Source organism: Zootoca vivipara, chromosome 12 (genome assembly GCF_965207765.1).
Source record: "Zootoca vivipara chromosome 12, rZooViv2.hap1.1, whole genome shotgun sequence".
Lineage (NCBI taxonomy): Eukaryota > Metazoa > Chordata > Lepidosauria > Squamata > Lacertidae > Zootoca > Zootoca vivipara.
The window spans coordinates 32,190,717-32,334,437 of NC_142595.1; the positions used below are offsets into that span (position 1 = coordinate 32,190,717).

The 143,721-nt window shown below is 40.3% G+C and overlaps 9 protein-coding genes and 1 pseudogene across 9 annotated transcripts; 7 read left to right on the forward strand and 3 right to left on the reverse strand.

Annotated features, from left to right (window-relative positions):
- The first annotated feature begins 3,942 nt into the window (after positions 1–3,942).
- On the forward strand, positions 3,943–9,736 carry LOC118094746 (vomeronasal type-2 receptor 26-like). The gene is made up of 4 exons (XM_088654692.1): positions 3,943–4,812; positions 6,472–6,699; positions 7,935–8,061; positions 8,835–9,736. The coding sequence occupies exons 1-4, from the start codon at positions 4,009–4,011 to the stop codon at positions 9,734–9,736; spliced, it is 2,061 nt and encodes a 686-aa protein (XP_088510818.1). The 5' UTR covers positions 3,943–4,008.
- A 2,346-nt stretch (positions 9,737–12,082) lies between these two features.
- Positions 12,083–21,607, forward strand: LOC118094747 (vomeronasal type-2 receptor 26-like). Its single transcript, XM_035135369.3, has 6 exons — positions 12,083–12,225; positions 13,929–14,220; positions 15,347–16,213; positions 17,413–17,637; positions 19,641–19,767; positions 20,706–21,607. Exons 1-6 carry the CDS (start codon positions 12,083–12,085, stop codon positions 21,605–21,607), a joined length of 2,556 nt encoding a protein of 851 aa, XP_034991260.3.
- Positions 21,608–23,181: 1,574 nt separating this feature from the next.
- Positions 23,182–35,603, forward strand: LOC118094748 (vomeronasal type-2 receptor 26-like; annotated as a pseudogene).
- Positions 35,604–36,918: 1,315 nt separating this feature from the next.
- Positions 36,919–48,028, forward strand: LOC148683955 (vomeronasal type-2 receptor 26-like). The gene is made up of 6 exons (XM_088654694.1): positions 36,919–37,148; positions 38,876–39,167; positions 40,699–41,580; positions 42,026–42,253; positions 43,451–43,577; positions 47,130–48,028. Exons 1-6 carry the CDS (start codon positions 36,919–36,921, stop codon positions 48,026–48,028), a joined length of 2,658 nt encoding a protein of 885 aa, XP_088510820.1.
- Positions 48,029–51,203: 3,175 nt separating this feature from the next.
- On the forward strand, positions 51,204–63,418 carry LOC118095422 (vomeronasal type-2 receptor 26-like). The gene is made up of 6 exons (XM_035136672.3): positions 51,204–51,343; positions 53,429–53,720; positions 56,691–57,554; positions 58,293–58,520; positions 59,616–59,742; positions 62,520–63,418. Exons 1-6 carry the CDS (start codon positions 51,204–51,206, stop codon positions 63,416–63,418), a joined length of 2,550 nt encoding a protein of 849 aa, XP_034992563.2.
- A 1,138-nt stretch (positions 63,419–64,556) lies between these two features.
- LOC118095423 (vomeronasal type-2 receptor 26-like) lies at positions 64,557–76,410 on the reverse strand. Its single transcript, XM_035136673.1, has 7 exons — positions 76,349–76,410; positions 73,835–74,126; positions 71,896–72,747; positions 70,088–70,315; positions 69,098–69,224; positions 66,851–67,713; positions 64,557–64,625 (listed from the first exon to the last, which is right to left on the reverse strand). Exons 1-7 carry the CDS (start codon positions 76,408–76,410, stop codon positions 64,557–64,559), a joined length of 2,493 nt encoding a protein of 830 aa, XP_034992564.1.
- A 3,311-nt stretch (positions 76,411–79,721) lies between these two features.
- Positions 79,722–84,642, reverse strand: LOC118095424 (vomeronasal type-2 receptor 26-like). The gene is made up of 4 exons (XM_035136674.1): positions 83,926–84,642; positions 83,527–83,754; positions 81,500–81,626; positions 79,722–80,623 (listed from the first exon to the last, which is right to left on the reverse strand). Exons 1-4 carry the CDS (start codon positions 84,640–84,642, stop codon positions 79,722–79,724), a joined length of 1,974 nt encoding a protein of 657 aa, XP_034992565.1.
- A 7,662-nt stretch (positions 84,643–92,304) lies between these two features.
- LOC118095425 (vomeronasal type-2 receptor 26-like) lies at positions 92,305–101,277 on the forward strand. Its single transcript, XM_088654695.1, has 5 exons — positions 92,305–92,516; positions 94,419–94,707; positions 98,026–98,244; positions 99,294–99,420; positions 100,376–101,277. Exons 1-5 carry the CDS (start codon positions 92,305–92,307, stop codon positions 101,275–101,277), a joined length of 1,749 nt encoding a protein of 582 aa, XP_088510821.1.
- A 4,018-nt stretch (positions 101,278–105,295) lies between these two features.
- Positions 105,296–112,664, reverse strand: LOC118095426 (vomeronasal type-2 receptor 26-like). Its single transcript, XM_035136676.3, has 6 exons — positions 112,393–112,664; positions 111,587–111,878; positions 109,984–110,844; positions 109,098–109,325; positions 107,312–107,438; positions 105,296–106,200 (listed from the first exon to the last, which is right to left on the reverse strand). Exons 1-6 carry the CDS (start codon positions 112,662–112,664, stop codon positions 105,296–105,298), a joined length of 2,685 nt encoding a protein of 894 aa, XP_034992567.3.
- A 4,459-nt stretch (positions 112,665–117,123) lies between these two features.
- Positions 117,124–125,702, forward strand: LOC118094800 (vomeronasal type-2 receptor 26-like). The gene is made up of 6 exons (XM_035135481.2): positions 117,124–117,266; positions 117,947–118,073; positions 119,370–120,230; positions 121,143–121,370; positions 124,064–124,190; positions 124,810–125,702. The coding sequence occupies exons 1-6, from the start codon at positions 117,124–117,126 to the stop codon at positions 125,700–125,702; spliced, it is 2,379 nt and encodes a 792-aa protein (XP_034991372.2).
- The last annotated feature ends 18,019 nt before the right edge of the window (positions 125,703–143,721 follow it).

The window sequence follows — 143,721 nt, forward strand, 5'->3', positions numbered from 1 at the left end:
ACTTTTAGGCAGGAGAAATAACAGATAAGGGTAGACCACAGAAGCTAAGAGTGAAAAGCTAACGCAACAGAACCTTTTTAAACTGCCTTTTCACTGCACTCATATTTTGTTTTAAACTGCCACCCCCCATGTTGAACTCTGTTCACTCTTCTGAAACCTCTGCTTTCGTTTAAAATCACCAGATAGTTATTCTGTGTTCACTTCTCATTGCACTCAGACTTCTCTGTTGTTCATTCCTCAGCAGCTTCTTGAGTGAGAGATAACTATGCGGAGCTCCCAAATATTCCATAGTACTCAAACCTATGTCTTTGATGTCTTTGGCAATTTCCCTCACATTTCCTCCAAATCCTGCTTTATTGAAACTTCTACCAGTGTTTAAACCACGGATTTCCCCCTTCCCTTCTTGCTCCCTTGCCAGGGCCACTGCTATTGTGCAACCTGCCTTCAGCTTTGTTTCCCTACGCCACTCTGGTTTCATGCAAAGCCAGGATTGTGATGTGGCATTACAAATCTTCCATAGGGGCTGAACAATGGTGTGTTTATGTGTGTGTCTTTGTTTGGGGGCAGTTGAGTTTAATCCTTAGAAAATGTATAAGAGCATTGCAGTTTCTAATCAAAACTTTCTGAGAGTACAATCTTGTGTACCTTCAGTTTATACACAACTAAGATGAGTTTGGATTTATTAATGCTTTACCTTTGGAATCTTAAGATCTATGGTTCAGAGCAATAAATGTTTAAAAACTACTACTGTGATATTAAGTCATGATATTATTTATTTATTTTTATTCCTCCAATACTGCAAAGTCATATAACATACACACACACACACACACACACACACACACACACACACACACACACATATATATATATATATATATATATATATATATATATATATATAATGTTGTGCACAAGATCTCATTTAAAACTAGTGCAACATAATAAAACTGAAGTATAATACATTAAAGAAACAAACATGCATATTGTGTTACCTGACAAGAAGGTTATTAGAACATGGGGGGCAGTTGTTTGAAAAACAATATGTATATTAATAAATATTTATTAATAAAAAAGGGGAAATGTATTCATAAATATTATTCCAGTGCTTAATATTTATTAATTGCAAAGTTTTCCATGTTCTGGCTATTACTGTGGTGTCTGCTGTTAGTAAATTTGTTATTAAATTCTTACTTACAAAGCAGACAGGATTCTATCCTAATATTCCTTCCAGTTAGATGTAATCTAACAAATGTTTTAAAAACTGATGGTTGATGAATATCTATATATATATATCTGCCTTGATTAACTCTTTCTTCAGTCCAAGGACAAAGAGCTATCAGCGTATCTTGTCTTTGGCATTTGCTGTCAAGGAGATAAACGAGAATCCTGAACTTCTACCAAATGTCAGTCTTGGCTTCCACATTTATGACAGTTATACAAATGCAAGGATGACTCATCAGAACACCCTGAAACTTCTTTCCAGTCATAAAACTGCAGTCCCCAATTTCAAATGCAATAAGCAGAAGAATCTGATGGCCGTCATTGGAGGACTTGACTCTGAAATCTCCCTTTACATGGCTACTCTTTTAGGCATCCACAAGATTCCACAGGTAAAATATTTGGATTGGCTATGCAGCTTTCCCACATGGAAACCCAGCCAGATAGGTGGATATTAGGGTGATGACTTTTTCATTTTTTTCCCTCAAAAATTATTTCCTGTAGCACAAATGGATGAACTTTCACCTATTAATGACTAAAATGAGGTATATTCCATTGAAATATTTAAAAAGGTTATGCACAAACCATTTTTAAAAAATTGTATGCCGTTTTACCATTTCATAAAATTGTATTAACAATTCTATATATATATTTCGTATCAAATTTGGACACAACACCACATTCCACAATGGGGAGTGTTCTTAGCAACATAGGGTATACAAATGTAACACCTGCACAAGCTAAAAGCCCCTTTTTGGGACCTCAAAACTCAGCCAGCAGACCCTGCCGGGCATGCTGGGAAAAGAACCTAAAGGAGAGGTAGCAAAACATCATCCTCTAGCGGCGTCTATACTGTTACTGCAGCTATAGAAAGCTTCCTTGTGTGTTTGATGACCCTATATAATGTTGTATATATGTGACTCCAAAGCTTGGGTATTCAATTTTATATCTGCTTACAGTGACTTCAAAAATGGTCAAAAAACTGATAAATAATTTTTTTTAAATCATGTTGTGTGTGAGGTTTTTTTTTTTATCAAATCTCTTTGAAAGTAAGTTTTTATCTAATCTTTAATGAAGGTTCATCAAATTATGATACAGGGAAATGAGGTTGTAAAAAAGTCATCACCCTAGTGGATATAAACAATAAATTTATTATTAGTATAATATTTACATTTCTACTAATGGCATTTGAAGTTTCTCTTTTGTTCTTTTTGGAAAGAAAGTGTAAGTCAGCAAATAATGAATGTGTAGTTAACACAACAGTGTAATTGGCCCCCTATTCATGCAAGAGGAAAAGTGAACAATTAATCCCATTCTTTATATAAAGACAAAAGTGGTAACCCTCCCTCCCTCCCTCCAAAAAACCCGATTATAAATAGAATTGCTACCAGTCAAGGGTATGTCACTCCTACAAGTGCCACACAATACCCATGCTGCATTTGTAAGAACTGAACAATTTATTGTAACACCACCTCCATTTAGGAACACCCTGTCTATTGAGATCAAGCAGGAACCTTCACTGTATTATTTCTGGTACCTGCTAAAAACATTCTTGTTTAGACAAGCCTACACAGATGCTTAGAAAGTTGAGGAAATTTTAATGTGTTCTAGCATTTTAACATTTGCATATTTTAAAGTAGGCTTGTTTCAGATTTTTTTTAAATCAATACATGTATAAATTTTGTGAAATAAATAAAAAAGCGCCAAAGTGCAGCCAACCAAAATTGGACAGGGATTGTTTATAAAGTGCATACAATGTACCTATGCAAAGTGCAAACGCACAATTACAACATGTAAATGTGAACAGGAATAACACACTAGACAAATGGTTCTCTCCTCACTCAAAAGTTCCATCTACCCCAGGCATTGGCAACCTCCAGCCCATAGGCCGGATGTGGCCCACGGAGGCCGTTTATCCAGCCCACGAGCCGCCCGGTCACCAAGCCTCCCGCTCGGCAAGTCCCCGCACCGCGCTAAACCGGCAGAGCCTTGCTAAACTGCAAGTGCAGATGCCAAAAACAGCGCCTGAAATCGCAGAAGCGATTTCCGATGCTGCGCCGCCCATACCCAGAAGCTGGAAATCGCTTCTGCGCAAGTCCGGAGCTTGTCCAGCCCACGGACCAGCTTCAGTGGCAATGATCCGGCCCATGGCCGGAAAACATTGCCGATGCCTGATCTACCCCCTCTATCCCTTAGACCAGGCATGTCAAACATGCGGCCCTCCAGATGTTTTGGCCTACAACTCCCATGATCCCTAGCTAGCAGGACCAGTGGTTGGGGAAGATGGGAATTGTAGTCCAAAACATCTGGAGGGCTGCATGTTTGGCATGCCTGCCTTAGACCACTCTCATTCCCTAGATCCCCACAAAAGCATTCAGTCATTAGAGAACACTGAAAAGAAAGAGCATCCTTCATGTTCTCTGAAGAGGTGACCTTTAGCTTTATAGCATTTCGTGGGAGAGTAAAAAAGCTTGAACTTTGCAAAGCAAAGTGATTTTTTTAAAAAAGTAAAATAAAATAAAATAAAAAACAAGTAAAAAGTGGAAACCATTTTGCCACTTTGTAAGGCCACTCTATGTCCCTGCTATATAGTATGAAGACATAGGTTTTCTCCATTATGACTTTTCAGGAGTATCTTTTGTCACCCCCACTCACCCAATAAACTCTTGAAGAAAAAAGACGTTCCTAGAATTTTACTGAAATTAACATAATCTTTTTACTTAGATTGCCTATTGTGTAATCGCTCCAGTGACGGATGTTAAAACCCATCTCCCTTCATTCTACCGGATGGTGCCTAATGAAGAATATCAGTATGCAGGGATAGCTCAGCTTCTTCTGCATTTTCAATGGACGTGGGTTGGGATCCTCACCATGGACGATGATAATGGAGACAAGTTTATCCAGACCTTGATTCCAATGCTTTTGAAACATGGAATCTGTATAGCCATCAAGGGGAAAATTCCAGCCACCGCTCAAGCAGTAGAGACATTTACTTCTTTTGATTCCATCTTGGACGGAGTTAATTATCTATCGAACACCAGTGTTCAAGTGTTGGTTGTAAATGCAGAAACTATTACTATCTCTTTTTTGTTATATAAAATATATGCGTATGCAGTAGTGGAGGATATCCCACCATTAGCAATAGGGAAAGTATGGGTCATGACAGCCCAATGGGATTTCTCAGCAGACACACGACTGATGTCTTTAGATATGCAAGTCTTTGATGGCGCCTTCACTTTTGCAATACACTTAAATGAAGTGTGGGGCTTCAGAAAATTCCTGCAGACCCTTCGCCCTAAATCAAAAAATGAAGATGGGTTTATTTTGCTTTTCTGGGAAAGTGCATTCAGGTGCTCATATTCTGATTCTATGGATGGCATGGAAAACAATAATGGCTGTAGTGGTGAAGAGAATTTGGAGAGCCTCCCTGGAACACTTTTTGAAATGAGCATGACCGGCCAAAGCTACAGCATCTACAATGCAGTTCATGCCATAGGACATAGTTTACATAAGATGCACTCAGCCAGGCAGAAACACAGAGCCATGCCAAACAGAGGTAGAGTGAGTCCAGTAAAAGTACAACCTTGGCAGGTAGTGTTCCTCATCCAAAGTGAATTTCTTTAAAAGCTTTATGCACATATCTGCTAAGAATGTTCTGTATTCCTTGAATACTTTGCCCACTCACATGACTTCTTTTCTTCTTGTAATTTTTTGTTAATAATACAAAAGGTGTATATAATTCCAGAGTTAAAAGAGAAAGGAAAAAACTGTTGGTTGGTTAATTTAGAACAATCAAATTTTCCTACCCTATTATAGAGAAACATAATTATTATACAGTGGTACCTTGGGTTGCGGACCCAATCCATTCTGGGGTGCTGTTTGCACCCCAAAATGTCCATAACCCAAGCATGCAAAGGGACGATAGAGCGCTTCTGCGCATGCATGAAGCCCGCAGGACGCTTCTGTGTATGTGCGCGTGGTGAAACCCGGAAGTAAACACTCGTGTCCGCCGCGTTCGTATCATGAAAAAATGCAACCCGCAGTGGACGCAACAGGAGGTATGACTGAATTATATAATCCATATTTGGGCAACATATTCATTAGGCCAATGAAAATGTTGCAAAACAAGTATTGGCCTACTACAGATTTGGAGCATTGGTTTTTCTTTTTATAATAGTCCCACACAAGTATCTTTCTTTCTTTTTTGCTATATTTATGACTTTACATGTAATGATTTGGAGTCGCTAAGTATAATATTTTACTGCTTAAATATGCTGGATGTGATGAATTCTGCACAAATTGAAGAATTTTGCAAAAAGAAGCAGTTATCTCACTATTTCCTCTCCATTCACATCAGCAGGCAAGGAAGCCAGGACAATGAGAAATCTCTGGTTAGAGAGAGGATTGAAAAGTCTTATTACATTTATGAAAAGGAAATTACAGTTGACCTTTTATTATTTTATGAAAATTTATTGACATAAGCATATACAAAATGCAGTAAAAATGATGAGTGTAGCAAATAAGAATAAATACAGAAATTGAAAAATAAACTGAAAATACAGGGGGAAGAGGAAAACCAAAAGCAAATGAAAGTACAATGCATACAACTATCACATACGATAAGTTAGGCAGTTGACTCCCATTCTTCCAAAAAAACAGTATTGGATTTTTAAGAATGTGGTCCCCCACATCATCATCTTATTATTATTATTATTATTATTATTATTATTATTATTATTATTTGAATTTATATACCACCCTTTACCCAGAGGTCTCATGGTGGTTCACAGAAAATATCAACATAAAAACCACAATATATATAATCAAAACAAAAATAGCACCCCAATAACACCTCCTGGGCTAGGCCACACATTCTCTCACAGCCTCCCTGACTTTCCCGGTCCCCTCCTGCCATTCTCCCTTGGCAGTGGTGGTGGTGATGGTGATGTTGGCAGTGGTAAGTTGGAGGCATCCAATCCAGGAACTTTGTTGGGGTGCTATGAGTCCCAGTGGGATCGAGATTGTCAGGGGGTGAGGGGGTGAGGCTCTGTGCTGCCTCTTCAATTATCAGTTTGGGCTCCCCAGACTCCCTTTTGATAGTTGTGATGGTGATGGTGGTGTGGGGACCAGACAAGCAGTTTGGTGCTGGCGTTCCCTAGGGGTTCAGTGCGGTTATGGCGCTCACTATCTTGCCTCGCTGAAAGTCCCTCTTTTTAATTTTTTTGGCTTGCATTTTTTTTCCCATTCTAGCTTCACTCTTTCTTGCAAAGTATCTCCTTTAACAACAGTGCTGGTGACAGAGTGTCCTTTGACGAGAATGGTGAATTAGTATCTGGATTTGATATTGTAAACTGGGTACTTTTCCCAAACCAATCGTTTTTACAAGTGAAAGTAGGAGGGATGGATCCACAGGCTTTACCTGATCAGAAATTCACAGTGGATGAAGAGGCTATCACATGGCACAGAATATTTAACCAGGTAGGATCCAAATATAGAAATAAGATAAAACTAAAATTAGTAAGCGGCACAATAAAGAACCATGACAGGTGATTCCATTCAGTAGGAGACTCAGTCTATCTTTTTATCTATTTATATGTATATGACAAACATAAGAGAAGTTGCTAAAAGGGAAGAGTTCCCAAATGAGCCTTGATAATTCTTCTCATCCTGATATATTATTATTATTCTCAGTAACATATATGAGGGACAAAATCATAGAGCAGAGCAAGTGACTAAATGATTATTTTCTTTCTTATTCATTCAGTTATATACTGCCCATATATATGAACACCTCATTATTTCAAAAGTATAAAGGCCAATCCAAATTTTAAAACACTGGAATAAATAAATGTAAGTTGGCGCAAGAGAATGTAAATTAAAACTGCTGCCCTACTGTATTATTTTGACAAATTGATTATACATGTGTGGCTTTCAGAAAAATGGATTCAAGGTCATCATCGGCCAGCTCTTGAAGTTGCTGATTTTGTCATGAGCTGTTTGTTTTACTTTTCAGTAAAATGCTAGTAACAACCAAATAATAATAATAATAATAATAATAATAATAATAATAATAATAATAATAATAATAATTCATTATTTATACCCCGCCCATCTGGCTTGGCCTCCCCAGCCACTCTGGGCGGCTTCCAACAGAAATATTAAAATACACTAATTTCTTAAAGATTAAAAGCTTCCCTAAACAGGGCTGCCTTCAGGTGTCCTCAAAAAGTCTGGTAGTTGTTTTTTTCTTTTTGACATTTGGTGGGAGGGCGTTCCACAAGGCGGGTGCTACTACCAAGAAGGCCCTCTGCCTGGTTCCCTTGCATTTCCTTACATTCCGTTACAGCTTACATCTTTGATATCAAATTCTGTTCTTATTATGCTTGGTTGTGTCTAAGAGAACTCCTAGCATAGAACTAAGAATGGCCAGGAGATCGCACCAGCAGTTTAATACAGGAAAAAATATGCTCATTAGGAAAATGACACTTTGAAGTTGATGCCTTGTTCATTTTTTTTCATTCCCCCCCCTATATTTTCCCTTTCTGTCTATCTGGCATTAATGTACAAAATTATTGTGGGATTTGATGCTTTTTGAATCACTTAAATCTCATTTTCCATGGGGCCCAATGTTCTCGACAGCAGCATTGAGTGTGGGTGTTTCTTTCTTTTTGTAAAGGTACATCAATTTATTTCTCTTCATTTTTAATGGATAGGTGCTGCCGCTTGCCAGGTGTAATGATCACTGTCATCCAGGCTACAGCAGAAAAAAGAAGGAGGGGGAGCCATTTTGTTGCTATGATTGCACTCCGTGTCCAGATGGAAAGATTTCAGACCAGAATGGTAGAAGACATAGTGACCTGAATATGGATTGCAGCATTGAACCCCCTTTTCTACTGTCAATCTAGTTCCCTAAAACAGAACGTGGTTGACAATTGTCTAGTTCTGACATAGACATAGCTGCCAAGTTCTCCATTTTTTTAAGGGAAATTCCCTTATGCTGAATAGGCTTCCTCGCGAGAAAAGGGAAAACTTGGCAGCTATGGACATAGATCCATAAACATTTTATATCAAGTCCAGTTAATGTGTTTGGTATACTGCCAAATTTCATCACCATTGCCATGCTTTTCTAGAAGGGATTTGTATCTCTTATTCCAAGTCAAATAACTGTGTTTTTGATGTACATCTTGATACAGACCATTCATATCATGGGTGTAGTTGAAATCTCTGGAAGACGGAGATTTGTGCTTCATCCATAGTGTATTCACACCATTGGTGTAGTTATACATTGATTTCTACACCTTCCACATGTATGGTTGCAGAGTCTTGTTATTCTCCTGCCTAAGAAATGTCAAAAATATTTTTTTATATAAGTGAAGGTCTACTCTGATAGAGAGTGTGTGTTTATATGTATGTGTGTGCCAAAGATGAATGCTGAAATGATCTAGCTTGCTTAATCCCAGCTGGATGTTCTGAGACCAAAAGAGCAATGGCACCAATGTAGAGGAAGAAACTTTCAGAAAGTATTTCCCACCTACTCTTATTTAATAACCCAGTTCTATGCAGAGTTTGACATCTTTACTGAACGATTGATACAAACTTTGTCCCATTTTCAGATATGGACAACTGTTTCCAATGCCCAGAAGGTCAATTCCCAAACAAGAACAAAGATAACTGCCTTCCTAAGATCCTTAACTTTCTCTCTTTCACGGAGCTCTTGGGGACCACTTTAGCCTTCTTTATTTTGTTTTCTTCTCTAATCACAGCTGCAGTGCTGGCGATTTTCATTAAGAACAAGGACACCCCAATCGTCAAAGCCAACAATCGGGAGCTCACCTACTCTCTTCTCATCTCTCTATTGCTTTGCTTCCTGTGCTCCTTGCTATTCATTGGCCGACCGAACCTAGTGACCTGCTACTTAAGACAAACAGCATTTGGTATCATATTCTCAGTGGCTGTCTCCTGCATTTTAGCAAAAACCATTACTGTGGTTTTGGCTTTCATGGCCACCAAGCCAGGATCCCGGATGAGAAAATGGGTGGGGAGAAGATTGGCCAGTTCGCTTCTTCTTGGCTGCTCCACTATTCAAGCCATTATATGTGCTGTTTGGTTATGTACTGCTCCTCCATTTCCACATTTTGATATGCATTCTCTGACAGAAGAAATCATACTGGAATGCAATGAAGGGTCTGTGACTCTGTTCTATTGTGTTCTGGGCTACTTGGGATTTCTGGCCACTGTCAGCTTCATTGTGGCTTTTCAGGCCAGGAAGTTGCCAGATAGTTTCAATGAAGCCAAGTTCATCACTTTCAGCATGTTGGTCTTTTGCAGTGTTTGGTTGTCCTTTGTTCCTTCTTATTTAAGCACAAAAGGAAAATACATGGTGGCTGTGGAGATCTTCTCCATTTTGTCCTCTAGTGCTGGGTTACTAGGTTGCATCTTTGCCCCCAAATGCTACATAATTATCTTGAGGCCTTCCTTGAACACAAAGGACCAGCTAATAAGGAGGAATATTTAGGAAATGAAATGTTTGGATATTTATGCATACAAAGCTATTCAATTGAGAATTTATTCAAAGCAAATATATGTACTAACGTCTTCAACTTTTCAAGTCTTCTCCATTGAGTGCTTTTGTAAAACAATATATCAGAATTAACAGATTTAAACATCTTGTTGTGTACAAAATGTGGATTACTGTTTAGAATAGTGGTTAATTGCCATTGGTTACGAACCTGACTCGATTCACTAGCCATTGTCTGTTGCAAACTATTGTCTGTAATTTGTGCAAAATGCTATGTCAGCATTTGTGAAGAAGTTCTCCTCTAGGCTATAGAGCAGGAGGTGGAAAAATGATGAAGCAATAAAAAGGCCAATAAGAGTACTATCAATTATTTATGGTCATGAGAAGTTTACTGGTCAATATGTTAATATATTACAGGAACGAGCCGTTTCCTCCCATTTGAAAAAATCCAGTACTAGGTATATTGAAGTGCTAGTTTCATAAACATAAAATAAGAACTGTTGTTGGGTACCTTAACAGTGATGCTAAGTTGCACAGTCATATCTCGGTTTAAGTACGCCTCGGTTTGAGCATTTTCAGTTTAAGTACTCCGCAGACCCGTCTGGAACCCACTTTCCATTACTTTCAATGGGAAAGTTCGCTTCAGGTTAAGTACGGACTTCCAGAACCAATTACACTCATACTTCGGGTTAAGTATCTTCAGGTTGAGTACTCCGTGGACCTGTCTGGTATGGATTAATCCACTTTCCATTACTTTCAATGGGAAAGTTCACTTCAGGTTATGTACGCTTCAGGTTAAGTACGGACCTCTGGAACCAATTACAGTCATACCTTGGGTTATGTACGCTTCAGGTTGGGTACTCCATCTACCTGTCTGGTATGGATTAATCCACTTTCCATTACTTTCAATAGGGCAAGTTCGCTTCAGGTTAAGTACACTTCAGGTTAAATACAGACATTCGGAACCAATTGTGTACTTAAACTGAGGCACCACTGTATTTGTGTTTAGAAGAAACATGAAAGAAAAGTTGATTTACTGGCATGCTTACATTTTATGTTTCTTCAATTTGAAATCATCTTTATTTGATAACATTAAAATATTACAAAGAACATAAAACAAATATGATATAAAGAATAAACAACAAGCATAAAAAAGAAATATAAAAACAGAATATAAAAACAGAAATTTTGACTCCCTATGGTTTATGCATTGTTTTCCTCTTTTATTTTAACTTAACTTGCTTTTTTAATCTGTTAATTACATTCTTTCTGTACACTTCCCTGTATCTGTTTCAATTTAAGCAAATCACCAATTCAATATTTATACCTCCTTTAATCAAATAGTCCTCAACATATTTCCATTCGGCTTTACATTTCTGCTTGGATATGCTTCTGATTGCTGCCGTCATTTTGGCTAAATACATGAATTCCACCAGTTTTTCCTACCATTCAAGGATCATCGGTATTTTCTCACCCTTCCAATTTTGTGCAATGAGAAGCCTAGCTGCTGCACATACATATAAAAGTATATTTTTTCTGTCTTCTGGGAAGTTCTCTGGCACCATCCTTAATAGGACAATTTCAGGTTTCTTTTCGTATGTACTTTTAAACATCTTTAATTTTTCATATACTTTGTTCCAAAATTCGTATATTTTAGCACATTGCCACCAGCAATCCAGAGCAGCGCACGGAAACGCCGTTTACCTTCCCGCCGGAGCGGTCCCTATTTATCTACTTGCACTTTGATGTGCTTTCGAACTGCTAGGTGGGCAGGAGCTGGGACCGAGCAACGGGAGCTCACCCCGTTGCAGGGATTCGAACCGCCGACCTTCTGATCAGAAAGCCCCAGACTCTGTGGTTTAACCCACAGCGCCACCTGAGTCCCTCATGCTGAGATATAGCAAACATTATTTCTTTCTGCTGCAAGTGTTAACGTGCACAGTGCAATACAGTTGGGAGGTGGCTTTCAAACCTTCAATTATCACAAATTACTAGATGTCAATAATCTATCTTGCTTAATCCCAGTTGGATGTTCTGAGACCAGAAGAACAATGAATAATAGAGACTGATTGCTATTTAGGTATCCTGGTCACAATTAGTACTGGGATGTGGGATGGTGGGAAAACAGGGTTGCAGCATTCAATCTGATATTTTGGGGGGTCTCTTTTATCAAAATAATTCAGAGCCATTGTTGAAACCAAGTTGATGGTGGATTGTAGATCCAAGTGGACATTCTGCATCAATAAGTGGTGTGGGATGGCAGGGGCATATGTTTTGCTCTTGCTCATATTGTGGCTGCAACTGCCTCACACAGAGTGCAGGCCAGACCCTGTTATGTGTACCATGAATGATCCCTTTCAGCTGCCATACCAGTATGGTCAGATAGGGGACCTCACTATTGGAGCTATTACAGCTCTGTATGGCTGCATTTTTGATGAACTATCATTCAGTGAGCACCCGACAACGAAGCTGGTAGATGGACTTTTGTAAGAAATAATATTTATCCTATGCATGCATGAGTACCGGTCATAATTGGTGCACATAAATCCTATGAACATTGGCATGGTCAGAAAGTACTAGAGTTATCAGATTACCTTTTCTGAACATGTGTTTAGACTTCTGTGTAGGCTTAAAAAAAGCAAATTCTGGTTTTTCTTCTACCTGATGTGCTTTATATATCCATTGTGTTTTGCATTCCCCATTTTTATTCCTCGTGTTCATTTTTCATTTAACATTTCCCTTTTTAAAACATTCATATATGCATATAACAAGAATAGTGACTGGGCCACTAGAGTTTTATATCTGCTGGATCAGGATGAGTCTATGGATCAGGATGAGTCAATTCGGCCAAGATAAAACACTTTTTAAAACCAATCATTTCAACTGTGGAGGTTAAGAGTTTCCTTAAGCAATATGATTTAATATGACATAATATGTAATTATAAATTTAATATGAATAATATGTAATTATAAATATGTAATCATATGATCGAGATGAGATTGTCTTTATCTGCATTGTGGCTATGCACTTTGCTTAAAAACTTTGTTTAAAAACCACAGTTCTGCATTATTTGTGTTGCAGCAACAACTAAAAAGAAAGCCGAAGAAGAAAAGTAAGCTAGATATAGCCCCCCCCCCAATTTTCCAGAATAAGGATGCCAAATAACAGTTTATTTAACTGCAGCTTTATTTAACAGATAAACAAAGATTCACAACTGGATAACTGCTGTTCCATGTACAAACTAGACAGAATATGAGCATTAAAGTTCCCACTGTTTCCTCTGCTGGGCTCAACTAAATAACTGATGCTTGCATTTCACTGAAGGTCAGTTTTGAAAACAGGCTGAGTTGTTCTTTCCCACCCAAGTGATCAGAAGGAAGAGGCTTCATGGGTGGAAATACTGCACTGATAGTATTTCCCTCTGAAGGTGGTTTTCCATGTCTTAACCTGAAGGAGCGTCTCCTCCGCCATCGTTCAGCCCGGACACTGAGGTCCAGCGCCGAGTGCCTTCTGGCAGTTCCCTCACTGCGAGAAGCAAAGCTACAGGGAACCAGGCAGAGGGCCTTCTCGGTAGTGGCACCCACCCTGTGGAATGCCCTCCCATCAGATGTCAAAGAGATAAATAACTACCTGACATTCAGAAGACATCAGAAGGGAAGTTTTTAATATGTGACATTTTAATGTATTCTTTTTTGTTGTTGTTGTTGTTGGAAGCTGCCCAGAGTGGCTGGGAAACCCAGCCAGATGGGCGGGGTACAAATAATAAATAATAATAATAAACAATAAACACTTAAAAATGTGGTCCTAGTTCAACACCAGCTTGTATTTCTGTCTCTTTATCGGGCCACCTGGTCACAGTGGAATGATTATGCTATTCAGTCAGATGAAATTTAAAGGATGCATTTGATAGGGATATGATTGTATCCAGATTAAGCTAGCTGTCCCAAGTTCTCTTTAAAAACAATGGGATATGACTGAATCATGAATTGCTTTTCCTGTTGACTCCAGTGGGATTTATGTGTTCCAATTCATCATTCTTTCTGAGGCACAATCTAGTTCATATAATCCTAAGAACAACTGCAGCAATGGTCATGTATCAAGTGGCACCCTGTCAAATAATTCTTATGAAACAGGTGGTTGATGAAGAGCTGAATATCTGTCTTATGTTTAAGGTAATTCTTTCCTTAGGGCAACTCCGAAGTACTACCAGCATGTCCTGTCCTTGGTATTTGCAGTGAATGAGATGAATGAGAACCCCAGACTCTTTCCGAATGTCAGCCTTGGAGTCAAAATTTATGACAGCTTCCTGAATGCAAGAATGACTCATCAGAACACCCTGAAACTTCTGTCTGCCTCTGAAAAGACTGTTTCCAACTTCAAATGTGATAAACAAAATAATCTGATAGCTGTCATTGGAGGCCCTGACTCTGAAATCTCCCTTTACGTGGCCACTCTCTTAAGCATCCACAAAATACCACAGGTAGAGTGAGCTGGCAGGCAATGCAACTTTTAATCATTTATATCATTTAGAATTTTATTCTCTTTTATTTATTTTTGAAAGATTTTTGTGAGCTAGCAAGAGATGTAAGTTTTTAAAATATTTTTCTATGTTTTCAATTGTTCTTTTGTTTTGTGTTACGTTCAATTGCATTGTTTTATTGCTTTGTTGCTTGCTACCTTGTGTGCCTTGTGGGGTAATGGGAGGCATATAAATGTAATAAATAAATAAATATACAATATATATGAGGCTGATGTTCCCAAAGAAAGAAAGAAGTCCAGGGTCAGGAAAATTCAAATTGTCCAGTTCTTGTCACTATGTGCTTGTAAGGCAGGCAGTTTATTGTGATTTTATTTGCAAGATTAGCAACACGTCTAAGAACATATTAACACATCTGAGGTGCACAGTTTTAAACAACTATAACAACATATATATATATATATATATATATATATATATATATATATATACATACATACATACATACATATACAATCAACCTGCTGAAAGTGTGGGTCACCAGAAGTACCATTGCTGGTAGTCCATGGAAAGCCACAAAACAGCATGATGTGAGGCTGAGCAAGCCAGGGCACACTGGAATCCTGAGCTGTCACTGCTGCCAGTTGATGGCTACATGGCTAATCTGGGACAAAGCACTATGCCAGACCCAGGCTGGCATAGCCTGGAACAGTCATTTGCCTCTTTCCTGCATTTTGCCCCAGCCAGCATGAGTAGTGGGGCTACTGGACAGGGTTTAAATTAACCTTCCATATATCTTAGTGGAAACCAGCTATTACACTAGCATGTAACTGTAGAATGAGTTCATTATGAAGAAAAAGTGCACAGAAAAATAGCAGAAATAATTTTATCATGCGCGAAGAAAAGAACTGCAGATGTTATTACTATGAAAAACAAAGCTCATAGTTATTAAACTATTTTAAATATCTACAATTTTTAAAATGCACCAGCATTTTTAGATTTAGTTAGCATTCCTTTTTTATCTTAGCAGATAATTACAATAAACCGTTGCATATTTATATTATTAATGCAGACATATTTCAATTGAATTAACTACTTCTTTAATTGAATTTCATTTCCTTCCCCTTAGATTGCCTATTGTGTAATTGCTCCAGTGGTAGATGCTAAAAGTGAACTGCCTTCATTGTACCGGATGGTTCCCAATGAAGAATATCAGTACACAGGGATTGTCAAGCTTCTCGGGCATTTCCAGTGGACATGGGTTGGGATCCTTACAACGGAGAATGATACTGGAGACAAATTTGTGCAGACTTTGATGCCAATGCTTTTGAAGCATGGGATCTGTATAGCCCTCAATGGAAAAGTACCAGCTATATCTAATGCTATAGATACACTGAGCTCATTTGACATCATCCTGAAAAAGGCAAGTTATCTATCCAACTCTGAAGTTCAGGTATTAGTTGTGAATGCAGAAAATCCCACCATTCCATCTTTGAACTGGACAATTTATTTATATGCAATGGTGAAAGGTATTACAGAGACATCAATATTTAAAGTGTGGATCTTTACAGCTCAGTGGGAATTCACGTTAGATACAACGCGCAGGACTTCTCAAATACAAGTCTTTGATGGTGCCTTGTCCTTTGCAATACACACAAATGAAGTGCCAGAGTTTAAAGAATTCCTTCAGGCCCTACATCCTAATTCAGCTAAAGAAGATATTTTTCTCCATATATTCTGGGAACAGGCATTCAACTGCTTCTTTCCTGATTCTAAAGCAGCCAAGGAAAGTGCTAGTGTTTGTTCTGGTGAAGAGAGGTTGGATAGCCTCCCTGGGACTCTCTTTGAAATGGGCATGATAGGCCAGAGTTACAGCATTTACAATGCTGTCCATGCAATAGCACATAGTTTACAGAAAATGATTTCATCCAGCTCAAAACACAGAGCAATGCCAGATGGAGCTAAATTGGATCCTACAAACCTGCAACATTGGCAGGTAATGTTTTACATGAAAAACAGTTCTTTTGCAATAGCTTTTCCAGTGTGTGGTGGCACTCAGTTTACAGAGTAAACCTACACACCACACACTTCATTTCTTTTCCTTGAATATGTTGATTATCCACTCCCACCATTCCTGTATATCTTTTCTCATGTGAAGACACAGCAGGGGGTGGGTCAAGTTAAGATATTCCATGTGTTATCCCTGAACTTGTTTCCCCACACTCTGGCTTCTTCCACTCTCTTTCTAGGAACATTGTACATGTGACTACATATCAAACAAGTCACTCATCCATATGCTTTCCAGATCAAGGGTAGTACCTTCCAGTGTGTGTGATTTTGCCCTGGCCTACAGGGAGGAAGAGGCACCGATTTCCATGACAGTGAAGGGATGCTTCCCCCACCTAGCATTTATTGTTTGCTGGAGAAGGGATATACAGCAGGCCCAAAACGTTTTGTGTTGCCCAAGCGGTATAATAGGCAATCTAAAAAAAATGGGATTTACATTCAGGTAGAGGTTACAGTATTGCAGCCTTAGCTTTCATCCAACTCATATTTCAGATGTACAATCATTCTGACATTTTAAAACTTGACTTCCTTCCTCCTCTTTCTGCTGTTCCTTAAATTTATTTTTAATATCTTCTGCATATCCAAATTAACTTAACTTACTCATTCATTTATCTTCTTTAAATGTCACCACACATCTTGGGTGTCTTTCCATCCCCTCAAATACGACTGATCAGGGGCATAGGAAGATAGGGGCGGTGAGGGTGGGCCGCCCCGAGTGGCACGATCCCAAGGGCGCCATTGCGGCTGCCCAACCCACCCCCAAAACACGCGCCCCGCCCCTGCGCTCAGTGCGCCCCACCCCAAAATGCATGCCCCGCACGATGCACCCAGCCCCCAAAACGTGTGCCCCACCCCCAAAATGTGTGCCACGTCCCTGGGGGCAGAGCGCCTGATCTCCACCCCCGGTGGCGGAGCATGAAGCTCCACCACTGCGATTGATGCCAACCTGGTTTAATTTTAGGTACCATTTTAAAACACACATTTTCACCCTGACCTTTGGTACACTATGAATTCTAATGTTTAAGGCTAAGTGGTAGCTTTATTATTATTTAGTGATTATCATTATCTGTTTTAATTGTTATGGTAACCTGGTATGTAAGGAAGGATTTTTGTCTCTATTCATTCTAGCTTCACCATTTCCTAAGGAGTATCTCATTTAACAACACTGGTGGAGAGACGGTGTCTTTTAATGAAAATGGTGAATTAGCATCTGGATTTGATATAATAAATTGGGTTACTTTCCCAAACCAATCTTTTTCAAAACTGAAGGTGGGAAGGATGGCTCCATGGGCTGCTCTGAATCAAGAGTTCACTATTAATGAGGTTATCACATGGCATTACATGCTTAATCAGGTGGGGCCCATGTATCGGTGCAGGAGGAAATATTACAGTGCCATTTAATATCTACATGAAGCCATTGTGGGCAGTCATTGGAGTTTCAGGGCGAGATGCCATCAATATAGGGATGACCCTCAGCTTTGTTCCTCCAAAACATCTGAATCAGGAGAGGCTGTGCAGTCCCTGAACCATTGACTGGATGCAGTGGTGAAATGGATGATGACAAACAAGCTGAGCATGAATGTTGGCAAGATGGAGGCACTGTGGGTGAAGAGCTCCCGTGTCTGAGAAATTGGTCAGATGCCTACGCTCAAACTGCCCCTGAAGCAGAAAGTCCACCCTTTACTGGTGCTTCTGGAACCAGTTCTGTCACGGGAGGCTCAGGTGGCCTCAGTGGCTAGAAATCCCCTTTACCAGCTACAGCTGGTTCAACAGCTACAGCCAATCCTGGATCGGAAAAGCCTTGCCACAATAGCTCATGCATTGGTTACTTCGAAACTGGGTTACTGAAATTAGTATTTTAATTTCATATGTCTTTAATTATGGTTGCAATTTTCCCCTCAATTTTATTGTCTAATCCTTCTGTAAACTGTCTTGAGATGTGTGGTTTGTTTTTTTGTTTTTGTTTTTGTTTTCAATCAAGCGGTGTATAGATTTTATGAAAAAAATAAATTAAAATTACATAGGAAGCTTTTCCACCCTGAAATGTGATTCATGTCAGCAGCATTCTGGGTTGTCTGAAAGTTTCATACAAGCATCAACCATCAGAGTGATAAGTTTTGTTCTCTGTGGCTGTAACAATTACAAGGAAATTAGGTTGCTTTATATAAGGTTTTTTGAAGGTTGCTGCCTTGATATAACACAGTATTCATGTGGCTGTCCTTGAAGAGAAGTGAATAGCTTTAATTGCTTCAAAATGTGCTCTTTCCGCAGGACTGCTTTCAGTTGATAGGGTCATATTAAACAGACCTTGGACATTGCTCAGTCCTTGCTAATAGTTTCAACAGACTAAGTTCTGGTGCAGGTGTTGGTTTTCACACTGAAAGGAAAAGGCGAAAATGGTGTGGCAATAAACGTATAAGCAAAGAATGGAGCACAGAAATAAGAGCACAGAAATATGATTATTGTGCTCAACATATTTACATATGACTCTTCAGTAGCACTCTTAGGTGACTGGAGTCTTTCATGCCCAGTTCTGGTGTGGTGTAGTGGTTAAGAGAGGTAGACTCATAATCTGGTGATCCTTGTTCGCATTCCCGCTCCTCCACATGCAGCTGCTGGGTGACCTTGGGCTAGTCACACTTCTTTGAAGTCTCTCAGCCCCACCCACCTCACAGAGTGTCTGTTGTGGGGGAGGAAGGGAAAGGAGAATGTTAGCCGCTTTGAGACTCCTTCGGGTAGTGATAAAGCGGGTTATCAAATCCAAACTACTACTCTTCTTCTTCTTCTTCTTCTTCTTCTTCTTCTTCTTCTTCTTCTTCTTCTTCTTCTTCTTCTTCTTCTTCTTCTTCTTCTTCTTCTTCTGTTGCAAAAAAGAAAAAAATGGTTCTGCCAAAATTGTTCATGAAGGTTGATTAATATTTCAAATGTGCTGGGCTCAGTGAACATATTTCTATAATGTGCAGTTGCTTCCTTGGGGGTGGGGGGATTCACAAGACATATTTAGCAGGTGGCCACTATGGGCTTACCAACTCCTCCAAGAAGCTGTAAAATGTCAAAGAATGAAAAAGTCGTCCTTCATGCCACCTCACATTTACTTGTCTGTGTACATAAAACCAGAGAGATTTTTTTAAAAAAATATTTTCTTTTTAAAAAGAAATGAAAAATTAAGCCACAAATGGGATGGAACTTGTTTTGGTCACATATACATAGACCCTACTGAGTATATAGGGACTTAACACCAAGGAGTGTGCAAAGGAAACCTTATTTCTCATGAGAAGCAACTTTGTTTAAAACTTTTTCCCTGCTATTAACCAAATATATCATGAATTAATTTTCCCTTTACTTTTTATGGCCAGGTACTACCCCTTGCCAAGTGTAATAAAAATTGCCACCCAGGCTATAGCAGAAAAAAGAAAGAGGGGAAGCCATTTTGTTGCTATGATTGTGCTCTATGTCCAGATGGAAAGATTTCCGACCAGATGGGTAAGAGAAACAAAATGGTGAACATACTATGCAATATTGAGACCGACCGTGTGTTGTTGATAGTCTCTTAAATTCCTCCCCATTTCCATCCAATACAGTAAGTGCTAGGGAAAAATATATTCTATTAGTGGTAAATATTGCAAATCATTTTTCAGATACATGAATGTTTGTTTACACATCAAGATATTTTCTATGCACACTTAGCTTTGGTATCTAACTTAACTGCTAGCGAACTTTTGTTTCCACCCTTGGATTATACAGTGGTACCTCGGGTTAAGTATCCAATCCGTTCCAGGGTGCAGTTCGCACCCCAAAAAGTACTTAACCTGAGCGGCGCTTTAGCGAATGCATGAAGCGCTGATAGAGCGCTTCTGCGCATGCGTGAAGAATGCTTCTGTGCATGCACGTGCGACGGAACCTGGAAGCAAACACTTCTGAGTCTGTGAAGTACACATCCTGAAAATACGCAACCCACAGCGTATACTCAACCCGAGGTATGACTGTAATGGGAAATTTACAAATGACTATAACTCCCTCCCCTTCTGGCCAAAGTGGTTGGAATTTGCAGAGGCATCAACCTGCAGGAGTAGATTAAGCTGGCCAAATTGCAAAGTAATAGTTATAAAAGTACAAAGTACAATTTGTACTTTTTTTTGTTATAAGAGTCGTTTTGTTTAGGAAGTAAGAGATATTCACTTCCCTGCATAATCCCTTGGAGCAGGATTTGACGTCTGCAAATCTTATTGCAGCACTTACAGTACTGATATATCCTTAGAAGTAAACTGGTGTTAAACACTTAGGGGGAATTATTAATCAACCCTATAGATGCCTTCAGGAAAATAAGACATTTCTGTGTACACTTTCATACAGAAGTTGCAGATCTGGAAATATATAACTGCACAGACAGGAACAAACACAGAATTTGTTCTGTTTTTCAGATATGGATGACTGTTTCCAATGCCCAGAAGATGAATTTCCAAACAAGAACAGAGACCAGTGCCTCCCTAAGTCCATGAACTTCCTCTCTTTCTCAGAACCTTTGGGCACCACTTTAGTTTTTTTTATATTGGCTGCTTCTTTCACCACAGTTTTGGTACTAGGAATTTTCATCAAGTACAAGAACACTCCCATTGTCAAAGCCAACAATCGAGCTCTATCATTCTTTCTCCTCATCTCCCTGTTCCTCTGCCCTCTTTGTGCTTTGCTCTTCATTGGCCAGCCTCAGTGGGTGACCTGCTATTTACGTCAAACTGCTTTTGGCATCATATTTTCAGTAGCTGTTTCTTGTTTGCTGGCAAAAACCATCACTGTGGTTCTGGCTTTCATGGCAACCAAGCCAGGATCCACAATGAAGAAATGGGTGGGGAGAAAATTGGCTATTTCTATTATTCTTGGCTGTTCTCTCATACAAGTCACAATTTGTAGTATATGGCTATCTACTGCACCTCCATTCCCAAATTTCAACATGAACTCTTTGGTTGAAGAAATCATACTAGAATGTAATGAAGGGTCAGTCACAATGTTTTATTTTGTTCTGGGATACTTGGGATTGCTGGCTTTTGTCAGCCTCACTGTGGCTTTCCTAGCCAGGAAGTTGCCAGACAGTTTCAATGAAGCCAAGTTCATCACTTTCAGCATGCTGGTGTTTTGCAGTGTTTGGTTGTCCTTTGTGCCCTCTTACTTGAGCACCAAGGGGAAATATATGGTGGCTGTGGAGATCTTCTCCATCTGGGTCTCCAGTGCTGGGTTAGTGGGCTGTATTTTTGTTCCTAAATGCTACATTATTATTCTGAAGCCTTCCCTGAACACCAAGGAGCATATAATAAGGAGGAATATGTAAATGTATTTCTTCAATTGCAAGTAGTTATGGTTGGGGTATTTCAATATTCAAGCAAAATAGTAATTTGGCACATTGGTTTGCTGTTATTATTTAGTTTTGCAACTCTGCATTGCCTTTTCTCTGTTGCTTATATGTATTTTTCAATAAACAGATAATATAAAACATTGCTATAGTCAAGATTTCCCACCCATCTGTCTTCAGCCAGAAGACACCATGTAATAGTAAAGTTGTGTGTTAATGGAGTTACTGACTCTCTGTCCTGTCTCTGTCAGGCTGGCAATTTAGGCGCTGAATCTAACCTTAGCAGTTTTACTGTTTGGGTGGACTCAGTGGCAGGAATAGACTTGCTCTTCTATTTCTGCTTCCTCTAGTCAATGTTTAACTAAGAGGTGTCAGATAAACAGAGCTACTGGTGAACTTGATGTGGATTTGAGTTTCTCCTCCTCCTCCTTCAGGTATTTAAAACATATATTTCACCCACAATCACACTGTATAACACTTTATTGTAATATGCTATATTGTAAGCCTCCCTGTGTGGGGACGCAAGTGGCGCTGTGGGTTAAACCACTGAGCCTAGGGCTTGCCGATGAGAAGGTAAGTGGTTTGAATCCCTGCAATGGGGCGAGCTCCTGTTGCTCGGTCCCAGCTCCTGCCAACCTAGCAGTTCGAAATCACATCAAAGTACAAATAGATACACATGACCTGGAAGCTGTACGCCGGCTCCCTCAGCCAATAACGCGAGATGAGTGCCGCAACCCCAGAGTCGGTCACGACTGGACCTAATGGTCAGGGGTCCCTTTACCTTTTCCTTTAAGCCTCCCTGTCATCCTCGAGTGAATAGTGGTATAAAAATTTAATGAATTAATTGACAAACGCCTTAGCAGTCGAACGTTTTGGCTCCCGAACGCTGCAAATCCAGAAGTGAGTGTTTCAGTTTGTGAACATTCTTTTGGAAGCCGAACGTCTGATGGGGCTTCAGTGGCTTCCAGTTGACTGCAGGAAGCTCCTGCAGTCAATCAGAAGCCATGCCTTGGAAGTTGAATGTTTTGGAAATTGAACAGACATCTGGAATGGATTCCATTCAGCTTCCAAGGTATGACTGTAGTAGTAGTAGTAGTAGCCTGGCAGGATTGCATTGTAAGGATTGCTGAGATATATCAAACATATTTTCTTCTCTTCTTCTGATGCAAGTCATGTATTGTACAATGCAATACTCTTGGGAGATTAGTCTGGAACCTTTAATTATCACAAATTACCACTCAGGGACATAATCCATCTAGTCAAGCCTCCTATGGATTTCTGGAGCTCACAAGCACAATCAATAACACAGTCTGAAATTTGATTAAAAAAAATACCCAGTCCTATTAAGTGCTGGTGTGCTGGTTGGTGAATGGGCAGAGCTACAGCTGCCCATCTGATCTTCAGTGATGTATCCAGTCTGGTAGCAGATAATAGATTATTTCCGGTTATTCTGCTTGATGAATCCACCCAAGATGATAGGGGTATTTGCTTTTCTGCTTCTCATTTTGGGTCTCCCTCAAATTGACTGCAAGGCGCCAGCTCCTATGTGCACCATGATAGATCCATTCCTGATCCCACACCAGTATTATAAGAAAGGGGATATAAACATTGACATGATTGCCACACTGAACACCTTCATCATTGATGAAATACCATTCAACAACCAGCCATCAACAAAGATGACAGATGAACTTATGTAAGGAATTATGTAAGGCTGAATAGAATCACATATGTTATACAAGCAGCAACATGATCAGAGAGCAGGGTTGGGGTTTTTTTGTCTTTAGGTTTAATAGCAGATTTATTTAAATTGCATATGGTTTTTCCTTTACACAATGTGCTTGACATTTCTGTGATATTTTTTTTGCTTACAATGCTTTCTTATTCTTCATGATCATTCTACATTCCACATTTTCATCATTCACATCATATTATTTAATGGCCTTCACAATCCCTTCCTATTTCTTCTAAGTATTATAATACATTGATATGAAATTAAAAAGCAGGGTATAATAGAAGAAGTTTTTAGAAGGGTGAGACGAAAGAAAGGAAGGTATCATTACATATAGATGGATTAATTTAAATTAGTAATAAGGGGTTATGTCATCTGACATTTTTATTCCAAAATTGAATGGGCAAGCCACAAAACTTGTTGTGAAGATTATATTTTATAGTATTTCTATTGTATGTCAGCTTTATCACCATAACATTATCCCAGGTTTTCCTCAGCCATTCTACAGTTATGGGGGGGATCTTTGTTTCTCCGTTGCTGGGCTATACATAGTTATACCATTGTCAAAATGTTTATTGCTAGTTGTAGATCAGGATTTATAACTTCAGAACGCATGCAAAGGAGGACTTTTTTTGGGGGGGGGGTGATGGTAATACATAATCATGCAGAATTGTAGCCTCCAAATGTATTGTTTTAACACAGTTCCAAAATATGTATAAAATCTGTAGTAGTTCTTTTACATCTCCAACAGTACATATTTTGACTGCATCTTTTGTTCGGTTTATGTTGAGTAAGGTACCATTGAAATATTTCCTTGTTTTTTTCCCTTTCAAATTAATGCACTCTAGCATAGCTGGAATATTTTTAAATACCAAGTATCATTCTGCATGTGACATTGTTAAACTGAATTTCATTACACACCATTCCTATTTCTTCTTATTTGATGGTTGTGTTTGTGCCCTATTTATCGGGGAGATAAGCATATTCTTTCTATCAATATGTGATCAATATGTGACAAAAGATTCTCAAATGGGATTTAGGGAGTGACCGCTCCCCACATCAAATGGGGGGGGCGACTTTTGCGTGGTCACGCATAGCCCCCTGGATCCCAGTGCGGCTCCTGGTAGTTCAGGAACTGGCTTCACCCTCCCCAGGCAGGATACCTGGGGTCTCCGCCTACCTCAGTCAAAAGCCCTATCCTGCCTGGGGAGGCGTTGCCAGGGGACTGGCCAGGTAAGGGGAAGGACCACCCTGACCACACAATAGCATTCCATGCTTTATCTGCAGTTGTTCCACAATGGACCCAACCCTTTGCACAAAAAGCTGGCACAAAGCACACCAATGTTAATTAAGCCAGAATAAAGTTCCACAATATTCAAACAGGGGTGTTGCTGCTGCTGTGCTAAAAATTGGTGGTGCAAAAACAAGCCTTTAAAAGAGGGTTCTATGCTGGGTTTCCAGGTTATATGACCAATCAGAAAGGACCTAAGATCCAGCCTCTTCACTCCCCGGAATCCTACCTCCTCCATATTCCCAAAACACTTCTTTTGGATACTTGCAATGGCCTTGGTTCAATCAGCTAAGCCCTGCCTGACATGGAATAAGCCAGTTACACTGACATTGTATCTTTGGCTGAGCTGGGGTTGTTCAGGACTTAATATTAGTGAGCTAATGGTAGGATCAGCTCATGAGCCCAAAATCATAAAAATGAGAGATTTCTGATTTTACGTGGCATTAAACACAGGTACAGCTGGCAGTGTAAGTCCTAGAAAAGGGGCATCCTGGGGCTTTACCATGGCAAGACCAGGGACTTAGCCTGGATTCTAAACCCTTTCAGCTAAGTTATGTAACCAGCCTGAAACAATATTTTAAAAGCTTGTTTTCCTTTTACCAGGCAGAGCAGGAGCAGCCTCACTGCTACACAGGGTTTGAAACTGGTGTAACATTGCTTAACTTACTTACACCAGCTAACATCATCATCATTTACCCACCCTTCACCCAAAGCTCCCAGGGCGAGTTATAATAGCAAAACACAACATTTAAAAGAGTTTAAAACAATCTTCAGCAACAAAAATAAGTTGGGTCCTAAAAATATACACCTCGGGTATCAAAAGCCAAAGTGTTGTTGTTGTTTAGTCATTTAGTCATGTCCGACTTTTCATGACCCCATGGACCAGAGCACACCAGGCACTCCTGTCTTCCACTGCCTCCCACAGTTTGGTCAAACTCATGTTCGTAGTTTCGAGAACACTGTCCAAGCATCTTTTCCTCTGTTGTCCCCTTCTCCTTGTGCCCTCAATCTTTCCCAGCATCAGGGTCTTTTCCAGAGAGTCGTCTCTTCTCATGAGGTGGCAAAAGTATTGGAGCCAAAGTATTGGGTAAAGAGGTGCACTTTGGCATCCACCAGAATCTGTATAATGAAGGTGCCAGACACACTTCTGTGGGGAGGGAGTTCCACAGCTTTTAAATGTTCGGCTTTTAGATTTCCATATATATATGGATTTCCATTATATATATATATATATATATATATATATATATATATATATATATATATATATATATATATATATATATATCATTGTTTAAAGAATGTTATTTATTGCTTTTTCTTCTTCCTTTTGGATAAAGTCTTGTCAAATGCATTTTTGCCCAAAACACAATGGGCACACTGAATAAATAAATGACCCATCCCTATTCTGAAAAAGATGGTTGATCCTTTATTATCAAGAATAATACACATGAAACAATTCTTTTCTTTAGGACAAAGTCTAAGAACTACCAGCATATCCTGTCTCTGGTTTTTGCAGTGAATGAGATAAATAAAAACCTGAAGACCATACTAAATGTCAGCCTTGGCTTTCACATTTATGACAGTTATCTAAATGCAAGAATGATCCACCAGAATACTTTGAAACTTCTTTCCAGCCAGAAAACAATTGTTCCCAACTTCAAATGTTTTAAGCAAAAGAATATGATAGCTGTCATCGGAGGACTTAGCTTTGAAATTTCCTTTTACATGACTACTCTTTTAGGCATCTACAAGATTCCACAGGTACAAAGAATCACCTGACCATATAAGCTTTCCATAGATTGTATTACCATATATTTATCCACTAAATAAAATATGATAGTGAACCATTTATCCTTCACAAATAGCTTCATTTCAGATGGTTCTTGGACCTGTTGCAGGGTCACTGAGGAAGATCTTATTGCATTGAGTGGTTGATTGGCAAGCTGTGCCCCCCCCCCATTGTTGATGGTCTCCAATTCCCATCAGCTCCACTGAGCTTTGTCAATAGATAGGGATATGGCAGTTATATTGCAACAATTCTGGAGGATCATAAACTCCCTATCTCTGGGCTAGAAGATGCTCCCTCAGGTATCCTTAATCTAAACTATGTAGGGCTGTAATGGTAAGCACCAGCACTTTAAACTGTCCTTGGGACAATTTATTACCATGTAATTTCATATATGCAGCATATGTGTCCATATATTCAATGTTTTGCCAAGCTTAGTGGCATAACTGCTGCTTTCACTGCTAAGTAGTGTTAGGAACTAAGGCAATGTGGGAAGGTGTATGAAGTGCTTACTTCTTATTGTAGAGAGTCACAATTTTTGATACATAGAAAACCTGCAAACTGTCAGGGACATGGCAGCTTGAACCTTCCAGGGAGGAGAAAGACAGTTGAGAATTACAACAGGGGTTTGAGGGAGGTCACAGCTCAGAGACAGACGAGGGGGAAAGTTGGGAAATAATGGGAGAGGAGGAGGAGGAAGAGGAGCACCAGAGGGGTGACAGCTGACAGACAGTGTCTTTAGAAAGCATTCCAGAAGCCCCCACTCTCAGAACCCAGTGATCCTTGAAAGTAGGAGAGCAAAGAGCTCAAACGCAGAGGGCACTTATCAGCACCCGTAGAAGATATGATGTGATTGACGAATGAGGATGTGGAAGAGATGGGGGAGTGGAGATTCACTCGGGACAATGCCATTATCCATGTTTTAATGTATTTTTAACCTTTTATTGGAAGCCGCCCAGAGTGGCTGGGGAAACTCAGCCAGGTGGGTGAGGTATAAATAAATTATTATTATTATTATTATTATTATTATTATTATTATTATTATTATTATTATTATTAGCTGGGTTCTATAGCCTCTCTCTGTAAATACTGAATCAAAAGTGGATGGTAAGAAACATTTCCTTGTCTTTGTACATTGCTGGCAACCAGCTGTGGGAGTTGCTGGCAGCAACAAACTAATCAACATTTCACATGCATGCCACAAACAAAAAGATAGAGTATGAATTTCTGAAAGTATGACATTTAGCATAAAATGAACTGAAATAATCTAGTACTGTACAATTAAACTACAGAATGAATTCAAGAATTTAAAAATGTGTATACAAAAATGAGAGCAGGTCTGGCAACAAGGAAGGAAAAGAAATGTGGTGTTGTTACATTATTAATCTAATTGCATAATGCCATTGTATGATTATTATTATTTGATTAATGTACAATTTTTATTTGGCTTAGATTGCCTACTGTGTGAATGCTCCAGAGATGGATGATAAAAGCCAGCTCCCTCCATTCTACCGGATGGTGCCCAATGAAGAGTATCAGTATGCAGGGATTGTCAAGCTGCTGCTTCATTTCCAATGGACATGGGTTGGGATCCTCACAATGGAGAACAATAATGGAGAGAAATTCCTGCAGACTTTAATGCCAATGCTTTTGAAGCATGGAATCTGCACAGCCCTCAATGAAAAAATACCAGCCACAACTCATGCTGTAGAGACGTTGAGTTCACTTGACTCTATGCTGGAGAAGGCCAGTTATCTATCCAATTCTGAAGTCAATGTATTGGTAGTAAATGCAGATACTGGTGTCATGACATATTTGACATGGACAATGCTTATATATGCAATGCTGAAAGATATAAAAGTGACATCCATTGGTAAAGTGTGGATAACGACAGCCCAGTGGGATTTCTCAGCTGACGTGGTGCACAGGGCTTTTGACATACAGGTGTTTCATGGTTCATTATCTCTTGCAATACACTCAAATGAAGACTTGGGTTTCAGAAAATTCCTTCAGGTCTTGCATGCTAAGACATCCGAAGACAATGATTTTTTGAGGATCTTCTGGCAGCAAGCATTCAACTGCTCATTTCCTGATTCTAAGGAGGAAGAGATGAGATCAGTTACTTGCACTGGTGAAGAGAAGCTGAACAGTCTCCCAGGGACTCTCTTTGAAATAAGGATGACTGGCCAAAGCTATAGCATCTACAATGCAGTTCATGCCATAGCACATAGCTTACAGAAAATGTACTCATCCAGGCAAAAACACAGAGCAATGTTGGACAGAAGTAGATTGGATCTTCCAGAAGTGCAACCTTGGCAGGTAATTTTCATATCAAAACTAGCTCTCCTGTAATATGTAGTTTGTTGTGTGATGGCACACAATTCAGGAAATCCAGATCCATGTTCCTTATTCCTTAAATACAATGGTCAATCCTGTTCTCAGAAATCTTTCCTTACTCGCCACCTGAAAGCACGGCAGAAGTCATCATTCTGTTGAAGATCAATTCATTTCCCCTCTCAAAGTTATTGATGCTAATCAATGAAGATTCAGGAACTGGATGTTACTATAGGTTGATGAATGAAGAAAGATGTGTTAAGAGAGAATAAGAAAAAGAGCTCGTATCAGATTGCCATGTTGACACTGAAAGCATCGTCTAGGGCAGGCATCCCCAAACTTCAGCCCTCCAGATGTTTTGGACTACAATTCCCATCTTCCCCAACCACTGGTCCTGTTAGCTAGGGATCATGGGAGTTGCAGACCAAAACATCTGGAGGGCCGCAGTTTAGGGATGCCTGGTCTAGGGACACATCACTGTAAAGTTACATTTTAAGTGTATGAATGTGGAGGATAATGTTTGGGATATGCTGGATGGGATGGATTTTGTAAGTGAATGAGCTATTCTCACAATATTTCTGAAATGAAGTGGTATAATAATGTTTAATAACTTTTTCATGGACATTGGAGGAGGCGGGAGTGAGAAAAGAAGAGCTTAAATCAGTGGGCCCATTGGGTTGGGCACTGAACATTCCTAAGAATTTTGGGTATCAGTGGCCTTTCCATTTTCTTAATACAAAAATACTTGTTTTGTAACAGGTTTTTAAAAAGGAACACATTATGGCAACTTTCCCTTTCCTTCTTGCATTTCATTGTGGTTGACATAGTTTGGCTCCCACAATGCACCCTTAGAGCTGTTCCCAGAGCAAAACTCTAATTTTTAAAACCACTTAATAAAGTGGTGGTCTTTTATTAAGCCAGTTCCCACTCCACTTCTGACCTTGCATTGCGCAGCATGCTTTGCAGCCTGTGGTTGAAGCCCCAACAACCATCTGCCTTAAGAACAAATTGCATGACAACATGGGGGGGGGCAACTGAGTGCATTTAGGCACTCACTGACCTTCCCTGTAGTGTGGCTAGGGTGGTCACTTTAGGGCAAAGTAGGATTTTTTGGTTTCTTATTAAGCAATCTATCACTTTGCAGCGAAGACAGGATCTTCTCCATCTGTTCACACCTCCTTTGGTTCTAGGTGATGTGGATTGTGTTTCTGCCCCCTGAGAGGTGGGTATGGTAGGCAGAGCATCCCCTTTTGGAGAAATTCATTATGTTAGTTTGGGTCCAGTTCTCCAATCCGTTAAGGTCATTTTGAAACCTGATTCTGCCTTCTGCAGCATTAGCTGCCCCTCCCACTTTGGTGTCATCTGCAAATTTGATGTTTTGTTTTTGCCTTTGCCACTTTTCATTCTAGCTTCATTCTCTCCTAAGGAGTACCTCATTCAACAATGGTGCTGGAGACACAGTTTCTTTAAATGAGAATGGTGAATTGGCAGCTGGATTTGATATTATAAATTGGGTTACCTTCCCAAACCAATCTTTTTTACGAGTGAAAGTGGGAGAGATGGATCCATACACAACACACGGTCAAACATTCACCATTAATGAAGGGGCTGTCATATGGCACAACACATTTAATCAGGTAGGATAAAAATACAGGTACAGGAAAAAATATTAGTTGGGCATAGTCTTTGGTATCCCATTCTCTTGCAAAAAGATACTTGGTTATGACTGTGAGAGAGAGAACCTGAAGAATGATTTATAAAGGAAATGTTATTAATGCTTGGAGATTGTGGCTGGATGGCTTCATGGGAGCCAACTGAAATTAAATCCTTTGAAGACAGAGGTCCTCTGGCTGGGTTGGGGTGGTATAGGGTTGGGGGACCAACTCCCTTCTCTTGCAGGGGCTCAATTAGTGCCAGTGCCTTCGGTTAAGAGTTTGGGTGTGATCCTTGACCCCTCCCTTTCTATGGAGGTGCAGGTTGCAGCAACAGTCAAGGTGACATTTTTCCATCTTTGCCATATCAAGCAGTTGGTCCCTTACCTTTCCCCAAGCTAGCCACAGTGATCCATGTGACGGTCACCTCCAGGCTTGACTACTGTAACTCACTCTACGCGGGGCTGCCCTTGAAACTGTCCCAGAAACTCCAGCGGGTGCAGAATGTTGCAGCGAGGCTCCTCACGGGGTCCTTGCCATGGGAGCATATTCACCCAGTGCTCTAGCAGCTGTACTGGCTCCCGGTGGAGTATCGGGTCAGGTTTAAGGTGCTGGTTCTGACTTTTAAAGCCCTAGGACCCACATACTTATGGGACCACCTCTCCTGGTATGTCCCGCAGAGGACCCTAAGGTCCATGAATAATAATAGCTAAAGGTCCCGGGCCCTAAAGAAGCCAGATTATCCTCCACCAGGGCCAGGGCTTTTTCAGTGATGCCTCTGACCTGGTGGAATGCTCTGTCCCATGAGACTAGGGCCCTGCAGGACTTGATCCCCTTCTGCAGGGCCTGTAAGACAGAGCTATTCCACCTGGTCTTCAGTTTGAATTAGCCTGATCCTCTACTCCCTTTCCTTTTCCTATGAAGAAACCCTTTTGGGACCCCACATTTAAACTCTTCCCTGGTCTCCTTCCTTGCCCTAGCAGAACCAAACTTGGCCAGTTAACCCTGGTGATTACTTGACCTTTACCAAACTGGGTTTCCCCCCATAAAATGACCCTGAATTTTTTGAATTTTATTGACATGGATGCTATATGTATGTTGTATTTTATGCTGTTTTTAAGCTGTTTTTAAAGTCGCTTTTAATTAATGTTTCATATTTGCTGTTAGCCGCCCTGAGCCCGGTTTTCAAATCAGGAAGGGCGGGGTATAAATAAAAAAGTTTTGTTGTTGTTGTTGTTGTTGTTAATTGAAATTAATATTATTGTTGTTATTTTATCACTATTTATAGGATCAGAAAACCTCTAGCTTGCAGGCCTAATTTTACCCATGAAGCCGTTCCTCACTAATGATGCCACACCTGTTCTACACCTGATGTCAGATGTGATGTCAGGTCAGGGGCAGGTACTGATGTGGCTACAAAGGAACAGTTAAGATTGTAAAGTCAGCTACCAGTTGTTCCTTTTCTTGAGCAAGCCACACTGTCTGTTGGCTGATGGGCAGTGGGATCATGCCTTGGTCAAGTGCACAACGCTGTTTGCACTGAAACTACTTGCTAACACAGGGCTTTTCCTCTCTGTTTTAGCAGCAGTTTCAGTGGGAAAAGATTTGGGCCAATTACAAAAACAGGAGGCAATTATATTGATACAAGTAGTATCATTTCCAGTATTTTTCAAATAATAGTGTTTCATTAAGGAATAACTGAATGAGAGGAATATCTACTGTCATTTCTTGGATAACTTGCTCCAAAAGGAGCCACTACTCAATGATCCTTAGAATTGTACCAGTGGAGTATTTTCATTGGACTGTTTGGATGCTGATGATTATTAATAGTGATGCAGCATGTGATAAGTTTCTTCAAAATGTGAGTCCCATTGTTACTGAGTATGAAGTCAATAACCTCCTCATAGGGAATTTATTTTAAAGGTCTCAAAATGTTTTGCCAAAAGTAGTGCTTACAATTCAGTGAACTAGGTTCACGTTCCTTCACTGTAGGATAACATCTCTGGTTAAAACCTCTTGGAATTTACCTACTGAGATTCATGACTATGGCATCTACTCCAAATGTGACAGTCAAGTGTGGTTTGCTTAGTTAATATAGGCTCAGAATCACCCAGCTTCTGAGCAACTCAGTCAAGAGCACTAACAACAATAATAAGATCGTAACTCTTTTCAAAGCCGTTATGTTCCGTACAGAAGCATTCCTTTAAACCAGCTCCTTTAAAGTAGCTGGTTTTTTGCAAAGCAAACTTAGCTATGTCTACTCAGATATATGTCCCATTCAGTTCAAGGTGTCTCAGGAATTTGTAAATAGAACTGGAGCCTTAGAAACCTCATGGCCCATGATAAGCAACACCATAGTATTAATTTAAAACACCATAGTATTAATTTATTGATTAGAAACAAGAACAATTATTTTCCTCTTTTTGTGGATAGATCCTGCCAACTGCCAAGTGTAATGAAAATTGCCTTCCTGGATACAGCAGAAAAGAGAAAGAGGGGAAGCCATTCTGTTGCTATGATTGTGTACCATGTCCAGATGGGAAGATTTCAAACCAAAAGGGTAGGAAACAATATGTTCAGTTTCGTGAGCATAATTTTTTCTTCATTTTTCTTCTGTCTCCGGTTCGGCTCTCCCAAAAGAATGGTGATGATCCAGTGAGAACACAAATTGCTAATTTGTTATACACAGTAAAAATGTATTGAATAAACAACCAAACTTCTTAACCCTGTATGTTATCCAAACAAAAACAAAAACCCTGTATTTCAAAATAAGCCTCATACATCAAATATATAGTGATTTATTTCCATTTTTTACTGTACAGTGGTACCTTGGGTTACAGACGTTTCAGGTTACAGATGCTTCGGGTTACAGACTCCGCTAACCAGGAAGTGCTTGCTCCAGGTTAAGAACTCTGCCCCAGGATAAGAACAGAAATTGTGCGCCAGCAGCACAGTGGCAGCGGGAGGCCCCATTAGCAAAACACGCCTCAGGTTCAGAACCGTTTCAGGTTAAAAACAGACCTCTGGAACGAATTAAGTTCTTAACCCGAGGTACCACTGTACTGTTGTACAATTTGATTATGCCTCCACCAGCTAAGCAATAAAGGATTTGAATTTGATTAATATTAGAACCATCGTAGTGGTGATTGATTGATTTTGCTTCTTTTTCATTCAATCAAGTTTATAAATATTATTTTATAAGTCTGAGGAATGATAATAAATATCCCAAACAAGCTTTTTGGCACATGCATTTCTGATGTATCATCTACAGCTCAAGAACAATGGTATTTACAACATTAGCAGTGAACATCATGAAGCTTAGGAGGGTCTTTAAAAAAAATAATAATCTTTTTTTATTTATAAGTTGAAGTGGTCTTAAGAATAGACTAAGCAGACAACTAGTGGATCATGTTGTCTGCTTGTCTTTGAGAAAAAGATGTAGAGTTTTTGTTATACATATATATTGCCTCTTATATGAGGGTTTGGTTGTGGTGGTCCACACATAAACACAAAAATAAATAAAGCCAAGAATGTCCTGCAAGGTGGAGTGCTGCTTACCCGTCTATGGGAAGGCGCGGCAGCGTCTTAGAGACCTCACCCCTGCCTTCCCCTAGATTGGTAAGTGAGGTACCATGTTTTGAAGAGGAGACACAAGGAATCTATCACACTTCTAGAGCCTTCATGCCTCCTTCTCAAAGTCCAGTGCCTCACTTACCCAGTTTTGGGGACACAGCGCAAGGGCTCTGGTATGTTGCCAAAGCCCCCACATTGCCTTCTCAAAGTTAGGTAAGCCTATGGTTGCAGCTGTGGGTGGGTGGGGTGGGGAAAATAAATAAAGGGAGAGTGACTTGTCTCCGCTTTCCCTTTATTTATTTATTTATTTATTCATCCATTCCCCATCCAAAGCTGCAATTACATTAGTATACAAAGTGTAAGATGTGAATTATCTTTACCTGCATATGCTTAGGGGCTGTACAACTCCCTTCACCATAAGGCTCAGGTTCTGCCCCCCAAAGGGATGCTAAATAAAGGGAGCAATAAAGGGAAACAGCCAGAGAGCCACTGTATCCTAAACTGGATACATCCTGCCTGACCTTGCCATAGGTTTGCCATCTACAGAGTCACTCTCAGTTGACATTTTTGCATTAGAGTTTGCTATGGTATTTCTGAGATGAAACAGGTGTCATGGATTCAGGAATATTTTTTTTTTTTAAAAAAATAACTTTTGGGATGGGAATTACTAACTATTGAAGGATTTTTTTCCCTGTTTTTCAGACACAGATAACTGTTTCCAGTGCCCAGAAGATCAATTTCCAAACAGAAATAGAGATCAATGCCTCCCTAAGTGACCAAACTTCCTCTCTTTCACAGAAGCTTTGGGAATCTGTTCAGTTTTTTTCAGTTTGTCTTCATCTTTCACCACAGCTTTGGTGCTAGGAATTTTCATCAAGCACAAGAATACTCCCATCGTCAAAGCCAACAATCGGGAACTTACATATTGTCAGCTAGTCTCCCTATTGCTCTGCTTCCTTTGTGCCTTGCTGTTCATTGGTCGGCCCAATGCAGTAACGTGCTACTTAAGACAAATTTCTTTTGCCATCATTTTCTCAGTGGCTGTTTCTACCATATTGGCAAAAACAATAACTGTGGTTGTGGCTTTCATGGCCACCAAACCAGGATCTAAAATGAGGAAATGGGTGGGGAAAGGTTTAGCCAATACTGTTCTTCTCAGCTGCTCCCTTATCCAAGCCATTATTTGTGCTATATGGCTCAGTACCACTCCTCCATTTCCAGATTTTGACATGGACACTATAGCTGAAGAAATTATAGTGGAATGCAATGAGGGATCCATCACAATGTTTTATTGTGTTCTGGGATACTTGGGATTTCTTGCCAGTATCAGCTTCACTGTGGCTTTCCTGGCCAGGAAGTTGCCAGACAGTTTCAATGAAGCTAAGTTCATCACTTTCAGCATGTTGGTGTTTTGCAGCGTTTGGTTGTCCTTTGTTCCAGCATACCTGAGCACTAAGGGGAAATACACAGTGGCTGTGGAGATCTTCTCCATCCTGGCCTCTAGTGCCGGATTACTTGGTTGTATCTTTGCTCCCAAATGCTACATAATTATCCTGAGGCCTTCCTTGAACAGCAGAGAACAGCTAATAAAGAGGAATATATAGGAACTGAAGTGTTAGGATAGTTATTCTTGCACTGGCTCATATTTCCTGGCTCTTGCATTTTCAAGTCTCCTTTTATTTTCACACAGTTCTGCACTTTCATTGTAGTTTATTTTGAACACCCAATATATATTACACATGTATTACACATATATAATTACACTTTGTATCTCTTAAAATGGTCAATGTTCTGTTCAGATCTGTACATCGCCGGATGTTTTGTGAAACAAGCCATTGTATTCTTTGGTCAATAGCTGAATGGGCAGCAAAATCGATGATGTCTCATTCACCTCATGGTGCGGACAAGAAAAGAGCGACCCCAATGGCAGGTTTCACATGTCTTTTTATAGATTCATATACATACCTTAATGTCCTGGCTATGTAAAGATTACCCCCACCAGACACTTTTAAAAGGCTTTCTATTATACATATCTGTTTCCACTTAGCCCTCCACAGTTCATTGTGTTCTCTTCAACTTTTGACACCCTGGCTCACCCACAACTTTGTCTGAAGCTTGTGGTGAAGAGAGTTTCCTGGTGTCAATAATAGAATACAATTAAAACATAAAAAATAAAAAATAATAGGGGTCCTGTTTTTTTCTCTCCTAAAAAATATTCTAAAAAAAAACCATTAAAAACATCTTTTAAAAAGTTGCATACTCTGAGAGGTATTCACTAGAGAACCAGATCTCTCACCTACCCACTGCCAGGAATATATTTCAACATCTTGACACATTCTAATGCCCAGAAGAGAATGTTTTCTGGTGAATTCCCTTCCTCCTATTAAATGAATATGGCAAAATGTCAAAGTCATTCTGAGTCTGTTTTGATATCCAAAGACAAGTTGTTCAGAACTATGAGAAAGAGATTATTTGGAGGCTCCAGTATGAAACCTTATCAACAAGTTGATTTAGAGTACAGTAAATCAGGGCATTAATTGGAACATATGATTTCTTTGTAAACCATACTGAGAGGCAGCAAACATGTTTTTTATGTTTTTTTCCCCCTGATGTAAGTAAAGTCTTCCAGAATGCAATACTCTTGGAAGACGGCTCTGAACACTTCAATTATCACAAATTACCACATCTCATCATGCAGCTTGCCAAACCCCATGTGGACTGTAGAGTTCACAAACAGAATTAATAGCATAGTCTGAAATCTGTCATAAAATATCTCTGTGCCATTTAGTAATGGGATGTTGGTTGGACTGAAGCATTAAGTTGAATATGTGACAATTCCCATTGCAAAAGGATTTGGAGCCATGGATGTAAGCAAGTTGTAACAAGGCTGATGGTGGATAATAAATGGAACTGGGCAAAATGTTGGAGGAATTTCTTCTCCTGCTTCTTATTTTGTGGCTGCAACTTCCTCAAAGTGAATGTGAGACACCCACTGTTATGTGTACCTTGACAGATCCATTCCAGCTCCCATACCAGTATTATCAGACAGGAGACATCACCATTGGAGCAATTGCTACTCAATATGTCTGCATGTTTGATGAAATTTCATTCAGTGAACACCCAGCAACAAAGTTTGTGGATGCACTTATGTAAGGTATACCCCCTACCCCAGCTCTACTGTCATAGCCCACCTTAGAAGTGCCTTGTGTAGGTAATACAAGCACTGCAATGACCTAAAGCAGGTTGTACAAGCATTTAGTCTTATTAGCAGGCTTTTAAAATCTACGTGGTCTTTGTTATAGATGTTGTCTACAACCCTTATGGCTGTCAGACATAATTCCTCTATCCTTCTATTTTATTTTTATTTCATAAAATTTATACTGCTTGATTTTAAAAAAAGAAACTCAGTTTACAATAACCGCTTCATGGGAAAAAAATCTGTAAAACAGTTATAAATAAATATTTAAACCCTTATGACGTAAAACAAGTATTAAACTAAAAACAGATTCAAACACACAGCAGCATTTTACATATTGACAAAGGCTTGTCTAAACAAAAAAGTTTTTAGCAGGTACCAAAAAAAGTCTTGCGAAGGCACCTGCCTGATATCAATAGACATTCTTATAATTTTTTATTCTTATTTCTACCTCACTTCTTAGTTTCAATTAGAAGTAAGGTCCCCTTGACCTCTGCCTTCTAAAAATACAAACAATTCTGGTATATTATATGCATATACACTCCAGAGTTCCTGAAATAATGAGCATCTTAACATGTATATACACAATTCATAGAGCTGCATAAAATATATATGTATTGATTATAAATATGCCATAGAAACACAAATGCCTGAAAGAATACCTGCTTCCATACAGAGCTTCTTGGGTGCTAAGATTGACATAGGGGGTGGCAGCCCAAGAGTGGGCATTCTCTGTATCAGCTCCTAAGTCATGGAACTCTATCCCCATAGGCACCCATCTGGCACCTTCATTATACAGCATTTAATGAATGCTGAAGATGCACCCCTTTACCCATCCAGGGACCTTTGACAGAAGAGAAGGCAAATTTTGCTGATGGTGAGGATATGAACATTTTAAACATGTTCATGAATTCCCAAACTGGAAACTTTGTACCATAGGAGCCAACTCCTAGGCGTTTAGGCCCCTTTGCCCTCCCCAATAAAATGTTTGAGGGAGCCAGTCCCCCCCACAAAGTTGATGGGCCTTGCCATTCATATTGTGTGTGTGTGTGTGTGTGTGTGTGTGTGTGTGTGTGTGTGTGTGTGTGCCATGTCATGTGATCAATTTTGCAGGGCAGGGTTTACCTGGACCCCTCAAGCATAGAATCATAGAGTTGGAAGAGACCACAAGGGCCATCCAGTCCAACCCCCTGCCAAGCAGGAAACACCATTAAAGCATTCCTGACAGATGGCTGTCAAGCCTCCGCTTAAAGACCTCCAAAAAAGGTCACCACACTCCTTGGCAGCAAATTCCACTGTTGAACAGCTCTTACTGTCAGGAAGTTCTTCCTAATGTTCAGGTGGAGTCTTCTTTCTTGTAGTTTGAATCCATTGCTCCGTGTCTGCTTCTCTGGAGCAGCAGAAAACAACCTTTCGCCCTCCTCTGTATGACATCCTTTTATATATTTTTATATATTTTATTCAAGTTGGCACCCCTGTTTTGTGCTACATAATGAATTCATTTCAGGTTTTTGTTTTGTTTTGTTTTCTACAAGTTAGAAAAGGTAAGCAGTTCAAACCTAATCATATCTGCAGTCATCATGATGTCTCCAGTAGTGTCCTATCAAAAATAAATTATCGAATAGATGGTTAAGATAGGGCTTAATATCTGTCTCACACTTTGCACTACTCTTCATTTAGGGCAAGGACAAAAACCTACCAGCATGTTCTGTCCTTAGTGTTTGCAGTGAAGGAGATGAATAAAAATCCCAATATCTTACCAAATATAACTCTTGGCTTCCACATTTATGAGAGTTATTTCAATGCAAGGATGACTCATCAAAACACCTTGAAACTTCTTTCCAGCCAGAAAGCAATTGTTCCAAACTTCAAATGTGATAAGCAACGGAAGTTGATATCTGTTATTGGGGGACTTGACTCTGAAATCTCCCTTCACATGGCTACTCTATTAGGCATCTACAAGATTCCACAGGTATTATCAGCCATTCAGAGAGAAAATAACAGTCACAACTGCTTTTTCTTCAACAAAATACCAAAACATAGAAAAAGTCCCCTCGCTCCATTTTTTTCACCATTGTGTGCTTGTGAAACAGAGTTCAATAGCACATCTGAAAATGGAAATAACCAGCATATTAATCTTTGGATGGTGAAAAAAAAGACATTTTAAAAAATATATATATACAAGGGGGTGGTTTTAAGGAACCTTGGTTTTGGCAAGTGCTTTGCCTATTGCACTAATGGGCAATGTATAGCCTTCCTAAGGTTTCTGGAATACAACATTTATCAGTTCTAGCCAGCATGGCCAGTGTCCAGGAATGGCAAGAGTTGTAGTTCAGTAACAGCAGATGTTAGGAAAGATGGAGGGCACAAGGAGAAGGGGACGCCAGAGGACGAGATGGTTGGACAGTGTTCTCAAAGCTACGAACATGAGTCTGACCAAACTGCAGGAGGCAGTGGAAGACAGGAGTGCCTGCCGTGCTCTGGTCCATAGGGTCACAAAGAGTCAGACATGGCTAAACGACTAAACAACAACAAACCATAGCTGCCAAGTTATCCCTTTTTTACAGGGATTTTCCCTTATGCTGAATAGGCTTCCTCGCGAGAAAAGGGAAAGCTTGGCAGCTATGCAACAAACATTAGACAAGCCATAATTTCTCTACCAATGTTCCATTGCCTAAGGCCCTAAAGAACATTTTAGTCATAGGCAACAGGTAAATGTCCAGTGGGAGAGAGCTCCAGAAGGAGGCCCTACAACCAAAATGACCCATTTCCCCATTGCCAACCACCTCCTTATGGCTAGTGGGGGCAACAGCAGGAGGACCTCTGAGGAAAATCTCCGTGCACAGACAGGTTAATGGGGTGAAAGGTGGTGTCTCAAATAGCCATATTCCAAGCTGTGCATGCCTTCAAAGGATGAGCACTAGCATATTGAATTATACTTTGAAATGGTGGGTAAGAAACTATTTGTATTTTTTCAGGAGCTGGTTGGATGTGCTCTAGATACTGGTCTACATTGTTTTCTTTTTGATCTGCAGTAACTTCAGTTTCCAGGAAGTCTTCAACAGCAACCTCACTATAATATATTGTTACCTTAGTGGTATGGTTACTTCTTCTGCCACAAAGTTAACAATGGGAGAGTGCTGCTTAATTCTAAAGCCATGGCATAACTGAACATGAAATTCAGCATAGGAAAAAAAAAGATGGAAAGGACTACACATTTCCTCCTCACAAACAAAGCAAGGACTAGAGTTCAAGAGTTTTTGACATTAAGAATAAAATCAGCAGAATTCATCTATATTCCCAGTATCAAGCTGAAAAATCAGTTCACTGACAATATAATTGTGTGTGTTTGAAGGAAAGAAGACAATATTATGGGAACTGCTTTCCCCTAACAATAACCTCTTTTTCAGTTAAGCATATTCACATTATTTTAATGATGATATTATCTTATCAATATATTAAATATTAAAATTTGTTATTTTCTTAATTTTATTCCCCTTTAGATTGCCTATTGTGCATTTGCTCCAATGATGCATGTTAGAAGTCAACTCCCTTCCCTCTACAGGGCAGTTCCCAGTGAACAATATCAGTATGAAGGGATTGTCCAGCTTCTTCTGTATTTTCAATGGACATGGGTTGGGATCATTGCAATGGATGATGATAATGGAGACAAGTTTATGCTGACCTTGATCCCAATGCTTTTGCAATGTGGAATATGCATAGCCCTCAGTGAAAAAACACCAGCCATATCACATGCTATAGATAAATTGAGTTCGTTTAACTCTATTTTTCAGAAGGCCAGCTATCTATCCAACTCCAAAGTCAATGTTTTGGTAGTGAATGCAGATTATCCCACCATAACATATATGACTTGGACAATATTCCTCTTTGCAATGGTGAAAGGCATCGAAGAGACATCTATAGGAAAAGTCTGGATCATGACAGCTCAGTGGGATTTTTCTTCAGAGACATTGCATAGGGCATCTAATATTCAAGTCTTTGATGGGGCCTTGTCTTTTGTCATACACTCAAAAGAAGTAGTGGGCTTCAGAAAATTCTTGCAGTTCTTACATCCTAAGTCACCCAAAGGAGATGGTTTTCTTATAATTTTCTGGCAGCAGGCATTTAACTGCTTTTTCTCTTATTCAAATCAGATCAGCAAATGCAGTGATAAATGCAATAATAATCATTGCACTGGTGAACAGAAGCTGGAGAGCCTCCCTGGGACTCTTTTTGAAATGAGTTTTACTGGTCAAAGCTATAGCATTTACAATGCAGTCCACGCCATAGCACACACTTTACATAGGATGTACTCATCCAGGCTAAAACACAGAGCAATGCCAGACAGAAGTTGGTTGGATCATCTGAATGTGCAACCTTGGCAGGTAGTATTTCACATAAATCATGGCTTACAATGTGCAGCTGAGCAGAGATAGGGGGAAGGAGCTATGCAAATGTTAGTTGCTAATGGAATGACTTTTATTGGCAATGGTTTGCACCCTTTGGCTTGGCATTGGCATGTTTCCAAGCATCCCAAAACCTGATTGGTGACCACCATTCAGCCAGCATGCTGTGGATGTTCATGAGGGTAGAAGGAACCTCAGGCTCATATGAAGCATGCATCAATCACAAAGGGATTTGAAGTGTTGTGGCCAATTCACATAATATCCTATATATACATTACATTTCCATACCTGAACACAACACATCCCTTTTCGGAAGCATATAATTTTAGAATGAAAGACTGGGGAGAGAGGCGTTGCACTTTAATCATTTTGAAAAATCAGACTTGCACTTCATAAAATCTCACTATGTCTCTGTTCACTCTAGCTTCATCATTTCCTAAGGAGAATTTCATTTAACAACACCGTTGGTGACGCAGTGTATTTTAATGAGAAGGGTGAATTAACAGCAGGATTTGACATAATGAACTGGGTTACTTTCCCAAATCAATCTTTCTTAAAAGTGAAAGTGGGAAGAATGAATCCACATTCTGTGCTGGATCAAGCGTTCACAATTAATAAGGAGGCCATCACATGGCACATGGCATTTAATCAGGTGGGTTCAAAACAGAGAAAAGTAGGAGAAAGTACCCAACATTTCTCAGGAATTATATGAAACAAACAACATGAATGAGAAGAATAATGAGATATATAAATGGATAATGTAATCTAGTTCTGCAAGCACAACCTGAGCAAAAGAGCACTGCCATCACCACCAGCCCCAGCTTCCAGAAACTGGAATTCAAAAGCATTTTTGGCTTGGATAGTGGAGGCAATCATATCTGCCATTGCACAGCCATTGATAGTCTTATCCTCCATTAATTTGTCCAATCCATTCCATTCTTAAAGCCAACCAAGTTGGTTGTGAAAAAGAACTTAATTCATGCACTGCGTGAAGTACTTTTAGGCCACCCTGAATCTTCCAGCATTCAGTTTCATTGAATGTCCGTGAGTTCTAGTGTTATGGGAGGGGGGGGGCATTTCTCTAGCCACTTTCTCCATCTCATGCATAAATTATGAATTTCTATTATTTCACCTCTTACTCACCTTTTCTCTAAAGTAAAAAGTCCAAAATGCTGCAAGCTTTCTTCATAGGGAAGTAGCTCTATTCCCTTGATCATTTTGGCTGTCCTTTTCCAACTCTACAATTTCATTTTTGAGGTGAGGCAGCCAGAATTGTACATAGTATTCCAAATGTGATCGCACTGTAGATTTGCATAATAACATTATGATAATGACTGTTTTATTTTCTATTCCATTCTTAATGATCCCTACCATGGATTTTTTTTAAAAAAAAACAAACTTTTTTTACAACTGCCACATAGAAAATGGACCGAGAAATTAATGTGTGTGTGTCTGTGCGTCTGTGTCTGTGTCTCTGTGTGTAAAAAATAAGTACTTATTTTGGTTCATACAATCACCCCAAAATGTAGCTTTGTATGTAGTATGTTTTGTTCATTCAGACCAAGTACTGCTGAGCTTCTGTGTCACTATGATGGGACCAGCAATGATCAGAAGATTATACCAAGGTATCCTTTGAAAATCAATCTGTTCTCTATTAAAGTTGAAACCTCGCTCATATTTTCCTGAGTTATTTCCACCTGTCTAGAATTTGAGATCTAATCCATTTGATTCTCTTTGCAAGCACAGTTCCCCCGAGAATCAACTTTTTAAAAGAGCAGCATAGGGTACACTATTGTTAAGATGAAAGAACTCTGCATTTCTTTCTCTAGTCTTTTTAATTTTTTTATAGGTGCTGCCCCTTGCCAGATGTAATGAAAACTGCCATCCAGGTTACAGCAGAAAAAAGAAAGAAGGGAAACCATTCTGTTGTTTTGATTGTTCTCCTTGTCCAGATGGGAAGATTTCAGACCAGAAGCGTAGGTGGAAAATGTTTAGGGCCATGGATGACATGCTGTCAGTGCCAGCACAATCCTATTAATGCCTATTTCATACCTTTTTGTTGATTTTGGACCCAGGTGCAGTGAAGACTGTGCAGGGTGTGTGCAATAAAGTACAGCCATTAGAGGATACTTGTATTGGGATCCATTTAGGCCACAACTTTATTGATTACAGATGAAAGCAAGTTTGCTGTAGGCATTGGATGTGTAACCAAAAATCTACTCAATCCACCCTGGTTCCTCTGGTTTATAACAACTGTTGAAGGGGACAGGCTATCACAAAACTTGGTTGCTCAAAAGCTTGCAATGGTTGCCGATACACTACTAGTTAATGTTCAAGGTTCTTGTATTACTTTAAAAGACCCTTAACAACTTGGATCAAAGATACTTCTAGAACTGTTTGATACCTTATATCCATTCCTAATCAGTGAGGTCTTGGGGAGAATAGTCTTCTGGGATGGACACGTGCTAAAGTGACACAGTCTGGAAATACAGATTCGCCCGTCTGTAGTCTGAGTGTTTGACAAACTAAGCTTTTAATTAGTCAAGATCTTTTTTAAAAAATGCAGAAACAGCAACATAGAACTGTTGTGGGTGGGCAAATAAGATTGTTTTCAAAGAGTAATGTCTTATAATAATAATGGACAATTCATTTTTGTACTGAGAATAGCACATCTTATTTGGAAGTATAAGGAGGTTGTAGATGAGGATTAGTTGAGTTATTATTGTATATTAAGATTTAGTTCGTAACATTATAGAGTAACATTATACAGGCTCGTAACATTATACAGGAGGCAGCAACGAAAACCATCCCAAGGAAAAGGAAATGCAAGAAAGCAAAATGGCTGTCCAACGAGGCCTTACAAATAGCGGAGGAGAGGAGGCAAGCAAAATGCAAGGGAGATAGGGAAAGATACAGGAAACTGAATGCAGATTTCCAAAAACAGCAAGGAGAGACAAGAGGGTCTTCTTAAATGAGCAATGCAAAGAAATAGAGGAAAACAATAGAATGGGGAAAACCAGAGATCTGTTCAAGAAAATTGGAGATATGAAAGGAACATTTCGTACAAAGATTACCATAATCAAGGACAAAAGTGGTAAGGACCTAACAGAAGCAGAAGACATCAAGAAGAGGTGGCAAGAATACACAGAGGAATTATACCAGAAAGATATGGAGGTCTCGTACACCCCAGGTAGTTTGGTTGCTGACCTTGAGCCAGACATCTTGGAGAGTGAAGTCAAATGGGCCTTAGAAAGCACTGCTAATAACAAGGCCAGTGGAAGTGATGATATTCCAGCTGAACTGTTTAAAATTTTAAAAGATGATGCTGTTAAGGTGCTACACCCAATATGCCAGCAAGTTTGGAAAACTCAGCAATGGCCAGAGGATTGGAGATCAGTCTACATCCCAATTCCAAAGAAGGGCAGTGCCAAAGAATGCTGCAACTACCGCACAATTGCGCTCATTTCACACGCTAGCAAGGTTATGCTTAAAATTCTACAAGGCAGGCTTAGTCAGTATTTGGACCGAGAACTCCCAGAAGTGCAAGCTGGATTTCGAAAGGGCAGAGGAACCAGAGACCAAATAGCAAACATGCGCTGGATTATGGAGAAAGCTAGAGAGTTCCAGAAAAACGTCTACTTCTGCTTCATTGACTATGCAAAAGCCTTTGACTGTGTCGACCACAGCAAACCATGGCAAGTTCTTAAAGAAATGGGAGTGCCTGATCACCTCATCTGTCTCCTGAGAAATCTCTATGTGGGACAAGAAGCTACAGTTAGAACTGGATATGGAACAACTGATTGGTTCAAAATTGGGAAAGGAGTACGACAAGGTTGTATATTGTCTCCCTGCTTATTTAACTTATATGCAGAATTCATCATGCGAAAGGCTGGACTAGATGAATCCCAAACCGGAATTAAGATTGCCGGAAGAAATATCAACAACCTCAGATATGCAGATGACACAACCTTGATGGCAGAAAGCGAGGAGGAATTAAAGAACCTTTTAATGAGGGTGAAAGAGGAGAGCGCAAAATATGGTCTGAAGCTCAACATCAAAAAAACCAAGATCATGGCCACTGGTCCCATCACCTCCTGGCAAATAGAAGGGGAAGAAATGGAGGCAGTGAGAGATTTTACTTTCTTGGGCTCCTTGATCACTGCAGATGGTGACAGCAGTCACGAAATTAAAAGACGCCTGCTTCTTGGGAGAAAAGCAATGACAAACCTAGACAGCATCTTAAAAAGCAGAGACATCACCTTGCCGACAAAGGTCCGTATAGTTAAAGCTATGGTTTTCCCAGTAGTGATGTATGGAAGTGAGAGCTGGACCATAAAGAAGGCTGATCGCCGAAGAATTGATGCTTTTGAATTATGGTGCTGGAGGAGACTCTTGAGAGTCCCATGGACTGCAAGAAGATCAAACCTATCCATTCTTAAGGAAATCAGCCCTGAGTGCACCCTGGAAGGACAGATCGTGAAGCTGAGGCTCCAATACTTTGGCCACCTCATGAGAAGAGAAGAATCCTTGGAAAAGACCCTGATGTTGGGAAAGATTGAGGGCACTAGGAGAAGGGGACGACAGAGGACAAGATGGTTGGACAGTGTTCTCGAAGCTACGAAGATGAGTTTGACCAAACTGCGGGAGGCAGTGCAAGACAGGAGTGCCTGGCGTGCTATGGTCCATGGGGTCATGAAGAGTCGGACACGACTAAACGACTAAACAACAACAACAAAGATTTAGTTAAGTGAGTTATTGCATTGAGTATCAAGAATTAATTAGAATAAAGCTGTATTTTAAGATAGTAATAAGAGATTTATCATGTTACCAAGTTAATTAGAGTCATAATATGTTTAGATAATTATTAAAAAGACTGGAATTAAGATATGGAAGTACTAACAAAGTAATATAATGAAACGCAGCAGGGAAGGATTGGAGGAAGTCAAAAATGGTAGATTTTATGATAGAAGATTGCTTTGATATTCTTTATTGTAGTGTATGTAATTTGTTTGTTATCATGTTTTTTTGTCTTTGGTTTGTCTCATTTTATAAAACATATATATATATGTTGTATTGTGTATTGACCCCTGACCATTAGGTCCAGTCGTGACCGACTCTGGGGTTGCGCGCTCATCTCGCATTATTGGCCGAGGGAGCCGGCGTATAGTTTCCAGGTCATGTGGCCAGCATGACAAAGCCGCTTCTGGCAAACCAAAGCAGCACATGGAAACGCCGTTTACCTTCCCGCTGTAGCGGTTCCTATTTATCTACTTGCATTTTGACGTGCTTTCGAACTGCTAGGTGGGCAGGAGCTGGGACCAAGCAACGGGAGCTCACCCCGTCACAGGGATTCGAACCGCCGACCTTCTGATCAGCAAGCCCTAGGCTCAGTGGTTTAACCACAGCGCCACCTGGGTCCCCATATATATATATATATATATATATATATATATATATATATATGAATAGCACAGCTTGCCCATCATTAATTTCTAAGGGACTAACGCAGCATTTGTTCTATTTTTCAGATATGGACTATTGTTTCCAGTGTCCAGAAGGTCAATTTGCAAATAAAAACAGAGATAAATGTCTCCCTAAGATACTGAACTTCCTTTCTTTCACAGAACCTTTGGGTATCACTTCAGCTTTTTTCAGTTTGTCTTCTTCTCTAGTAACAGCTTTTGTGTTAGGGATTTTCATTAAACATAGCAATACTCCCATCATCAAAGCCAACAATCGGGATCTCACCTATTGTCAGCTCATCTCTCTATCACTCTGTTTCCTGTGCTGCTTGCTATTCATTGGCCATCCTAACACAGTGACCTGCTATTTAAGACAAACCACTTTTGGTATGATCTTCTCAGTGGCTGTTTCTGGTATTTTGGCAAAAACAATCACAGTGGTTCTGGCTTTAATGGCCGCTAGGCCAGGATCCAAGAAGAGGAAATGGTTGGGGAAAGGATTGGGAAACTGTGTTATTTTGGGGTGTTTCATTATTCAAGCCTGTATTTGTGCTGTATGGCTCTGTATTGCTCCTCCATTCCCAGATTTTGACGTGTACTCTCTGGCTGGAGAAATAATTGTAGAATGTAACGAGGGGTCAGCCATTATGTTTTATTGTGTCCTGGGTTACCTAGGATTCTTGGCTATTGTTAGCTTCACTGTAGCTTTTCTAGCCAGGAAGTTGCCAGATAGTTTCAATGAAGCCAAGTTCATTACTTTTAGCATGTTGGTGTTTTGCAGTGTTTGGGTGTCCTTTGTTCCAGCTTACCTGAGCACCAAAGGAAAATCCATGGTGGCTGTGGAGATCTTCTCCATTTTGGCTTCCAGTGCTGGATTGCTAGTCTGTATCTATGCCCCTAAATGCTATATAATTATTTTTAGACCTGAGCTGAACAGCAAGGGCCAACTAATAAAAAGAAAGTAATCTACATGATTTTGTAGGGCTTGTGAAATTGCTGCTGCTCATTCCTCTTATGGTTGATTCCGCCCCCGCCCCCAGAAATTAGTGCAATAGTTTTAATTTAGGTGAAATGTCTTTCTCTGTGTGTTTACCATATGCAGTTCAGCCTAAAATAGGCTGTAAGAAACAAAAGTCAAAGTTTGATTAATAAAAGTTAAAATTCATTTAAGATTCTCCATGCTATCATTCTGTACAAGTGCACACAGTACAATTTTGCTATTTTTTTTTTACAAAAAAGTAATTTATTTTGCTGTTTCTAAGAAATTAATAGAAAATTAATTTACATATAAAATGATTTGTGAATAGAAGTTATACAAAAACTGTTATGGACCAAATTAACTGGGCTGTCTAATGGTCCCTTTATTGCAGAACCCTTTAAATTGTCGTTACGTAATTGGGGTCCAGGCAGTTGGTGGTGTTACGTAATTGGGGTCCAGACAGAAAAAAAAGAAAAGACACACTTTTCACTGCCATGGAGTCAAACAGTAATCTCCCAATGCCACTTTCCAGAGGAAATGATCCTGCAGGGATCACCAGAAACTCACTTCTCTGCCCACACATTTAATTTAGTAGGCTCCCAAAGACCACAGCTTCAAAAGATGTTGAGAGGTCCTTATTATTATTATTTTATTATTTATTTATTTATTTGTTTATACCCCATCCATCTGACTGGGTTTCCCCTGCCACTCTGGGCGGCTTCCAACAAATACCAAAATACATTAAAATATCACAGATTAAAAACTTCCCTAAACAGGGCTGTCTTTAGGTGTTTTCTAAATGTCAGGTAGTTGTTTATCTCTCTGACATCTGTTGGGAGGGTGTTCCACAGGGCAGGCGCCACTACCGAGAAGGCCCTCTGCCTGGTTCCCTGTAGCTTTGCTTCTCACAGTGATGGAACCACCAGAAGGCCCTCGGCGCTGGATCTCAGTGTCTGGGCTGAACAATGGGGGTGGAGACGCTCCTTCAGGTATATAGGACCGAGGCCGTTTAGGGTTTTAAAGGTCAGCACCAACACTTTGAATTGTGCTCGGAAATGTACTAGGAGCCAATGTAGGTCTCTTAGGACCGGTGTTATGTGGGCTGCTCCCAGTCACCAATCTAGCTGCCGCATACTGGATTAATTGCAGTTTCTGGGTCACCTTCAAAGGTAGCCCCACGTACAGCACATTGCAGTAGTCCAAGCGGGAGATAACTAGAGCATGCACCACTCTGGTGAGACTGTCTGTGGGCAGGTAGGGTCTCAGCCTGCATACCAGATGGAGCTGATAGACAGCCACCCTGGACACAGAATTAACCTGTCCTGCCCATCGTTCTGCCAGTAAAGGTTTCACAGTGCAACTAAGACTCATTCAATACCAAACCCATGCCTGAAGCCAAATTGAATGGGTCAAGATAGTCCTCCTGAAACTTCCCAGCCACCACCTTCATGTGACCCCCCCAAAAAATGTGCCTCAGCACCAGTAACCCTTTAGGGGTTAACAGAACCACCCCTTTCCCCTACAAACAGTGGCTGAAAAGTTGTTCACCAACATCATATTCCTGTTTCCCTCTTTAATACACACTGTTCCTGACAGTTGTGACCTACTGATTTAAGCACAGATTCATGTAGCTGGCCCATGTAGTCCATCTGGTATAGGGGGTAGCTATTCATGCTGCATTGCTTTGCTGAGTGGGCAAAAATAAGAATGTGTGCGACTGATTTGGGACATAGGGACAGAATTCTTACTCCCCCCTTTTGGAGGCAAATAATTAATCCCATGCTGCAGCAACTGGATAGGTGCCAACCGGCCTGGCAACTCCTGTAGGAAGGCGAATACCCAGCCTTTAAAGTCAAGCTGTACCCTTTTCCCACTGGCCAGCTTGCATGAGATATGTGCCCCTCACCACTTCTCCTTCTGGACTTGCAGAAGACCATTCTTCCACTCACCCACAATGGGAAAGAACTGCACACTACCACACAATGATTTGAATGAAATATTTCCTGTAACACAGCTTGCTCTCAGCTCCATTCCAATATATCAGCTCTGCACATATTTCTGTTATCCCTACACTAATCAAGGTACAGTGGTACCTTGGTTTAAGTACACAATTGGTTCCGTAAGTCTGTACTTAACCTGAAGCGTACTTAACCTGAAGCGAACTTTCCCATTGAAAGTAATGGAAAGAGAATTAATCCATTCCAGATGGGTCCACAAGTACTTAAACTAAAGCGAACTTAACCTGAAGCGAACTTTCCCATTGAAAGTAATGGAAAGTGAATTAATCCATTCCAGATGGGTCCACAAGTACTTAAACTAAAGCGAACTTAACCTGAAGCGAACTTTCCCATTGAAAGTAATGGAAAGTGGATTAATCCGTTCCAGACAAGTCCGTGGATTACTCAACCTGAAGTGTAGTTAACCCGAAGTATGAGTGTAATTGGTTCTGGAAGTCCGTACTTAACCTGAAGTGAACTTAACCTGAAGCAAACTTTCCCATTGAAAGTAATGGAAAGTGGATTAATCTGTTCCAGACAGGTCCGCGGAGTACTTAAACTGAAAGTACTCAAACCGAATAGTACTTAAACCGAGGTATGACTGTACAATAACTCTTCTATACAAGCTGCAAGTTGCAGCTTCTGAAAACCAAGAATTCTCAAAGTAATTGAATCTGTAGCTACAATGCAGCAGTCATAATGAAACAGAATGTCAAGAATGTATCACTAACTTACACTGAATTCTAGCCATGTTTTGTGCTTCTGCTGCACAGCACAATACCCCAGGGGCATGACAATAAACACTAGAATTATCTAAAAAAATTACTTGAATTCATTCTCCCATGTAATTACACATATATTAAATGCCCTATATTTTTAATATATATGAATAATATATTTAGAAAGTGTATTTAAAATATCACTATGAAGGACTGTGATCAAGCAGGGATATGCCAGTCTGATCGTGGGCCGTTTTGTTTTATCAAGAGAAGCTGGAGCCACTGAAACTTGCATCTGAGCTGATGGAAGATAATAGATACAGACTGAATATTCTGAGTCAAGGTTTACCCACAGATGGCAGTGCTACTTTTTTTGCTTCTCATCTTTCTGTGGAGGCTGATGCCTCCAACTGAATGCAAGGCACACAGTCTTATGTGTTCCATGATGGATCCCTTTCACTTCCAATATAAGTATTATCAGACAGGGGACTTAATCATTGGAGAGATTGCTACTCTGTTTGGCTTTATGTTTGAGGAAATAACCTTCAGTGAACACCCAACAACAAAATTTGTAGATGAAATTGCGTAAGGAGATGGTTCTTGTTTAAATTTAAAGGATGGAATAGATAATGTCACCATAATTTAAACTATTTTGTAGAAAAATATGCACGTTCAGAAAATAGTCTGCATGCCTTGTTCAATAGAAATATAAATGAATATAAAATACATAAAATGCATATAGTGTTGCATAAGCTTACACAGTTGGTCAGATTGAGAGATGGTAAATTAAAAAGAGAAAACATTAATGAAAACATCTTTTTTTAAAAAAATTCCTTCAGTAGCACCTTAAAGACCAACTAAGTTTTTATTTTGGTATGAGCTTTCGTGTGCATGCACACTTCTTCAGATACAGTGAAATGGAAGTTTCCAGGCACTTATGTAGAGAAGGGGTGGGGAGGGGTGGGGATGGGGAGGGGGCATCACTCAGAAGGGTGGTGGAAATGGGTGATTGACTGACTGATAGCTGTTGATGACTGCAAACGACTGCAAATGGTTTTGCATGAAAAAGCAAGGGTTGAGATGGCTGAAGATCGCTTATCATGTATAATGAGATAAGAATCCGATATCTCTGTTCAAACCAGGTCCCTCCATGGTTTTGAGCTTGGTGATAAGTTGCAATTCAGCAACTTCTCTTTCCAGTCTATTTCTGAAATTCTTTTGTAGTAAGACAGCTACTTTGAGATCTTGTATAGAATGTCCTGGGAGATTGAAGTGTTCTCCTACTGGTTTTTCTGTCTTCTGGTTCCTGATGTCAGATTTATGTCCATTTATCCTTTGGCGTAGGGTTTGGCCTGTTTGTCCAATATAGAGAGCTGAAGGGCACTGTTGGCATTTGATGGCATACACAATGTTAGAGGATGAGCAATTAAATAGTCCTGAGATGGTATGTTGGATGTTGTTGGGGCCAGTAATGGTGTTGTCTGGGTGTATGTGGCAGCAAAGTTGGCATCTGGGTTTATTGCAGGCTCTGGTACCAGTGTCCATGTTAAGTCTGGTGGTTGTATTATTGTGGGTGAGGAGTTGTTTAAGATTGGGTGGCTGTCTGTAGGCAATGAAAGGTCTTCCTCCCAGAGCTTGAGAAAGGGAGCTGTCATTGTCCAGGAGAGGCTGTAGATCTCTGATGATGTGTTGTACTGTTTTAGCTTGGGAGCTGTATGTGATGACTAGTGGTGTTCTGTTATTTTCTTTTTTGGGTCTGTCTTGCAGCAGGTTCTCTCTAGGTATCTGTCTGGCTCTGTTGATCTGTTGTTTAACTTCATCAGGTGGATATTTTAGTTCTAAAAAGGTTTGCTGTAGATCTCTTAGGTGAGATTCTCTGTCTGTAGAGTTGGAACAGATGCGGTTGTAACGTAAGGCCTGGCTGTATACGATGGATTGTTTGGTATGTTTGGGATGGTAGCTAGAAGCATGTAGATATGTTTGTCGGTCAGTTGGTTTTCTGTATAAGGTGGTGTCTATATGTCCATCCTGTATTTTTATAGTAGTGTCCAAAAAATGTATTTCTTGCATAGATTGGTTCATTGTTAGGTTGATGGTGGGGTGAAAGTCATTGAATGTCTGGATGTGATGCCCCCTCCCCATCCCCACCCCTCCCCACCCCTTCTCTACATAAGTGCCTGGAAACTTCCATTTCACTGTATCTGAAGAAGTGTGCATGCACACGAAAGCTCATACCAAAATAAAAACTTAGTTGGTCTTTAAGGTGCTACTGAAGGAATTTTTTTATTTTACTTCGATCCAGACCAACACGGCTACCTACCTGTAACCATCTTTTTTTAATTGAATTCATGGGGGGGAGCATGAACATTGAGGAATATAAAAGATTCTTGTCCTTAGGGTAAATTAATATTTTTAAAGAATATTCATTGGTCACGACCGGACCTAATGGTCAGGGGTCCCTTTACCTTTTATATGATATAAAAGATGATTGATCACCACCTGAAAAAACTTTCTAATCTCAATCAACATTCTTCAAAAGAATGTGTCTATTTTATATATTTATACCCTCCCCCCCCCCACTGCATTAATGTACACTGTGGCATTCTTTCAAATATATTCTTCATGGGATGTTGAATATGTGTTTGATTCACAATATAACTTTTATTTTAGTTTAGCAGTGAAAAACTACCAGCACGTCCTGTCCTTGGTATTTGCAGTGAAGGAGATCAATGAGGATGCAAAAATCATACCAAATGTCAGCCTGGGGTTTCAAATCTATGACAGCTACACAAATGCAAGGATGACTCACCAGAACATCCTGAAACTTCTGTCCACCTCAGAAAGGACTGTTCCCAACTTCAAATGTGACAGCAAAAAGAATATGATAGCTATAATTGGAGGACTAGATTCTGAAGTCTCCCTACAGATGGCTATTATCCTGGGTATTTACAAGATTCCACAGGTACATGGCTCTTGGTTATTGCTTTCAATGGGGTAATATTTTACAAATGGGTAGCCAGTCTGGTGACTTCCAAATATTGTTGGACTGTTGCTTCTATGACCTCTTATCATGGAGGGTATGCATCATGGTGGGTGTGGCTGAGGGCACAAGGTTGGCTACTGAAATAACTTTTAAACGCATACTCAAACCTTTATTTTTTCTTTGCTCTTCTTTGAAGGAGAGATGTGTGACTGAGAACACATATTTTGAACACATATTAGGTACAACAAAGCAATGATTCTCATTTATTTCTGTCCAAGAAGTTGGACTACAACTCTCATCGTCCCTCGCCAACATGAGCTATTGTACGTGGCTGGGTGCTTCTTCCAGGCCAGCAGTCCTGGAGAGAAGGGAGGAATGTCACATTTTACTAACTGTTGGTAATGCTGCTAGGAATTTAAGTCCAATGACATCTAGAGGACAGGAGATTGGAGAAGATTACAATATCCTATGAGAAACCACTGGCTTTTTACTGCATGACATGGTTTCTTCATCTCCCATGATAACAGAGTGTGTTCATCAAATTACTTTACTCATCATGTAGCTGCTGGTGCTGATTCCCGTTATTACTGGCAATATAGATATCAAGGAAATGAAATGTCATTGAAAGTTGTTACTTAGGTTGCGGTTCCGGTTTCCGCCTGCAGGAATGGCGGACCTGTTTTCCATCTCTCTGACCTTCGTAAGGAATTTGGCGGTTGCTAGGGGAGTAAATGGCAACCCCCTACCCTCTCCGGGGGTTACGGAGAGGGGCCGCTGGCCCGCGATGCCCCCAGACCCACTCCGACTGTTTTTGGAGTGGGGGGAGCTTGGGCTGAGCACTTACGACGGCCAGGACTCCCGGACGCTAATCTGCATGGCGGGGATTTCCATGGTTAAAGAAGATAATTAGGCTTAAATCTATGGACATACTTCAGAAGGAGGGGAAGAAGCGCTGTTTACTGCTGAGAATTTTATGCTGCTGAGCGAGAGGAGTCAAAGAATGTACGGCATCTGGAAGAAGGATTGATGGGGACGGAGCGATAAGGGAAGCAAGTTTTTATTTTTTCTTCATATTGTTGCCTCGTATCTTTCCGGACGCGATGTCCTGGCTTGTTTGGAGTGAAAGAGAAGCAAAAGACTGTGTGAGTTGAACTTTGTTAGCTGTTGTTACTGAACATATTTCTTAAAGATGTGAAGTTGCCGATGAGAAAAGCCCCCCCCTAGTCAGACGGAAGGAGTTCTGGACGCGTTCGGAGGATTTATGAGCTGTGACGCACTTTAAATTGGAGCAGCGACCTGAAGCTAAGTTCAGCTATAGGGCAAGGAGATCCATTAATTTACCAAGAGTTCATGGTTGGATGTTTGGGTCTCCTGCCTGAAAAAGCTGTAAATTCTATAAAGATAAATAAATCGTAAATCTTCATGGCTATGAGAGAAAATGAAAGTGATTTGAGCCTTTTAAGATGGCGCTGCTACTCCGTCGCAACAGGGAGCTCCACTAAGAAGATTTATGGGGAGGCTGGACTGATTAACTCACACAGGAGAAAGAACATCTGTGAAACTTCGTTTGACATTTATCTCAGCAGCTGGAACAATCGGATGAAAGTGGAAAACATCTAGGTGACTGTAAGGGGAAGATTTGGAATATTATGAGCTTGGAGGACGATTTGAACTTTAGAAATAAGACGGCAGTGGACAGTTGCGAGGAATTCCCAATTTCTTGAAGCATGGGAACCCAAAAATAAATTATTTAGATGATTTGGCATAACATTCGGTTTGATTGATATATATATGTGTATAATTTGAAATATTGAATGTGATATAATTGGTTTTAATTGGAAAATTAATAAAAATATTTTTTAAAAAAAAAAAGAAAGTTGTTACTTAGGTTGACACACAGAGAGAAATCTTGCTTGGTTGAATAATAAATTCAGCATTTCTCCCCAAATTAAAGTAATATGTATTAATTTATCTCACAACCAGATGTCCAAAATAAAACTAAAGAATTAGTTCATGAAATTCAATAATAATAATAATAATAATAATAATAATAATAATAATAACAGCAGAAATAATCTCTCACTATGAAGAGGTAAAAAGTGTCCATAGGTTTCTATCTTCCTTTTTATCAGAAGTAAGTTCTGGTTTGTTCAGTGGGGTTAATTCCAGATAAGAGTAACTGCCTAAGAGTAGAAGTTTAATCTTGAAAGATAGCAAAGAGGTTGGCATAAAAGTTTGGAAAGCTTTAGGTTGTGAAAGATAATACAGTAAACCCAATTCAAAAACATTGTTCAATGAAGCCTTTCACATTTTCCCCAAGTAATAACACTTGGATACTTTTAAATCAGAATTTTCTACTTGCCCTTTTCTTATTACACACTAGCTGGCCCGGCCACGCGTTGCTGTGGCCCAGTCAGGGCCCCCATACCCCAGTGGAGGACGGTAGGATACCCCTCCCTCTGTTGTCTCCGGGGATTGTTGGCCCCTCCCCCCTGTATCACTATACCTTGGCACCCACCCTTGGTGAAGGAGGTGTCTGAGTCATGTATTGTATTCATTGGCCAGTAGGCCCCTCTTCCCTGTATCTCCATTCCTTGGTCCCCACCCTTGGAAAAGGAACTGTCTGAGTCATGCATTACAGTTGAGTTCCTTAAAATTGGCTTTTACCAGGCTAACAATGCTTGGGTACTTGAATGGAACGCTGTTTCAAAATTTCAAGGCAATCGGGCAATCGGTTTTTCAGAAAACTGATTGCTAACCAACATGGACCTTTTTACTCTCTCTCTCTCTCTCTCTCTCTCTCTCTCTCTCTCTCTCTCTCTCTCTCTCACACACACACACACACACACACACACACACACACACAGAGAGAGAGAGAGAGAGAGAGACTTAGAACAAATAATTGTATTTTAAGAAAAGATTTATTTTCTAACAAATTTCTTTGCTTAGATTGCCTATTGTGTAATAGTAGCTCCAGTGATTTGCATGAAAACCCAGTTTCCTTCTTTCTATCGAATGGTGCCCAATGAAGAACATCAGTACAAAGGGATTGTCCAGCTGCTCTTGAGATTCCAATGGACATGGATTGGAATCATTGTATCAGACGATGATGATGGAGAAAAATTTCTGCAGACCATGATGCCAATGCTCACTCGGCATGGAATCTGTACAGCCCACATAGAAAAGGCAGTTACTCTTTCTCAAAATATAGAGGCAATGCAATCACCATATGCCATCCAGTCCAAGGCCACTTCACTAACCAACTCGAAAGTCAAAGTATTTGTTGTAAATGCAGAGCCTCAGACCACTACATGGCTGATGTGGTTCGCATATTTCTATTCAGTACTGGAAGATATATCAGAGGCATCAATAGGCAAAGTATGGATTATGACAGCCCAATGGGATTTCTCATTGGAGTCATTGCAGAGGTATTTTGATATAAGGACATTTGATGGCACATTATCTTTTGCAATCCACACAAATGAAGTGCTGGGATTTAGAGAATTCCTTCAAACATTACATCCTAGCACAGCAAAAGGAGATGGGTTCATAAGAGTTTTCTGGGAAAGGGCATTCAGCTGCTTATTATCTAAGGAGAACAAGGAAAATACTAATCCTTGTACTGGTGGAGAGAATCTAGAAAGCCTCCCTGGGACATTTTTTGAAATGGACATGACTGGTAAAAGCTACAGCATCTACAATGCGGTCTACGCCATAGCATATGCTTTATGTAAGATGTTCTCACTGAGATCCAAACACAGAACAATGGTGTACAAAGGTATAACGAGTCTTCCAAATCGTCAATCCTGGCAGGTAATGTTTCACATGAAGTCGTTCTTCTGTGGTGGCCAGACTGATGTGTAAATACCCCATGGTTAATTGAATATAGTAAGAGAAGGAATTCTGCACAAAATATGCCACATCTCTTTATTTAAAAACTTGGTTTTTCTCGTGTTCTGATGCTTTCTCTTCTTCCCTAAGAGTGGCATCATGTAAATTTATTATTATTATTATTAAAAAGAGTGACATCATGTAAATCCATAAATCATATATATGTCCCATGCTTTTTCTTTGTATGGTCCAGTTGGAACTAGACATCAGATCTGCTTATTTTGTATAATTCCAGTTTCTTTCCACCAATAGTCCATTGTTGACAAACTCATGACTTCAGCTATTTTCCAAACAAATGTCACCATTGTGGGAGCTATAATTCCATTACAGAATCTACATGACATTTCTGTTATCAGTACAAGAGATTGTATCCACTCCATCCATATTTGCTCCAGATTTACCCTTTATGGGTGAAATGCAATGTTAAAAGAAACACAATTCCCAGCCCAAATTAGCCGATTTTCAACACCCATTTACAGTAGTAAGCCTCTGACTAGAAGCATGTGAAGAACTTGAAAAATCAAATATCCTTACAGAAGGATGCAGTTACTCACAAAAACCAAACACAACAAAGGATCTGCAGCAGGAAGAAACCCACATAACTCTGTGCTTAATTAATAGTAATATCGCTCTCATTTGTGTTTGACATTTTCAATGTAGCTTCACTCTTTCCTAAGCAAAATCACATTTAACAACAGTGCTGGGGATACCATCACGTTGAACGAAAATGGTGAATTAACTGCTGGCTTTGACATTATAAACTGGGTTATTTTCCCAAACCAATCCTTCTTAAAAGTGAAAGTAGGAAGGATGGATCCCCAATTGTCACAAGAGCAAGAGTTCATTCTGGATGAAAAGGCCATCAGATGGGACAGCACATTCAATCAGGTGGGATCTGACTGTGTAGTATAGTACTGTATATATGTATTGTTGGGGACTGGGCAGAGAAGGAATGGTGGAGACCGCCTCCCCAGCATGAACCTTCCATAAAAGAAGACAATTCAGAATAACAACAGGGGTTTGAGGGAGATCACAGCTTAGAGGCAGATGAGGGGGAAAGCTGGGAAATAATGGGAGAGGAGAAGGAGGAAGAAGAAGAAAAAGCACCAGGGGGGGGGGCGACAGCTGACAGACACAGTGTCTTTAGAAAGCATTCCAGCATCCCCCTCTGTCCCAGAACTCTGTGAACCTTGAAAGTAAGAGAGCAAAGAGCTCAAAGGCAGAGGGCAATTTTCAGCACCCGTAGTGATGACGCATGAGGAAGTATGAGAGACGGGGTGGGGGGTGGGGGTGGAGACTCACTTGGGACAACAACATTGTTCCAAGAGGCTGCATTCCCAAGCCTCTCTCTGTAAATATATAAAAAGAAGATGGTAAGGACTTTTTCCTTGCCTTATCCATTCCTGGCAATCTGCCGTGGGGGTTGGTTCCTCTGCCACCTGATAGGTATAGCAGCACACATATACTCAGCAACACATACACTCAATTAGTTCTCATATGCAAAGCTAAAAGGAAATCAATATGAAACTCTCTCTCTCTCTCTCTCTCTCTCTCTCTCCCTCCCTCTCTCTCCCCACCCCCACCCCCACCCCACATATAACACACACACACACACACAGAGAGAGAGAGAGAGACAGACAGACAGACAGACAGACAGACAGACAGACTTTTGCTCATAACTGTACACATTATTGGTCTGGATTTCAAAAACAAACAATGCATGGGCATGCCAAACTTAAGAAGATTCTCAGTCTAATTTGATAGTCTAATGAAAACAAACTTGATCAGGTGGAAACTGCCGTATTATGCTTTTACTGAATGCTAGCCCTACTCAGAATAGGCCCACTGAAGTTAATGTACATTGCTAACTTAGGTTCCTTGATTTCAATGAGTCTGCTTAGAGTCTGACTAGCACTGGATACAACCCTATGTGTACAAATCCATTTAAAACAGATCCACCAACCCCAATTTTTTTATGGATAGGTGCTGCCTCTTGCTGTGTGTAATGACAATTGTCGTCCAGGTTACAGCAAAAAGAAGAAGGAAGGAAAGCAATTTTGTTGCTACGATTGTGCCCCATGCCCAGAGGGCAAGATTTCAGACCAGAAGGGTAGGAGATATAATGCACAACATTAAGATATAAGCAATTTAAAATACTTTCCATTGGTTTTGGTTTATTATCAATTGAGTTCCCTAAATTAGGTCTGGGATAGTGACAAGCCAGCCATGATGCGTGTCCCTAACATGCTGCAGACATATACTGTAACCCTGAATACTTATATTTAATTAATAACAAAACTTCTGAAGAAGTGTGCATGCACACGAAAGCTCATACCAAAATAAAAACTTAGTTGGTCTTTAAGGTGCTACTGAAGGAATTTTTTTTTAATAACAAAATGTTAGCTTCATTCTGGCAAACAAATATTTATTAAGGTATGAAAGTATATGTCCCTAAAATACTTCATGACATAATCATTTCTGATATATACCGGTAAATATACTGGTATAATCCTGATACATACTGGTAAATCATAACCATCTGTTTTGGGTAATTGATGTAGTTGTTCATAGCTCCCGGATCCTCTCCATGGTCCTGTTTTGTAACTTCTGGCTCAGGCTGATCCATCTTGTACACATAATGTATGTTTTGCCTTGCCTTGAATATCACTGCAATGTAAAATTCCCTGCTGGAAGGCTGCAGAGGTCAGCAAGTTTATCAACTTTCTCTCTGGTATCTAAACAAGGAATCTACGGGAGATAAATCCAGTATTTATAGAGATATACCGGTAGTATCAAATCAGCTCACCATTTCAGAACCCCACTTTCACGGGGTCACCGGTCACCCTGCAAATGTCATTTTTGTACTGGGAGGGCAAACATTATCTATTTTATTTGGGCTATCTTTAATGTATGAGGAAACTCCCAGTCCCTGAAAATAGGTAAAATTTGTACTCAGCCAGAAAATACTGCTGATATTCAGCTTTAATTTTGCCACACACTCCACTCCCTGAACATATTGAAAAAGTCACTAAATATTACAGTCCAGAACTATTATAAATCCACAGAGAATTGTTTTATTATGGTGAGATGAAGCATCAACCTGAACTTTACTTGGCATATGAGGGGAAAACTAGATGGCTAGCAGTGACTGAAACCCACATATTCCAACAAAGTCTAGTTAAAATAATATCAATTATCAAAGGGAGAGCTTTGAAATTTAAAAAAAAAGCAACACCACATAACGTATGATAAATAGAATCATAGAATCGTAGAGTTGGAAGTAACTTGGTTCATGCCAAATAATAGAATTGTAGAGTTGGAAGGGAACACAAGGACCATCTAGTACAACCCCCAGCAACGCAGGAACATTTTGCCTAGCATGGGCCACAACACTGAGATTAAGTCTCAGGCTCTACCAGAGCCTGACCCAGACTTTCAAAATGTGAGAAGAGACTTCAGAACCCCCTATGAGATGCAAAGAGATGAATTGGAAAAAAACAGAAGGAACAGGGCGAGAAAGTAAAACGTTTTTAAGTAAACCAGACAATGGCAAATCTTAAATTACTAACTTGGAATGTAAACAGCTTAAATAATAAAATAAAAAAGAACAGGAGGTGGCATGAAATTTTAAAACTAAATTTGGATATAATTTGCCTACAGGAGATTCATGTTGCAAGGAAACATGAAAAAAAAATTGACTAAGAAGAGATTAGGGAGTCAATTTATTGCATCAGACATTTCCAAAAAAAAAACGTGGAATTGATTTGTACATAAAACCTGCACTTGAACCACAATTAATTCAAAAGGATGAGAAAGGGAGAAAATTGATGGTCAAAATTAAAGTTCAAGGAGAAAAAATAATTTTGGAAGGGATATATGCGCCAAATGAAAATAAATCAAAAAATTTCCAAGAGTTAGAAACATAATTACTAGATTTTGCAGATGCGAAAATAATAGTGATTGGGCACCTTAATGGAGTCCCATCACTAGAGAAGGATAGGAAAATTAAGAAAACCAAAGTTGTTGTTTTTTTGAAAATGCTAATAAACCAGGGAAACTTTTGGCATAGCAATTGAGAAAAAGTGAACAAAACAATTCTGTGAATCGGATAAAGCTTAATGGCAGAATTGAGAAAGCAAAAGAAATAAGGGAGGCTTTTGTAACTGATCTTTTTTATTTGCAGAATACTGATCTTTATATTTGCAGAAACAAATATTTTACTGATCTTTATATTTGCAGAAGCAAAGGAAGACTATTGAATTGATGGCAAGATTTAAATAAACACTCACACATTTACTAACAAAATAATATGTAGAAGATTAAGAAATAATATAGTGCATTTTTTAAGAAACAGCAGTGTGTAATAAGGGAAAAACAAATCAGAAGTGGAAGTTGGGGGAAGCTCAGGAGGGGAGGGAAGAGGTAATGTAATATAAATGTTATGGATATGAGATGTATGTAATGATAGAAAAAGAAAATTGAAAATAATAATAATAACAATAATAATAATAATAATTAGTAGTAGTAGTAGTAGTCTCAGGCTCTACCTTCTGAGCTATCCCTCCCTCCACTCTCTGGAAAGTCAAGGTTTGAAATGCATGGCAGGCTAGGCATGTGCCCACTGCAAGGAGTAGCCCTCAACACATGGAGGGCGATAGGGATACCCACCCCCCACTTCCTCTGCCACACAAAGTTAATCATTAGCATAAATGAACCTCTGAACAGAGCTGTGGTTTCAAATTAAAGCAAAATATGCACAGAACGCAAAGCATTAGAGACAGATCTATTAACTTAATTGGACAGAGAGTGCAAATTTTAAAAAAGAAAAGTGCTTACATGATTCAGGGATAGACACATAAACTTCTTCTTCTTCTTCTTCATTTCCAGACATGGATGAGTGTTCAAAATGCCCAGAAGGTCAGTATCCAAACAGGAACAAAGATCAGTGCCTTTCAAAGAGAGTCAACTTCCTCTCATTCACAGAAACTTTGGGGATCCTTTTAACTTTCTTAGCTCTGTCTTTTTCTCTGATCACAGCTTTGGTGTTTGGAGTCTTCGCTAAGCATCAGAACACTCCCATTGTCAAAGCCAACAATCGAAACCTCACCTACTCTCTGCTTATCTCGCTATTCCTCTGCTTCCTCTGCTCCTTGTTATTCATTGGCCTGCCCCAAACAGTGAACTGCTGTTTAAGACAAACTGCTTTTGGTGTCATCTTCTCTGTAGCTGTTTCCTGCATTTTGGCAAAAACCATAACTGTGATTCTGGCTTTTGTCGCCACCAAGCCAGGTTCCACAATGAGAAGATGGGTGGGGAAAAGATTCACAAACTCTATAATTCTTGGCTGCTCCTTTATTCAAGCTACTATTTGTGCTGTATGGCTATGCACTACTCCCCCATTTCCACATTTTGACATGCACTCCCTGGCTCAAGAAATTGTAGTGGAATGCAATGAAGGTTCTGTCACTATGTTTTATTCTGTTCTGGGCTACCTGGGATTCTTGGCCATTGTTAGCTTCACTGTGGCTTTTCAGGCTAGAAAGTTGCCAGACAGCTTCAATGAAGCCAAGTTCATCACTTTCAGCATGTTGGTTTTCTGCAGTGTTTGGTTGTCTTTTGTTCCTTCCTATTTAAGCACAAAAGGAAAATACATGGTGGCTGTGGAGATCTTCTCCATCTTGTCCTCCAGTGCTGGGTTACTAGGTTGTATCTTTGCTCCCAAATGCTACATAATTATCCTGAGGCCAGAACTGAACAATAAGGAGCAGATAATAAAGAGATATTAGTATATATAAAAAAACTAAATCTAAGAGTATGGCATTTTATTGATGTTTTTGAAACCTATTGCTCAGGAGAGTCTTCTTAAGAATGATAAAGGTAAAGGTAAAGGGAACCCTGACCATTAGGTCCAGTCATGACCAAGTCTGGCGTTGTGGCGCTCATCTCGCATTATTGGCCGAGGGAGCTGGCGTACAACTTCCAGGTCATGTGGCCAGCATGACAAAGCCGCTTCTGACTAGCACACGGAAACGCCATTTACCTTCCTGCTTGAAGCGGTACCTATTTATCTACTTGCACTTTGTGACGTGCTTTCGATCTGCTAGGTTGGCAGGAGCTGGGACCAAGCAACGGGAGCTCACCCCGTCGCAGGAATTCAAACTGCTGACCTTCTGATCAGCAAGCTTTAGGCTCAGCCGTTTAACCCACAGTTTCACCCGCTGTCCCTTTTAAGAATGGTAGTAGTGTTTAAATGAGAAGCAGTTTGCAAACTTGCCATTTCAGTACTGATAGCTATAATATTTTCCTGTACACCCATAAATAAAGACTTGTGGGATGTGAACCATAGTAGAAATATCACAGTTGGTCAGATAGCCTTTATATGGCTGGTTCCCACCCTCTTCTGATTGGCCATAAGGTCCCAAGGGATCTTGACCCCACTTCTCTATTTGTATAATTTATAAGGGTGGTGGATTTTGAGGAAGTATAGAAGAAAAAAATTATTCACAAATTTGTTTTGTAGAAAAGACCTCTTCTCCTGTTTTAGTCTAACGGCAGCTATAGTTGCCTCTTTCCTTTTCTTTCTTAATATAGTGGCTAAGAACTTAAACCCCTTTCCCAAAAAATCATACATTCTTTGCTTTAAATACAATGACTTTATCACTACTCCCCTGCACAGCGCCTGAGGGCCACAGTCCTGCCAATCACCACCTGGCCCTGGGCGGGGCCTGATGAGCTCTATAAAGGACTGCTGCCTCTGCTGCTGCTGAGCAGAGAGGGCTCCGTTTTGTTTTTGTGTAAATTGCTGTTATTTTTTACCTATGTCATTTTAAACTGTGATGATATTAATGCTGTATTCTTAGTTTTAGATTTTGATTCATGTGGAAATTGTTTTCCATTTGGTTGTGTATTTTTGATGTGGTTTATTTATTGTTTATGACTTTCATAATTATGATAAATCTTGTCATGTTGTAAGCCGCCTTGAGCATTGTTTTTAACTGTGGAAAGGTGGCATACAAATAAAAACGATGATGATGATGATGATGTCTTCTTTATTTCTGTGGTTTCCAATTCTTTCTGCTTTATCTGTATTTTAAAAAATAAATAAATAAATCTTGATCCTATAACTCTTTGTGTTTGTTCCAGAAGAGGAAGTTCCTGCTGCAGTTGTGATTTTTGTGTCCTATGTGATCTTTTAAGTACGATTTTTTCCTGTATAACAGCAGCTTGCATATACTGTATCCCAACGGAAAACATGTCACTTTCAATGCTGTACATGTCCTACTCAATGATATATAAGTCACTTACATTTATAATCATTTTGTACTACTTTGGCTATGTGTTTAATAAAATATTGAATTCTTGCATTACGAAAAATGAAGATTATGGTGAAAAGTGAAAAACCCGAACTGCAAAAAAAAACACAAAAAAACTAGAGCTTACAGAACAAAACCAACTTCAGATATGAAATAAGCATTGAAAGAACATAAAAGAACAGTTGAAAAATCTCATGCAACAGAAAATTAAAAAAATTGTTGCCCAACAAAAATAAATCTTCCATGTGGGCCATTCCTCAATACTTTTGTTGACCGAAAATTATGTATTAACAAAGTCTCCCTCCTAGCTTTGAGGAACCACTTGCTATTAACTTTTGGCCAGCACATGACTATGTAAACCAGGCATCCCCAAACTGCGGCCCTCCAGATGTTTTTGCCTACAACTCCCATGATCCCTAGCTAACAGGACCAGTGGTCAGGGATGATGGGAATTGTAGCCCCAAAATTCTGGAGGGCCGAAGTTTGGGGATGCCTGGTGTAAACAATGTATTTTTTCCTGCCTGCTTCATAAGTTTCTTGGGGGGGGGGGACAAAACACCAAACTATATGTGGATGCATTTTAAATAGGCTTATTTATTTGATTTATATACCACCCTTTATCACAAGTTCTTAGGACAGTTTACATGATACAAATGCAAGGTAAAAGTGCGAACTATCAGTTACAACTTTGGTAATAACTGTAGTAACTCTGGTGGAGAAGGGTGGGGGCGGAGAGAAGGGATGAAATTTGGCTTTTGTTTTTGGTTCCTGCTGCTTCTAAAGACACCAGTCCATTTCCTGAGAGAAGGGGGAAATAATTCAAGAGGCCTGGATTTACAGTGATCTAAAAAAGAAAAAATGCACACACACACACACACACACACAGAGAGAGAGAGAGAGAGAGAGAGAGAGAGAGAGAGAGAGAGAGAGAGAGAGAGAGAGAGAAGCACTCTCACTGAAAACTGAAATTTTCCATTGACTGCTATACAGTGTCCCACTGGTGTCACATTTTTATAACGTGTTTATAACATTATAACTCACCAGTGTAGATTAGTCCAAGGCCTGTCAGTGGCATATCATCAATTCTAAGCTGCTTCTCTGGATTGGTGGAAGCTGGTGAGTCTGAGTCAGAGTTCCTTCTAGAGTGGTTGTTGTTGTTGTTGTTGTTAGATTTTTTTCTTCATAGCTGGAGTTGTGCTTTAAAACTTTCCTCTTTCTGCTTGATCATCCTGTTTTTCTTGGCTTTTGTGGATGTTTATAATAAAGAACAACTGTTCACTGTTTGTTCTTTGATGTATTCAGTTTGAAGTGAAGAGCTTTTATCAAACACTGCAATGCACACACTGCTATCTTCTCCAGGAATTACTATTTAAGAATAACAAATGCCCAACGCGCCTAAATTCAAGACAGTGATGTCTACAAACATTTTAGCAGAGCTCAAGAGAGTCACTGTTATGTGTGTCCATTACATGGGCAAATTTCTCCAAACCCTGGCTGAGAAATAAAATAAAATATCTCTCTCTCTCTCTCTCTCTCTCTCTCTCTCTCTCACACACACACACACACACACACACACACACACACACACCACACACACACACACACAGAGAGAGAGAGAGAGAGAGAGAGAGATCTTTGCAAGCCTTCAAGAGCAGAAGAAGGAAGAAAACAGAAGTCATAAAATGGTTCAAGAACAATAACGGGATCCTGTGGAACTAGAAGAATCTATATCAGCTAATTTAAAAGGGGGGTGTCTTCTTCATATACAACTGCAAATATATTAAAACATGAGAATGGAAGTCATGCTAGAAGACTACTCTGCAACTTTGGTCCACTGTAAGGGTTTCATAATGCAACCACACATCAGTGAACATTTCTCTTTATTAGGAGATCTCTTTTGTTCAGTTCTGGCCTCAGCACAATAATGTAACATTTAGGGAAGAAGATGCAACCCAACAGCCCAGCACTGGAGGCTAAGATGGAGAAGATCTCCACAGCTACCATGTCTTTTCCTTTGGTGCTCAGATAGGTGGGAACAAAGGATAACCAAACACTGCAAAACACAAGCATGCTAAAAGTGATTAACTTGGCTTCATTAAAAGTGTCAGGTAAGTTTCTAGCCTGGAAAGCTACAGTGAAGCTCACAATAGCCAGGAAGCCCATGTAACCCAGGACACAATAGAACATTGTCACAGACCCCTCATTACATTCAAGTACAATTTCTTCAGTCACTGAATTCATGTCACTGTCTGGAAATGGAGGGTTAATTGTCAGCCATACGGTACAAATATTTCCTTGAACAAGAGAGCAGAGAAGAACAATGGAGTTGGCCACATTTTTCCCTACATATTTCCTCATGCTGCTTCCTGGCTTGGTGGCCATGAAAGCCAGAACCACCGTAATAGTTTTTGCTAACACAGAAGAGACAGCCACTGAGAAGACCATGCCAAATGCAACTTGACGGAGGAGACACATCACCTTCACAGGACGGCCAATAAACAGCAAAGCACAAGGGAAGCAGAGCAGGAGGGAGATGAGGAGGGTGTAGGTGAGGCTCCGGTTGTTGGCTTTGACAATAGGAGTGTCACGGTGCATTATAAAGGCTCCTAGCACTAGAGCAGTGATCAAGGAAAATAAAAGTGCAAAGATGGCTAAACTCATCCCCAAAGGATCCTTAAAAGACAAGAAGGTTATTAGCTTTGGAATGCAGAAATTCTTTACTTTGTTTGGATAATGATCTTTTTGGCACATTGTGCAAAAATCTGCATCTAAAAAAAAAGATAAAAACTTTTTCAGAAGTTGCTTTTTGCAGTTGAAGCCATTCCTTCTATTTCTACAAACAATCAGGTTTATGAATAAATTTCCCATTCTAAAAAAAACTAATCATGTTGTTGTCTTCCCTTTAAGAAGACAAAAGTGTGTGTGTGTGTGTGTGTGTGTGTGTGTGTGTGTTAATGCACAACTTTCAAAGTAAGTGAATAATAGAACTAACTTATCACTTGGTATCAATTTTATTCTAAGACAAGCTTCCCCATGAATACCTACTAATGTTTCTATCAAGTTGAATTTAGGAGAAATTTGCACAAACTATCGGGATGAGGTATCTCTGCCATGCGACCCAAGGGAAGTAATAGCATCACTGTATTCTACCTTGGTCAGACCATACCTGGAGTACTGTGTCCAGTTCTGGTTACCAAAATTTAAGAATGATATTGACAAGCTGGAATGTGTGCACAGGAGGGCAACTAAGCTGACTGAGGGTCTAGAAACCAAGCCTGATGAGGAATGGTTGAGCATCCCCTCAGGAGACCGAGGGAAGATATGATAGCTTTCCTAAAGGACTGTCACATGGAAGATGGAGCAAGCTTGTTTTCTCTTACTACTGAAGGTAGGACCCAAACCAATGGATTCAAGCTACAAGAAAGGAGATTCCAGCTAAATATCAGGAAGAACTTTCAAACAGTAAAAGTTGTTTGACAGTGGAAAGGAGTCCATTGGAAGGTAGTGACCTCTCCTTCCTTGGAGGTTTATAAGCAGAGGTTGGATGGCCATCTGTTAGGTATGAACTAGTTGATATTCCTGCAATGCAGGGAGTTGGACCAGATGAGTCTTGAGTTCCCTTCCAACTCTTCAGTTCTATGTTTCTACAATTTTGTGATTCAATATGTAGAAGTGCATCTATAGAAATTATTACTAGAATAACCTTGCCTCCATTCCTTATTCTTCCTTCCTATATCAAAGAACTACCATATTTTTCCGTGTATAAGACTAGGTTTCCCCTCTAAAAATAATGTCAAAAATTAGGGGGCGTCTTATACACGGATACATCTCCCCCATTTTCTTAAATCCGAGTCCCCCAATATAGGGGATGTCTTATACATGGGGGCATCTTATAAATGGAAAAATACAGTACTTCCTTTTAAGAAAAGCACCCAGCATTTTGTATTCAATGATAGATGCATTTCTTTTAGTCTTTTGGTCCCTAGGTGAGAAGTGCTCATAACTACTGTTTTGAATTAGTTGATATCAGGATTGTTTCCCAGTAATGACTACTACCGTATCACCAACTACAAACCACTTAAACTAACAGGACCTTTGTGCCATACTCATGAAGATAGAGTTCTAGATTACACCAGGTACTACATATTCTACCTTTCTCATGAGAAATCTTCCCTTTTGGACATGAAATACAATCATAGCAGCAAAATGGCTCCCCCTCCTTTTTCTTCTTTTGGTAACCAGGTTGACAGTTATCATTACAGAGTGAAAGGGGCATCACCTATTCAGGGAATATGAATAATGAGAATTGAGAATATGTATTTTTAAAATAGTATGATGACATCACTATCTTTACAGTATTATCAGATTCTGCCATATTAGTGCAGGTGGTCATAAGCTGGTGAACTGTCTTGAACTGAGATCTTTAATGGCCAGGCTTTGGCTCTGTGCTGCTAGCATTCTCTGTCTTCATTAATCTAGTCAGACTAGATTCCACAAAAAGTTGAAGTAAAGTGCGGATGGAGAAAACTGAGAGGAATTTTGTGGTTTTATAATAATGGCAGGTGTTTGTTTGAGTATATTGAATACAACACCCATTTGGCCAAGCTATTCTGCCTTGGTCAGACCACACTGGATATGTTTAGTCTGGCAAAGAGGAGACTGAGAGGAGATATGATAGCCACCTTCAAATATATTAAGGGCTATCACATGGAAGATGGGGCAAGCTTTTTTTCTCCTGTGTTGGAGGGTAGGACTCAAACCATTGGCTTCAAGTTACAAGAAAGGAGATTCTGACTTAACATCAGGAAGAACTTTCTTTGTCTTTGAGTTTTTGAATCTCAAGTTACTGATAAAATATGTGCAATTTTCAACTCAGCATTAGTTTAAAAACACATATCATTGTGATAATTTTCTATATGTTAAAGAAACTATGCAGAGTACTGTACTGTTCATATTTTCAGCAGGAAACAGTGGGACAGCTTGCAAGTAAATATGCTTTGGACTTTGCTGTAAATAAACCAATATAAACATACTGGGAAAAGGACTCTAAAAATACTTTATTAAGGAAGCTACAAATGATTGTTTCTCCTCTCCCTCCCTCCTTTTATTTTATGGTAGCTAAAGACTATAGTGATGTCCCACCTGGTTAAAACTTCTAGGCCACACAATGGCGCCTTCATCAATGCGCAAATCTTTGCCAGGAGGAGCCCAAGGATCCATTCTTCCAACTTTCATTCTAACAAATGACTTATTGGGGAAAGTAATCAGATTTGTAATATCAAACCCCATTGTCAATTCTCCATTCTCATTCAAGTGCACGATTTCTCCTGCACTGTTGTTAAATGAGATGCTCCTCAGAATAGGGTGGAGCTAGGAGGAATGGAAAAATAAATCAATGTTGGAATTGCATCAATATCTGAGAAATTGCCTCTACCCTTGCACCTTACCCCAGTCACTTAGCTCTGCATATGATGATTTATTAATACTGTCAAATATACCCTGTGTTAAAGCATGCTGTGACTCACACATGCTTTTAAATCTATGGCTAAAGCTCTCCATAATTCTCTTCTTTTAGAATGGAAACAAACTCGTTTTAATGAAGGGGGGGGGACTCTACTACCATGCCTTTCCAAGATTTCAGACACTCCAAGTGTCCCTATTTTCCAGGGAAAGTCCCGGATTTACAGAAGTCATTCCATTTTTTAATCTAATCCCAAAATGTCCCGCTATTCCTTTACACATCCCCATTTTCACTGGAGGAATATTGGAGGTTATGGTAAAGGGTAAAGGGACCCCTGACCATTAGGTCCAGTCGTGAGGTAGGATGTCCCTATTTCATTGGAGAAATGTTGGAGAGTATGGAGTGATGCGCAGCGTAAATTAATAATGCAGAGTCTTCTTCAGTAAAGGAATAAAAGCTTTACTGAGTTAAAATAAACTTGTTTGCAAATAACAGCATAATGAACAGAAGATTAAACTAGCTTCAGAGCATACACAGAGTTTCCATTGAGCACAGGCTTCACAGAGCACAGACACACACAGAGACACTGACAGAGTCTGCCTGCAAGAAATACAATACTTATACAGAGAATAAGTCACCCTCAAGATGAGTCACATTGATTCAGCATGCTAAATGATTCTGCAGCTTTTCAGCATTTCACAACATTTCTGGACTTTACTGCTTCCTTTACGCTTCTGCTCTCAAATACCTTTGTTCACATGATATGGAGTTATGCCACCCCTGAGCCAAGGAGATAAGTAACTATACAACCTTTAGAAGACATCTGAAGACAGCCCTGCGTAGGGAAGGTTTTTTAATGTTTAATGAAAATGTTTGTTGTTGTTGTTGTTGTTGTTGTTGTTGTTGTTGTTGTTGTTGTTGTTGCATCCCTATTTTCATTAGAGAAATGTTGGAGGGTATGAAACTTCTGTACTTTTTAATTATTCATTTTTTAATGTTTTCATAGTTTTTTTAAAAATAAAAAACTGAATTATGTGGGTAAATGATGCTGCAGTCAAAATAAAAAAAATTCCATATTTGCTAGCTGACCAAAGGGCTAAGACACAGGGAGTTGCCTGTAAATTCCTAGAGGGGACATTGGAAGTCACATCCTCTGCTTGCCCAGGCAGGAAGGGTAACAGTAGGTAGATAATCCTTATTAGTTCCACTTGAGGAATAGTCTCTTTCTCATCATGCAGCCATAGGGATAGGATGTATTTTGTAATTATATTTTGCCTTACTTATTTCACTGCTATTTTCTTCTTGAATTGAGCCTGCAACATTATGCAAGTGATCAAGATTTTTTTACATTCTTACATTACAGGCTTCTGTGTTGTTATTTTATTTATAGTATAAACATCTGAAGGGAATTCAGGTTGATGAAGGCTGCATTAAGATCTTGTGCTGTCGTGTTGAAGTCAGTTGAACAGAATGGTTTGAAAACTACTACCTTCCATGGCTGCATATCTTTATGTTGTAGCTTCCTTCTTCCCACCGTGACTTTGGATTTGGATGAGTACATGGCATGTACTGAATTTGCCAGAGCCTGTACAGCATTGTAGATACTGTAGCTATGGCCAGTGATGCTCATTTCAAAGAAAGGTCCAGGAAGATTCTGCAGCTTCTCTTCTCCAGTACAAGTGTCCACATCATCTCCATTAAAATGGAAATTTGGAAATGAACAGTCGAATGCTTGCTCCCAGAATGGTCGGATAAAGCCATTTCCCTTCATCGAATGAGGGTTTAGCTTTTGAAGAAAATTTTGGAACCCTGGCACCTCATGTGAGTGGGTTGTGAAGGCTAAGGCACCATGGAAGGCTTCTATATCCCAGTCCTTGTGCATGGACATGGCTACAAGGTCCATCTGGGCTACCATAATCCACACTTTACCAAATGATTTCCCATTCTCAGATTCTCCTTCATGCAGCAGTCCTCTCAATGTTATCATGGTCAAAGCTTCTCCGTGGAGAATAATGGTGTTGGCTTTACTTTTCATAACATCTACAAATATTTTTCCCCACTTCCCTTGGAAATTTAAGATGTCACCAAAAAATCCTTTTGAGGGGATTTTCTCAGCGAAGGCAGCACAGATGCTGTTCTGAGAAAGTATTGGTAGTAGGTTGCCCAAAAATAATTCTCCAGTTTCCTCATCCATGGTCATTAGACCCACCCAAATCCATTTGAAATGCAGAAGTAGCTGGACAATTCCCTTGTACTGATGGATTTCATTTGGAGTCATCCGATACAAGGACAGTGAATGAGAGTGATCCCTCAGCATGGGGACAAAATCACCATAGGTGAACTGAAATGGGGGGAAAGTCAGGAAGTTGTTTTACAAATTTATTTGGAAACCTATAGATATGTTAGTGCGATTTTATGGATTCTGAACATTCTGTTTAAAATTAATATAAGATGTGAGTTGCTTGTGAAAACTTCTCAGAATCTTCATCCAATGCAAAATGCTCCTCTACACCTTAAGTAGCAGATTTAGAGATGTGCAGAATTTAGCAGCCAAGTTGCTCCAAAGGAGCAAGGTGGTTTAAGTATACAACACTAATCATGGCCTGGCTCCCAGTTAGTTTCTGGGCCCAATTCAAAGTGCTGGTTTTGACTTACAAAACTTTAAATTGCTCAGGACCACAACACCTCAATACTTTCCCTTATAAACCAATCAGACCCTGTGATCATCATGTGAGCCTATTATCTATGTGCCTCCTCCATGAGAGGTCCAGACGGAGGCAATCTAAGAACGGCCCTTTTCTGCAGTGGCTCTCCATTTGTGGAATGTTCTACCCAGGCACCTTCATTGCATAAATTTAGGTGCCAGGTGAGAATATTTCTCTATAACCAGGCATTTGGCTGATTAAACAATATATGGCCTTTAAAATGTTTTCATGGGAGTAGAGTTAGTGGTGCTTTTTTTCTCTTTTTCTCTTTACTGTAAACTTCCCTGTGATCTTTGGATGAAGGGTGTTATAAAAACTAAATACAGTGGTACGTTGGTTTAAGAACAGCTTAGTTTATGAATAACTTGGATTAAGAATGCTGCAAACCCGAAAGCAGGGGTTTTGGTTTGTGAACTTTGCCTTGGAATAAGAACATGTTTTGCTTCCTGTTGAGTGTGTTCCATTTGTAAATTGAGTCCCCTGCTGCTATGGGAAAGCACGCCTTGGTTTAAGAACACTTTGGTTTAAGAATGGACTTCCAGAACAGATTAAGTTCGTAAACCAAGGTACCACTGTATTGGCTAAGATATCAATGTTTGTGCCACAGTCATTTCAATGGAATATAGACCTGCACAAGCAACCACACAACACACTCAAAAGAAAAGAAAAGACAAATAATGCACCATAGTTCTGAAAACTCAGTGTTCCAAGAGCACATCATACCTGTGGAAACTTGTAGATGTCCAAGATGGCAGCCAAATGGTGGGAGGTTTCAGCGCCTAGTCCTCCTATTACTCCTATTAGGCTGTTCTGGACATCGCAGCTATAATTGGGAACAAATCTGTACTGTGTGGAGAAAAGCTCCACTGCAATGTGGTAACTCCGCTTCTGACTGAAGTAGCTCTCAGGGATGTGGAATCCCAAGGAAACATTAGGCAAAATCTTGGGATTTTCATTAATCTCACTTACAGCAAATACCAAAGCCAGGACATGCTGGTAATTCTTTGTCACAACACTGAAAAAAAGTTAGATGATATGTCACCAGGAAATTTAACAATAAGTAATGTTGCTTGGTAGCTGTCCTGCTGAATCAATAACATGTGAGTTAGTTGATAGACTACTGAGAGGATTACAAATTTGCAGAAACACATAGAACTGCAATATGTAGAACGTCATAGTCTGTATATATTATTACACCCTGATCCTAAGGCACTTTATTTGGCATTGTGGGATTATAGCACTTCAATTTAAAAGTCATTTTAGAATGGTCAGGTTATATGTGAGATTCAAGAAATCCATTGTAGTTTCACGAACCTTTTAAAAATGATTAATATCACCCTTTGAAATACCCTATGAGTATCAGCCCCTCCAGTGTCTATTGATAAACATTCACACATGTGCTACCAATTCCTTTAAGGGTGTTGATAGTTTTGCCTCAGTTGACAACCTTTGGCATATAACAGAAAAACAGAAGATCCTTACATGGGAATGCTAGTATCGGCAGAAGGAGGGTATTCAGTGAAGGAAAATGAATCCAAAAACAGTAGCATCTGAGAAACAGCCCCACCAATTATGAGATCGCCTGACTTATAATACTTATGAGGAGTATAAATGGGGTCATGGACGGCACATCTATCAGCATGCTCCTGGAACTCACTGTGAGGTATCTGCAAAAGCATTAGAAACATCTCCAACAACACTGTCCCAATTATGCTCATCCCCCTCTCAGTGCAGATACCAGATTTTTCACCTTCTGTCATAACAACATGTATGTATAGCACTCTGTCTTGAAAAGCAGCAGCCTCTGCCGATGCAATATTTGGAGCCTGAATCCTCTATCTGCATACATATACCAGAAAGCTATTTGGAATTGGAGTATGCAGGAGCCTATGTCCTTAGCTCCAGTTTTGAACACCAAGCAGGGTTTTTAAAAACATAGCTTGGCCTTTGTTAGTGTTTTGTTATGATTCAGATTCTGGAAACCAGGAGGTGGCTTGGTCAAAAGGAGAAAAATATGGCACATCTCAGAGCCCTTAATGACAATCACAATATATGCAATTGAGAATGTCAAAACCTGTAATTAGCCTCCCCCCAAGGAACCAGGCACTTGGTGACATTCTAACATACTTGCTGGAGAAAGAAAACAGGATGGCCAAAACAAGCAGAACTTTCCCTGTGTTCCTAAGGGTAGCTGAATTTCTGCTACTTTCTAGACATGGCTGGGCAAGCAGATTCCACAAAATGTTCAGGAGAGGCTTGCCACTTATCTTACTGCAATGGTGAGACACTGAATCTGGCCTGTGGAATGGACCCCACACCCTTGCAGGCCAATTTTGACAGGGGCCACCCATATGTCAATCCCCTGACATCATAACAATGCCATGTGGCAATTTCAAAAGGTCAGCTGAAAATAGACCTTCACAGGAGCTCAAAAATGGGTGCTGACAAGTTGTCTTGGCTGCGCTAAGAGTTTCCTAACTAATGAATGTTCAGGGGATGGGAGTTTTAAAGGTTTTTCTTAGCACAGTTCTACTTATTCCAGGCAGCAATCCCAACTCCACTTATCTGAGAGCCACTGAATTCAATAAGTCTAACTTCTGAATAGACATTGTTTGGGTTTCTCTGTAATTCTTTTAAGTGACGGTGCAGAGAAAAGATAGCGCTCCAGTGGCTGCTATTTATTATTTTGACAACTTATATACCACTTAATTACAACTGACTCTGAGCAGTATATAAGAGACTTTGTATAATGTTTCCCAATTGATCTGGTAATGATTTGATGTCCATCATTGCTGCTACTGGAAATACAGGCAACTCCTCATATGCACATGATTTATTTGTGTGTTGCTGTGCACACATATGGTGCCGGAAACCTGGAAGTGGAACCTAGAAGTGGGGCACACCCTGGAGAGTCCTCCTGGCTTTCTTGGGTGGTGCTTTGTTGAAGCTGCTCACCTTCCCACTTAACAGCTAATGTGTGGGGTAGTGCATCAGCCATCGGCGCTGCTGCCGCCACTTCCCCACACATCAGCTGAGAAGCCTCAGCAAAGCCCCACTGCCCCTCCGTCCTATTTGGGCTCTGAGAGTCAGAGGTGCAGAGGGGCTTGGTCAGCTGATGCATGGGGTGGCGGTGGCGGGTGATACATTACCTTGCACACCTGCTGTTAGCAAAGAAGGCTGACTAGCCTCAACAAAGTCCCGCTGCCCCCCACCCTGGCTTGCAAGAACATCATCTACCTCTTTGAGCTCTGGGGAAGGTCTCTTCGTGAGCTACAAGGACTCTCCAGGGTGCTCCCCATCTTTGTCCATTTCCCTGACGTGTGGTGAATGTAACCCCCGCATAAATCTTGAATGGGAAAAGTAGGGAGGGGGATAAAGGACATCTCTCTATATAAAAAAAAAATGTAAAGGGTCCATGTTTGGGACTTTCCACTTTTCTCAGAAACCACTTGACCGCTTGCGTTCAAATTTTGACACAATGTCCCAAGCGAATATGAGAGTGCCAACATACTATTTGCGTAGACAGATGTCACACCTGGTCCACGTAAAACCCCCAAACCCTATGTTCCAGAACTCACAATTCACCCTAAAGTGCATGCTAGGAGCACAGGAGAGGTTACAAAACAGCACCCTCTAGCGACGGCTACACGGGTAGCTTCCTAGGAAAGCTTCCTTCTCCACAACATCTTGGCTTCCCTTTCCAGACTGGGCCTAGTGGAGGTGGGGGCTCCCCTGGGTGGGGGAGGAGGGGAGGAGGGGGCGGGATAGGTCATGGGTCGGGACAGGGTGGGCCCAATCACAGGGATGAGATGGGGGTGGGGGAGAGGAGGGGACGGGATAACTCATGGGTCGGGACAGGATATGCACAACCACAGAGATGAGCCAGGGGGTGGGTAGCTCATGGGTCGGGACACAGTGGGGGGAGTCACAGGGATGAGCCATAGCAACGTGGGGCCGGGCCAGCTAGTCCTCAATATAATCTTTGGAATCAAGTTAACACAGTTAATAAATTTTCTGATTCACACTTTAGTTCTGGAGATTTGGATCAGGGGAATCACTTCAGAATGTGGGCCCAATGAATATGGATCCTTAGGAGTAAAGAAAATTGAAAGAGCGGAGCTCTCAATTTCTCAAAAGACCCCTTATTTCTTTTTATTTATTGCATTTATTTTCCACCTTTTTTTCTCCTAGCAGCTCAAGGTGGTGTACATGGTTCTCCCCCTTCCTCATTCAATCCCCACAACAATCTTGTGAGGAAGGTTAGATTGAGAGACAATGTCTGGCTAAGGTCAACCTGTGAGCTTCATGGATGAATGGGGAGTTGAACCCTGGTATTCTAGGTCAGAGATGGAAACTTTAAGAACAGTGCCACGCTGGCTCTCCTGCAAACTTCCCATGCAAAATCACAAAAAGGTGTCAATGAAAGTATTGATGGGCTGTGACTTGGCAGCATGTGTCAAGGCTAACAGTTCTAGTGTCAACATGAATCAATGAACATTGGGAAAAATTTACAGAACAAATAAATTGTTTAGTCTTTTCCCGTAATTAGCCGAACTCTTTTGTTCCTTTCTGGCTTGAGGACAATAATGTAGAACTTAGGGAGGGATGAAGATGCAACCCAGCAGCCCAGCACTGGAGGCCAAAATAGAAAAGATCTCCACAGTCACCATGTATTTTCCCTTGGTGCTCAGGTAGGTTGGGACAAAGGATAACCAAACACTTGTAGTTAGATGAAAGAGGATATTGGAAGACATTTAATGATAAGAAAATTAGCCGAAGCCTTAATAGAGGAATACATTGAAAATACATGATTATATGTAATCACGTGACATTATGATGAGGGTTGATCTGAAGAGCCGAATGGTTTTGATTGGTTCAGGATGATGACATTGGATTGCAACTGTAAAGGTTGCTGCGATCCTTTGATTGATCTTGTGGGTAATCTGAAAGTGTACAAAAACATTGCTTTGGGTGTGGTTCTTTGCAGCCTCCTCCTCCTTTTCGAGGCCTTGCCTATGTTCATTTGTATTTCAATAAAGCTCTCCCCAGCTAGCTTAACCCTTTGATGCCTGGGTCAAGTGCACCTGGCTGCCCCCACCCCCACCCTCGATGGGTCTGAAGAGGTGTTCTGTTTCTTCAGCCTCACAATACGAAACTTCTTTCTCTTTTGACACATTATAAAAGTGTCTGAAATGAAGATTCTAGGTCAGGCATAGGCAACCTTGGCTCTCCAGATGTTATTGAACTACAACTCCCATGATCCCTAGCTAACAGGGCCAGTGGTCAGGGATCATGGGAGTTGTAGTTCCATAACATCTGGAGAGCCAAGGTTGACCACGTCATGGTATAATGCTTTTCTGCAATTTTGGTTCAAGATCCAGGGTGCTGAGAACCTGCCAACATCAATACAGACTAAGAAAGGCTTAATAGAGGAATTAGAGTTTTAACTGTTCCACTTGATAAGGCAATCTTTTTTAAAAAAAATTGTTTGTGTGTGTGTGTTCAGATCTGATCTTATCACAATAATGTAGCATTTAGAGAAGAGAGTGGAAGCCAGCAGGCTACCACCCAAGGCAGAGATAGAAGGGATCTCCTTAGCTAGCACATATTTTCCTTTGGTGCTCATGTAGGTTGATACTAAGAATAACAACATACAGGCAACTCCCCATTTAGACGGGGGTTATGTTCTGAGGGCAACACACATTTAAGTGAATTCATGTATATTTGAAACACCATTTAAACATCCTACAAACACCCTCTAAACCTCCAGAAACCCTTGAAAACCCCTCTAAAAACCAGCAGCACTTAGCAGACTGACATGAATGCTGAGAAATCTGTCAAATTCCACCACAATTGCTCCCTCCAAACTCACACTCCAACTCTCGAGTGGCCTCTAAGGTTGGTGCAAAAGTTCCTGGGGTTGCACTTGCAAAGGCTTGTGGGATTGCTAGGTGCTGTTTTTGTGCCTTTGTTCTGTCCTTTCTGGGCTCTTTTTGCCATTTTAAAAGTCATTTCTGGGTTTGGCACAATGTGCATGTGTGCAGTTGTGCCTCAATTGGATGCGTGTAAATGGGGAGTTGTCTGTACTACAAAACACCAGAAGGCTGATGGCCTTGGCTTTGAAACAGAATTCACAAGAACCCATGAAAGCAATGGGTCAGCCATTTCAAGAAAAGCACAGCAAGAAAAGATGGCTGCCCTTATGTACCTCTTATATCATACAATGTATTCTACTACCTACACTGGCATTGTATAAAAAGGTTTGCTTTCTAGTACCATAGCAGCAAGGAATGCATTGGAATCTGGATTTCAAAGAAGGACTCCTTTTTAAACACAACATTTCTCAGGGAGTACTCATCAGGTGTGTTCAGTTTAGAACAAAGACCAAGCAATTACAGAATATGTCCATACACAGACATGGAAGACATTTTAAAGAAAGAGATGTTTTATTTCCAAAACAGTAATTTCTTCCTTCCTGCCTGCCACATTACAAATGTGTGCGAATTTCAAATCTTCCTAAATGTCTATAAGGCAATTTACGTCCATGATTACGGTTTCACTCAAAGCTTAGATGAGACCATAACCCTAATAAAAGTAGAGTTTTTCACCCTTAGCAGTTTCTTTTGATAAGCTTATCTTTTTTGTTCAGGTCTGGTCTCAGTACAATAATGTAGCATTTGGGGAAAAAGATACAACCCAACAGGCCAACACTGGAGGCTAAGATGGAGAAGATCTCCACAGCTACCATGTATTTCCCCTTTGTGCTCAAGTAGGTTGGAACAAAGGATAACCAAACACTGCAAAACACCAGCAAGCTGAAAGTGATGGACTTCGCTTCATTGAAACTGTCAGGCAACTTCCTAGCCTGGAAAGCCACAGTGAAGCTCACAAAAGCCAGGAAGCTCATATAACCCAGGACACAATAAAACATAGTCACAGACCCCTCATTACATTCCAGTACAATTTCTTCAGCCACTGACTTCATGTCAACATCAGGGAAAGGGGGAGACATAGCCAACCATACAATACAAATGCCTGCTTGTACAATGGAACAGAAAAGAACAATGGAGTTGGCCACTCTTTTCCCTACCCATCTTCTCATGCTGTTTCCTGGCCTGGTGGCCATGAAAGCCAGAACCACTGTGATGGTTTTTGCTAACACAGAAGACACAGCTGCTGAGAAGACCATGCCAAAGGCCACCTGACGAAGGAGACACATCACCTTCTCAGGTCGACCAATGAACAGAAATGCAGAAAGGAAGCAAAGCATCAGGGAGATAAGGAGAGTGTAGGTGAGGTTTCGGTTGTTGGCTTTGACAATGGGGGTGTTGTGGTGCCTAATAAAGGTTGCCAGCACTAGAGCTGTGATTGAGGAAAATAAAAGCACACAAATGACTAAGCTTATCCCCAAAGGCTCCCCATAAGACAGGAAGGTTACTTCTTTGGGAATGCAATGAGTTTGTTCTTTATCTGAATAATGATCTTCTTGACAGGCAATACAGGAACCTGCATCTGTGGAAATAAGAATATTTTAAAAGCTGGTTTACAACTGCATATATGTCTTCTACATCTCCTATTACAAACCACATGGAGATAATGGTGTGAGTCTCCTGTTAGAAACAGAATACAGCTCTCAGTGTTAATGCCAATCTCTAAAGGCAAGTAGATTGTGGTAACCCATATCTTGGAATCAATGCCACTCCCAGGATGGATTTTATAGGTAACAGAGTTGGAGGTGAAAAGAGAGCTGGACTCAGAAGCCCACCTACTACAAATCAAGGTCTGCTTCAGCCACAGATACCTGTGTACAGCTTGTCACGCATATAGTGTGCACAGGAAGGGGCATATCTGAGAGGTGGAGTACAACATCCAGGCGATGTCATCTTCAGGCATGGCAGTGAATTATTCCTTTTTGAAATGTGTATTTATTTATTTATTAAATTTGTATACTGCCCTTCATCTCAAGATCACAGGGAAGTTCACAACATTAAAATACTGAATGAAAACACATAATAAAGCAAAAAGCAAAACAAACCAATAATCCCTCACCCAACACATTTAATGCTACCGGGTGGAAAAGTGTTGTGACAACAGACCCCTAATGACAGTTATTGCAAACTACTTTGACAAAGAAGAAATTTGAAGAATTATTATTTTACACTTAACTGGATATCGTGTGTGTGTGTGTGTGTGTGTGTGTGAGAGAGAGAGAGAGAGAGAGAGAGAGAGATGTATGTATGTATGTATGTATGTATGTATGTATGTATGTATGTATAACCACTGCAAAACTCCAGTCATTCATTTGAACTTGGGAATTAGTAACCAGCAAACTCCTGAGTGAACAAGAAGATATTAAGCAACTATACACCACTAGTAGTGCTTGATTACCTATCTGAGGTGAAACCTTCCCCTTTGGACATGGAACACAATCATAGCAACAAAAAGGCATCCCTTCCTTCTTTTTCTTCTGATGACCAGGATGACATTTATCATTACAGAGAGAAAGGGGCATTACCTGTCAAAGAGATATAAAGCAGTAGTGCTTGAAAAAAATGCGTTTTAAGATTGATCCAATGTGTAGTTGCCAGAGCATGACAAGATCACTCTCATATCAACTGCTTTGAATTCAAAAGCATTTTATATTTTCACTCCTCTCATTCCTATTCCCCCTCCAACATATATTCCATGTGGCTCAATTGCCTTGGATATATGTGTATTCTCTGCCCTTTGTTTGTTTGTTTGTTTTGTTTTTATCTGTTTTCCTTTTTTATATTAAATTGTAATACTGAGAAGCTTAATAAAAATTATTACAAAAAGTGGTATTGATATATACGGTAGATAGATTCAAATATGTACACATATAGCCACATATAGTATATCTGTTGTTGGCATACGTCTGTCTCGAGAGACAATGGAATGCACCTCCAGGAGTAAAGTAAAACTGCTGCATTAGCAGTGACCTTCCTGGGGTGGAACTGAGTTATTTTCTCAGAATGTAGAAAAAGAACGATTTTTTAAAAAAGGAAAAACTTCCACCCACTCCAATGTGACTCATCAAGCATAATTTAAACATTTTGGGGGGAAGTCTCATTACAGACATACCTGTAGAGACACTTAGAATCATAGAGTCATAGAGTTGGAAGAGACCACAAGGGCCATCCAGTCCAACCTCCTGCCAAGCAGGAAACACCATCAAAGCATTCTTGACATATGCCTGTCAAGCCTCTGCTTAAAGACCTCCAAAGAAGGAGACTCCACCACACTGCTTGGTAGCAAATTCCACTGCCGAACAGCTCTTACTGTCAGAAAGTTCTTCCTGATGTTTAGGTGGAATCTTCTTTCTTGTAGTTTGAATCCATTGCTCCGTGTCTACTTCTCTGGAGCAGCAGAAAACAACCTTTCACCCTCTTCTATATGACATCCTTTTATATATTTGAACATGGCTATCTTCTCCAGGCTAAACATACCCAGCTCCCTAAGCCATTCCTCATAAGGCATTGTTTCCAGACCTTTGACCATTTTGGTTGCCCTCCTCTAGACACGTTCCAGCTTGTCAGTATCCTTCTTGAACTGTGGTGCCCAGAACTGGACACAGTACTCCAGGTGAGGTCTGACCAGAGCAGAATACAGTGGTACTATTACTTCCCTTGATCTAGATGCTATACTCCTATTGATGCAGCCCAGAATTGCATTGGCTTTTTTAGCTGCTGCATCACACTTCTGTGGCCTCTCTCCAAAGGTTCACCTTCTTGAGAAGCCAAAAACTAAATAATGTAGTTTCTGGATTGGGATAGCCTGCGCATTGCCAGCGATCAGGATGGATTACTGCAATACACTCAATTGGAGCTGCCTTTGAGATTGGTTCAGAAGTGGCAGCTGGTGCAAAATATGGCGGTTCAAGTGCTCACTGGGGCACAGAATCTGTAGCAAATAGCTACTGAAAGAATTGCACTAGCCACCACTTTGCTTCAAGGCTAAGTTCAAGGTGCTGGTTTTGGCATATAAAATCCTAACTAGCCTGGGACCATGGCACCTGAAAGATCACTCTTGATCCATTAAAAAGCAGTGTGCCGTTAAAAAGCATTCTGACAAGACATCTATCAGAATGCACAGTATTGTGTCAGGGTTGTGGCAGTCACACTCACCCTTTGGAATGGTCTCCCCTTGAATATTAGACAGGTACCATCTCCACTGTCTTTTCTATGGTTACTGAAGATCTACCTATAGTGACAAGCATTTTAAGCCTTGAGATCTTTTCCCAGTCTGCATCCAGATTGGAACAGTTTTTTTTTCAAATGTTTTGAATATGTTGCATTGTTTTATCATTTGTTGTTTGGTGCCCTGCCTCCTTTTGGAAGAAGGTCATGATACAAATTTAATTCAAAGAGACAAATAAAGAAGTAGTAACATCCTACCTGATTAAAGCTTCTTGGCCATGTAATGGCCACTACATCAATACTGAAATCTTTGCCTTCCAGAGCCCAAGGATTCATCCTTCCAACTTTCACTCTAACGAATGAGTTATTTGGGAAGGTAATTACATTTGTAATATCAAACCCCATTGTAAATTCTCCATTCTCATTCAAAACCATTGTTTCTCCAATACCATTCTTCAATGTGATATTCCTCAGGACTGGATGGAGCTAGGAGAAATGACAAAAAAGAGGAACAATTCCATAATGGCAATTTTAAAAGAGTAGCATGGCAATGTTTTACTCAGACTGTGGGTGTCAGGAACATCACTTAGGTATAAAAATATATCATGCATTCATTTTATTCATTGTAGGTCAACAGAATCTTTCAATGTCCATTACCTGCCATGCCGGCACATTGTTATATTCCAGATTCTTTCTGGCTGCCAGCACTTTGGATTTGGATCTGGATGAGTACATGGCATGTACAGAATTTGCCAGAGCATAAACAGCACTGTAGATACTGTAGCTATGACCAGTCATGCTCATTTCAAAGAAAGGCCCAGGGAGGCTCTCCAGACTCTCTTCCCCAGTGCAGATTTCTGCATCAACCTCATTAGAATCATAATTTGAAAATGAACAGCCAAATACTTGCTCCCAGAATAGTTGGATGAAACCATCCCCCTTGACTAAATGAGGCCTTAAGTTTCGAAGAAACATTTGGAAACCCAATACCTCCTCTGAGTGAGTTGTGAAGCTTAAGGCACCATGGAAAGCTTCTATACTCCAGTCCTTATGAATGGGCACTGCAGCAATATCCAATTGTGATGCCATAATCCACACTTTACCAAATGCTTTCTCAGAGTCAGTTTCACCTTCATGCAGCAAACCCCTCAGACTTAACATGGTCCTGGTTTCTCCATAGACAACAATAGCATTTGCATTACTCTCCATAACATTTTGAAATGTTTTGTTCCACCTTTCTTGCAAATGAAACAAGTCATCAAAAAAGAATATTATGGCAATTTTCTCTATGAAGGCAGGGCAGATGTCATTTTTAGAAAGCACTGGTAGGAAGTTCTGCAGAAATAATTCTCCAATTTCATCATCCATGACCATTAGACCGACCCAAGTCCATCTAAAATGCAGGAGTAGCTGGACAATCCCTCTGTACTGATGGATATCATTTGGAACCATTTGGTAAAAAGAAAGAGAATGGATTTGACCCCTCAGCATGGGGACAAAATCACCATAGCTGAACTAAAAGGGCAAGCAGAGAGACATATCCCTAATTAATGTCCCTAATTATTTTATGGATTTTTGTTTGTTTTATTTTTATTCATAGTGAAGCTTCTAGTGAAATTTAATACCCTCTGTTTCCTGGATAGAGTTGAGCAATAATTTATGCATTAATAAACTTTAGACTTCACTATTGTACAGTTCTTAATATAGACCTACTGCTGAAGACAACCTAGAAGTAGTCAATAATGCTTTTGTGCTTCTAGTGTTTGTGGGGAGACATTACCGGTAACTGTCAGGGATGAGCCAGCTCCTAGTGAAACTTTACAGCCTGCTGCAGAACAGACAGAGTTAGATCTGCAGCAGGCTGAACAGTGGCCAGTGCAACTGCCATTGGAATGCCGGTTGCCAACGGAACGACTGAGAGCAGGCTGGAACACAGCCAAAGCTCTCTGGAAGATCAATTAGGTGCAAACAGAGACAGAGAGAGTCTCCCAGAAAAGAAAGAGGTTGGAGATGAGCCAATTTCTCAGAGGAATCGGTGAATGGGAGGGCTGTTAGACAGGAAGCAAAACAAGAGACTTGAGGTTCGTAAGTTCAATATCTTCTGTCAACATCAGAAGGAGTCTTCAAAAGGGTCATCTTGAGTAATGATGCCGGAGGCTTTGTTCGAGCCGTCCGAAGTTATCTGTTGTTGTTTTTTGCAATAAATCCTCCTTTTAATTATCTACGCTTACTGTGTTATCAAGCTGGAAACTTGGACTCCTGACATTAACATATGTGTATAATTTGTTCCCAACTGCATTGGCTGCCTGTATGCCTTCAGATTGAATTAATGGTACTTTTAATGACCTTAACAACCTGGGCTCCATTTATCTCAGAGTTGCCACACATTGGACCATATCAGCTTCACTCACCATATTGCTCTGGGAATAGAATTATGGGCCTCCACATCAATTTCCACAAAACTGTATAACCATTTCCTCTTTTAGCAACATAATTCTGCATGTCTTGTGGGCCTTGTACCATGGTGTGAAAGAGTTAAATTGTGCATCATTTCCCTAGTTTTAGGACTAGCTAGTAAATTGATTTGAATTTGTCTTAATTAGATTTAATGCATTCTCCCATTCCAAATATGGATAAAGGGAATAAATGTCCATCATCCTGTGATATAGTCCTTATCCCGCTGAACTGTGCTCACTATTTGTGTTAATATATGCTCATATAAAAAACCACACACCAGGAAGGCAAAGAAAAGAGAATTGTGACATTACTCTGTAACTCCATAGACACATTTTACCTGTGGTAGCTTGTAGATGTTCAAAATGGAAGCCAAATGGCGGGAGGTTTCAGAGCCCAGCCCCCCAATGACTGCTATGAGTTTGTTCTGAAGGTCACACTTATAATTGGGGATGAAGCTATGCTGTGTGGAAAAAAAATCCATTGCAATCTGATATAATCTCCTTGGATTAAAGTAGCTCTCAGAGATGTGGAATCCCAAGGAGACATTGGGCAAGATGTGGGGCTGTTCATTTATCTCATTTATAGCAAATGCCAAGGCCAGGACATTCTGGTAATTCTTTGTTACGAAACTGCAACAAAAGTTAGAAAATATTTCACAGGGATATCCAACAAATGATTAAAATCTTTATTAGCTTTCCTGCACTTTCAACATCTCAATCAGTGCATAGAACTCTGCAAATCATTACTCTTGCAAGCTTGACAGCTTCTGGTTTGGGTTTTTTAGTGAATAATATTGTTTTTTGTTAATTAACTGATGACTGTTATAAATAACTTCTTTAGATTTTATATTAGTTTGTAAATCACTTAGTGCCTTTCTTTTTTTATGAGGTAAAACAAATTATAAAGTTATTAGAAACAAGAATGAGTGCTGAGAGGTGTACAGACTTTCACAATCGCACAGACTGCTGATAAGTGACAAGTGACTGTTGAGAATTGCTATGAATTCCAACATTCTCTTTAAGAGGTTCTATCGCAAACCAAACTGTACAGTCCTCCTTGAAGATACCACTTTGCCATCCTTAATCAAATTCATATTATTAAGCACAGTAGTGCTTGGTTACTATTCCACTTTAAGAACGAACTTTTTTTATTAAAAAAAATACACTGAAGTATATGAATGTTTCCATATGTCTCTTCATGCTCAGTGGATTTTTTTTAACTGCTTGGTGATCCCTTTTTATACTTTTATGTGCACCTGGGGAGATGTTTAGGATGATTAATTATTGTTATATGCTTTTAAATATTTCTGTATTTACCATGTGAGTCACCTTGCAACCTTAGATTATAAAGTGATGCAGAATTAACAACAACAAGAACAATAATAGCTGATAGGAAGGAAGTATGAACTGACAAAATCACCAGAGGTCATGCTGATTTTTGAAGACAAGTGTGTATTAAGGAACCTTTAAATGAGGGTGAAAGAGGAGAGCGCAAAATATGGTCTGAAGCTCAACATCAAAAAAACTAAGATCATGGCCACTGGTCCCATCACCTCCTGTCAAATAGAAGGGGAAGAAATGGAGGCAGTGAGAGATTTTACTTTCTTGGGTTCCATGATCACTGCAGATGGTGACAGCAGTCACGAAATTAAAAGACACCTGGTTCTTGGGAGAAAAGCAATGACAAACCTAGACAGCATCTTAAAAAGCAGAAACGTCACCTTGCCGACAAAGGTCCGTATAGTTAAAGCTATGGTTTTCCCAGTAGTGATGTATGGAAGTGAGAGCTGGACCATAAAGAAGGCTGATCGCCGAAGAATTGATGCTTTTGAATTATGGTGCTGGAGGAGACTCTTGAGAGTCCCATGGACTGCAAGAATATCAAACCTATCCATTCTGAAGGAAATCAGCCCTGAGTGCTCACAGGAAGGACAGATCCTGAAGCTGAGGCTCCAATACTTTGGCCACCTCATGAGAAGAGAAGACTCCCTGGAAAAGACTCTGATGTTGAGAAAGATGGAGGGCACAAGGAGGAGGGGACAACAGAGGACGAGATGGTTGGACAGTGTTCTCAAAGTTACCAACATGAGTCTGACCAAATTGCGGGAGGCAGTGGAAGACAGGAGTGCCTGGCGTGCTATGGTCCATGGGGTCATGGAGAGTCAGACACGACTAAACAACTAAACAACAACAACAACAACAACTTTGGATCTCAACCAAAGATCATCATTCGACATCAATGTTCTTTCCAAACTGGAAATCTCTCTACCTTGTTAAACGACTAAACAACAACATGTATTAAGGAGGGGCAGAGAAGGATTTTCAGAATTTCATTCTAAAGGGTGTATATAATGGAAACCTGCCTCCTGAAAGTATGGTACCAAGGTGAGTGAAAGTGTATTGTTCCAGTGAACAAAAATCACAGAGGGCATCTGCGTACAATGCAAAAACCGGCTTGAAATCTTGAAATATTTATATCCTTTGATTATTATGTGATGCATCAAACTAAAATGGTAAAGGGTTTCACACTGGAGTCTTTCCTTATAAATAAAATGCACCAGAGATGGAAACTAAACAACAGAAATACAACCATAAACCAAGGGCATATTGGTATAGTGTACAAGATGATGACACAATAATTTAGGAATATTGAAAAGAAAAATGGTGATCATACTAGAAACAAAGTTTTTTGGAGGAAAGGAAACAGAAAAGATCAGATAGAAAAGGGAGCCAAAGAGAATTAATGAAGTCATGAAGAAATGTTTGTGTGATGTGCACACTGGGTTATACTAACATTTGATAAAAGGAAGGGATATACCAAGGACTACTATAGAATAATGATCATTTGTTTAATCAACTAAGCCTGTGTTTACATACATACCTGGAAATAAGCCTGACAGAATTTAGTGAGATATACAGCCAAGTAATTATGCATAGGATTAAAGTGAGATCTTTAAACAGTTAATAATATATGCAACTGAAACAGAATAGATTCTTACTAGGGAATTTCAAAGTTAGGAGAAGGATAGTCAGTGAAGGAATATTGATCCAAATATATCATCATCTGAGAAGAAATCCCACCAATAATGAGTTCACCTGTCTTATAATATTTATGATCAGTAGAGATGGGGTCACGGAGGACACAAGAAGCAGTCTGCTCCTGGAACCCAGTGTGGAGTACCTGCAACAACAAGAGTAGTACTTCAAAGAACACCATCCTAATTACTGTAATTCCTCTCTAGATGTAGATCACAGATTTACACCTATAGCCATAGCAATATTTTTTTTATAGCAATCTGTCTCTGAATACCAATGACCCATGTGTTGCAAGATTTAAAGCTAACCCCCTGTTACTGGAGTCATGGAACACTCTCTCAGTTCTCAAGGACAAAAAATGAAATACTGCATATATAAAGTTCTTATGATATATGATTGTGTGTTGTTATGATGCAGCTTTTTGGAATCCTTACAAGGACTTGGTCAGAAAGCAAATTACAAAGCATATTATTCTTGGAACCCACAGAGCCTTGATGATAAAGTATATAATTGAGTGGTACAAGATCTGTAATTAGTATCCTCCAGAGGAACTGGAACTTTAATGGCATCAAAACTAAAAGAGTTACTACTGAGAGAAACATGTTGACTGAAGTAGTAAAAATTGTAATGTGTTCCAAAGTTTCTTGGAATGACAGTTGAAGAACAACATCCTTGTCATTACACTATGAAGTTGTAGAGAAATGGCATGCTTAGAAGGGTAATAGTTAATCTACATTTGAATGCTTCCTTGATCATTCATTTTCTTATCTACGCTGTATCTAATGTGACACTGTGCATGAAAACACAACCATGTTGTGTGGAAAGGGAAGTACAGTGGTACCTCGGTTTAAGTATACAATTGGTTAAGTCTGTACTTAACCTGAAGCATACTTTCCCATTGAAAGTAATGGAAAGTGGATTAATCCATTCCAGACAGGTCCGTGGAGTACTCAACCTGAAGCGTACTTAACCCGAGGTATGACTGTAATTGGTTCCAGAAGTCCGTACTTAACCTGAAGCATACTTAACCTGAAGTGAACTTTCCCATTGAAAGTAATGGAAAGTCGATTAATCCGTTCCAGACGGTCCGTGGCGTACTTAAACTGAAGCGTACTTAACCTGAAGCGAACTTTCCCATTGAAAGTAAGGGAAAGTGGATTAATCTGTTCCAGACGGGTCTGCAGCGTACTTAAACTGAAGCGTACTTAACCTGAAGCGAACTTTCCCATTGAAAGTAATGGAAAGTGGATTAATCCATTCCAGACGGGTCCACGGAGTGCTCAACCTGAAGCGTACTTAACCCGAGGTATGAGTGTAATTGGTTCCGGAAGTCCGTACTTAACCTGAAGCGTACTTAACCTGAAGCGAACTTTCCCATTGAAAGTAATGGAAAGTGGATTAATCCGTTCCAGACTGGTCCGCGGAGTACTTAAACTGAAAGTACTCACACCGAAGTGAACTTAAACCGAGGTATGACTGTATCCAACTTCCTTTTGATGAGATGAGAGCGATCTCTGACCTTGTAGCCACTAGAATTAATGCTTTCATGATCACAGGATAGCTGATTGCTCTGATTGTATGGCTCAGTTTTAGTTATTTGCCAATGCTCGTGATTGTTTGAAGAGTGGAAGGAATAAGCATGCAGTTTGGGGCATGTGGTTCTTACCTGTCCATCCTTGAAGCTTCCTGACTGTGGTAGTGGGAGAGAGGGTCATTTCCTCCTTTCCTGAACATCACAGTCCTGACCCTAATTTCCCATTCCATGCCTGCTATTTAAAGCTCAAATACAGGGGTGATGCTAGCAGAATGTCAGGAGGAAAATCAGGACCCTACAAAGTGTATTAGCCTGCAGAGGAGGCTTGTAGTTCTGAGAGTGGAGAGCTGGATCCAGGAGAGGGACTCAGTGAGCTGGCAGAGGAGTGGTCTGCCTCTATGACATTGGACACCCCCAAGAAGATACCTCTTGCTGTGAAGCCTCCCCAGTGCCTTCTCCTATCAGTGAGCAGTTTTCTGAGGAGTAACTGAGAATATTGTTACAAAAGTCATGTGCCTTAACCTTTCACTGCTGAGCAGTAGCAAGAACCTATGAGTTCCCAGGCATTCACACGTATTCTGTAGTCCTTTGGAGAACTGAGACATGGTGAGACTGTTGTGGCTTTAAGAAATATGATTTATTCACATATTTACACCTTCAGTCTGCATGGAGTCCAGATCTTACACCATGGTCATCTCAAGAGGGGTTTGTTCCCCACAGCAGTACAGCACTCCAATCCTGCTGTTCCCAACAACTAAGTCTCATTTATTCAGTTGAACTCACTAGAAGACATGGGACCAATCATTTGAATCAATATAGACACATGCTGTTCCATCACAGGCCTGAAACTCATGCATCGTTAAGTCCACATTGTTTGAATTGATTTGTTTTTGGCTTTAAACTGAAGATATTCCTCTTTTAACAAGCCTGTTAATTTGGCTCTTACCCTATGTCTACCGGAATTGTGTTAAGATCTTTCTAGTGTTTGATGCCCTGGGCTCCTTTGGGAGGAAGGGTGGGATTTAAATACAATAATAAAATAAATCGCATACCCAATATGTCACAGCAAAAAAACGGGACACTGTCTTCCAGGGGCAGGGTCATACTTGAGTCACATGACCCACACAAAATTGCGGCCCTGAAAGGCAGGATTTTTTTGGGGGGGGGCATGATCTCACACAGCAACCCAAAATATGTTTTTTGGGCGGCAGCCCCCTTTCACAAAGCCCTTTTTCCAGGGTAAGATTGCAGCACCCAAAATGGCTCCCATGCTTTGCTTTCTCACAGACAGAAATGGAATGTCCTGGTTTTTCCAGGACAGTTAATGGGTATGAAATATATAAAGTTTTACAAGCCGGGTCTCCCCCCTGCTCTGTTAATTCACTTGCTTAAAACTTTGAATTCTTACTATGTGAACAAAATATATTATTTTTGCAAAAATTTAAATGACTTGAGATATTTATTCTTCATCTGCATTTCAACATAAGCAATACTAGAATACTGCATTTCAACATAAGCAATACTAGAATTTCAACATAAGCAATGCTAGGAATTCAGTATTATTCCATAGTTTATGTAAATAAGCCATGCTTTCTTTTGCATAACAAAGACAAGAGCAAACGTTCCCCAGAAAAGCTTCCTGTACATCCACCCCAAATATGTATTGCTTCACTTTTTGATTTTGAGTTTTGGGTGGCTTCAATTATCCACTAGGTCATTTAAGGATCCACTAATAATTTAGATAATAATGAGGTTTGGTGGTGACAAGCATGTTTACTTCTTCTACTCCATAAATAAATTATAATTCGAACATTCTAATTGCAATGTACATTCTAATGTACAGACAAGATCCCATGTGGTTTCTCATGCAGCAAGATTTATTCTCCTGACTCCATGTCATGACATGAGTATAGTAAGCAGCCATTCATATTAGACTGATGTGCTCCATTATACTAAAATGACAATCTGAAAACAAGGAATACAGTGCATTGAGAAGAAGTTTCCACTGAGATGCTGTTATTAGTCATTTTGCTTCTACTGCCTCACAACGTATGCAAGAGTAGTGCTGCGAAATGCAACATCAATGATCCCATCCCTATTCTTCACAAATATTTTCAACAAGGTGACCTCATTATCGGTGGCATTACTCCTCTAGTCTTCGTACCTGCTGAATCAGTAAGCTTCGAAAAAGATCCTCTTAATTCTTCAGACACTGATCTTGTGTAAGTAATGGGCGATAAAGAATCATAGAGTTGTAGAGATGTAAGGGACCCTGGAGGTCGTCTAGTTCAACAGCCTGCAATGCTGGTACAGATGGCCATCCAACCTCAGATTAAAAACCTCCGAGATATAAGAGTCCACCACCTTTCAAGGGACTCCATTCCACTGTCAAACAGCTCTTATTATCAGAAAGTTATTCCTGATACTTAGTCAATATCTCCTTTCTTGTAACTTGAAGCCATTGGTTAGGCTCCTACACTTATTATTATTATTATTATTATTATTATTATTATTATTATTATTATTATTATTGCCAATGCTTTAGCCTGATTTTTTTGCTTTGCATTGTTTTTGTTTGTGTGTTTTGTCTTAATTGGTGGAGTTATTTGTGAAAGCAGGTTTCCCTGATGTAACACATTTCACAAAGCTTTTTCCTACCACTATTTATTCATTTATAAATTAATGCTCTTTAGTTAAAATGCTTCAGTTCAGCTTATAGTAAAATAAAATGACCAAATCTTAAAATGACAGATGGAAAACAACAACCAAATAACAAAGCAAGCATTTCTTAAGTCTGGGGGTTGGAAGGTGACCTGTTATGACTTAGTTGCACTCTCTTGGAAGAGGCAGATCTGTAGCTTGGAGGTACTTGGACTCTGGTGAGTTCAGTATCTAAGAGTGTCTATTTCAAGCTCTGCTTGGTTCATCATCCGCACCCCCTTTTTAAAAGAGCTGACTTGCTTGCTGTTGTCCATGCTTGGGTAACTTCCAGACTGGATTATTGCAATGCACTCTATATGGGGTTTCCCTTGAAGATGATTCAGAAACTTAAAATGACGCAAAATTCAGCCACTAGATTACTTACCTGTGGTTCCATCTAGACTGCTTGAAGCCCGTATTTAAAATAGTAGCATTGGCTGCCATTTTGTTTCAAGACCTAATGAAAGGTGCTCACATTAGTGTGCAAAGCCCTAATTGACTTAGGACCCAAATATCTAAAAGAGGATCTGTCTCCCTACAAACTCACTTAGATCAGCAAAGTGGACCCTTTTGGTAATTATATCACCCTCAGAGTTTCAGAGTGTGGTCGGATAGAACAGGTCATTCTTTGTTGCAGCCTCTATATTCTGGATTTCTCTTAACATACAGTCCCTCCTGGTCCCTTCATTATGCAGTTTTCATCATATGCAACTCTTAACATTGGCTGTTGACGATCTCTCTCTCTCTTTCTTTCTCACATCTACCCATCCCTTCCCACTTCACATTCTCGAGGAATGCCTGCTGTTTTATCTTTAACAAATAAAATAAAAAATAGTGCTTTAAGCTTAAAGATTGGGCATCACTTTGATATTTTATGGATGTATAAAAATATTGTTTTAATAAAAAAATTAAAATAATATATTTATAGTTTTTTGTGAGCTGCCCTGAAACATTTGGTGAAGAGTGGGTAATAAATTGAAACAACAACAACAACACTTCAAAAGCAAATATAAAATGCATTTTAACTCCCATCACAGTGCATGGTACGCAGCACAGTGGAGCAGAGGCACTTAGCTGAACTTGCGACACATCTATTTACTGGGACAGAGATGGGGTGGCAAGGCTGGCATTGTGCAAATGCAATGGCATAAGCACAGGATTGGAATAGTTGGTGTTGTTGCAACATGTCAATCTCATTGTTGCACATCGTGGGAAGCAGTTCCATTTCCAAGAAGTCAGAGAAACATGTCTGCTCCACTGTGCTATCCACTACCACATAACTATAATCTGAATGCATATTCCAGTTGTATTTTGGAGTGCATGTTGACTTCTGTAATGGATGTTCTCGAGGAAGATGAACCTATTCATAAGGATTTGTTATGTGCAGCATTTCCATCTGATATGGCATGAAATACTTCTTGCAGGGTGCATGTTAAGAGCTACATGAACATATTGGCCTTGATATTTGCTGTGGGAGAGATCAATCAAAACCACAAGATCTTGCCAAATGTAACCTTGGGCTTTCACCTGCTTGATAACTATGGTCCAAGGTGGACATATCATGCCACAATGGAACTTTTCTCCACACAGAACAGAGTTATTCCCAACTATGAGTATGGCATTCGGAACAACCTGATATCAGTCATTGGGGACCTTTACTCAGAAACTTCACTTCAGATGGCAAATATCTTGGGTATCTACAAAGTTCCACAGGTAGGGTGTGCAGGTGCACCTCTCTCTTAAGAAATCAGTCTCCCTGCTTTTGTTGTTCAAGATGGGACACAAGGGTAGAAAGAGGGGAAAACAACAGCTTTAAGAAAGATAAATAGTTTAAAAATTATTTCACATTTGAATATGCAACTTAGTCCTACTAATGTTAATCATTCTTGGTTGCCACCTAAACAGGTGCTATTATGCCCCCAGGACTTTGAAGCTTCTTTTTTCCTTGGCAAAACATTGTTATTATTACTGACCGGGGTCAGTTATAGGGAGTATACAACTCACTTATCAAAACAGCTACACTGGCTACCAGTCTGTTTCCAGGACACAGGTTCTCAATTTGGGTGTGCTCCTGGATTCAACCCTGAACATAGATGCAGCTGGAGTAGATTTGTACAGTTAAATCTATTGTGTCAGCAGCGCCCGTTCCTTCAGTTGTCTGATTTGGCCACGGTGGCACACCTTAGTCGCATCCCTTCTGGGTTATTGTAACACGCTCTATGTGGGTCTCCCTTTGAAAAGTGCTCAGAAACTGCAAATGAATCAAAGAGCTGCAGTCAGATCGCTGACCAGGGCTGGTTATAGGGAATTTATGACTCCTTTGCTACAAAAATTGCACTGGCTAGTGGTCTGTTTCTAGGCACAATTCAAATGGCTTGTTGTGATCTATAAAGCTCCATATGGCTTAGGTCCAAGCTATTTGAAAGCCCTTATTCACTCATATGTCTGGGTTTGAGATCTTCTGGGGAGGCCCTTCTCTTGGTCCTAATACAAGCATTCTTGGTGGGGAGGCGGGAAAGGGCCTTCTTAGTGGTTGGTCCCAGACTCTGGAACTTCCTCCCTGGAGAAACTAGACTAGCTCCCTCTTTGTTCTCCTTCCTCCAACAGATGAAAACTTTCTTGTTGCAACAGGATTTAGGGAACTTACTTCTTTTCATGAAAGGGCTGCTGCCGTGCTGTTTTTTTGTATTTATTGGTATGTTTGAAACAGATTTTAAATATGTTGTTGTTGTTGTTGTTTAGTCATTTAGTCGTGTCCGACTCTTCGTGACTCCATGGACCATAGCATGCCAGGGACTCCTGTCTTTCACTGCCTCCCGCAATTTGGTCAAACTCATGTTCGTAGCTTCGAGAACACTGTCCAACCACCTCATCCTCTGTCATCCCCTTCTCCTTGTGCCCTCAATCTTTCCCAACATCAGGGTCTTTTCCAGGGAGTCTTCTCTTCTCATGAGGTGGCCAAAGTATTGTAGCCTCAGCTTCACGATCTGTCCTTCCAGTGAGCACTCAGGGCTGATTTCCTTCAGAATGGATAGGTTTGATCTTCTTGCAGTCCATGGGACTCACAAGAGTCTCCTCCAGCACTATATATGTATATAACACAATATATGTATATAGTTTTAATTCTACTAACATTTACAGTCATGCCTCGGTTTAAGTATGCTTCGGTTTGAGTACTTTCAGTTTAAGTACTCCACGGACCCGTCTGGAACTGATTAATCCACTTTCCATTACTTTCAATGGGAAAGTTCGCTTCAGGTTAAGTACGCTTCAGTTTAAGTGCTCTGCGGACTGTCTGGAATGGATTAATCCACTTTCCATTACTTTCAATGGGAAAGTTCACTTCAGGTTAAGTATGCTTCAGGTTAAGTACAGACTTCCGGAACCAATTGTGTACTTAAACCGAAGTACCACTGTAATTGATTTTTTAAAAATGATTTTTCCTATGTTTTTATCTATTCTTGGGTCCTAGCAGGGGAAAAGGTGAAGTAGTAGTAATAATACTAGTTACAGGTAGGTAGCCGTGTTGGTTTGACGTAGTCGAAACAAAATAAAAAAATTCCTTCCAGCAGCATGTTAGAGATGTATCTGAAGAAGTGTGCATGCACACAAAAGCTCATACCCATGACAAACTTAGTTGGTCTCTAAGGTGCTGCTGGAAGGAATTTTTTTATTTAGTAATAATACTTATACTAATGATGATGATGGGTTTTTTTTTTTTGTGTGTGTGTGTGTGTGTATACGTGTATTCCTGACACACCCATCCTTTCTATAGTTCACATATGGTTTTGTACCAATGATGAATGATAAAGGCAAAGGCTTTACCTTCTACCAGATGGTTCCAAATGAGAGCTACCAGTATAAGGGAATTATACAACTACTTTTACACTTCAAGTGGATATGGGTTGGGATCTTTGCTAAAGATGATGACAGTGGTGAAAAGTTTGTGCATACCATACTTGCAGAATTTCCCCTGAAAGGAATTTGTGTTGCCTTCCTAGAAAGAATCATGATATTTGTTTTCGGTGAATTGGCTCAAATGGGAGACCAGATAGCGCAAATATACTATAATTCCATGAAGAGTAATGCCAATGTAGTGATTGTGCATGATGAAAGTACTTTGTTTTTGAGGGCATTGCTGTTTCTACCAGAACTGGGTGTTGTGACTATGAAACCTAAAGGAAAAGTGTGGCTTATGACAGCTCAGATGGAACTCTCAGCAAACCATTATGAAAGGCAATGGGATATACAAACCATCCATGGAGCTTTGTCCTTCACCATTCACTCAAATAAAGTCAGAGGATTTCAACACTTCCTTCAAACCAGAAACAATTTATTGACAAAAGAAGATGGTTTCATCAAGGACTTCTGGGAAAAGGCTTTTTGGTGTGAATTTCAAGATCAATTTGTTAGGCAGGAAGGTAAGGATCTCTGTACTGGTGCAGAGAAACTGGAAAGTCTTCCTGGGATATTTTTTGAAATGAACATGATCGGTCACAGCTACAACATATACAATGCTGTCTATGCTGTGACACATGCTTTACATAATATGCAATTACAACAAGCTCGGCAAGTAGCAATGATGAATGGAAGGAGACTGAATCTTCAGCATCAACAGCCATGGCAGGTAATGGCCTAAGGACGTCAAGATGGTGAAACAACAGATCTCTCGATGCAATATCAGATTTTTCCCACTGCTTGACTTAGACCTAAATCAGATAATCTCCAGCAACCTAATGTGTCACAAAGTTTGATTCATACCCTCCAAACTTGGTTACTGGACTGAACAATGGTAGCGGAATTGGCTTTACTTTACTCAATCACCTGCATTGTATACAGAATACCCAATTTACATCCCTAGAATTTCCAATTAAAACTCCTCAACTGAAGACCTAGGAAAGATGCCCTGTGAAATTTGCTTTAAGAAGGTAGCTAGATTACTGTGGTGGAAAGGACAATGTCAGTATGAAGGCAACTTTATACATTATCTATAAACATCCGGTTGTAATTTTGATTTTCTTTCCCATCTAGCTCCACCACTTTCTGAAACATGTCTCATTTAACAACAGTGTTGGTGATGAGGTTGCTTTTAACCAGAAAGGGGAATTGATTGCTGGATTTGATATAATAAACTGGGTCATTTTTCCAAACCAGACGTTCCAAAGAGTGAAAATTGGAAGTGTAGCTCCCCAGGCAAATGGGTTCACAATTCATGATGATGCCATCACATGGCACAGCAGTTTTAATGAGGTAGGGACTGTTCTATTTTGAGTGATTTCTGGAGGTATAATGTTACTTTGAGTAAATGTGTGTATATGCATGTGAATAATAATAATAATAATAATAATAATAATAATAATAATAATAATAATATAATATCAAAACTGGGCTCAGGGCGGCTGACACCAGTAAAATTACAATAAGACATAAAAGAAAGAAAAAACCATTAATTAAAATACGGGTTAAATACAATTTAAAATTAAAATTTTAAAATGCAGCCTCATTTTAAAGTGGCCCAAATCAACACCACAAGGGAGGAAAACATAGGGGTCAGAATGCTTCCAGCCCAAAGGCCAGGCGGAACAGCTCCGTCTTGCAGGCCCTGCGGAAAGATGTCAAATCCTGCAGGGCCCTGGTCTCCTGTGAGAGACGTTCCACCAAGTCGGGGCCAGTACTGAAAAGGCCCTGGCCCTAGTTGAGACCAATCGAACCACCTTATGGCTCAGGATCTCCAAAAATGTTGTTATTTGTGGACCTTAAGGTCCTCCACGGGGCATACCAGGAGAGGCGGCCCTGTAGGTACGAGGGTCCTAACCTGCATAGGGCTTTAAAGGTCAAAACCAGCACCTTAAATCTGATCCTGTACTCCACCGGTGGTATCCAGTGCTGGTAAAGCACTGGATGAATGTGGTCCCACGGCAGGGACCCCATAAGGAGCCGCGCCACGGCATTCTGCACCCTCTGGAGTTTTGCCCTGCGTAAAGTGAGTTATACTAATCAAGCCTGGAGGTGACCATGGATCACTGTGACCAGATCAGGGCGGGAAAGGTAAGGGACCAACTGCTTGATACGGCAGAGGTATGTATCACATTGGTGAAGAAATCCTGTAATGCTAGTTACCCACATAGGAAACCACCAGCAGTCTATAGGATGTCAGGTGCTCTTCAGAACTTTCAAACACCATTGCTTTGTGCCCGCAATACATTTATTTAGATAGACAAATCAGGTACAAATATCAAAAACACTGGAAACATAATTTTCAATTGGTAATATTCTACTTCTTCCCATTTATGGAACAGACACTACCACTTTCTTTGTGTACTGACAGCTGTCACCCTGGTCACAGCAGGAAAAAACGGGATGAGAATAAGTTTTGCTGCTATGATTGTGTTGCATGTCCAGAAGGGAAGATCTCAAACCAATATGGTAAGATGTGTAGTGGGCAGTGTTACTTTATGATCCTAAAGAACATAAATGATAGTTCCATGTTAACATCATGATGGATGCCAGACCACACAGGAGTATATGCCGCAAGGGTTTTAATCCAGAAAAAGATTCTAGTTCATCTACAGCTTTCTGAAAATTTTCCTCGGGAGCAGTTCTTTCAACTTGCAAGATGGTGGCAGAAAGAATTTGTTTTAATTGTGGTCTGGATCACTAGGCTAGTGTTTCACAGAATCTGTCCTCAAACATTTTCTTTCTCCATCCATAAAAGACATTTCTATATTCTTCGTTATTCTCAGAGAACTTTAGAAAGTTGGTCATTGCAGGTTCTGAGCTTACCAAAATACTAGGAAAGTTGGGATATTCATATAAGTACTTCTAATGCACATATGTACACATATGGGACGCAGGTGGCGCTGTGGGTTAAACCACAGAACCTAGAGCTTGCCGATCAGAAGGTCGGCGGTTCGAATCCCCACGACAGGGTGAGATCATGTTGCTCAGTCCCAGCTCCTGCCAACCTAGCAATTCGAAAGCACATCAAAGTGCAAGTAGATAAATAGGAACCGCTTCGGCGAGAAGGTAAATGGCGTTTCTGTGCGCTGCTCTGGTTTGCCAGAAGTGGCTTTGTCATGCTGGCCACATGACCCGGAAGCTGTACACCGGCTCCCTCGGCCAATAAAGCGAGATGAGCGGTGCAACCCCAGAGTCGTCCGCGACTGGACCTAATGGTCAGGGGTCCCTTTACCTTTAATACACATATGAGTGAGGCTAATCAAGGTTATTATTATTGTTATTTTTTTAAAAAAAGAAAGTCCTGATGCATCATCAGTGGTCCTGGTATGAGCTCTGCAATGAGCACTTCATGTCATATTAATGAGAAAATGCAGAAAATATAAAATGTTTTAATTAATTATAGGACTATTTTCCTTCCCAGACAGGGATGACTGTACCGAATGTCAAGTTGACCAATATCCAAACAAGGAAAAGAATTCATGTATTCCTAAGATAGTAACATATTTGTCCTATGAAGAACCTCTGGGGATTAGTTTAGCTACCTCAGCACTTTCCTTTTCTATGGTCACAGTTCTGGTGCTGGGAACATTTATGAAGCACCATGACACTCCCATTGTCAAAGCCAACAACCAGACCCTCACCTACACTCTCCTCATCTCCCTCCTGCTCTGTTTCCTTTGTGCGTTGCTGTTTATTGGCAAACCTCAGAAAGTGATGTGCCTACTGCGACAAATTAGCTTTGGTATGGTCTTCTCCATAGCCCTGTCTTGTGTGTTGGCGAAAACCATCACTGTGGTCCTGGCTTTCATGGCAAGCAAGCCAGGAAGCAGCATGAGGAAATGGATAGGAAAAAGCCTGTCCAGCTTCATTGTCTTTTCCTGCTCCCTTATCCAAGCAGGCATTTGCATTGTGTGGCTCTTAACCTCCCCTCCATTCCCAGATGCTGACGCACACTCAGTGACTGAAGAATTTATACTGGGATGTAATGAAGGGTCTGTGACTATGTTTTACTCTGTTCTGGGATATATGGGCCTCCTGGCTATTGTCAGCTTTACGGTGGCTTTCCTTGCCAGGAAATTACCTGATAGCTTTAATGAAGCCAAGTTTATCTCTTTCAGCATGCTGGTCTTTTGCAGTGTTTGGTTGTCCTTTGTCCCAACGTATCTGAGCACCAAAGGAAAATACATGGTAGCTGTGGAGATATTCGCCATTTTTGCATCTAGTGCTGGATTACTGGGTTGCATATTTTCCCCCAAATGTTACATCATTATCTTGAAGCCTCAGCTAAACAATAGGGAACAGTTATTAAGGAAAAAATATTGAACAGTATAATGAAGCTCCAAAGGGTGTTTGAGTGTTCAACTGATTCCTCCCCCATCCCTTTGTCAGGCACCTCGGTTTACAAACACAACTGGTTCCGGAAGTCTGTACTTAACCTGAAGCGTACTTAACCTGAAGTGAACTTTCCCATTGAAAGTAATGGAAAGTGGATTAATCCGTTCCAGATGGTCCATGGAGTACTTAAACTGAAGCGTACTTAACCTGAAGTGAACTTTCTCATTGAAAGTAATGGAAAGTGGATTAATCCATTCCAGACGGGTCCGCGGAGTACTCAACCTGAAGCGTACTTAACCTGAAGTGAACTTTCCCATTGAAAGTAATGGAAAGTGGATTAATCCGTTCCAGACGGGTCCGTGGAGTACTTAAACTGAAAATACTCAAACCGAGGCATACTTAAACTGAGGTATGACTGTATTCCCATTTACTTCTGCGTTGTATGGCATCCATGTCCTTTTAGAAAAGCGATCTGGCATTGTGAGGTATCATTTGGACTCTATTTCAGTAAGCAAAATATTCTGAACCATGTCACATTCTGAAATGTTCCAACCGTGCGATAAAATTCTGTGGGAATCTTAAGTTGATGGCATGGGAGTTTGAACTGGGTCTCTAGCATTAAACAAATTTCCTGTTGCAGTACCAGTGCTCTGGTCAGTCAAAGTTCTGCAGAGGAATAGCATCCTCAGTGCTGCAATGCTCTCCTTAGTGCTTTCAGCTGACTCTACAGATTGAAGCCAATCAGGTTCCATCCCAAACCTATGGAAAGTTGCCATGTACTGCAATATTCTTTTTTCCATTGTTGATCACCAGCCTGAGCAATTTGCCTTATTGATAGATTATTTAAATTTCCCCATGCATAACACCTGACAGACAAGACACCTCTGGATACAATTGTTGGGAATGACAAGTGTGGGAGAATGCTATTGTGCACAGGTTCAACTTGAGGGTTTCCCACAGACATCTAGCTGGCCACTTTGAGAATTAGATGCTGGACTAGATAAGCCTTTGGCCTGATCCAGCAAGGCTACTTTAATGTCCCATAGTTACCCTGCACAGCCTTCCCACCCACCCAGTCTTCTAATTGTCCTCAAGCCTTTTTGTGCCTATTCCTTCTGCTTCTGTTTGGTTTGTCTTTTTCAGTAAGTGAATTCACATAAGTTCACAACTATACCTCCTTCCAGTCCCTCATATGCTAATTGCTTTACTCTCCTCAGAACTACACTTTGGATCTCAGCCTATCAAGAGTTAAGCCCCAAATAAAACAAAGACCCATGTAGACATTGAGAAAATTCTCAAGTGAGACAAGTACACATTCCTTAGAGTTTTAACAGCACAGTCTTTCAGGATGAATCAGATTTTTTAAAGATTTCAAAACCCTATTCTTCCACCTCATATTACTATTGCCCATTTTTTTTCTTGTGGATTTCATGTCACAGAGTTACTAAAGATGGGTTTCTTTATTTTGTTATTTGCCATCTGTTTGGCAACATTGGAAGGACAGTTTCCTTTGGTGCTATTTAAATCAATTTGATGTCAGATGTCACTGTGTTTCTTGCTGTATTTTCAGTTCCATATTGTAAATGTAATAGTCTATAAATAAAACACTGTTCATTGGACTATCCCCATAGCATATGTCTCAAACTATTCGTAATTTGTGGTGTGGGTTCATGCATCTCTTGTCTCATGGGAGAGAAAAGCATAAATAAATTTAGGTCTCAAAAAGGAGGTGCTGTGTCCTTTTTTTTTTCATCCTTCCATTCTTAGGCACCTCTGTCTATCTGAGGGGTGTCTACAGAGCTGGTAGTGAGTTTAGTCTCTTTGTTCTGCTCATCTATACTTGCATCTGGGATATAAAAGTGGCCAGTAAGAAAAGGGATTACACTGCTTCACCCATCAAAACCAAAACTATGAAAGGTTCATTCCGTGCATTTGGCACATATCTCCATTGCACTAAAATTATAACTCATTTGGGATATTATTATTTTTTACTTATTTGGGAAGAGAGGGATTACCCTTTTTAAAAATTGGATAAACCACCATCAATTTTCAACTGAAAGGGACTATGATTGTTGAGTTAATCTCAGTAAACAGATTAACAAGCACAAGGAATCCACAATTGGAATATATTTTACATAGTTCAGGAGGCAACAAATCAATGATGCTTACTTCTAAGTAGAGTTGCAAAGGACTGCTCTTTTAATATGGAGATTTCATGCATGCAGTGTCAAATGGGCATATATCGATAGTTCAGTATTGTGGTTACCATTACAGTGCATTCACTCATTTAAATGAGTAGGGCCACTAACAATACTCATTCAATAAATAAAACTAGCACATTGTTTACTATATAAGTACTCAGGAGGATGATTGCAGCATGTGATGAGAGGAATCACATTTATTGCATATATTAATATTGCACAGCACAAAGCAATTGGATGCATAAAAACTGACTCCTCTTAGAATAAAACATCAAAGAACTTCTTCAAAACAGGTAGAAAAATATCAATGATGAATCCAGAAAGTGGTATAAAGCATATGCATGTTCAAACATAGGTTCTTCTTCTTAAATATATGTCATAATTACTATAAGAGCAAAAATCAAATATATTGTCTCTCCCATAGCCTACATTAGCCTGCATCCAGCCTAAGGCTATGTAGCATCTGGATGGACATCTTATCACACCCTTCTCTCACTGTGTCTGGAAACAAAAGACCAATAGGCAACTATCTTCAAGATGGTGAATTTACAATTGAATATCCTCATGGAATCTAAGGTTAAAAACACACATGAGGACTAGCAGAGAACATCAACAGTTAGTTATCAACTAAGAAGCTTAGAAAGCATCCTTCTAGCTTAGTATGCTCCAATGGAATGTTCTAATGTTAACCCCTACACAATATACATACAGGCATTTCTCCATTTCAGTGTGTTACTAAGCAATTATGCTTAACAATCTTTTCAGAGGATTACCCAATGACACCTGCATTTCCCCCTTCTTTGCAGTGATACCTTCTCCCTCCTGACCACAATATCTTTAAGATCGCCTATTATTGTTAGGAATAGTCACTCTCTGTTCAATTGTTTGAAGGCAATGAACAATAAAAAGAGCAAAAACAAACAAACAAACATGTTAAAAATATGCACGTACAAAATCCCCAGCATACATTTAAAAACAAAATTTATACCATACAAAATAGATAATCTTGCCACAGACCATTTTTTTTTCTAGCTGGGAAAGCCTGTTGCGACAAACATACATTTAATTGTTTGCAGAAAGTATGGATAGTGGGTTCCTGTAACATCTCAACAGGAATGGTATTCAGCAAGACAGGGGCAACCATCAGGGGGTGTCAACTTGAATAAAATATTGAGGGGTGGGGCAGGTAACCCCCAGCCCACATAATCAATCAGAAGATGCAGCACAAGCACATCATTTGAATAACAATGCCCATCAAAATAATTATTGTGACCTGAAGGCAACTCAGCCCCTAGGAGTTGGCTCTTACGACAGCCATACTGAATATGCTGCTCTGAGTTACTGAGGAGCAGGCTTATGAGATGTTTGGAACTTGCAGGAGATACTTTCCTGTCCAGACAATTACTGGCTGTATTAAGCATAATGCAGCCCAGGGCTTTTTTCACCTAGAACTGACCGGAACTGTTCTGGCACCTCCCAGGTAGGTGCCATTGCATTCATGGGAGGCATTCATGGGAGTTTTGGCATGTCTTATTCTAGAAAAATAGCACTGATGCAGCCTTTCAAGTAAGCTGCTGAAAACCTACTTTGAAAAACAAAACAAAAGGAGTTGAGTATATTTTAATAAAAGAGTTGTTGAAAGGATAACAAAAGAAGGAAAGGCAGTTCTCAGTCTGTTAGCCCCAAATTGTTTCTCATGCTGGGAGGAGTTTAAAAAGTGCATGTTCTCCCCAGGGCTGAGAGTACTGTGCATGATTTCACTGCTCGATAAAAGCTAATATCAGAAGACCTAGAAGCTTAACATATCACATTTTCCCTCTGCTCATCAAATGCTCCTTATTGTTCAGCTCAGGCCTGAACACAATAATGTACCATTTAGGGAAAAATATGCAAACCAGTAACCCAGCACTGGAGGCTATGATAGAAAAGGTTTCCACTGCTACCATGTATTTTCCCTTAGTACTCAGATAGGCTGGAATAAAAGATAACCAAATACAGCAAAAGACCAGCATGCTGAAAGTGATGTATTTGGCTTCATTGAAACTGTCTGGCAATTTCCTGGCTTTGAAAGCCACAGTGAAGCTAAGAATGGCCAGGAAACCGATGTAGCCCAGGACACAGTAAAACATGGCAGCTGACCCCTCATTGCATTCCAATATAATTTCATCAATCATTGAATCCATGTCAATATCTGGGAATGGTGGAGATACTGCTAGCCAAAGAGTACAAATGCCTAATTGAATAAGGGAGCAAAACAGAAGAATGGAGTTGGTGAATTTCTTTCCCATCCACACCCTCATCCTGCTTCCTGGCTTTGTGGCCATGAAAGCAAGAATCACTGTAGTGGTTTTTGCCAACAAGCTAGAAACTGCCACAGAGAAGATTATGCCAAAAGCAGTTTGTTGCAAGAGACATGTCACTTTCTCAGGTCGGCCAATGAATAGCAAAGCACAGAGAAAACAGAGTAAGAGGGAGACAAGCAGAGTGTATGTGAGATTTCGGTTATTCGCTTTGACTATAGGAGTGTGTTGGTATTTCACAAATGTTCCTAGCACCAAACCTGTGATAATAAAAAAGGAAAGAGTACAAATGGATAAACTTAGCCCCAAAGGTTCTTCATAAGATAAGAATGTTATGACTTTAGGAATGCAAAACTCCTGGTCCTTATTTGGATAATAAACTTCTGGGCATGTAAAACAATGATCCATATCTGAAAAATAAAAAATAATTGTGGTTTTGATTTCTCAAATGCATTATAATAATACCTTTATTCATTATCATTTAGCCATTACTGTTGTTGTTGTTGTTGCTGCTGCTGCTGCTGTTATTTTGTTAACAGCCTAGCAGCCTTTTAATGGCCACAGATTTCTAACTGGTTCATGTCTACATCCTGCCCACAGGCACACATATTTTATTAAAATTTCATCTTCCAGAAAATGTTTTCACAGAAACCTAGAAAATTCATGTTAACCTAAAATACAGAACTTGATTCCTTATATTCTTTTTTTATAATAATTTTTATTGATTTTTTTATAGAAACAAAACATACAAAACATACAAAATAAACTCTGTCCCTTCATTTTCCCTCCACCCACAAGACCACTTCTGCCACCAGTGATACCCATGGGCATTGGGAAACAAAGGGGTCCATTTTAAGCTGGGTTTGGCCTCCCCCCTCCCTCCTCCCCCCTCCTCCCCCCCTGCCACTAAGAGGACAGAGGCGGAGGATCTCTGGGGTTTGGCTTACCCCCAGCTAATTCTTCAATGTAACACTATACTAGAAAAGAGAAAAAAGGAAAAAAGAAAAAACATAAAAAAGAAAAAAGAAAAAAAAAGAAAATATAAATTTCAAATCTTATTTTCTTAACAGTTTGTTTGCGGCTTCCACGATTCTCTTCCTCCTGGATTTCCTAACTTCTTTACTTGCTTATGGCGGGTTTTCTATTCTAATTCAGAATCTTATTCTTATAATATTAACTTAATCCTCCTCCTTCTTCATGCTGCCCCCCTCCGAGTCCCCTCCTGCCACTAGGGTAACCCGAGGGGTTCAGTAGTCAAAAGGTTCCATTTTTGTGTCTGGGTTTCCTTCCACCCCTCCCTCTCCCCTCAAAACACCCCCTGCCACTGGATGCCAAGAGTAAAGAGAGGGAGACAGGCAGTTCTCTACCCAGACACCTCTGATCTGATTCCTTATATTCTTATCACAAAATGCATAGCTGTCAAGTTTTCCCTTTTGTCACGAGGAAGCCTGTTCAGCATTAGGGAATTTCCCTTAAAAAAAAGTGAGAACTTGACAGCTATGAAAATGCCATATCTCTTACCTGTTTGGTTTGAGACTTTCCCTTTTGGACATGGGATGCAATCATAACAACAAAAGGGCTCCCCTTCCTTTCCCCTCTTATTGTAACCAGGGTGGCAATTTTCATTACACAGAGAAAAGGGCAGTGCCTTTGCATAAATGAAAAAGAAGAATGTATAATACTCAGAAACATGCAGATCACAATTTTCTTACTGGCTGATCCATTGGCTAACACTATGTAATATTGTTCCGTATTACATTTTAGTCTGCTCCTTCTTCCCTACACCCCAGAATGAAGATCCAATACAAGAGGTATATAGCAGGCATCCCCAAACTGCGGCCCTCCAGATGTTTTGGCCTACAACTCCCATGATCCCTAGCTAACAGGACCAGTGGTCAGGAAAGATGGGAATTGTAGTCCAAAACTTCAGATAAGGGCCAAAGTTTGGGGATGCCTAGTATATAGTCATAACCTTATTTATGCAGCATGTTAGGGACCTACAGTTGCTGCAACTATAAGTTATTCTTCTTTCAAGCTGGCATCCCTCTATTGAGAAGACAGCTGAGCTAGACTCCTGTTGTTACTTTACTAGGGCAACAACACTCCAGGATGACAAAGATGATTCATGCAGGAAGCATACATGTTCTCCACTCTTCATAAGCTGGTCAGTGTTCAGAAGGATGAAACCTCCAGGTACAAAGAAGATCCCATCAACCCTAGTCCTACAAGCTGAGTGGCAATGAGAAGTAGGCTGGTTATCACCCTTAATCCAAAAGATGTCTGGAAGTGCTCACCAAGGAACGCTGTCCTAAGGCCCCTCCTTGTTCACACTACTTGGTGATTCTGACAGAAGAAAAGGCCAAACAAACTAATCAATCACCACACCCAGAATGAGGAGCACACCCAGATGGACCAGTAAGGAGCAGGTAAAAAAGGATGAGCCAAATGTCCAATCATGGATGAATCCAAAAAGTCCTACTTTAGAGCTCAATAAGAACTAACTAATCTTGTACCATGTAGAATGCTGGGGCAGGGGGTGGGGATTGCTCTTCTCACTCTGAAGACATTGCTTTGTAGCATGGATTATCATAATCAAAAATGCATTGCTTATGAGTAAACCCTGCCTTCTAGTATGATATAAGTAAAATAGGCACTATGAAGGAAGGGTATGCAGCTACAAGACCACATCAAAACATTTTTTTCTTATCTACTTACATCACTTCATCATTTTCCAGAAGTGCTCTTTCAATTACATTTTCCAAGTGACAGACTTATGTGCAGTAAGACCATAAATTAGCAGTATGCCATTTCCAAACAAGGTCAATAATGAAAAGGGGCTCAATAATGCCTAAATGAATTGACTTTGCAGTTCAGTACTGTAATATGAATCTGACATTGTTCAATGATCAGACTGATGATGTGGCAAACCAGTTTCTGAACTCAGAATACTCAGAAATATGAAGATACCACTTCAGACTGCAGATGGTGGCCAGATCACACTTATTCCTGACATCTAGTCATAGCTGCCAAGTTTTCCCTTTTCTCGCGAGGAAGCCTATTCAGCATAAGGGGAAATCCCTGTAAAAAAGGGATAACTTGGCAGCTATGCATCTAGTTTTCAACATGCAATGGTTTAATTTGTTCTCAATGTCAAGACTTCAATCATGTCAGGTTCCACCTGCAATCTGAAGTAGAATAGTCCAGTCCATACACATACATTACTACCTCAGAATCAATTTCTGAGACCATTTCTCACCATTTATTTAGAATTTGAAGACTTCCATAAATGCCTACATTCAGATCCTACCTGATTAAATTTGCTGTGCCACATGATAGCATCATCATTAATGGTAAATACTTGGTGTTCAGGAGCCAGAGGATCCAATTTTCCAACTTTCAGTCGAATGAAAGATTGGTTTGGGAAAGTGACCCAGTTTATAATATCAAATCCAGCTATTAGTTCCCCATTATGGTCAAAGGAAACTTTGTCCCCAGAGCTGTTGTTAAATGAAATACGTTTCAGAAGATGATGAAGCTAAATTGAAAATAACACAGAAGTACCCAGTGAAAGGTATGGAAACAATTGATACTGCTAAGCAAATAGAGACCTAGTGAGTGACCACTGGGAACCTAGTATATATATAATTTATTAGTCTGATGGGTTTGTTATTTTTTTAAAAAGAAATGAAGAACCACTTGTGAGATTACAAAATATGTAAATAAGATATGTCAGAGCCTTTTTGGCCTGCAAACATATACACATCAGGGTTATTTTTAATAAAGTTGTGGCCAAACTTTTTTGCCCAATAACATTCAAATTTGATTCTGTGTCACTTTGTATTTATTTATATTGGGGGGGGGATGTTTTGGGGCTCAAAGCACAATCCTTATGCATGTTTACAATTAGTTTACAACAGCTGTGAAAAAGGCAAAAATGTTAGGAATCATTAGGAAATAGATTTATATAAAAGTGTTGTTACACAAATCAATGGTGTAACCACAGTTGGAATACTCTGTAGAGTTTCAGTTGCTTGTAAAGTGTTCAGAAATTGGAAACAAATTCAATGGTCTGGAGCAACTCCCCTGAAGGATACATTTTTGGTGAGAATCGGACAGATGGGGGAGGGGGGAGGTGTGTGTGGAGTATTGCTGCAGCCAAATATATATTATGCATAGTCTGCTGAGGGCTTTACCTGCCATGACTGCTTATTCTGAAGGGTCCCATCATTTCCATGCACCATTGCTTTAAATTTGGATGTGGATGATTGCAGAGTGTGCAAGGCATGAGCTGAAGCATAAACTCCATTGTAAATGCTATAGCTGTGGCCAGACATGCTCCTTTCAAAGAAGGCCCCTAGAAGGCTCTCTAGCTTCTCTTCTCCAGTACAAATATTCTTGTCCTCTTTGTCTGCAACTGAATTTGACCATGCACAGTTGAAAGATTGCTCCCAGAATTCTCTTATAAAGCCATCACCCTTTATCTTTGTAGGGTTTACGCTCTGAAGAAATTTGGAGAAGGCTGAGACTTCACTGGAGTGAATAGTGAAGGACAGTGAACCATGGATGGCTTGAACATCCCAGTTCCTTTGATATGAAAATGATCCCAAGTCCATTTGGGCTGTCATAATCCAGACAATACCTTTTGATATATTTTCCGTGAATTCCAGTTTTGGTAAATTCAGCCACCATCTTATTGCTGTTGTGGACTGCGTTTCTCCAAAGAAAACAAATGCACTAGCCTTGCTTTCCATAATCATATGATATATTTTCAAGCCCTGATTCAACATGTCCAGCATACTATCAATGAAAGATATTTTCATTTGCTTTTCTACAAAAGCAAAACAAATGCCATTCTGGGAAAACATTGGAAGCACAGCCTGAACAATTCGTTCTCCATTTTCATCATCTAAAACAAGGACCCCAATCCATGTCCAGTTGAAATGCAGCAGCAACTTGAGAATCCCCATGTACTGATGAGATTCATTTGGGACCATTTTATAAAAGGGAAATGCTTCATTTTCATTATTCATTGTTGGGGCACAGCCATAGATGAACTAAAGGGAAGTGTGGTGGTGGTGGAGGAGGAGGAGGAGGAGGAGGAGGAGGAGGAGGAGGAGGAGGAGGAAGAAGAAGAAGTGTGATGCTACTATTGCTCAACAGTCATCCTTGTTCCCAAATATCAACAAGTAAATATTGGTCATGAATGAGAAATTAAGGAAAAGGAAATAGACCTTTCCCCCCTCTCTCTTGTTTTGAAAATGGTATAAATACAAAAGCAATGAATATATTGGTGCAGGAGATCACACTGATCTAAAAGGGAACTCCCCTTCTTCTCTTTAATATGGCACCATTATAACATTTTTGTGAATAAACCATACTAATATTGTTTTATTTATTTATTAAATATATATATATGCTACCCTACATCTAAATACCACAGGGCAACTTGCAACACTTAAATCTGATATTCAAACAGTAGTTAAATTCTGCCACTCAGTTTTCACAGCTATAAAACTTAGCTTGGAAGACTAAATAGACATTTTAGGCTGCAATCTTTTACCCAGTTTCTTGGTAGTAAGTCCCTTTGAAATCAGTGGGTCTTCTTTCCATCTGATGTGGCTAAACTGTGGCCTTACATATGTTGTTAGAATGCCACTTCTGTCATTCCTGACCACTGCCCATTCTGGCTGCAGATGATGAAAGATGGTCCATCAACATCTAGATTACTTCTAATGTTCCCAATCACATTGTTAATGATTTGTTAAACTTCTGCATACCACTCACCACACTGCCTACCTGTGGGATTTTGTAGATGCTTAACAGGGTTGCCAAGTTTATCGAAGTTTGAGAGTCCAGTCCCCCAATGACTGCTATCAGATTGCTCTGAGCATTACACACGAAGTTGGGTCTAAACCTTTCCTGTGCATAGATGAGATTCATGGTGGCATGAAAGGTCCATCTTGCATTGAAATAGCTGTCATAGATGTGAAAACCCAATGTGGTATTGGGCAATATATGCGGGTTTTCATTTATCTCCTTTACCGCAAATGCCAAGGCCAGGATGTGCTGGTAGTTTTTAGTCAGTAAGCTACAAAGAGAGTGACATACTGCATCAGAAGGATATTCTGAAGTCAATAAAATAATCATTACTGTCTTGTTTTCTCCACAGAACAGAGAAGCTTCAGAATCTTACATCACCTCAAATTGTTAAACATATTGTGCATGGATGTGCAAATGATGGGTCTGATACAGAAAGTGTATCAATGACAGTAAGATTAAGGTGATGTAAGAAAGTGACTCAGCGTGTCACAAAAGTAGAGAGAAAGGCTGAAGGACACAGTACTGGGAAAGCAGTAAGACCCAATGCAACTGGCCATCCCCTGCTCCTTCATGTTCAGTAAAAGAACATGGTGGTATTCAGGGTGAGGAATGGCCAGTTTATTCTATGATGGAAGGAAATCAGAAAATAAATTTAAGGAGAGAGAGAGAGAGAGAGAGAGAGAGAGAGAGAGAGAGAGAGAGAGAGAGAGAGAGAGAATGGGACTATCTGGATAAATTAATATTGCTTGTGTGGGAATTGAAGCCTAAAAACGACTCCTTACGCAGGCTCCTCAACCACTGACGTGTGTGGGTGGTTTGTGAAGGCTATTGTGTCTGAAGTGATGAAAATCAGAGAAGTGAGGCCTCCAATGAGGATGTCACCTGGCTGAAAATACTTTTGGGTAATAGTGTAGGGGTCACTGTTGACACATTTAACAACATCAAAATGACACATTGCATGAGGCAACAGCAAGAGCAGCAATGTCAAGATCGCCAACATCCAGAATACGATTTTTCCCTTTAAACACAGTTGTCCTAGTTTCTCAACTGTCATGATTACAAATGAGGTGATTTGATGCCTGAACTGGAAAAATGTGAATCAGCACAAACCTGTCTATCCATCATTCCTAGTCTTGAATTTTATGTTGTTTATGCATCCTTTACAATATTGGCTAACAGTGAAATTCCATAGAGACTTTTTGAATAAAGATAATTTGTTCATCAAACTTCCTTGGATAATTATACCCATGGTTGTGCAATCTCCTTCAAACTGAAGAAGAAAACATGTTTGTCACAGCTCAGCACAGCAAAAGTATTATTTTCCCATTCAGGGACCAGAACTAAGCACATGGCTGCAGGCCTCAAAATGACGCTAAAATAATGGTGGCTAATTTGTGGCCTTCCAAATGTTGCTGAGCCACAACTCCCATCACCAATGAGCCAATACACTTCACCCAATGCTGGCCTGTGTGAGGAAGTGGCACCCAATCCATGTTGGTGGCAACTCCCCAACACAAGGTCAACCTCACCAGATTCCTATCAGGTAGAAGGTGGGCTGCCTGATGCGGGATACATGCCTAATGCCTTAGCCAAACTAACTCTTTCCTTTAATCAACAGAGTTGTGGCCTAATTCAACTCAATGCCAGTCTGCTGTGTCTATTCTTGTGGCCCTCCCTGCAACTGCCACAGCCATTATGCCCCTGTGATGGCAACTGTATCTCAAAATCCATCTTAATTTGTTCCATACCCCAAGCCTTTTTATCCAATTTGAATCGCCCTATTCATTGTAATTGAGAAAACCACTGGAAGTTATAACCTTCCACCATTAATTGTTCCCTTGTTTTAGTTTCACAGTCTCATTGGTTCTACTCATAATCCATATGATGATATTGAAAGCCACCAAGAGATCAAGGAGAATCAAGAGGATAACATTCCCTCTGATCCTCTCCTGGGAAACCTCATTCATCAGGGCACCTCAAGTTATTCCTGTGTTAAAACCAAGTCTGAATCTAGTTTGAAATGGATCTAGACAATCCACATTATGTAAGTGTGCCGTCAGTCAGAAGCGGAGCTAACCACCCTGACACCTGGGGTGGACTGCACCTACCTCACCCCCCTTCCTCTGCCAGTGCCTTCAGTTGCGCAACCCCCACTTTCTTGAGCACATTGCTCAGACAGTTTCTTCAGGAGGGCCAAACCTTTGCTTCGTTTGAGGCAGAAGGCACCATTCCTTCCCACAAGAAAAGATTAGCCACTCTCAGAATGCACCCCATCAGTCCCTCATGACTTGACTGCACAAGCACAAATGGGAAAGTTTGAGGGGGCATGTAGTCAGCCAAATCCATGCAGTTTTCCTGCCCAGGCTGTAGCAACTCAAACAGATTCAGATGAAACTAAGATATTACCCAGGTTTGATTCAACTGCAGTGTCAAGTTCAGAGAAAACATGAACAATTTTGCCATCAAAGTGGTTAGCAAATTTGTCACACATCCCTCTATCTGGGCAGGACATAAGCAGCCCATTTGCCACTCAGAACAGATCTTCTGGACAAAATGGTGGCACAGAAGTAAACTCTCTTCACAGCCACCACTGCTACTAGGTGCTGTTGTGTGCCTCAAGCTCTGTATTGTCATGTTTGCTTTGGGATTTGTGTCACCTGCACTCTGATGTCTAGTTCATTCCATAGCCCAAAGGTCCTTGGGAAACAATGGACCATTCCAAGCTCCATCGTACTGGAGAGGGGCTCAGAATAGTTCATCCCACTGTTCCATAACAAATACAGGACATCAAGGGAAGCACCAGCCATGAGAACTAGAAATTTGCCAAGTGAAGTCTAGAATCCTTCTGATTCCAAAAGTCTTCTGGGGCAGCTTACGTTAACGGTACCCTAGCCCCTACAAGAAGAAGCAATCACAGTCAGTCCAAATATCACTAGGGAGTAAAATTCATTACATTCAGCATGTTGGTCTTCTGTAGTGTATTGTTATTTTGTTGTTTAGTTGTGTCCGACTCTTCGTGACCCCATGGACCATAGCACGCCAGGCACTCCTGTCTTGCACTGCCACCCGCAGTTTGGTCAAACTCATGTTCGTAGCTTCGAGAACACTGTCCAACCATCTCGTCCTCTGTCGTCCCCTTCTCCTAGTGCCCTCCTTTGTAGGCAAGGTGTATGCTTGTCTTTTATTCCCTCTTACCTGAGCACCAAGGGAAAGTGCATGGTGGCTGTGGAAATTTTCTCCAGCTTGGCTTCTAGTTTTGGTTTGTTACATCGTATTTTTGCCCCTAAATGTTACGTTATTATCCTGAGGCCATCCTTGAACAACAGGGAGCACCTAATAAGAAGGGATATATCGGAACTGAAATATTTGAATATTGTTACAAAAGTCTGTCTCCTTTGGAGAATTGAGGCATGGCGGATAATGTTGTAGCTATAAGAAATATGGTTTATTCACCTATTTGCACCTTTAGTCTGCATGGAGGGAGTCCAGATCTTACAGCATGGTCATTTCAAGAGGGGCTTCTACCCCACAGTAGTGCAGCCCTGGAGCCCAAGATATCTGTCCCAGCCAGCTCTGCAGCCAGCCTCCCACAAAGCCTCCCAGTCCTTCCTCCTTCTTCCTTCCAGCAACCCCTGCTCAAAACCTCTATGTTCCTGTCACCTTTTAGTCCTGTCTTTTTATTGTTTTTGTTTTTTAAGATTTTTTTATTAGAGTATGAGAATTTCTACATACATTATATTATCTCCTTCTAATTTTTAATTTCCCATACCACTTTCCCTTTCCCTTCCCACCCTCTCCCCCACCCATAATCCATTGGAAGGGTTCAAACAGTTGTCCTCAGCCACAGGCAGAATGTCTTTAATTTCCACTGAATGTCTTCTGATCCAGTAGTTGTTATCCATTGAAGATAGGGGTTCCATTTGGTCCTTATAATAGTAGACTTGGCCCTCCGTGTTATTTCCTGTGACGTTACTGCCACAATGTCTGACTGAATGAATTCAAACAAATAATTAGTCCAGACCTCTACTGTCCATTTTTCTCTATCTTTCCAACCTAAAGCTATTGTTGCCTTTCCCGCTAGTATCATTGCTTTGAAGGTGTGCTGGTCACCTTTCCCTATGGCCATGTTTCCTAGTATACCCATTGTCATAAGATTGAAGTCTATAGGTAATTTCACTTTAAAAACTTCATCAATAACCTTGAGGATTTCATTCCAAAATCCCCTTACCTCTGGGCATTCCCAATACATATGGGAGAACCATCCCTTGGCTTGTTCGCAGTGCCAGCAGTTAGGGTTCAATCCTGGTATCATATTAGCTAGCTGGGCCGGAGTTCTATACCAGTTTAGAAAGAATTTTAGTTCAAAGTCCTCTCTTTTTATTGTATAGCTGTGTTTTTAGTTTTCTGAGTTGTCCTTCATAGTTTTCAATGTAAGTCACTTTGGGTCACACTGTGACCACACTAATTGGTTTTGATACCAATTAGTCAGTTCTTTTTAAGATAACAGGTGTGTCTTACTAATTTGTAGTGAATCTCAACAAACATACAGATACTTACTTCTCAACATGACCCTAAATAAGCCCCCCCCCCTTTTTTACCTTCCCAGAGCTTAATTATCTGGCAGTCAGGTAATGATGCCATAGCATTATAAATAAGATATGACCTCAAAACAACAAAAACACTATTTTTGACAATCCCCTTGCTAATTCTCTGGCATTCAGATAATGCTGCCATAATATTACAGCAGAGCATATGTGATGATACATTAGCATAGAGTCTAGATGATGCTTGAAACTTTGCCAGAGCATAGGTCTTGGGAACCATTCTAAGGTTCACTGTTTACCATAATGGTTCTAGATATAGATAGGTAGCCATGTTGGTCTGCCGTAGTCGAAATAAAATTTTAAAAAATCCTTCCAGTAGCATCTTAGAGACCAACTAAGTTTGTTATTGGTATGAGCTTTTGTGGTATCTGAAGAAGTGTGCATGCACACGAAAGCTCATACCAATAACAAAACTTAGTTGGTATCTAAGGTGCTGCCATAATGGTGACGCAGGACTGATTGTAATCTATACTGAGATCTATCAAACATGTTTGCTTCTACTGTAATGTCTTGGCCCAATGCAATACTCCTGGGAGAGCTTTTCAGACATTTAATTATGACAAATTATTAGGCACCCTCACTCACATTGCCAAATCCCAAGTGTGTCTCTCTGTGTCTGTTTTAAATGAGATATCAGGCAAAGTCAATAACAATCTAAAAGCTGTTATATAATATGTCAGTGTCATTCGGTGTTGCAATGATGAATTATATGCTGCAGTCTGTTCATTGGGAAATCTTTCTTTAATGTAAAGGATCTAATGCCACTTTTTCAACCAGGTTGAAACTGGATAATAGATATTCTGCATCAAGACATAGGCAAATATGGCAGGGGTGTTTCTTTTCCTGTTGCTCATCCTGTCTCTGCAGCTGCCGAAAACTGAGTGCAAGGCACCCTCTGTTTTGTGTGACATGACTAATATCTTCCAGCTCCCATACCAGTATTATAAAGCAGGAGACATTACCATTGGAGCAATTGCAGCTTTGTATGGCTGCATATTTGATGACATATCATTCAGTGAACATCCAACAACCAAGTTTGTAGATGGACTTTTGTAAGGCTTTTTGTTTTGCTTTGCTTGTCTTTTGTTTTACCTTCTGAGTGCACTAAACCAGGTCATAACTGCTAAACGTGTGCAAGCCAAGCATTGGGATAATCAGAAAGCAGCATTGCAATTGTTTTTGCAAGTCAAATTCTGAAGGAATTTGAGAAGTTGTGTTCAACAGTGATAGGATTGGTCCCATTCTTGGATATGCCCACAGCCCAACTTTTCTTCTGAGTGGTTTATAATCGAGTAGTGCCTGTCATAGCCCCTGACATTCATGGACCCTTGATTGGGCAACCCAGCATAAACTAAGCCGGCGAGGGAGGGGGGAGTGGTATAACTCATACATTACTATAAAGGCTTGTTTTCCATTGGTTTCTTATTTTTGATGAGTCAGTAGAGAGAATACAATCTTAAGAATTCTGATAATATTTGCAGCCATGACAACTGGCATGCTGTCAAACAGATGTTATCAAACAGATGGTTGATGAAGGGCTCAATATCTGTCTTACACATAATGTAACTTTTCCTTTAGGGCAAGGACAAAATACTATCAGCATGTTTTGTCATTGGTATTTGCGGTGAATGAGGTCAATACGAATTCCAAATGGCAGCCTTGGCTTCCACATTTATGATAGTTATCTAAATGCAATGATGACTCATCAGAACACATTGAAACTTCTTTCCAGCTACAAAAGAATTGTTCCAAATTTTAAATGTGATAAGCAAAAGAATCTGATAGCTGTCATTGGGGGACTTGATTGTGAAATCTCCCTTTACATGGCTACACTCTTAGGCATCTACAAGATTCCACAGGTAGAATGTGTGTGTGGGGGGGGGATGATGACATGATTCTTTTCCAACTTTTATTTATGTGTTGTTCTACTATATCCATTTTCTTTTCTTTTTTGTTCTCTTCTGCAAGAAAGACAGAGAGTATAAAGGAGAGATGTGTTGTTGTTGTTTAGTTGTTTAGTTGTGTCCGACTCTTCGGGACCCCATGCACCAGAGCACGCCAGGCACTCCTGTCTTCCACTGTCTCCTGCAGTTTGGTCAGACTCATGTTCATAGCTTCAAGAACAATGTTCAACCATCTCATCCTCTGTCATCCCCTTCTCCTTGTGCCCTCAATCTTTGCCAACACCAGGGTCTTTTCCAGGGAGTCTTCTCTTCTAATGAGCTGGCCAAAGTATAATGCTCAAGATAATAGCAATTGTCAATTTCTTGCCATTCTCTGCTGGTAAGATAGGTGATTTATTGCATTTCATTCCAGCAGAGGAATAAAAAATAGAAATAAATAAGTTTAGATTATTATTTTTTGTTAGTCCCCTTTTCAGGGACATTTTATTAGCATTTCTCATGTGATTCCATCTACCAAGCATATGAGTTCATATGCCAAAACTGGGAGTCATCCAGACTTCCTTTTGTGCCATGTTTCTAGGCACAGGTTCAGGCTTTAAAGCTTTATGTTTGAGCAGGGTTTCCCCCCCCCCCCGGTCACTTTCCCTGGAAAATCAGCAAACATTGATTCGGTTTTCTGTTGACTGCTGTTTCCTCTGATTCAGCTATAAAATGTGGGCTTTCCTAGGGAAACTGCCAGGATGACAACAACAACAATCACTCAGACACAGAGCTTTAAAGTTTAGACCTGTACCTAGAAAGCATGCACCAAAGGAATATAAACCCTTAGTGGCATGACTGCCACTTTCCCTTCCAAGTAGTGTTAGAAACTAAGGGACAATGTGGAAAGTATAATGTGCTTACTCCTGATACTAGACGGCAGCAGGTTTTGATGCATAGAAAGCCTGAAAAGTAATCAACATTTTGCAGACACCCAACAAAGACCCATTGGCTACCCCCACCTAGTTTAGCTGGCCAGTTGAAGATGTTCCTGGTGTGACATGGCCACTGTTCACATGCTGCCAGCTTCTAGGAGCCACAGGTGAGAGCTGAGTTCAGGGTGGGGACCAAAGGTGGGCATACTAGCCCAGGAGACAAATGGTATGCCCCCCACCAGAACTGCTACACCTTCTCTTACACCCCATAAACCCCATTGCATTTTGTCAATGTATGATTATTTCGTGACAAATGTATTGTTTTCCTTTGATTTAGATTGCCTACTGTGTGAATGGTCCAGTGGTGGATGGTAAAAGCCAGCTCCCTCCATTTTACCGGATGGTACCGAATGAAGAATATCAATACGCAGGGATTGTCCGTCTTCTTCTTCATTTCCAGTGGACATGGGTTGGGATCCTTACAATGGAGAATGATAATGGAGACACATTTGTGCAGACTTTAATGCCAATGCTTTTGAAGTATGGGATCTGTATAGCCCTCAATACCAAAATACCAGCCATAACTCATGCTATAGATATGTTGAGTTCATTTGAATCTATCCTAGATAAGGCCAGTTATCTATCTGATCCAAAAATCACAGTATTGATTGTAAATGCAGAAAATCCCACAATGACATCTTTGACATGGACAATATATTTATACGCAATGTTGAAAGGCGTTGTAGAGACTTCCATAAGGAAAATTTGGATTATTACAGTCCAATGGGATTTTTCATCAGATACAATGCACAGAGCTTCAGATATACGAGTCTTTGATGGCGCATTGTCTTTTGCAATGCATTCAGATGAAGTGCCGGGGTTCAGAAAATATCTCCAGACCCTAGATCCAAACTCACCAAAAGGAGATGGTTTTATGAGAATATTCTGGGAACAGGTATTCAATTGCTTATTTCCTGATTCTAACACAGGGAAGGAAGATGCTAATATTTGCACCGGTGAAGAGAAGTTGGAGCAGATCTCTGGAACACTCTTTGAAATTAGTATGACTGGCCAAAGTTATAGCATCTACAATGCAATCCATGCCATAGCACATAGTTTACATAAGATGTACATGTTCAGGTCAAAACACAGAGCAACATTGGACAGCTTTAGTATTCCAAATCTACAACATTGGCAGGTAATGTTTCACATCAAAAGCACCTATATTGTAATATCTGTTTTGGTTCCTGATTGCACTCAATTTACTAGACACCAAATACGCACATATATAATTCAATTTTCCTTGAACATGTTGATTTATCCCATGCAATTAATTTCTCTTCAAAGGGGGTGATATTGGATTAGTCAAGTTTATAGTATACGGCAGGGGCCAGCAAACTTTTTCAGCAGTGGGCCGGTCTACTGTCCTTCAGACCTTGTGGGGGGCCGGACTATATTTTTTTTGGGGGGGGGGATGAACGAATTCCTATACCCCACAAATAACCCAGAGATGCATTTTAAATAAAAGGACACATTCTACTCATGTAAAAGCATGCTGATTCCCGGACCATCCGTGGGCCAGATTTAGAAGGCAGTTGGGCCGCATTCGGCCCCCGGGCCTTAGTTTGGGGAACCTGGTATACAGTAACTTTTTTCCCTTCTGCAATTAGAAAAGACAATTCTTAAAGACTATGAAACTCATTAATGTTACAATGAATAATCAAAGCACTGTCTCTCTCTCTCTCTCTCTCTCTCTCTCTCTCTCTCTCTCTCTCTCTCTCTCTCTCTCTCACACACACACACACACACACACACACACACACACACACACTGTTGCTAGAATGTATCTCTTCACTCTCATACCTTGATAGACAACTGCTGCCAAATCTGTAAAGTCTTTGGGACCAGTAAAAAGGCTCTCTCTTCTCTGTTTGAGTTATTATGAATTTTAATGTATAAAGCTTTTTTTTAAAAAAAAATTGGTATTATTTAGCAATTATGATATGTTTTCATTTCCTTATAACCCATTCTAGGATCACTATATGATGAAGGGCAGGGTACAAATTCAACAAATGAAAAAATAAGCATTCCTTGTCCCTTTTCATTCTAGCTTCACTCTTTCCTAAGGGGGATCTCATTCAACAACACTGCTGGAGACACAGTATCTTTTAATGAGAATAGTGAATTAGCAGCTGGATATGATATAATAAACTGGGTTACTTTCCCAAACCAATCTTTTGTAAGAGTGAAAGTTGGAAGGCTGGAGCCACAACCTATAATGGATAAAGAGTTTGTCATTGTTGAGGAGGCTATCACATGGCACTACATGTTCAACAAGGTGGGTTCTAAGTATAGCATAAGAGAAAATGTTTAACAAGAAGTGTTTCAGTATTGAACTTTGATAAGACCTCCCAGACTGCCATGCATGGGGGCTATATCAAAATTCCACAAAGCTATTGATTAAAGACAGAGTGATAAATTTTGTACTGTGTCTGGATTAATGCAGCATTCCTATTTAATTGCGACAAGTGGTGGCATAGGAAGGGGGGATAAGGTGGGTGCAGGAGCCTGCAGCACGCCCGAGCCACACGTCTCTCCTGGGGAGTGATGCGAATACTTGGGCACCTGCAGGCTCTGTGCTGCCCCAAACGGCAACGTGGGGTTTCTGCCCCTGCTTGCCCCATCCCGTGGGTGACTTGCCCTGCCCCTGGGTATAGGGCATTTGCGCTGCCCTGGGTGCCCAAGCAGCTAGCTACGCGGCAGGTGACAAGGAAATTAGGTCAGATAGTGTAGGGTTTCCTGAAAGTTACCTCCAGGTTAGATTGGTACCATGTTTCTCATATTATAAGACATGTCTTATATTAATTTTTTCCTCAAAAAACCACAACATGGCTTATTTTCAAGGGATGTCTTATTTTTTAATAAAGTGCATGCGGGCGCTGTTTGCCGGGCTTGTCAAGCCCAGCAAACAGCACCCGCCGATCTTCGGTGACAGGCGGGGGTGGGGGGAGAGCGGAGAACGATCTCCGCTTTCCCCACCCCACCCCGCCCGTCACACAGCACAGGTCCGAAGATCGGCGGGCGCTGTTTGCCGGGCTTGTCAAGCCCAGCAAGGAGCACCCGCCGATCTTCGGTGACAGGCGGGGGTGGGGGGAGAGCGGAGAACGATCTCCGCTTTCCCCCCCACCCCGCCCGTCACACAGCACAGGGCCGAAGATCGGCGGGCGCTGTTTGCCGGGCTTGTCAAGCCCAGCAAGGAGCGCCCGCCGATCTTCGGTGACAGGCGGGGGTGGGGGGAGAGCGGAGAACGATCTCCGCTTCCCCCCCACCCCCGCCTGTCACACAGCACAGGTCCGAAGATCGGCGGGCGCTGTTTGCCGGGCTTGTCAAGCCCAGCAAGGAGCGCCCGCCGATCTTCGGTGACAGGCGGGGGTGGGGGGAGAGCGGAGAACGATCTCCGCTTCCCCCCCACCCCCGCCTGTCACACAGCACAGGTTCGAAGATCGGCGGGCGCTGTTTGCCGGGCTTGTCAAGCCCAGCAAGGAGCGCCCGCCGATCTTCGGCTCTGTCCCCCGATGCGCTACGGCTCGGGGAAGCAGGCAGGGAGCTCCTGCTGGGTCCCGCGGCTTCGCCTCTTGCTCGGTCTGGGCTTTGCGATAGTGCTTATTTTCGGGGTATGTCTTATTTTTCACCAACCCTTTGAAATCCTGTCATGGCTTATTTTTTGGGGATGCCTTAAAATATGAGAAACACGGTATCATGCATTCATCATGCCCTTGAAGAGCATTCAGAAGCTTCAAATTGGTTCAAAATATGAATTTCACACTGAGCTGGAGCCACCTCATGATATCATTTTGAACTGATCTTGGACTATATTCACTGTTTGTTAATTGCTTATGCCAGAGGTAGGGAAATCATTTTGGCCAATGCAGAGATCATAATTTTCCTCACCCCATACAAGCAAATTTTGACAGTCACCTGGCATCACAATTATGTCTGGTGAACTTTCCCCACCCCCCTAAGGGGATCTTGCAGAAGCTATTTTATGTAGTGCTTTGAAAAATGTTTCTGAAGAGCAAAAACCAGCCATTTGAAAGGGGCTTCTGAAGATCTGACAAAGTGCATAGGCAGTTTGCATAGGACTTGACAGGCACTGTCAATCAGCTGGTCAGTGTGGTGCCTCAACACCCTTTTGGCTGAGTCACGATTTACATGCCAAAGATGGTATAAGGCAAGTGGGCCTTGCTTGGCCAAAATTTCCTCATGGGCCAAAAAGGGATGGCTGGTGGGCCTAATTAGGCACATGAGCTTGATGTTCTCCACTGCTTCTTTACAGAGGACGCTGGTTTTGAGCTTTAAAGAAGTTGGGAAGAAAAAATGTGCTAGTGTGTGGGGTGAAGCAAGGAAAAAGGGAGGAAGTCTACCAGCACACAGACATATGAATCCTGCGTCTGACCATTTTTGCATATAAATCCTTCCTCAGTAGCACTCTTAGCCAACTAGAGTCTGATGCAAACAATTGATTGATTTTGACGTTTTTCAAAAATCATCAAGTGTCTGATCCTTTCCATTCATTTACAGTGGAGTCATATATCTGTAAGATCTATTGAGATCAAGGTGACTTACTCTCAATCCCAGATCAGTGCTGGATTTAGGGTGATGTGGGTGGTTCCGTGCACATGGTGCTGAGCCAAGGGGGAACAAAATTTAGAAGATCCATAAATGAGAAGATCCATTTGAGGGGCACCAAACAGTATTACGAAAGATTGCCAAAGTCTTCGCTTGCCCATATGAGTGTATAATGCAAGTGTGGGGAATTTTTAATCCTCCCGATGTTGAACTACAACTCCTTTTATATTTGGCCATTGGCCATGCTTGCTAGGGTTGATGAGCGTTGCAGTCCAGCAAGATCTGGAGAGCCAAAGGCTCAACACACCTGATTTAAAGATTTACAGTCTTCCTTTAAAACTTTGTTTCTTGTTGTTAAGCAAGTACAAGAACAATTAATTTTCCTCCTCGGTTTATGGATAGATGCTGCCTGTTGCCATGTGTAATGAAAAGTGCCACCCAGGCTACAGAAGAAAAAAGAAAGAGGGTGAGCCATTTTGCTGCTACGATTGTGTTCCATGTCCAGATGGAAAGATTTCATACGAAAAGGGTAGGAAATACAGTGTTGTTTATTACAGCCTAATAAACCGAGTGCATTTGGTAATATACTAAATTTGTTTCTCATTTCCACTCACTAAGAGTAACCAGTAGTAATTTCTCAGCTTCTCTACTTGAATGATCTTCTACTAGTCTCTGATAGGCCTTAGAAGGTGATGCTGTTTGAAATGTTGCATATGGTCTGTTGTTAAAGCAGAACCATGAAATAACTAAAAATATTTTCATGCTTAAGCAGTCTACATATGACTTGTTCTGCATATTTTAGTTTTGAACTCTCAAGTAAATGTGAAAACAGGACATAATGGTACTTATGTGATAAGGATATGCTGAAGTGACACAGAAAGGATTTTTTCCACCTATTCCTAGTTTTCCAGTCTATGGATTCTTAAAAATCCTATTGGAGTGCTTGCTGAGTTCTGTTTAAATTAAATTTGCATCATAAATGTGGGAAATAAATTTAGAGCTATCTTGAGGAGGACAATATCATTTTTAGAAACTTCTTTTAATTACTCATAATTGAAGGGCCATGTTTATATTGAACAGAACGGAGCTTGCTGACAGTAGTGAATGAGGAATTTATACTGACACATGATTTGTTCTATTTTTTTCAGACATGGATGATTGTGTACAATGCCCAGAAGATAAATTTGCAAACAGAAACAGAGACAGATGCCTTCCTAAGGTCATAGACTTCCTCTCTTTCTCAGAACCATTGGGCATCACTTTATCTGTTTTTAGTTTGACATTTTCACTAATTACAGCTTTGGTGCTAGGCATTTTCATCAAGTACAAAGACACTCCCATCATTAAAGCCAACAATCAGAACCTCTCTTTCTCACTCCTGACCTCTCTATTTCTATGCTTCCTCTGTTCCTTCCTGTTCATTGGCAAGCCCCAGTCAGTGACCTGCTGTTTACGGCAAACTGCTTTTGGCATAATCTTTTCAGTAGCTGTTTCTTGTGTACTGGCAAAAACTATCACTGTGGTTATTGCATTCATGGCTACCAAGCCAGGGTCCAGCATGAGGAAGTGGGTTGGGAAAAGACTCACTAATTCGATTCTTATTGGTTGCTCTCTTATTCAAGTCATTATTTGTGCTATATGGTTTTGTACAGCTCCTCCGTTCCCAAATTTAGACATGAACTCATTGGCTGAAAAAATCATAGTAGAATGCAGTGAAGGGTCAAACACAATGTTTTATTGTGTTCTGGGATACTTGGGATTTCTGGCCATTATCAGCTTCACCGTGGCTTTCCAGGCCAGGAGATTGCCAGACAGTTTTAATGAAGCCAAATTCATCACTTTCAGCATGTTGGTCTTCTGCAGCGTTTGGTTGTCCTTTGTTCCCTCTTACTTGAGCACAAAAGGAAAATACATGGTGGCAGCAGAGATTTTCTCCATCTTGGCCTCCAGTGCTGGGTTACTTGGTTGTATCTTTGCTCCCAAATGCTATATAATTATCCTGAGACCAGATCTGAACACCAAGAACAAGCTAATAAGGTAAAATATGCAGGAATTTGGTCTGGCAGGAGTTAAGCTTTTGTTCCTAAGAATCATGTGAAATATTATGCTTTTGCTCACAATTAATAAAGGGCCAGGGTGATGACTCATGATGAGTGACCTGTAGTTAGAAATGCTGGTAGAAAAGGTGTAGCTGAGTGGTAGCACTATGGCTTTGCATGTCCCAGCTCAATTCCCTGCTTCTCTAGGTAGGGTTGGGAGCGACTCTGCCAGTCAATGTAGACAAGGTGAGATCAAATAATATGATTCTATATAAGATGTCCTGATTGAATGTTTGAACTTAAAGCACAGTATATATACATCAGAATTTGAAGAGAATTATAAGAGAAGAGAAAATGATAAATTTGATATTGAAAATATAGTAAATATTTCCAGATATTATGTATATGTAGAATTTGATATAAAACAGGGGTTCCCAAACTTGGGTTGCCAGCTATTTTTGGACTACAATTCCCATCATCCCTGACCACTGATCCTGCTAGCTAGGGGTGATGGGAGTTGTAGTCCAACAGCAGCTGGAGTCCCAAGTTTGGGAAACCCTGATGTAGAGCATTTCATTAAATAGACATCTATTTATGCCTCCCTCCCCCTCTCTTTTTCCTTATTCTGCAAAAAGAAAATGCAGATTCTTAATCTGAAGCATCTTATGATGTTGAATAACTAACACAGGGGAGTTGGAACCACATAGGAAAATAAGTATTCCAGAGACAAAGGTTGACGGAACTAGGCCATATTTATTAATTTAACACAAGAGATTGGCAGGAAGGATACAAGGTATGAAATACTAATGGCACATGACAAGATGGACAAACCAACCATGCCAAGGGTAAGATGTAGTATCCTAGTATGATGGTAGGCAAAGCATTCCTACTTAGAATCCCAAAAATCAGCCAGCAAATGTCTGCACTGAATAATGGTTCGGAGGGTGGGTGCCATAAAACCCCAAGAAGGCCAAGCTAGAAGCTAGGGTGGGCTTAAATGTCAACCCTGCCTCCATTGTTCTGGTGCAGTATGCATGAGCATGAATAAGACCAAATGCCAAACCTAATAATAATAATAATAATAATAATAATAATAATAATAATGTATTTCTACCCTGCCCATCTGGCTGGGTTTCCCCAGCCACTCTAGGCGGCTTTCAACAGAACATAAAAAACAAAATAAAACTTCAAACATTAAAAACTTTCCTAAACAGGGCTGCCTTCAGGTGTCTTCTAAAAGTCAGATATTCTCCTTGACATCTGTTGGGAGGGCGTTCCACAGGGTGGGAGCCATTACCGAGAAGGCCCTCTGCCTGGTTCCCTGTAACCTCACTTCTCACAGTGAGGGAACTGCCAGAAGGCTTCCGACACTGGACCTCAGTGTCCAGGCTGAACAATGGGAGTGGAGACGCTCCTTCAGGTATACTGGGCTGAGGCCGTTTAGGGCTTTAAAGGTCAGCACCAACACTTTGAATTGTGCTCGGAAGTGTACTGGGAGCCAATGTAGGTCTTTCATACATCCAAGGAGCACAGAGTGGCCCCTCTCTGCTTCCAAGGGGATCAACGGTTGCAGCCCCTCACACTCCGCCTTTGTCCCCGGCAGCCAGAGCATGCTCCCCCACCAGCCATTGCTGAGAATTCCCCTCAGCTCACAGAATTGAGGGGTGGCTTTCCCTCCAAATAGGGCAACTTAGAATGGGCCAATCAGAGGATCCACTTGGAGGGCCTCTGGCTAGATGGGCATTGGTTGCTGCTCCCTCCAGCCTTGAAGCAAATTTCCAAAGGCTGGTTGTGTGAGGCTTCCGCAGCGCAGTCAGCTGAAGAGCACCCCCCCCTTTACATTATTCCATTTACACTTCAGGTCAATTACTTATCATGCTTTTAAAATGTATTTTTCCTTTCCAGATTCTGCTTGACATTGCTTTTCCCCTAGGTCTTTAACCAATGGTTTTCTTGTACCTCCTGATCTGGCTATGGTTGCTAATGGTTGCCGTATTTGGAATGGGAAGGGTTAGGGTTAGGGAAATCAGCAGGTTGGGAGGTTTTGCCTTATCCATAGCCAAACGTCACAACTGTTAAAGTATTGGAGGGAACCAGGTCTTCAAACATAGGGTGAAGTGGTGCATCACCCACCATTGTATCAGATGTGTATTCATGATACCCCATTAGAAGGGTCTTGGGGGAAGTCCCTATCTAGAAGCTAAGCTTAGGACAGATAGACCATAGGGCTTCCAGCTGTAGCCTTAGGTTGGCCAACTCAGTAGATCAGTGTCCTGGGGACATAGACCCTGAAGCAGTTCCAGTACTCTAGCAAGAAGCTGGAATGGATATACACACAATGCCGGAGCCAAAGTGCCACCTATACCTGTAATCAATAAAGTTGTGGCCATATTTATCCAGATAGTTGTCCGCTTGAGTTTGTACCGTCACACCTCACATAGTATCAGGCCAGGAAGGGGAGGCACAGTAAAAGAGGAAGAGAATTCTCTCAGGAACATGCTTTGCGATCACAGCATGCCTCTGACAGCTGGCTCAAGAGATGGGAGAGTTGAGATCCTTCTTTCAATCCACATCAGTAGATCACTGGTTTGGGATGAATTATTTTGATTGGCAGATCCTTTAGTTGTTACATTTTAATAAATATAACCTGTTATCCATCTTGCTTGCCCCATGTCTTCTTGTATGTGTTGGCAATGAGCTTCCTATTATACACCAATATGCATACTCAGAAGTGTGGTAAGCCACACTTTGAATAGAATCTAAAAGATAGTTTCTTGGTAAACTTTCAATTAATCTTAAGATTGTTTGAATATATCATGCAATCTTCTGGGCATTTATTTTACAGAATGTAGGGTTGCCGTGTGTGTGTGTGTGTGTGTGTGTGTGTGTGTGTGTGTGTGAGAGAGAGAGAGAGAGAGAGAGAGAGAGAGAGAGAGAGAGAGAGAGAGAGAGAGAGAGAGAGAGAGAGTTGCTGAGCTTTTTTTTTGGTGAACATCCACCCACCAAAAAAGAAAATGTTTTGGGGGCTTTGGGGGATTTTTATGGGTTTTTCTCTTAATTACCCCCCTTGCCATATGCCCAGGTTTTCCCAGACATTTTGTGCATGCATGCATGCACACACACACACACACACGGGATACTTTGAAGGAAGGGTGGAATAATGAATAAATAAATAGCCCGCCAAAAAAATTCTTTCACTTTCTTTCTTAAAGACCAACACAACAAAATTATTTATTTATTTTTGACCTATGTAAAACAGTATATTGTATTATGGTAAATTGGAATAAAGTACATGCAGTAGTGAAAGTAAAATTACAGTGCATTCTATTTGGAAAGAAAAGAAAAAAAGGGTGTATATTAGGCAAAACTGTGTACAAAATAAGCATAGAAAGAGAAAGGCACACTAGAATTTTCATGATATTTTTTTAAAGCAACTACCGGGAAAGCATAATTTTCATTTTTATATATCTCAAATTTGTTGAGACGTAACTTTAAAATAAGTATTCCCCTAAAGAATTGTGTTTCATAGAGACAAACATGTTTGCTGGAGCAATACCACAGAGGAACTTTTTGAAAACAGGTAATTTTCATCCACCTCCCTCAATCATTAAATTGAGTGTGGTCAGTTTTGCTCCCTCTTGAATACACTGCCCAAGTTGTGCAGGCACTAGCAAAACAAATAATCAAGAGCATAGTGAGTGGTATAAATACCCCTGCACTGCTGCAACCTGGGGCTCCAATATACGAGGCTTTAAGGTTTGTACTGCAGGCTGCAGAGTAGAGTATCAGTAAAGTGGAATCAGACTGGCATACTCCTGGGCGTTCTATGGAAGATGGGGAAACAAGGAATTTGGTGTTTTGAGGAAAGATTTGCATTTGCGATATTACTGGTCTTGTTGCATATTATGATGCCTCATATGGCACACAAGAGTAATCATTGCATTATTAGTGATCCCATCACTGTTCGTCAGAGGTATCTGCAATCTGGTGATCTCATAATTGGTGGAATTATTTATCAGTTTTTGCTGCCTGATCAACTACATAACTTTGATAAAGACCCTCATGGTGAATTGATTGAAGAAACTCTGTAAGCCTGCCTTCCTGTCTTCCCTCCGTCCCTCCCTTCTATTAAATAGAGCTTTCCAGGTCATATATTCACACATGGATTGAAATTAGCAACAATAATATGTGAACTGTTTTCTTTGCGTAGAGTATATGCATGGACTACAGACAGTAAAAGAGCATGTATTAGTGGAATTCCTCCTGCATAGCTTTGCTCTGCTCTTTCTAGGGAAAGGTTTGGACAAAGGTCCGTATGTGTGTGTGTGTGTGTGTGTGTGTGTGTGTGTGTGTGTGTTGTCCTCGCACTTTTCCCTGGAAAACTTGTATTTTACTGTTGAATCAGAACAAATTGGAATCCATGGAAAATCTGCTGTGATTCAGCAGTAAAACACAGGTTTTCCTGGATAAAGCACTGGGACAAAAAAACAAGAACCCACTGAGAGCTGGACCCAGAAACCTCGGACCCGTGCCCAGAAATGCAGCCAAAAAGGAAGTGTGGATGAGCCCAGAGTGTGGGCAGAGGCAATTTAAGTCTCTCCTTTGCTGTGACCTTGGTAAAAATTTGCCTGTGCTGTTATGTGCGAATATATACTGAAATCATGGCTGAGAAAGGAGAGCTTAAATTAAGCTTCCCTTCCCAAATGCTATGGTGTTCATGATAACCCCTACACACACACACACACACACACACACACACACACACACACACACACACTCATGTTTGGCATTTAATTTTTAAGCCCTCATGGTGTGAATACCAATCATGCCATAGTTATAGAAAATTGTGCATTAAAGGGAGAAAAAAAATATTTTTCATTTCAGTTTTCTGACAGGACAGTTTCCATCGTGAATTCAAGCTTTTAAAAAATTAAGCCCTCAGCTATATCAGAAACCAAATATTTTGCTACTGAAAATAATCTTTGAAATAATTAACTGAAAAGTTGAGTTACATCTCCTGCAGCATATGGTCCTGGTGAAGAGCAACACTGTAAAAGTTTTACAAAGAATAAAGTCTTACTTTATGTTCCATTCAAATCTCATTATAGTATACTGACTAAGAACTATCTGCACACCCTAGCATTGGTGTATGCTGTGAAGGAGATAAATGAAAGCCACTATATCTTACCAAATGTTACCTTGGGCTTCCATATCTATGAATGTTATTCCATTGCACATTGGACCTACCTTGGCGTATTGCAACTTCTCTCAGCAGAGAACAGATTTTTCCCCAACTATAGGTGTGGTGTTCAGAACCAACTGATGGCTGTCATTGGGGCTCTTTATTCTGAAACCTCCCTCCACATGGCAACACTATTGGGCATGTACAAAGTTCCACAGGTAGGATATATCATGGCCACTAAGAGGCCCCAACCCCAGACACATATAACTTTGTGCTGTGGATACATCATGTTTGAGATAAGCTTTCAGACCTGCACATAAGACATACAGCAAAGCTAAATGACAAAGTCTTTGATCTTTGTTTGTGGTTTTGAGCCCCATGATGGGTGAAAGATTCCTGCATTACAAGGATATCTACAGTAAAGCCACTTGTAACAGGGGGCTGGACTAGATGGCACTTGTGGTCCCTTCCAACTCCACAATTCTGTTAGGCAAAATGTATTTGGCCATCACTGTGCACACCCCTATAGAAATGTTATATAAATACATTATAAATGTAAATAATTATACAGTCAGACCTCATGTTACATGCGCTGCAGGTTACGTCTTTTCAGGTTACGGACTCTCCAAACCTGGAAGTCCCGGAATGGGTTACTTCCGGGTTTGGTGCGTGTGCATGTGCAGAACCGTTAAATGGCTTCAGGATGCAGCGATGTTGCGAACGGGCCTCCAGAATGGATCCCGTTTGCAAGCAGAGGTACCAGTGTATAAAAAAAATAAAATTATAAAATTATACTTACAGATTATAAAAAAACTAATAATTAACTTATAAATAATAATTAGAACTGTGGTGACATTTAAAATCAATATTTATTACTAATGCAAAATAGAAACACGTTAGAATGTGGATTCAAATTATACAGATATTTAGTAATGGTCAGTTGTTATTACTTCAGGGAATCAAAATGCACACTCAGGCTTCTTTACTTCTCTGAATATATCCCATTCCAACCTCTCCCCCTTATATCTTTCCACAGTTCACATATGGCTCTGTTCCACTGATACTTGATAAAGCTGAAACTTATTCATTCTACCAGATGGTCCCAAATGAAACCTATGAGCATAAAGCGATTCTCCTGTTGCTTTTGCACTTCCAATGGACATGGGTTGGAGTCATTGCCACAAATGATGAGAATGGAGATAGATTTGTATGGACAATAACAGCAATGTTTCCCCAACGGGGAATCTGTTTTTCCTTCATAGAAAGAATTGAAGTAATTTATGTCAATGATCTGTATAGAGGTATAGGTTCAATGGTGAGAATATATAATGTTTCCATGGAGAGCAATGCCAATGCAGTTGTTGTTTATGCAGAAAACATAATCAATTTCAGATGGTTATTATACATTCCAGAAATTGAATATGATATAATGCCGCCCAAATGTAAAGTGTGGATTCTAACAGTCCAGCAGGAACTCAGTTCATACCCTTATCAAAAGGGTTGGGATTTACAAGTCATCCAAGGTGCTTTGGGCTTCACCATTCAGTCCAATGAAGTATTAGGATTCCACGATTTCCTACAGACCAGAAACCATCTGGGGACCAAAGAAGATGGTTTTATCAGTGATTTCTGGGCACAGGCATTCAGGTGTCTTTTACCACATATATTTGTTAGCACAGAGGGTGAGACGTCCTGCACTGGAAATGAGAAGCTGGACAGCCTCCCTGGGGATTTTTTTGAAATGAAGATGGTTGGCCACAGCTACAACATCTACAATGCTGTCCATGCTGTGGCCCATGGCTTGCATGCCATGCAATTATTCAAACACGGAAGAAGGATGAAACTTCAGGATCTGCAGCCATGGCAGGTAAGGGCCCAAGCAAGAAAATATGAGTTAGCACAGTGTGTGTGTGTGTGTGTGTGTGTGTTTAACAAACAAAGTATTCTTTTCTCCTATCACAATCAAATATATCATCCTGATATTTCTAAAACAATCCAAAGGAGGGGAATGAATTCTCATGGACCCTCTATTCCCTTCTCCTTCATCTACACCCTTCTTTTCTGATCAAGGAATCAGAAATGAATTATTTGATAACGTGATAGCTTTTAGTCCAGAATAAGAGCAATCTGTGCAAGTAATATTGTGAATGATGAGTGGTGAAGAGTCCAACATTAGGAGTGGGATAAAATGCAGCTCCAACCATTGCTTTTTCCATAGTGAAACAGTGGCCTATTGCTGGGAAGAAGCATATATGGGATATATATGGCATTTTCCAGAACAACATGAGAGATATACTTTTGTGCTGTATTACTTCATGTTTCTTATTTTGGCATACTTTTTATACCACAGGCCTTTTGCTAGGCAAAACAAAATAGTCCATATATATCCTTTGGGCCAACAGGTCTCCAATTTATTCACCAGTCTCCTATGCATTAATAGAATGGTGTTCTTCAGTCAACGATGTTTTGAATAATAGGTCCTCTTGAGTCTGCCCAGTAGATCTTGTATAATTTCTGTGAAGTGGAGTAATAGTACTGATATTACTAGAAAATAATTTCATATGTAAGCCTTTGAAATCTTTGAAGAAAATATAATTTCTTTCTCATCTTAGCTCCACCACTTTGTGAAGAGAGTCTCATTTAATAACAGTGCTGGAGATGAGATTTCTTTTGACCAGAATGGAGAACTGGAAGCTGGATTTGATATTATCAACTGGGTCATTTTCCTAAATCAGTCCTTTCGAAGAGTGAAAGTTGGCAGATTGCAAGCCAGACATTAATGAAGGTGCCATCACATGGCACAGTGGTTTCAAGCAGGTAATTTCAAGTAATTTTGAAAGTTTGCCACGTAAGACCAAACACTAAGGGAGCTTTCGTGAGGATGGGAACCCACCACAAATTATGCCATCTTAAAGTAAGCAATCATAAAGTACATAGGATCGAACTTCCATGCAGGAGCAGGGCTACTCATGGTTGAGTTTCTTGAGCTCAGCAGAGAGAAAACAAGACTTTAAGATACAGTTAGAATTACACCAGAGAAAAGGAGCAGATCCCACATTGATCTGATCATTTTTAATTGTTCAGCCATCAATTGTTGAACAATACCAGCAGTCATTGGGAGATCCAAAAGTATTTTTACTACCCTGGATGCTTTGGATTCTCTGTTTAATATTAGCAACTCAGTTTAATATTTCCTTTTCTTTTTTATAATTATTATTACAGATTTTCTTGGTTTACAAATGTAATTTCCACCTCAAAATCAGTGCTGTAATGTGTTATCTCATTTAAAAAAAAATCATTTTTCATGGCTAGCAATAGCCACTTTACTTTCTTTGTCTTCAGTTTTTCTTCAGTTCAATGAGACAGCTGAACAGCAATTCCTATATCCCAGACATCGCCAAGAACCTGTAATCATGGATATTGCCCTTTTTGGCTTCTAACAATGTGAACACATTTGAAAACATTGAGTTCCTGATTCTTTCCATTTGTATATAGTTGCAAGGGGTTGCAAACATTGGCGTAGCCACGATTTATGTTAGCAGGGGGGAAAAGAACCTCAGTTAGTTAAGTATTTTAATTGATTTTTATTTATTTATTGGGGGGCAGCTACCCATGGTATACACCCATGGTTGCAAAGTAGCGTAAAAGTTTCTATTTATTTGAACAAAAGGGCACATATCAAAATGATGACTTTAAACAAAGCTAGATCCTTCATGTTGACTAGGATAACATTCTAAATTTTAAGATGGAACAGAGGTTGATATGCGTACTAAATTATAATCAGAATAGACTCACCGAAATCAGTAGACCCATTGAAATCAGTAAATTAAGACACTGCCATTGCTTTGCTGAAATCAAGTCATGTATTCAGTTTTCTATCTTTCCACCATTTTATGTTGAAAATTGATGGGAGAAGACGGAAAAGTAAAAGAAAGAGGGGGGGAGAGATAGCTATAATTTTGAGCCCCCGTGATATATTCAGAAATATAGAGGGAATTGAATTTGTGTAAAATGTCTATGTAGTTGCCCAAATATATTTGCTGAATAATTTTTGTTTGTCATTTTGAAATTTCTGGGTTAGCCATTATGTGTTTCACTGGTATGTAATGACAAGGTTTTCATTATTTTCTGTCATTTATGCAAAGGCCCAGCCTATTTCTGTATGTTCAGACAAGTGCCATCCAGGTTATAGCAAGAAAATGAAGGAAGGGGCACCATTTTGCTGCTATGATTGCATCCCATGTCCAAATGGGAAGGTTTCAAGCCTTGAGGGTAAGGCCTTTGGTGTACAAGGTTATCATAACCCAAAAAAGATCTGTGAAACAAATGACAGTTGAGGAGAGAGGACACAGATTCCCACCTTCCCCGTCCCTTGACAGCAGAAGGAGTAAAAATACTGGTTTTCATTAAAGGGTGGGTGAAAATACTGGTTTTTATTAAAGAGTGGGTGGAAATATTGTGTAGTTGTTGTTATTTATTGTAACAATACATATCACATTGAATTTAATGTAGTTTCCAAAGCACATGACAATTCAGGTTGTGCTGTTGCTGATGATGTTGTTTTTAATTGGCTGAATCAGAATCTCCAGAAAGGTTTCTCTGAGGGTTTAAAAAATCAACAAAATCCAACTCAAACCTCTATGATAAGCTCTCGTGCCAAATAACACTGTCACTACCCTATTACAATGTTGCAGTATTAGGATGAGACGAGTACATGGAGGTTTGAGAAATGAGAATAAACCTTTTCTCTCCCGATTTTCAGACATGGATGACTGTTCTGAATGTGCAGAAGACCAGTATCCCAACAAGGACCAGGATTTGTGTGTTTGCAAGACAGTAACCTTCTTGTCTTATGAAGAACCACTTGGGATCATCTTAGCCATTTTTTCAATTTTCTTTTCTTTCTGCACAGCTTTGGTGCTAGGAATATTTACAAAGCAACATGACACTCCCATTGTCAAAGCCAACAACCGAAGTCTTTCGTATACTCTCCTCATTGCCCTCTTGTTCTGCTTCCTTTGTGCTTTGATTTTCATTGGCCCACCTCAGAAAGCAACATGCCTTCTCCAACAAATTAGTTTTGGTACAGTTTTCTGTGTTGCTGTTTCTTGCATATTGGCCAAAACCATGACAGTGGTTCTGGCTTTCATGGCTACCAAACCAGGAAGCATGATGAGGAAATGGCTGGGCAAACCACTGGGCATATCCATTGTCCTTTCATGCTCTCTTATCCAAGCATCAATTGGTGTTACATGGTTGGCAACCTTTCCCCCATTCCCAGATGCTGACATGCACTCAGAGGCTGAAGAAATTATACTGGGATGTAATGATGGGTCTGTGATTATGTTTTTCTGTCTTCTTGGCTATATGAGTTTTCTTTCCATGGTCTGTTTCTGCATAGCTTTCCTTGCTAGGAAGTTACCTGACAGTTTCAATGAAGCCAAGTTTATCACTTTCAGCATGTTGGTCTTCTGCAGTGTTTGGTTGACCTTTGTTCCAACCTACCTGAGTACCAAGGGAAAATACATGGTGGCAGTGGAGGTCTTCTCAATTTTAGCCTCTGGTGCTGGTTTACTGGCTTTCATCTTTTTACCAAAATGTTACATTATTGTGCTGAGGCCTGATTTGAACAACAGGGAACAACTAATTAAGTGAAAATGTTAAAATTTTTAATTGTAAGCAGTTTTTTTAACAGCATTTCATTCAATATCTGCAAACACAAAATTCTCCTTGTCTCTCACATATACAGAATCTTTCCATCTCTCTTCCCTTTCTACTTTCTCAATCTGTATATTTTCCTCTATACGGGAAAAATTCTACAGCACGATCCAGCAGTATGAGTTGGGTAAGGATCCAAAAGACCTCAAGCAGAACTGGTAAATTTCCAGTACAGTCAGGCTATTCTGTTGAAACTCTGCATCCATGGCTCAGAAATACACAAGTATACACCCCCTCTCCCAGCTCACTTGGATTCAGCTCTCTGAGCTTAAATGTGTGACTCTGATACTAGCATAAGCCATGAAAAGGGGTTGTTGTTGAGGCAGGATTGGGGGTGGGCTAAGTTGGAACCTGAGCACATTCTGCTGGTTATGTGAGCTGGCAATTTCTTATAATTTGAGACATCAAAAAGGAAGGTGCACCTCTAAATACTTGGCAGGATAATTGTGTTGCATTTTTTTAAAAGATGGCTGCATTACAGTTCACATACTATTTTGTAAAGTGTGAATTAGGAATGTTCACCTTTCACTGCAAAATGAATGGAATTTCTCCTTTTTTTCCACAGGCAGTAAACAGGGAATGTTAGGGGATCCAGTCAGGGGCGGGGTGGACTTGTGCCAGTTCTGCTACAATTGGCCAACTCAGTTCAATAAATCTTTATTTTAAATAGGTCAATTTAATCTTGATGATGTGGTTGCTAATCAATATCATATCGTTAAATGGTGGGTAGCTGAGTTAGTGTCTTGCAGAAAAGAACAACAATGGCTCTCCTAGCACTTTTGGTGAGACTGAAAATGGACCTTCTCGTCCTTCCATACTGCACCTATATAACCTCTTGCTATATAACCTCTCTGCCCCAATGCCCTCATCCCTTCTCTCAAATTTTAAGATGAGGAAAATAATACAATTATACAACCACCAGACTTAATATGGACACTGGTACCAGAGCCTGCAATAAACCCAGATGCCAACTTTGCTGTCAGATACACCCAGACAACACCATTACTCGCCCCAACAACATCCAACATACCATCTCAGGACTATTTAATCGCTCATCTTCTAACATTGTGTATGCCATCAAATGCCAACAGTGCCCTTCAGCTCTCTATATTGGACAAACAGGCTAGACCCTACGCCAAAGGATAAATGGACATAAATCTGACATCAGGAATCACAAGACAGAGAAACCAGTAGGAGAACACTTCATTCTCCAAGGACATTCTATACAAGATCTCAAAGTATCTGTTTTATTGCAAAAGAATTTCAGAAAAAGACTGGAAAGAGAATTTGCTGAACTGCAACTTATTACCAAGCTTAAAACCATGGAGAGACCAGGTCTGAAAAAAGACATTGGATTCTTATCTCATTCAACAAGACAACGACAGAAACCCACCAACAGCATACAAATCAATTTGGCTAACCTGACTCAGAACACCCACCCACCCCACTCACATAAAACAGACCACCACAGCCAACCACAAAATAAAACTATATCCTAGGCCAACCCCAACAACTCTCACCACCAAAGGAAAACAAATACACAACAAGCATTGCTGACAACCCCCCCCCCCACACATTAAGTAAAACAGAAACATTGCCACACACCCCCACCCCCTTCCCTTATCTACCACTCTCCCCCTTTTCCTCCCCATTGTCTCAACAATTGAAACTGATCTGTAAAAATGTTATGAGAGACATTGTACACGTCTTTGTAAACTGAGAAAACCTTCAATAAAAAAAAAGGTTTAAAAAAAATTATGCATGATAAAGCTATCTTTAGCTATCTCACCCCTTGCTTTTTTCCTGTAAGACCAATTGCAGTCGTTAACAGTCGCCAACAGCTATCAGTCGGTCAATCACCCACTCCCACCACACGGAGGGAGTAATACCCCTCCCCACCCTCTTACTATATATAAGCATCTGGTGACTTCTGTTTCAGTGAATCTGAAGAAGTGTGCATGCACACAAAAGCTCATACCAATGACAAACTTAGTTGGTCTCTAAGGTGCTGCTGGAAGGAATTTTTTTAAGATGAGGAAGATTTTCATCCCCTGTTCTCCCCTGAACTTCTTTATCACCTAACCACTTCTACTTGACTTACAAATGATTTCTGATGCTGAACAAGCAGGGGAGCCAGGTGAAAAAGCACTGAGCAGGCCGTGGCACCAACACCGTCTTGAAAGTTACCCAATGCCCACTAGTGGTTGTCAGCCCAGTATATGAGAAACGCTGAAATAGAATGTGTAAGACCTTTACCGGAGAGGAGGGAAATACAGAAGCTACTGCAAATTTGACTGTGCAAGCCCCACCCAGATGAAGTGGAATATTTGCAAAGGCTAGGAGACCTAGCAGCCTGATTTGTTGTTCTAAGGTAAAGGTAAAGGGACCCCTGACCATTATTGGCCGAGGGAGCCGGCGTATAGCTTCCAGGTCATGTGGCCAGCATGACAAAGCTGCTTCTGGCAAACCAGAGCAGCACATGGAAACGCCGTTTACCTTCCTGCTGTAGCGGTTCCTATTTATCTACTTGCATTTTGACGTGCTTTCAAACTGCTAGGTTGGCAGGAGCTGGGACCAAGCAACGGGAGCTCACCCCGTCACAGGGATTCGAACCGCCGACCTTCTGATCGGCAAGCCCTAGGCTCAGTGGTTTAACCACAGCGCCACCTGGGTCACCTATTACGCCTTCGTTAATCAAGCATTGGAATGGGCCATTCTGATGTTTTCGACATCCTTCTTTGGTACCCTTACTGCCAACCACACCTAGGAGCCCTCCTTTGGTCCTGCAGTTAAGAACATGGGCTATGTGGGTTCTCTGGCCATAATCACCTTCATTGTGGCTTTTCTAGTCAGTTTCAATGAAGCAACGCTCATCACCTTCAACATGTTGGTCTTTTGCAAACTTAGCATTACCATTGCATGCTTCTCTCATCCCATCTCTCAAAGTATCAGGCCAGGAAGGGGAAGCACAGTAAAAGGGGAAGAGAATTCTCTCAGGAACATGCTTTGTGATCACAGCATGCCTCTGACAGCTGGCTTAGGAGATGGGGTGGTTTTAAAAAAATAATGAGCCTCTTTGCCATATGTACAGGTTTTACTGGACATTTTGCATATATATATATGGGATCCTTTGAAGGAAGGGTGGAATAATAAATAAATAGATAGCACTCCCCCCCAAAAAAAATATATCTTTGGATTTTTTTTAAATAAAAGACCAGCACAAGTAAATTAACTTTTTATTTTTGACCTATGTAAGCCAGTATATGGTAAATTGGAATAAAATGCATGCAGTAGTGAAAGTCAAATTACAGAGCATTCTATTTGGAAATAAAAAATATAAAAAAATATGTATATTTGGTGAAACTCTGTACAAAATGTGAATATTAAGATAAATGTGCACTAGAATTTTCATGATAATTTAAAAGGAAACAATAATAATCACAAAGAAATGTGAAGAACTAAATTTAACAATGGAAAAATAAGAAACTGAGGAAGACCCACCCAGGTACAGCCATATTTGCATTGAAAGCATAATTTTCATTTTTAGCTATCTCAAATTTCTTGAGATGTAACTTCAAAATAAGTATTCCCCTAAAGAATTGTGTTTCAGAGAGACAAACATGCTTGCTGAAGCAATACCACAGAGGAACTTTTTGAAAACAGGTAATTTTCATCCACCTCCCTCGATCATTAAATTGAGTGTGGTCAGTTTTGCTCCCTCTTGAATACACTGCCCAAGTTGTGCAGGCACTAGCAAAACAAGTAATCAAGAGCATAGTGAGTGGTTTAAATACCCCCTACACTGCTGCTACCTGGGGCTCCAACATACGAGGCTTTAAGGTTTGTACTGCAGGCTGCAGAGTAGGGTATCAGTAAAGTGGAATCAGACTAGCATACTCCTGTTCTATGGAGGATGGGGAAACAAGGAATTTGGTGTTTTGAGGGAAGATCTGAGGGAAGATTTGCATTTGCGATATTACTGGTCTTGTTGCATATTGTGATGCCTCACACAGCACTCGAAAGTAATCCTTGCATTATTAGTGATCCCATCACTGTTCGTCACAGGTATCTACAGTCTGGTGATCTCATAATTGGTGGAATTATGTCTCAGTTCTTGCTGCCTGATCAACTGCATAGCTTCGATAAAGACCCTCATGGTGAACAAATTGAAGAAACTCTGTAAGCCTGCCTGCCTGCCCTCCTTCTCTCCTTTCCAGCCTTCCTCCCTTCCCTTAAGTAGAGCTTTCCAGGTCATACGCTCACAAAGACCAGCTGCATGGATTGAATTTAGCAACAATAATATGTGAACTGTTTTCTTTGCGTAGAGTATATGCATGGGCAGCAGCCAGTAAAAGAGCATGTATCAGTGGGATTAACATGGGCACCACAAAAGGCTCATGCATGCTTGGTTTACCTCTGCACTTTCTAGGAAGGCTGCTCCCCCTCCCGGGGGGGGGGCTGTTGCAGGCAGGCCACGAGTTCTCCCCATGTATGGCGTGGCGCGTGGCAGTGCCGCCTGCATCACAGGGAGTCTGGACCGCATCATGCCCCCCACTGTCCAATCCAGAAGGCCGGGTGCATGGCTTGCGCTATTACTTTGCAAGTTTTGGCGGTTAGGCATTGGTAAAACCTGGTTTATAGGAGGGGAGGCTGTGTTCATCACCTGCCCCTCCTTTTTAAGGGTATTCTATTAAAGGGATCCGGGGGTGTGGATCTCATCTGAAGCCCGGGTATGGGCTAGGGCCATGCCACGCCCCCACCGGGGACCCTGGAGGAGCTCTGAGTTGATGTACATCAACAGGGCACCCCCTACTGGTGGGTGACACTTACTAGACTACCCGCATGGCAGGCTGGAGTCAGGATATAGTCAGTCCTATTCCAGTGCCTAACCCGATACCACTCACATTCTGTAACCAATGAAGTCGCGGTCTCAATTATTCCATTAACCTGAAATACTGCTGTCCATGTGTTTCGTTGGAGGAGGGCTCGGGGCTTTGACATGCAAAACATTAGGCTTTTCAGATCTAGGTCTGAGTGATTCAGCGGTAAAACACAGGTTTTCCTGGGGAACACTGTGGCAAACAAACAAACAAACCCACTGAGAGCTGGACCTGGAAACTCCAGAAATGCAGCCCAAAGTGTGGATGAGCCCAGAGTGTGGGCAGAGGCGGCTTAATCCTCTCCTTTACTGTGGCCTTGGTAAAATCATGGCTGAGAAAGGAGAGCTTAAACCTTCCCTTCCCAAATGATATGGTGTTCATGATAATGCCTACACACACACACACACACACACACACACACACACACTCATGTTTGGCATTTAATTTTTAAGCTCTCATGGTGTGAATACCAATCATGCCATTGTTATAGAAAATTGTCTATTAAAGGAAGAAAAAAAATATTTTTCATTTCAGTTTTCTGACAAGACAATTTCCACTGTGAATTCAAGCTTTTAAAAGGTTAAGCCCTCAACTATATCGGAAGCCAACTATTTTGCTACTGATATTAATCTCTTTTTCATTTTCCCTAAAGAATACTGGCAATTACATCAATTATTACAAATACAGGCTTATACTGAATTGTAGCCCTTTACCTCTTTCCCAAAAGCTTATCACCAGTTACCAAGCAGCCATAGAATGGGTTTGCATGCATCCCTATTCCAAATATATTAATTAGCGGAAAAGTTGGGTGAGGGGTATCTGCTGTAGCATATGTTTCTGGTGAAGAGCAACACTGTAAATTTTTACTAAGACTTTTACTATACTTTCATATTTCATCCAAATCTCATTATAGTATAGTGACTAAGAACTATCTGCACACCCTAGCATTGGTGTATGCTGTGAAGGAGATAAATGAAAACCACTATATCTTACCAAATGTTACCTTGGGCTTCCATATCTATGAATGTTATTCCATTGAACATTGGACCTACCTTGGCGTATTGCAACTTCTCTCAGCAGAGAACAGATTTTCCCCCAACTATAAGTGTGGTGTTCAGAACCAACTGATGGCTGTCATTGGGTCTCTTTATTCTGCAATCTCCCTCCACATGGCAACACTATTGGGCCTGCACAAAGTTCCACAGGTAGGATATGTCATGGCAAGTCACAAATAACTTTGTGCTGTGGATACATCATGTTTGAGATAAGCTTTCAGAACTGCACATAAGACATACAGCAAAGCTAAATGACAAAGTCACTTGATCTTTGCATGTGGTTATGAGCCCCATGTTGGACAAAATATTCCTGCATTGCAAGGATATATCCAGCAAGGCAACTTGTAACTGGGGTTGGACTAGATGGCCCTTGTGGTCCCTTCTTACTCCACATTTCTATGATTCTATGAGGCAAAATTTATTTGGCCGTCACTGTGCACACTCCTATATGAATGCTATATAGATACACTATAAATGTAAATAATTATATAAACATTATAAATCAATTATATACTGTATATATATAATTAAAATAACTTATTAAAAATAACTAATAACTAACTAACTTGTTAATAATAACTGTGATGACATTTAAAGTAAATAATTATTACACATACAATATATAAACACATTGTAATGTGGATTCTAAGTATACAGATATTTAGTAATGGTTAGTTGTTATTATTACACTCAGGCTTCTTCATTTCTCTGAACATATCCCATTCCACCCTCTCCCCCTTATATCTTTCCACAGTTCACATATGGCTCTGTTCCACTGATATTTGATAAAGCTGAAACTTATTCATTCTACCAGATGGTCCCAAATGAAACCTATGAGCATAAAGCGATTCTCCTGTTGCTTTTGCACTTCCAATGGACATGGGTTGGAGTCATTGCCGCAAACGATGAGAATGGAGATAGATTTGTGCGGACAGTAACAACAATGTTTCCCCAATGGGGAATCTGTTTTTCCTTCATAGAAAGAATTGAAGCATTTTCTTTCAATGATATGTATGGAGCTATAGGTTTAATGGTGAGAACATATAATACTTCCATGGACAGTAATGCCAATGCAGTTGTTGTTTATGCAGAAGACATAGTAACTTTCAGGTGGCTGTTATACATTTCAGAAATGGAAAATGATATAATGAAGCCCAAATGTAAAGTGTGGATTCTAACAGTCCAG

Excerpts from the sequence above, each read along its gene's own strand:
- LOC118094746 (XM_088654692.1), top strand. The coding sequence starts at position 4,009 with ATGGTGCCTAATGAAGAATATCAGTATGCAGGGATAGCTCAGCTTCTT. Across the intron at positions 4,813-6,471 it reads TAAAAGTACAACCTTGGCAG|CTTCACTCTTTCTTGCAAAG; the intron begins GTAGTGTTCCTC and ends TTCCCATTCTAG. Across the intron at positions 8,062-8,834 it reads AAAGATTTCAGACCAGAATG|ATATGGACAACTGTTTCCAA; the intron begins GTAGAAGACATA and ends TCCCATTTTCAG.
- LOC118094747 (XM_035135369.3), top strand. The coding sequence starts at position 12,083 with ATGAATGATCCCTTTCAGCTGCCATACCAGTATGGTCAGATAGGGGAC. Across the intron at positions 17,638-19,640 it reads GGCATTACATGCTTAATCAG|GTACTACCCCTTGCCAAGTG; the intron begins GTGGGGCCCATG and ends TTTTATGGCCAG. Across the intron at positions 19,768-20,705 it reads AAAGATTTCCGACCAGATGG|ATATGGATGACTGTTTCCAA; the intron begins GTAAGAGAAACA and ends TCTGTTTTTCAG.
- LOC148683955 (XM_088654694.1), top strand. The coding sequence starts at position 36,919 with ATGTTGGAGGAATTTCTTCTCCTGCTTCTTATTTTGTGGCTGCAACTT. Across the intron at positions 37,149-38,875 it reads AAGTTTGTGGATGCACTTAT|GGCAAGGACAAAAACCTACC; the intron begins GTAAGGTATACC and ends CTCTTCATTTAG. Across the intron at positions 41,581-42,025 it reads TGAATGTGCAACCTTGGCAG|CTTCATCATTTCCTAAGGAG; the intron begins GTAGTATTTCAC and ends TGTTCACTCTAG.
- LOC118095422 (XM_035136672.3), top strand. The coding sequence starts at position 51,204 with ATGGATCCCTTTCACTTCCAATATAAGTATTATCAGACAGGGGACTTA. Across the intron at positions 53,721-56,690 it reads GTATTTACAAGATTCCACAG|ATTGCCTATTGTGTAATAGT; the intron begins GTACATGGCTCT and ends TTCTTTGCTTAG. Across the intron at positions 57,555-58,292 it reads CAAATCGTCAATCCTGGCAG|CTTCACTCTTTCCTAAGCAA; the intron begins GTAATGTTTCAC and ends TTTTCAATGTAG.
- LOC118095423 (XM_035136673.1), bottom strand. The coding sequence starts at position 76,410 with ATGGGGAGCACCCTGGAGAGTCCTTGTAGCTCACGAAGAGACCTTCCC. Across the intron at positions 69,225-70,087 it reads GGCCTAGAAGTTTTAACCAG|GTGATGCCCCTTTCACTCTG; the intron begins GTGGGACATCAC and ends TTCCCTGAATAG. Across the intron at positions 67,714-69,097 it reads GAAGATTTCTCATGAGAAAG|ATGCAGATTTTTGCACAATG; the intron begins GTAGAATATGTA and ends CTTTTTTTTTAG.
- LOC118095424 (XM_035136674.1), bottom strand. The coding sequence starts at position 84,642 with ATGGTCATGGATGATGAAATTGGAGAATTATTTCTGCAGAACTTCCTA. Across the intron at positions 83,755-83,925 it reads ACAATGTGCCGGCATGGCAG|CTCCATCCAGTCCTGAGGAA; the intron begins GTAATGGACATT and ends CATTTCTCCTAG. Across the intron at positions 81,627-83,526 it reads GGCCAAGAAGCTTTAATCAG|GTAATGCCCCTTTCTCTCTG; the intron begins GTAGGATGTTAC and ends TCTCTTTGACAG.
- LOC118095425 (XM_088654695.1), top strand. The coding sequence starts at position 92,305 with ATGCTGTTATTAGTCATTTTGCTTCTACTGCCTCACAACGTATGCAAG. Across the intron at positions 92,517-94,418 it reads TCTTCAGACACTGATCTTGT|GGTGCATGTTAAGAGCTACA; the intron begins GTAAGTAATGGG and ends TACTTCTTGCAG. Across the intron at positions 94,708-98,025 it reads GTATCTACAAAGTTCCACAG|CTCCACCACTTTCTGAAACA; the intron begins GTAGGGTGTGCA and ends TTTCCCATCTAG.
- LOC118095426 (XM_035136676.3), bottom strand. The coding sequence starts at position 112,664 with ATGACAGTTGAGAAACTAGGACAACTGTGTTTAAAGGGAAAAATCGTA. Across the intron at positions 111,879-112,392 it reads TCAGTGGTTGAGGAGCCTGC|CTTACTGACTAAAAACTACC; the intron begins GTAAGGAGTCGT and ends CTCTCTTTGTAG. Across the intron at positions 109,326-109,983 it reads AGAATAAGCAGTCATGGCAG|CTTCATCATCTTCTGAAACG; the intron begins GTAAAGCCCTCA and ends TTTTCAATTTAG.
- LOC118094800 (XM_035135481.2), top strand. The coding sequence starts at position 117,124 with ATGACTAATATCTTCCAGCTCCCATACCAGTATTATAAAGCAGGAGAC. Across the intron at positions 118,074-119,369 it reads GCATCTACAAGATTCCACAG|ATTGCCTACTGTGTGAATGG; the intron begins GTAGAATGTGTG and ends CCTTTGATTTAG. Across the intron at positions 121,371-124,063 it reads GGCACTACATGTTCAACAAG|ATGCTGCCTGTTGCCATGTG; the intron begins GTGGGTTCTAAG and ends GTTTATGGATAG.